At 39.1% G+C, this 144,179-nt stretch overlaps 2 protein-coding genes across 5 annotated transcripts in view; one reads left to right on the forward strand and one right to left on the reverse strand.

Annotated features, from left to right (window-relative positions):
• Positions 1-5,061: 5,061 nt before the first annotated feature.
• RNF180 (ring finger protein 180) lies at positions 5,062-77,629 on the reverse strand. Of its 4 annotated transcripts, none has more exons than XM_030471113.1 (7): positions 77,018-77,604; positions 72,090-72,225; positions 69,728-69,823; positions 65,275-66,210; positions 35,657-35,882; positions 30,756-30,881; positions 5,062-13,815 (listed from the first exon to the last, which is right to left on the reverse strand). In XM_030471113.1, the coding sequence occupies exons 2-7, from the start codon at positions 72,189-72,191 to the stop codon at positions 13,610-13,612; spliced, it is 1,692 nt and encodes a 563-aa protein (XP_030326973.1). In that variant the 5' UTR covers positions 72,192-72,225; positions 77,018-77,604; the 3' UTR covers positions 5,062-13,609. The 4 variants fall into 4 exon arrangements, with proteins under 4 accessions (XP_030326973.1, XP_030326971.1, XP_030326972.1 ...); XM_030471111.1 differs by having other exon boundaries at positions 5,062-13,818; positions 77,018-77,603; XM_030471112.1 differs by having other exon boundaries at positions 12,975-13,818; positions 77,238-77,604.
• A 63,787-nt stretch (positions 77,630-141,416) lies between these two features.
• HTR1A (5-hydroxytryptamine receptor 1A) overlaps positions 141,417-144,179 on the forward strand; it is a 2,950-nt gene continuing 187 nt past the window's right edge. The window contains exon 1 of the mRNA XM_030470737.1: positions 141,417-144,179. This exon is cut by the window's right edge and continues 187 nt beyond it. Within this exon, the coding sequence (XP_030326597.1) occupies positions 141,510-142,751 (1,242 nt within the window). The 5' untranslated portion in view covers positions 141,417-141,509 and the 3' untranslated portion in view covers positions 142,752-144,179.

Consider the following 144,179-nt stretch of genomic DNA (forward strand, 5'->3'; position numbering starts at 1 on the left):
ATTTCATTATTTTATTATGATTTTGTATATACCCTTTGTTTAAACTGAGTATACCCACCAGAGGACTTTACTATGGATGATCTTTTTGCTGTCCTCCCTGTTGGAGATCCCCTGCTAGTAGTCAGAGTTCCAGGGAGACAACTCCTGGAAGCTTTTTAGAAGGAATTTTACAGATACCCAGCTCTGGATGGAAAGTCTGTAGAGTGATCATCCAGTCTGTTCTACATGTGTGTGAACATATTAGTTGTCTTAGACACTTAAAATGTTTCACACATTTTGACTTAATGCCGATAACAGTATAACAAACCAAAAACTGGGATAAAAACTTAGATACCTTTTATTTGGTGGTGTCTTTACATAGATGTTCAGTTCTGGACTGTTGGCGAGAAAAGTAACAGCTGCTGCCTCAAATACTCTTATAATTGTAGGATATTTGGTGCATATATGATCTTACTAATATTATTTTAAGAGCTGTGTCTTTTTTCTCTGCGTCTGGCTCTTACTGTATTGTTCTGAATGGTTCGTAAACTTGATTTATTCCTTTTTCTTATGAAGTATTTGTCTTCTTAACTTCCCGATTCCCTCAGGTAGCAGGAATAGAATTTGGACTTCATCCAGATGCAGAACCAGGGCACAGAACTGTAGGGGACTCAGTAAAAAAAATCAAGGACTGCATCTGAAGGAAAGCAAGATCTACCAACTTGGCATTAAGAAATACTTGGTTAATGTAAGTTGTCATATGTTTATCATTATTATTCAGGCTTTTGAAGCTTTATATATAACGTACAATCTGATTGATTGCCGAATTATGGAAGTATACTGGATTATAATTTGATTATTTTCCCTTTTTTCTCCATCAGTTTTCAGGCTTGTTATTTTCCTGATATTCCTATGTGTTTGATAATCATGCCTATCATTCTGCAGATTCAAAAACACAGATATCAAGCCTGTTTTTTAAACTCTCTTACTCTTCTTCTAGTAAAGTTCACACATGCAAATACTATCTTTGCATATTCAGATTAAGCATAGCTATTTGTAGCCACAGTCTCTCAGTCTTATTTGCATGCAAAATGTACAAGTTCAATCTGGAAGTTATTTAAGAAGTTAGCTCCAAGCAATTTCAACTCACTTTTCCACTGAAAAAAAATTCATACTAAACCAAAAATTGAATAGTTTTATTACTAATGCTTTTACAACCTTACAAATCAAAGTAATTCTGAAATAGGCATTTACACGTGTATATTTACAGAACTGTCATATATAAGAATGAGATTTTTTATTTCTCTCAGAGACTTGTTTTTTATGGTCATATTTTAATCATGGGAATTTGAACAATGCAAATAAAGCTATATGATACATGAAATACAAAACATTAGGACATTAATCTGTGGAAATTTTACCAGAATGCAGCTGGGAATAGGTAGGAAAGACCTGTGACAGCTGCTGAGTAACCAACCCTGGAAGTCCATAGAGCTGCTACTTGATAAATATGGTAATACTTCCTGCTTCAGAGATTATTCACAGTTGATCATTTTGGGGCGATTACTCCTGCAGGCATGAAGCGATAGGTTTCTGAAGGGACATGAAAATGGAGGAGGTAGAAAAGACTCTAAAGAGGTCAGACCCAGTTTTGAAATTCTAGTCTTTTGTAGAGAAGTGGATTTAAAACACAGAGGCTTTAGATTTAGCATATACGGCTTTCAAGGGACAAAAGCCTTTCTCATAAAGTCCCCTCTTTACCCTTACATAGAGTCTGTGACAAAATTATTTTTGGAGTATGTAGCTCTACTGATACATCCAGGCACTGCCACCATCTATCTCTTTTTCTTTCTGAGCCTCTCACAAACACCTCATAAACATTCATAAACATCTGGAGAGCGTAAAGATTGTACAACTCCATTTCCTCCAGGCAGAAGTTTTCTTGTAATGGGTTTTCCATGGTTACAAAACTGTGAATTAATTTAAAATTACTTCAGTACCAAAAAAAAAAAAGAAAAAGGCTTTAAAGGCAGCTAAGACTGTATGGTTATTGGAAGACCTCCTTCAGCTTCGGTATACCTGAGATTAAAGTGGGATACATGGATAGGACAAAGGGTAATGGGTTCAAACTTAAACAGGTGAAGTTCAGGTTAGATATAAGGAAGAAGTTCTTTACTGTGAAGGTGGTGAGGCACTGGAACAGTTTGCCCAAAGAAGTGGTAAATGTTCCATCCCTGGCAGTATTCCAGGCAAGGTTCGGCAACGTGTCTAGTGTGAGGCGTCCCTGCCCACGGCAGGGGGGTTGGAACTAGATGATCTAAAGGTCCTTTCCAACCCAAATCATTCTATGATTCTATGATTCTGTGATTTTAAAACCTGATTTACTTGGGTAGGTCTGAAAAATCCCGCCTAAGATTTTATTCTTTAGAGCCCTTTTTCTCAGTGATGTTCGAATAAAGCTGTTTCCTTCAAAACACTTATGAGAAGAGACGGATGGTGATCTAAGGAATTATTTAGATCACTGCAATACTAACTTAAAGGTCTTCTCTGTAAGAGACTTCTGCCATCTATTCATGACCCTTACAGGCCGAAACATATTCTTTTCATACCAATAAACTATGCCTCTGTCCCAATTTCGAAATGCAGAAGTAAAAGCTAAAATGAAGGAACTTACTTACAGGCAGTTCAAGACAGTGAGTAAAATCATTTTAATAGTCCAGAAAGCAGTTCTCTTCTAGTCAAAGACATATAAAATGCTCAAGAAGTAAGGCATTATTCTTTGTCACTTCAATGAACAGTTTATAGCAAGTCTAATAGTGGCTTACCTTGTACCTTGCTCAATTTTTCCTGCAGCCAAAGGACTGTGGATAAAATGCTGTATTTCATTTGTATCATATGTCTCACCTTGTGAACTTGCAATTATGGCTTTAATTTAGCATATTTATTCCTTCGTAGACAGGAAATTAAGAATATGGTGAATGGTTTTTAAACTGTACAGAGAGATAGAGAAGTCACTTAGTAGTAGATGCAATAAGAAATACATTTTAATCTCCTCCAGAATAGGATAGGGAAGTCTACCTGACATTATGGGATAAGTACCTGTTACATACTTTTGATTCTAAGAATGGTGTGAAAAGCAAAGATAGTTGAAACCATTTTCATAGATCTAAATTACATAAGCCAGACAAAGAGTTACATGCTCCTATGAATGGTGCTGGAAAGCATAAAAAAAGTCTGTCTCAAAGCATTAACATTAGCTAAAACCAAAGTAATTTATAACCCCATGTCTGTAAAAAAAAAATAAAATTCTGTTGGGAGTAGATGGCTTTGTTTTGAGAAAGTATGAAGGAAATCAGGTCAAAGCCACAGAACAAAACCTAGAAACACTATTAGCATTCCACAATGGAGAGTTCAAGATAACGCAATGATGATCTAATTTCTGATGAGAGTAGATGTCTCAAAGTTCAGCGAGAAACAGAAGTTCCTCTTCTAAATCTTTTCTTTCACTATTCTTCCTTAGGTTCACTGTCTGTGACTCTTTATCTCCATACAGCTGTGTGAATTGCTTTATTCTCATTTTTTCTCTGAAAAGCCAATGAAAAAATGTAACCTTTTTTTCTGCTGGACCTACTCCTAGCACAAGCATCTTTTGATGGGTAACAAAAGCGGCCTAATTGATGTATTCCTTACCTTTCCTTATTGATCCTGCTCCAGCAGGAATTTTTGGTGCAGCAAAGACTCATCCTATTCACTGCCTGTTGAAAGCTAATATAACTCCCACATTACTTTAAATGGCTCATGAGAACAGTGGGCTGGGGCTCTCTAATGGGCTTCATGATACATGCATACCGGTCAAGCCAGATTATTCTAACTCTTTGAATCCCATACTGGCTCCCTCATGATCACCACATCATATTTAATGACATCATCGTTTTCCTCACAGAGAAAATAATACTAATAAAAAAAATTACTCTTTTTCATGATTTTCAAACTATTCAAATTCACTGATGACCTTCTTTTATTGCAATAATAGATCATCATATTCACTTTGCACAATAAGAGTACTGTTCTTAGCCTGTAGATCAGCAGGAGTTTTTAATCTATTAGTTTATTATAAAATTTTTTGAATTTGCCACAGGCCTTTGAAGAAAGCACAGTTATAAAAACATCAGTAAATGCAGTGTCTGGCATAGAACGAAAGATTTGTCACATTTCCCAGAAAATGAACACTCATGACAACTCAGAATGGTGAGAGAGGAGGGTTTGCACATGTTCCCATGGCTCTCAGAAAGGACTGCAGCAGCTCTGCCTCTGACTGAATGTGATAAACAGCATCAAGCCTAATACAGTACCTAAAAACTGCATCTTGTATAAACTGGTAAGGTTGAACAGCAATTTCTCAATGAACACTCAGCATAATTACGTTAAGTGCTATTTTGCATTTTCTTTACATTAAAGTTGAAAAGTTTCATTATTATAAACATTTATTTGAGATACATATATATTTTTGCACTCATCCATTATCTGACAAGAGAAACATATTTTCTTGGGTTTTTTAGAGGTTTTTAAAAACTTGAGAAACAAATGTTCAGATATTTAGTAACTGACTTTTGCTGATGGCTTTATTAAACAGTTTTTTCCTATTCTTCCTTAATATTATTGACTGCACTAATTGAAAGTAGTAGTATGTATAAATTTGTTTATAATATTAAATTAGCAATATATTTACCAATATAATAATAAATGAGAACTCTTCTGGTTTCCAATATAAAAATAACTAGCACGCTCATAATAATACTTACATACGTTACAGTAACGATTGCAGGAGGATGCTTAGATAAATAGTATAAATTAACACAGAAAGGGAAAGCATTTATTCCAATACATCATAGATCATAGAGTCATAGTACCGTTTGGGTTGGAAGGGACCACAAACACCATCTAGTTCCAGCCCCCCTGCCATGGGCAGGGACACCTTCCACTACACCAGGTTGCTCCAAGCCCCGTCCAACCTGGCCTTGAACACTGACAGGGATGGGGCAGCCACAGCTTCTCTGGGCAATCTGTGTCAGTGCCTCACCATCCTCACATTAGTGAATTTCTTCCTAATATGTAAACTAAACCTACCCTCTCCCAGTTTAAAGCCATTCCCCCTTGTCCTGTGTCTACATGCCCTTTTAAGAAGTTCCTCTCCAGATTTCTTGTAGGCCCCCTTTCAGCACTGGGAGCTGCTCTAAGGTCTCCCAGGAGCCTTCTCTTCTCCAGGCTGAACCAGCCCAGCTCTCTCAACCTGTGTTCATAGGAGAGTAGCTCCAGCCCTCTGAGCACCTTTGTAGCCTCCTCTGGATTTGCTCCAACAGATCGTCAAGTTAGGCATTTACCAAGGGAACTAAAATTCAAAATAGGATTTAGACAGAATTCCCTCTATCTAGAAAAGGCTAAATGCAGGAGAACGGGATTCACAATGTCATATACTGACTGGGGGAAAAACTAAAACTGAAAGGTATATCCAAGACCAGCATTTGCCTCTTATCCCCTTCACCCATATACCCCCAACTAAAGCATGTAACTTGAAGATATAGTTTCTGTGAAACAGGAACTTAGAAACTCCATCTTCTGCACTTAACAATGTATTTAAGTTCAGATAGAATCATAGACTCATTTAGGCTGTATAAGGTGTTTAAGATCATCAAGTCCAATTGTAATATAGTAGCCTTCTTTCACTTGACAGTAGAGTGTTGCTGCCCTCTCATATGCCTATGCAATCATCTAGTGCTTAGGGCAGTTGCTGTCAAACAGGGGAATTTTGGTGCTAGGATGATGTTTAAACCCTTTTCCTGGAAGTGCTCTGGTAACTGATCTGTAGAAAAAGACTACCGTGATCAGTGATAAGCACATGTATCATTATGCATAACAGATACTGTTGTTCTAAGGGGACTTAGGTGTCCAGTACCTTTGGAGAGTATAGGCCTAAACCATTCCCCATTACAGTTCCTTCCTGGGAATATATGAGAAATATTTGGAGAGGTGCAGTCACTCATTTTCCATGTTTTTAACAGTCACCAAGAGCCTGCTCTGGCACTGTATGGGCAGTTTGCAGTGTCATCTGACCATGCTCCCTGCCATCTGTACGACTTCTGACGCCAAGTGGTAGTGAATACAGCCAGCTATGCTGGCTCTAGTCCGTGTGAGGATTCCTGCACTACAAGGGGAGCAGAGCACAGCAATTTCAGATGTAGTATGGCTGTTGCAGCAGGTGCAGAAAAAGGCCTAGTGAGAGAATGGATTTGGCCATAACACTAGGTTATAAACAAGAGGCTGGTGGGTAACTTTCATTGCTGCATCAGGACTTCATCCTCACCTGTTTGGAAGACTGTCTTTTCTACAGCTTGAGATTTTCTCCTTCATGTCCTTGATTATTACTGTCTAAAATGTCAGTCATTTCAATACCTTTTTTTTTTCACTCATCATGTATCACAGTTGTGCTGTTTTTCTAAAATAATGCTGAATTATTGTGTTTTTCAGAGAGAGAGTTCAAAAGTCTTTAGTAGCATCCCCTTGTACAAAAAAAGTTGAATGACTGCTGTGATCACATTCCTGATCACTGATGATCTTGACTCAGGTTTGTGCAATAACTACTGGATTGGTTTACTTATATTTGTTAAAAAGCTTAGACATGAAATAAACTCATCTTTCCTGTGAGTAAAAAAACCCAGAAAAATGTTTCATAAATCACATTGTGATTTATATTTTGTTGCCTGAACCAATTTGCTATTATCTGCACTATTTAAAGGTTTTCTCCTTTTCCTGCTCATGGTCCTTACCTAAGCAGTACTTGGAGGCTAGTGGGAATCTTCCAGTCTGATCTTTCAGTCTGATCTTCCAGTCTCCTTCTGATCAGTGGGTCACACACAAATGCTGAAAAATTTCTAATATTAAACTTCCTGTAAAGCAGTACATGCTAAATCAGCTTTTTTTTTTTTTTTTCTCCCTTTAAATCAGTGAAGAATTGTTAGTATCTATGCAAGCCATGCATGTGTAATTTGGCTGTCATTTGATTTAAATTATGGTAATAACGATAATTTAGTTACTGTTGCCAAAACATGCGCTAACCTGTTGGATTAACACTGTAGTACTTGCATTTAGATGTCATCTTGTTCTTGTAAAAGTGCCTTTCACTTGAAAAACTCTAAATGCTTTGCACATTGAGCATTGTTGCTACTAGAATCTGCATGGAAAATGGAAGTTCTGAAGAACTAGGTTTTAGAAATCAAAAATGATGAGAATTTGACCTGTAAATCACATTGTAAATCATACTGAAAATAAGGCATTTTAGGAATAATAGATAAGCAACGACAGGGTATCTTGATTTTATGCTATTATTATCACTATGCTATATTCCCATTTTAAGCAGAATTAAAGAAAAATAGCAGCATAGCATGGTAATTTAATGCCATTATGTCTTTTTTTGTAGTTTAGAATTTAAGTCACAGTCTAGATGACAAATAAAAATGAGTTTAGGAGCCTTAACTCCTAGGTGAGTATAATACAAAACTATCAGACAATTTTGTAGGTCATGCAATTGCTGTTCAAGTAAAATTGCACTATATGCATTGGAAAAATCTATGACCATATAGCTAATTATTAACTTCTATGTTAATTTAATTCAGAATTCTTTAAAAAGATAAAAAGAAGGGTCCGGTTCTTTAAAATGGAACAAAATAAGCCTATAAATTGACTGTACATTAACTTCTTGCAAACATTCTCTGCTTGGTAAGATATAAAAGAAAATTAGCATATTCTTCCTCCCCTGAAGTCTAATTCAAATTATTTTAGAAGTAGTTTAACTTCTGACAGCTGAAATGCATACATTAACTAGCTAGAGCCATCTGCAAGGCAAACACATTCTTACCTCATATGTTTCTAATTGGAACGTGTTATCTTTCAGGCACCATCAGATGCCATGCTATGCCTGGTAATGAGTTCTGGATTCATGTACATCCCCACGGATTTATAATCTGCATGGATTTACAACAGGGTTTTGTGAAATTCAGTTATTTTCACACTTTGATTGTAAGTCTAAACAATATTTCTTGGGTAGCACCCTAATTATAAGAAGTTAATACCCCTAAACCTCAGATTATTTTAGGGAGATTTGGATTATATAGGATTCTTTAAAGTATTATTTTTCACTTTTCATTGAACAGGATGATCATCTAGATTTTTATGTCAATATCTAACATCCTTTATTTTATACAGATAATATAGAAAGGCTACATAAGACTTCCCTTCTGCTCATTGTGCATTTCATTGACCAGCTCAGAAACACTGGAGTACATTACATAATTAGCATTTTAATACTTTTTTTTTTTGATGGCAGAGTAAAAATTATTTTAAATAATGAATTTTTAGTGCTGTATCAGTATCAAATGACTTACCATGATCTTTTTATTGGTTGCATTTACTTTTTCTGCTTCATCGTCTTGTTTGAGGATAAAAGATTACATATGGAGTATATTTTAAGCGATTGCCTGATTACATTTTAATGCCTTTCTGGAAATGTAGAAATATTTCAACTGAATGTTGAAAATGTTTGATGGAAAATGAAATACATTATTATCAATTATATCAATTGTATCTAATGAAAAACCCAAATACAGTGACTGCAGTTTTTTCATCCTAAAACCAAATTGTAACTTTAAATGAACCATCACCAGTACAGTATCATAGTGACACATAACACTTGTATAACATCAATCTAGAAATCATGGGAACAGTTTTATTTCACTTGTTAATTAGTATTGAGGTGCTGAGGATGTGAAGCTGAAGGAGTCTTTCCAAATTTTATATAGTAGAACAGACATTAAGAATGTGGTTGACGTAAGGCAGCATTGCTGAAGAGTGCCTGAGGAGTATTGGGTTAGGATATGCTGTAGCACTGAGTCTAGAATATCTTTCAAACTCAAAACCTACTTAGGTAAGTAGACAGCAGATACTGACTGTTGCTACAATATTAAAGTGCTAACAGATATATCTGAAATTACAAAAAATCCTGTTCAGAGTTTCAGGGCAGTGTGTCACTCATGTCTCAGTGCATGAACTGACTGAAATGGAAGATCAGCCCCAAAGGGCAAAGAGTAATGAAAAATAATAGCACATCATCTTGTCTCCTTTGGGTAGAGTTCAGCAGTCACAACTCAAAAAAACTTAAGAAAACTGGCAATATTCAGGAATGTTTTAACGAAGAAGAAAGAGAAAATCAATGATGTCTGCTATCAGACGCTCTGGATAACTCCCAACGACCTGTATGGGACACCTGGGCAATAGAGGATAAAAGCTGATGCTGAAGTGCCAGTGGAGTCTGTGTATCCAAATAAGTAGAAAGTGTCTTGTGTAGCATTCAAAGGGCAAGATAAAGACACCTGGTTTCCTACCTAACTCTGTCCTGCTGAAAGCTTTTCCTTGAGAAGGGATCCCTGAGATTTTTGTTCTATAGTGTCAATCTGCCGACTTGCCCAGAAACATTCCTCAGATTAGAATTTTTAGTTTATTCAGCATATTTTCTCCAATGCGTATCACAGATGAAGTTTGCCCTTTAGAATCTGTAAAAACCCAATTTTAGGGAACCACAATACGAAATACACATACCTTCAGCCTTCTTTTAGGAACACTGTATTTTTTAAAAATAAGAAATCACTTTGTAAAAATATAATAAAGCAAAAAGCGAAATATCCTAAATTAAAGATTACATTTTAGGGTATAACTTCCACAGCACACTGCAAAGTACTTTCAAATAGGATTGCAACTTAATGCCTTACCAAAATGTAGAAACATTCAAACAAAAAAATGCTAGATGGAAAATTAAATAGATTATTAACTTATTTTTAACTTTTTTAAACAAAGTTATTTCATTAAATTCATTTTGAGACCATGTATTTTCCAGGATTACATTACAGCAGCAAAGAAATCCTAACATGTCTATGACACTGTAAACTATGAGGCTTAGTTTACTTTCAGTCACAGGGTAATCAAAGGGAAGTAAATATAAAGTTTGAACTTGCTTGTGCCGCAAGAATTTCTGAAAACTAATTTGAAAAAATGCATCAGAAAATGTTTTACAGTAATGAAAATGTTTGTAAGACACAAATCCAGTTGCAGATATATATGAGAAACTAGATCTTTACAATGATGGTTCTTACGGGTTCTGCTCAGACCTGGATCACTGCTGAAGTCCACCATAAGTAGGTGTATCTAAGGTTTACCAGTCTTTGGTTCCCAACGTAAGAAATCTTAAAGAACTATTTTAGAGAAAGGTGATTTTCAGTTCTGCATCAGGCCCCTTTAGAAGGAAGGCCTAATGCTGGGAATGCAAACTGAGGCACCCAAAATTAGGAGGTGTTTTTGGAAATTTGAATTCAAACCTTTACCTGTAAAAAATCCAGACTTTAGATGATTTCTGACAGAAGCTGACTGTTTCCTGGGAAGTACTGAAACAAATAAAAGGCTGCTAGTATGAAAAGAGTTAATCACAGTAGTAAAAAATTCGACAAGCCCTAGCTGCTCCCCAAGCAGGTACAGAACAGGCAGGGTAACAAAAAAGACATTGATTGAAAAAAATATTAAAATTTGATTCCACCATGCAAAATCTAATGAAATGACTGCAAAATACTACAAACAACTCAAATTTTATTGCAAACATTTTAATACTACTGTAGATAAGAAAGACAAGCAGATCAGAGCAGGATCAATTTAACCAGAACATTGCTTACAAAGGATCTGCTCTTGATCCCACAGATACTGACAGCATATTACAGGCAGACTTCAAGAAAAAACAGATCTAAGCCTTCAAATTGTTACTGTATTTTTACAAAAGTATGTATCTCAAAAAAGCAATAAAGAAAAAAAAAAAAAGTACCACCCACTCTATGCTTTTTTTTCCCATGGAGTATGTCTCCCAGAGTTGCAACAGTCTTCATTATGCATATTTGTAATCCTTTAAAATTAATTGTCTCCTGGAAAACCAATATAAAATAAAAGAATATAGTCCAAGAAACAGTTTAGGATTTGAAGAAAGGTAGAGTTACACAGTTAGAAATGCCACACAAAATTGTCACACCTACTAAATTTAGGAAAGTGCAGCCACCCTCTTACGAATTCTTGCTGTACAAAAGGGGCCAATATTACATTGGACTTTTTACTCTCCTTTGTTGCCTTTTTCAGAATAAAACCATGGTAACATGCTGTTAAAAATTATTTGAGTATCTCTTTCTTATATAATTAGTTAGTACCTATATTATGTTTCTTACATCTCAATATATTTTAGAATATTTTACATAAGGATACTGTTTTATCCAATGTTCCAGTTAAATAACTTCAAATTACATTGTTACTGGAATTTCAGACTATGTCAGCTAAGTTAAAGTAATTTCTCATGACATCTTTTTTAGTATTTTCTGAGATCAAAAGGTAGAAGTAATTTCAACTTCACTGGTGAATCAGTCCTTCTCTTTGCTGAGATAGGAGCAGTAAATTCATAAAATTAGAGACAAATGAAAATTGCAGTTAAAATCCCAGTCCTGGCACAGATGAGAAAGGTGTTCAAAATGACTGATAATATTTCAGCATACAAACCTACACATATGCATACAGCAAACATGAGCCTACGACCTAAAAACCCTAGCTTTTAAAAGACTTGTTTGTATTAATATAAAGAGGGAAAATCACCTAATGCTTTAATGCAATCTTAAAGCTTTTAAAATGTTACGCCTAATGCCACCAGTAATAGAGCCAATCACCTTTAGGTAGAGACAAAGTAACTAGATATACTGTAATTACAGAAAATGCATTACTGTCACAAACATGACTGTGTGGTGATGGTGAATTTCAATTGTTATATCTCTGTAAATTCACATATATTTAAAAAGACGGCAAGAAATATTTAGTCTAATTAGTGTAGTTAGACTTGTAATTTTTAATTCTATACATATATTCTCAAAGAGATTATTTTATGTAGCCTGTAATAAAACTAAATATTAGTAGCTGATTTACTGCTGTTTTTCAGGTTAAGTGAAAAGTTTCTGGTCCTAATCCCTTTATAGCCTATAAGAGATTGACCATATTGGCCCTGCTTCAGTAAAGAAGCATAAGCACATGCTTAATGAAATCCCCAAATTCATTCCATCACATTTGGCAGATGGCACCTTCCACAACACATTTCTCCTTGTTCTTTGCTAGAACAGGGGAGTACACCACCTACTGAAAAAACACAGGTCTCCCACACAAATCCTGATACCAGATACGCATATATACTCACATGCTTTTCAAGATGAAACCACATTGTACCTTGCAGGGTCATGCCCTTAGAAATAAAAATGGCTTTGTATCTTCCTGAAAAGTAAGCCTCTGGTACTATTCTTTAGCATCTTTTTCCCACAATAGTTTCTAATATCCTTTTTATAATTTAATAGATGCTCTTTCACTTTCATTTGAAAATACTGTGTAAAGCAGCAAGTATACAATGATTGCCGAACTGGCTGCAGTTTGGTACTGTAACTCAGCAATCTATATATAGAGTAACTATAAAGTGCTTTAGAATTGTTTCACATGAAAGGTGCAAATAAATACTGTGTCCTCTTATGTGATCTCCCTGGAGATGCATAGTCCTGGTGAGCTCACACTTAAGAGTATCCCCAAATTGTTACAGCAATTCAATAATGGTACTGATCTCTTACACTGGAGAATGCTTCTTTCTCCAATATTTACTGGGTTAGTGTCTTACATCATTATAGCCAGCAGGCCTGCTGCTTGTCCTCCATTAGCTGTCTTGCTGGACTCAAACACATCCATCTGGATGGGTAAGAAAAGGTGCAGTGCTACTCTGGGAATCTGCACAAAAACGGTCCCTTTAATGTGCAGGACATGGGGTTGTTTGTTGATTCCTTCTGATTGCCATTTGCTGAAATACAAACTGTCAGCACACTGTGCAGAATCACTTCTTTTTTTGGTTAATAGGCTCAAAATTTCAGGCACTGAGTACAGCACATCTCCACAGTAGAATGCTGACAGGTCTACCAATTGTCAAAATCAGGATCTGGGTTATACTGTTGAAATAGCTCTGACAAATACCTGTTAATGCATGGTCCAGCACTGCTTAATAATCCCCTGCTCCCAAAAGATCTGACTATAAATGGGAAGCATATTTATTGCTTTTAGGTATGAGGAATTGAAGTACCAATGAGCGAGCAAAGTGTGTCAACACAGAGTCAAACCCCAAAATGACTCTATGGATCATATTCTTTTGTAGTAGACAGAATCCCCCTAAGAACAAGCAGTATTCCATATTTCTACGGAGTAATTATTTTATACATTAGGAGTAAATCCTGTTCCCACCAAAATCAAGGCAAAACTCCCACTGAATGAAGTACAATCTAGAAGTCACATTATACTTGGAACCAAACTCAAGTACTTTCTCACACATAGCAGAAGTATTAAACAGCCTCACAGCATGCTTGATGCAGTCTATTACAATTCTGAATTATAAAAATGCAATATCAAACATTTGCCGCCTTTGAGTTTTTTCTATTCACGTTATTGTCGCTCACATGACTGCTTTTTTCCATAGCTGTGACTATTACAGACTAAAGGGGAAAAAGAAATAACAAAGAAAACAGAACACAATAAATCCTATTACCCAGTTGACTGAATAAATGTAGATTATCACCATGTCCATATCAAACCGCCATACACGGCTATCATCCTCAAAGTCCATGTAGTCCATTCTGTGAGCAGCATGTGGGAAATGCCTCCTTGTTACAGTATCTGAACGTCTTTGAAAACCTGCTGAAAAACAAACTAGGAGATAAAAATCTGTATAAAAGCAATGAGATTGAGTAAAAAAAAAAGTTAACCTTGACAAGATTGAATTTACTTCAAAAATGCTCATTTCAAAACTTACACCAATTTCCAACCTGTTATTTTTCTTAATTTCTTTTCTAACACTTTTAAAGTATTATTGTCAATTAGAAACCTAGATTTATGTTATTATGTTCTAATTCTAAAATTTAATTTGCAAATGGCATTACTAATGCTGTATCATTCACTTTGCCTTTTACACATGAATTTTAGTGTATATATTGTACTCTCTGGAGGCTCTGAGTCAAGACTGCTACTGTGCTTTCTTTTTATTTATTTCTATACTTAACGTAAATATAAAACAAAATGCTAGAGGCTGTTTTTTGATCAACAGGGATAATCAGGGAATTATGCAAACATGTAGCTACATTAGTTTTAACTTGTTAGTCATCGTCTTCTAGAAGATTTGGGCAAATATTATCCCTGATTTGTACATTTGCAACTCATCTTAAGCAAACCTGCATTGAGTTTATGATAGATCAGACTCTGTAATGTAATCATTATATACTGAAGAACAACATTTTCAGTTTAGGAAACTGGCTTTTCTCTAATTGCTCTTCCTATAGAAAACCACAGAAAAATTGTTGGTGCTGTATTAAAGGTATGTATACAATCAGGAACTGCTTACTATACACCATATGTAATCCCTATGGCTTCCCTGAGTGTGAGTAAAGCTACTACATATATATTTATATTCTGTGGCTGAAGTAGTGTCTTTTTTACCATCTGTAAATTGATGAAGCTTCAGCTGAAAATGTCAACAGTAGCATTATTATGTAAACTGAATTCTAGGATTTAACAGAGGCTAACAAAGAAAAAGAACTGAAGTATATTACCAAACTTCTGTAAAGTACTGAAACCAAGGATCAGATTTAGAAACCCTGTATGATCATGCACAAATGTTACTGCAGACTCTCTGTTCCACACTGCGACTATTGTCTTTCATAAATTCTGACATGAAAAGTACCTTCAGACGTCTATCTCTCGAGCTACAACGCAAATAAGCTATGTCTCTACATTATGATTCTAGCCATCTGCGGATAACAACTGAGAGTTGTAGAGTTCCTCAAAAACTGTACAGCAACATGGAGTAGAGGTCTGCATTATGAAACAGAAGAGCTGAGGGAGCTTCAAATTACTTCTGATGTATTTACTCCTTTTTTAAAAAGAAACCCTATCTTATTTGGTGAACACAGTGCCTAAACACTTTCTACATGAGCATGTATTTGTTAAAACAAATTTTACTTAACTTTTTTGTGCATGCCTGTGTTGCTATATTCTGAGCAAGAACTTCCACTCCAATCACATGAATATGCATGCACAGTTCCAGCAGAGTCTGGCAGGCTGTTAGTGAAAACTTGTTACTAGATAACAAAAACAATGTGTGCAAGTCACACTTTTATACCCACCAAAGCGTGCAAATCAAAAAGGATTTTCACCAAAGCATCAATAGACACATCTGTTACGCGTGTCCCTGCCAAAGTTTTTGCAACCTCCTGTTGAGGTACTAGCAATACTCAAAATAAAAGTACAAACAATCTGAGATATTCTCCCATTATTGTAAATTGACTGACCTCATTTTGCTATGACTAAAGAATATAAGAGATGGAAAATTTTACTCTAAAAATGTGCCCAAATGAATAATAAGCAAGCTATAATAACCATTTACATTTTAAGTGTTCATGTAAAATTAAAATACCCTAAAACAAGTGTTCTTAGGTAATCAGATGTACCAAGGTCATTTTGATATAGTCTCTTCTTTCTGATTATGAGCTGCAGCATAGAGAGCTACTGAAAGACTACAAGAAAAAAGGCAAGTACAGACTGACGCCTTCCCATATGTGCGCTTGCAGGAACCAGCAACTTAGGACCCCAGTGATTTGGAAGCTGTGCTCAGAACAGTGTCTTAAAAAGGCATTGATATGGTTTTCTTTCTGTCTATGTGTCTCTGCCTGCTTTTGAACCAGATCTCATTGCCTCCACTGACTGAGCTTTGTGTCCCTTGGTGGAGGAGTCTTACAACAAATAAATTTACTTCCTTTCAGGTGAAACTAAACCAGAAGATAAGCTTTAAGAGCTCTTATATGTTCCAGTAATACAATTCAACCACTAATGGGCATTCAGCCCTTGGGACTCGAAGTAACTTGCCCCTGTCTCTAAAATCCAAATGTGGACAGCTGGCCCTCAGCATCAATTGCTTTGCCCTATCTATTATGGCTGATATCATTGCTAATGCAAGAATGCCTCTGAGAGATAGCCAACAATCTTTTGTAAAACATCTTTATGCCATTCACAATTTTACAGACCTCTTTCAGCTGTCTTGTGTAATATCCTTTTAAAAGAAAAAACTTGTAAATTTCCTCTGTATGGAAAAGCTTCCATACTTCAGATCATCTTTTCCACATTACGCTTCACCCTGCTTTATCCTTCTTTGAGATGATGTAATTAAAATTATATGCAAAATTGGAGATGTGGTATCACCACAAATCTAGACAATGACATAATGTTTTCCATTTTGCTACGATCCTAATAATTCCTGCTTACCTTTTGGCTATGGCTGTGCATTGGAATGTTTTCAGAAAACTAATCACAGTATTACACAGACCTCTTCTCTTGAGTGGCAGTAGCTAATTTACAGCTTATCATAGCCAGTATTACGTATTATGGAGATTGCATAGCCTCTGTGGGCATCTGCTCCACCACTTGACTGTCCTCATAGTGAAAGTGTTTTTCTTACTTGCAGTCTGAACCTCTCATATCCATTATCACTCATCCTCCTGACAGGCACCATTGTGAACAGCTGGTCTCTCCTATTGGTGGTCTCCTGATAGGTATGGTAAGGCTGCCTAGAGATCCTCCCCAAAAAGCCTACTCTTCTCCCGACTGAACAAGCCAGTTCCCTCTGCCTTTCCTCGCAAGTCAGGTTGCTCCAGGACCCTGAGCATCCTGATGTCCCTCCACTAAACCTTCATAAATTTACTCAATTTAAACCTGCTTCAATTTACCCAATTTACTAACACCTTTCCTGTATTGGGGTGAAGGGGAGTGGGGGGTGGAGGGGGCAAAATTGCAGTATTTTAGTTGTCTGCTGAGTAGCAGTGGATAAAAACTTTCCTCATCTACTGCTATTCATACATCATGCTCTTGTTCATAAAGCCCTGGATGCTGTTGGCTGCTTTTGCCGCCAGGGCACCCTGCCAGCTCATGTGCAGCTTGCTCTCCATCAGGACGTGCAGGTCCTTTCCAGAGAGCTGCTCCTCACACTGTCAGTGCCCAGCCTGCCTCATTGCCAGGGCCTGTCTCATTGCCTATCTCAGTTCCCAGGTGCGGGACTCCTTGCTGAATTTCATAAGGTTCCTTTTAGCACATTTCTCCAGCCTGTCTAGGTTTCTATGAGTGACAACCCTGTTGCTGAGTTTGTCAACCTGTCCTCCCATTTATTGTCCTCTTCAGACCTGATGAAAGTGCATTCTGTTGTCTCCTTGAGGTTGCTGACCAAGAAAACTGTTAGCTGTCAAGTTCATATTTACTATAATCAATGAACTGAATAATTCAGTATTGCTAATAAACTTGATCAAGCTGTATATGTATTACTTTTTCACATCACATACGAATCTTCTGAACTTTGCAGACTCCTGTGGGATTCCAACAACAATTGCTAGACGCTCTTTCACATCATATTTTCCATCTTCTACATTGGTCTGTTTATGTGTGCTGCTGAAAGGGGTTTTTATCTATTGAAACACCTGCTTTACTGTTTCAGCACTTTTCTCCAGCCTGTCTTGAACTCTGAATAGCAGCCCTGCCACTAAGTCTACCAACCAGTCCTTCAATTTGTTGTCATTTGGAGACCTGATGATAGCATGCAGAAATAGGCCAAAATTTCACAGCATTCTGTACTTTTTTCAAGGATACATTTTTTTATAATGCTTTCACAAACAAGGTATCATCCCAAACTTCTTGCATAAACACCAGCCTTCTCCCATATGCACATCACATGGCATCACGTTCTGGTTATGCTAATGCAATAGCTAAATTACAAGATTTGCTAGTTAAAATTAGCTATGAGAGCGGTATTTCCAACAAAGAAAAAAGCATATATTGCTAGAGAGGTTTATGAGGATGATGGCACTTAGTCTGTGTGAATGCCTGCAAGCATGTCCCATTGACTCCTGATTTCATGTACAAAGCTCTAATGCAGCCTCAAGCCCTCCACCAAACTTCAGTCCTCAAAGCATCCAGTTCCTTCCCCGATCCAAGGCCACTGAACCCAATCAACATCCTTCTCAGGTCTAGAGTTTTAGCATTTCTCCTGCTCGCACATGAAAAGCTTGAACTTCTCTGCCCTCCTCCCTCAGATATATCAGCTCCACACACTTATTGTTTCAGAAGGCAAAATCTCATCTTTTTCCTAGAGAAAGCCCTCAAATTCCAAACTCCTTTTGCCCCAGAATGCACACCAGAACCTCCAGCTTTCCTATGCTAAAGCTTCTACCATCATCTTTCAAGGCCTTTCTCACTGTGAAGTTCAATCACCTTCCCAAACCTCCCTCACAATCCTACTTCTTCCTACCTTCCTCTTACTTATCCTGCTCTTTGAATATTTCTCTGCTCTTGCTCTTCTGATTTCACCATGGGCTCTCACTGGCCGCCAGCACCCTATACTCATGTGTGACTAAACTTATATGGTGGCCTAAACGTCTCTCCATTCCTTTTCCATCCCCAGAATCCATGTCCTACTTTCATGCTAGCAGTTGAGCTTTAGAAAAGCTAGGTGTACAATGTACTTAAGCTGGACATAATCTTATCTAAACCAATTTTTATACTCACTATTTTTGCCTCTGTGAAATAATTTAAATTTCTTTCAATCACAATATTTACACTTGACAAAAATATCTGACAACTTTACTCTGGGTAGGAAATGAAGATGTGATAATTTTCCATTCAAGTCAGCTCACTGGATTTCTGTGCAGATTATTTATAATTGAAGTTTTTGCATGTCTTCACCAGCAAGAGCTCCAGCCATACCGCCCAAGTCACAGAAGGCAAGGACAGGGATTGGGAGAATGAAGAACCACCTTCTGTAGGAGAAGATCAGGTTTGAGATCATCTAAGGAACCTGAAGGTGCACAAGTCCATGGGGTCTGAGGAGATGCATCCATGAGTCCTGAGGGAATTGGTGGATGTCATTATCTATCATGTTTGAGAAGTCATGGCAGTCTGGTGAAGTTCCCACTGACTGGAAAAGGGGAAACATAACCCTCATTTTTAAGAAGGGAAAAAAGGAAGACTGGGGAATTACAGGCCAGGCAGTCTCACCTCAGTACCTGGCAAGATCATAGAGCAGATCCTCCTGGAAACTATGTGAAGGCACATGGACAATAAGGAGGTGGTTGGTGACAGACAACATGGCTTCACTAAGGGCAAATAGTGCCTAACAAATTTGGTGGCTTTCTGTGATGGGGCCATGAAATTGGTGGATAAGGGATGTCATCTACCTGGGCTTGTGCAAGGCATTTGACACTGTCCTGCATGACACACTTGCCTCTAAATTGGAGAGGCGTTGATTTGATGGATGGAACACTTGGTGGATATGGAATTGGCTGCATGGTTGCACTCAAGAGTTCTGGTGAATAGCTTGATGTCCAAATGGATATGGGTGACGAGTGATATTCCTCAGGGGTCGGTGTTGGGACTGATCCTGTTCAACATCTTTGTCAGCAACATGGACAGTTGGAATGAGTGTGCCCTCAGCAAGTTTGCTGATGACACCAAGCTGTGTGGTACAGTTGATATGCTGGAGGGAAGGGATGCCCATCCGGAGGGACCTTGACATGGTTGAGAGGTGGGCCTGTGCAAACCTCATGAAGCTAAACGTAGCAAAGTGCAAGGTCCTACACCTGTGTTGGGACAATGCCAAGTACAACTACAGGCTGGGCAGAGACTATATTTAGAGCAGTCCTGAGGAGAAGGACTTGGAGATATTGACTTACATGAAGCTCAACGTGAACCGTCAGTGTGCGTTCGCAGCCCAGAAACCAGCTGTATCCTGGGCTGCACCAAAGGAAGTCTGGCCAGCAGGTCAAGCGAGGTCGAGCTCTGCTCTCATGATACTCCACTGGAGCACTGTGTCCAGCTCTGCAGCCCCAACATAGAAGTCCATGGACCTCCTTGCACAAGTCCAGAGGATGCCATGAAGATGCTCAGAGGGCTGGATCACCTCTCCTATGAAGACAGGCTGAGAGAGTTGGGCTTGTTCAGCCTGGAGAAGAGAAGGCTCTGGGGAGACCTTAGAGCAGCTTCCAGTGCCTTAAGGGGGCCTACAAGAATTCTGGAAAGGGCATGTAGTGGTAGGACAAGGGGGAATGGTTTTAAACTGAAAGAGATTACGCATTTGGAAGAAATTCTTTGCTGGAAGAGTGGTGAGACACTGGAACAGGCCGCCCAGAGAAGCTGTGCCTGCTCCATCCTTAGAAGTGTTCAAGGTCAGCTTGTTTGGGGCTTTGAGCAACCTGGTCTAATGGAAGGTGCCCCTGCCCATGGCAGAGGGGTTTGGAACTAGGTGATCTTTAAGGCCACTCCCAACTCAAACCATCCTATGGTTCTATGATTCTATAAACTCATCAAAGACTCACACTATTTGAAAAGAAAACAAGAGAAAGCTTTAAAAGTGAAAGACAAAATCCATAAACCCACACTAAACGTCAGCATACGCATTTTACATTGAGCATTTTGCATAACTAACATTTTCACTAATTTATTAAATATGAAATCTATTTACCAATTTATGAGCAATATTCAATGATTACTTGTGCCCACTTCCTCTCACAAATTCAAAGCAAAACTAGAACAACTTGTGTTTTCTGTCTTGGGCTGTTTATTTCCCTGGAAGAATCAAGAAACAAGAGGACTGTGGGAAGGCTGAATGAGTTTAGAAAACATACTCTGTCCAAACATCTGTGATGATTATTCTATAATTATCAATAGTCACAAATACAAGCTAATTGGCCAGTTTAAGTGCTGGGATGCATACTAAACCAGGAATAAACAATCTCACATTTCACAATGTAAACGTCTTTTGTCTGTGGAAGCCATGAAGCCAGTCTGCAAGCAGATCTATTTTTTTTTTTTTTTTAAGTAACCAAGTGAATTATTTGTCTGCTTTTTCTTTCCTTCACTAAACCATAACACACTAAGTACAAAATAGGTAGGACATCATATTACAGCTTTAAAAAATGAGTTATAGCAAAACCTACTCTCTTATTTTAAACCCACTTTATTTCAAAATTCAATTAAGGCTGATGAAATAAAAAAAAAATATACAGATGATATAAAAATAATATACAGCAATTGAAATGCATGTCTTTGTTTTTCACGGTGCAAACTAGCTTTGTGAATAAATGAAACATTGGCTTCTATAATTGCCCTCCCCTTCACCATACCTGTTGTGGCTGTGATCCATATAGCTGTGCTGACTGGTGTCATAGAATCATAGAGTAGTTTGGGTTGGAAGGGACCCTCAAAGGTCATCTAGACCAACCCCCCCTGCAATAAGCAGGGGCATCTTCAACTAGCTCAGAATCACATCCAGCCTGGCCTTGAATGTCTCCAGGGATGGCACATCCACCACCTCTCTGGGCAACCTGTGCCAGTGTTTTACCACCCTCACTGTAAAAATTTCTTTTTCATGTCCATCCTGAATCTCCCCAAAGCCACCACCCCTCGTCCTATTGCAACAGGAAATGAAGCTTCATGGTCTCCATGTAAGATCATGTCATGGATCTAAATGCAGAGTTTTCATATATTCCAGACTGTAAAATAGCTTTCTTTAATTTTAAAGGCAAGTTAATTTGTATATTGATGACATACATATTATAGTTACAGCAATTTTCATACATTTGTCTTTAAGATGGGGATTTGCAATCACTTTTGTTCACATATAGATAAACTCTATTTTAACAGTGAATTTAACTTGTGGACAACTTCACTCCTTGCTGTGATAGTGCAGACAACAAGAATGAGGGAACCTCAAACATCAACCTGAAGTATTTGATTTCCATGGTATGTGCACCAATAATCTATAGGAAAAACAAATTTTAAAAAGTATTAAGACTATTCTGACTCTATGAATTTTCTTACTAATTTTTTATCTATTTTCCATTTCTCTTCTTTGGTCTCTTCAGTAAATCTCATGGTCTCGAACTCTATTCACCAATACCCTCTTCGTTTGCTACTTTTTATCATTGAACATTCTAAAAATCATGTTGCAACTTCATGTTTTCTTTACATTTTTTATCTTTCCAGATGATCAAATACTATATTTTAGCTGTCAGCAACTCTTGCTAAATTATCATCATAAGAGCTTCCAAACTTTTGTATCATTGCTGTAACGGCATCACTGCCCTCATTCTTCCCTATAACTCCTCCCTAAATACTTAATCCCTCCAGGCTCCATTTGTTCGGACAGGTACTGTATGAAGTAAGGAGAGGCAAAAGCTATTGATATTTACAGGTAGGCTTAATAGAATGGCTCAAAATGACTGAATAAGTATAAAATAGCATTAAAAAGGATCTCATACTGATGTCTCTCGTGTGAATGCTACTTGGCATACTGTTCAATTTGCTCTAGATATATATTTCTTGGCTTGCAAGTTTGCTGTATTTTGTTAAAAAAATAATATTAATACTAAAGATTATTTAACAAAACTTTGCAGAGTTATGTCATACACTGCTGTCCGTAAGTCTTTCAGTGCTTAAGGCTTTACTGTTTTAAGCCAATTTTAGTGGAACACTGTAAGATAACAGTAATGGAAATACTTTCTTAAGAATAAATTGATGAATTGGCTCTACTTGTATTAAATCAGGGTCTGTCTGACAGAAAAGGTCAGGGGCAATACACAGGATAGACATTTCAGGGCCTCACAACACCCCTCTGTAAAACAACGCTGTGTATATCTTCTTATATATGAATACACAAAGCATTTGGTTTATTTGCAAATCTAGCTGTTTGGCAACATGCCTCCAGAGAAACTGGTGAATGACCTATCTTGGAGCCATGCCATTGCCTTCGAACAAATTCACATTCATATTTAGCGAATGTCAACACTGCTTCCCATCTGAGCAAGCAAAAAAAATATTATTTCTTCCCAGGAACAAAAAATACAAAGTGCAAGACTACATCTTGAGCAAACTGGCACCTTTTTTCTGAACTGAAAATTTGCTGGTGCAGTTTTTAGGATGCTGACCAAGGTTTTACAGAAAGAGCTGTCTGAAAAGACTTCATATATATTCAACTGAAAATTAAAGATAAATTTTCCCAAAGTTACGTTACTTCAAAGGCTATCAAGAAAGAAGTTATTTAAATTTAAAAAAATAAGTTTATGAACTGTTAAAAAAATCCTTCCTTTAATCCTTCATCAAATGTGTTATGGTGTTTAACTCTGACTTTTTCTGACACCATTTCAAATATCCATTTTTACATACTCACCTAAGATAATCACCAAAGGTCTCCCGACTTTGCTGTTTGCTTTTCTCTTGCTTCTTTGAGAAACCATACTTAATCTGGCTCTGATCTAATAAAAATACTATCACCTTTTCTTGCTTACTATTCTCACATGTCACCTTGAGTACTTTCGTGCTTTCTCTTTTGTCCATCAAATTCAAACACCAGCTTTTGTTTTCACTTCTAGGGGTTTCCAAAACGCTGCCTTGCCCCCAAAATGCTGCCTCACTTTTTATAATTATGCTATGCAAATACCATATGTCTCCTGATATCTTAACAGTTTTCTACCCAATAAGCGCTCTAGGATCAAACTGAGCTTGTGTTCATGTCCAAATTTTGGAATGGTGTGGGTCCCTGTGTCACAGGTACAGACGTATGAAACAGAAATCACAGGCATGGTAGGAATGTACACATTTGTCCTACTTACTTCTCTATTAACTCATTGATAGTGATGAAGCCAAATGACATCTTTACAATCCATTCTTAGCCAAGAATTATGTGTGATTCTTATAGTAAATGGGATTTCTATGAGGTATCAAATCAAAGGGCTGAACACCAGGCAAACTGAACTTCCAAGTAAATACGTGTTTACACCAGTAAAGTTGACTCTTTAGGGGCTACTTCAGTACAAACTGTAGTGCATTTCAGCGCAAAGTGGAGCGGAGGAGTATGCTAGGGAAGCATGTCTGACATTACCCTTACTAAACATAATTAGTTCACAGCTAATTAGGAATATAGCCAATTTTACTGATCGTTGCTCAGTGCCCACAATCTTTTTGCCATTCTATTTTGCAGAGCTGGCAAGGATTATTCCCCACTTCCACTAAAAGTGTATAGAAAGATACTTGCTAACTCTTGCCAGTGATGAAGACAGAAGGCGTCTTTGCTTCCACTTGTTCAAGGACACCTGCCGTAACCTGAAATAGTCTCAGCAGAATCTTACACAAAGCATAAAAAATTAAAACCAAGAGATATTTTATGCTCTAAACAGATTCTGTGATGAAAGACTACCACTTCAAAAGGCTAACAATTCAAAGTTTACTCACAGTGGTTTAACTACGATTATGTATTGTTCTCAGTTGTCTTTAGTGGGCAAATAATAAATATTTATGTAACCTGATAACTGCATAAAATCCTTTTACAATGCCTAAGTTAAAATTGCAACAGAAGACACCATTGTCATAAAATTGTAGGATATCTCATAAGAATAGGCATAGTAGACTAAAGGTCTACTTACACTCTCATTCTTTCTCTGACAAGGTCTAACGATGAATTGGTGAGTGATGAGGAAAGAACATAAGAACAGGACAAGCATATTCCAATACTTCCCTGGTATTCTCTCTCAGCTCCCAGGGACTTGCAGTTCAAGAATCTTCACAGGCAGGTGTGATATTATTGATTTTAATACTCTTGACTCGATTTTCTTCCAAGAAACTGCCAGTATTTGAAGCCATGCTCTGGGTTAATGATAATTTTATTTACTGTCCTCTAGTTCTTTTACTATAAGACATTGTATAACAACAGCCCATTCACTTGTGCCATGCCTCTCATGATTTTAATTACCTCTATTATCGTCCCTCTTTAGTCATCTCTTGTTTTGGCTGAAGTGTTCTAGTTTATTTACATATTACTCATCAGGAAGTAATTTAAAAATGACATTCTTATTTATCTTCTCTGTACCCATCCAGTTTATTACCTCCTTTTTCTACAAAAGGAAAATGATGTAAACACTGCTGAAGATCACTCAGTCTTCTGCTACTGCTCGAACTTGGCTTTCATTTTTATTATCCCCAATATTTCAGTACTGTAAGCAAATGTTATCTCCTCCATTTCTAGTAACAAATATGCTGGATAGTACAAACTGTTCCATATACCCATCTAGGAGTAGACTTCTAATGTCTCTCCAGTGAGAAAAATGAATCACTTATTTCCATCCTTTGTTTGGTATCTTTTAACCAGCTATTAATGGATGACAGGACTTTCTCTCTTATTATGAACACAGCTATATTTTTTCAAGCATCTTCAGAAAAGAACCTTCTTAAAAGACTTGAGGAATTTGTAAGCTGCAGGGTGAAAAGGATGATACCTCTAATTCCCCTTCAAGTTCATTTGGGTCCCTCCAGTACAGCTGTTGGACCATGGCTTTGTAAAAGGTCTCAAATGTTCTTAATTTGTCTTTCAAGCCAGTATGAACACTTGGTTCCCTAAGTAGAACTTAAGATGTCAACCTAACATTCATTTAGGGACATGTTGAGAAATAGATGAGGAAAGGATACAGCATGCTTTTTTGACATGGCCATTCTATCATAATCCTTATGTTGCATAATTATAGCTATCAATATTCCTGGTACAACAATCTTCTAATATCATGGTTAAATGGAAACAAGCAATCCTGAGGACACGTACAGATTAGCTAGAATTTGGTTCCCTTCAATGCACTGATGAACCAATAGTAATGACTGAGCAGCCATAATTTCTGAGAGTTGTATCACTCTCCTACACAGGCTAGATCCGGATGCAGTCTTCAGGACTGGGAAAATGCTACAAGATATCCTTCCCAATGGGACTGTGGGTCTGAAGAAGTCTCTAAAGAACTGCCTCTGCAAAATATCTTAAAAGATAAACAAGGTGTCCTGCACCAGCTACTGAGAAGGAGAAAAATAACTGTTATAGCTGAACCCAGGACACAAGGCTATTGATACTTACACAATAATTTGCACAATGCTGCTGGCAAAACAGCAGGGACAGAATGTGGCCATGCTATTAGGGCTGAAGCTTAAGACACCTATGTGGCACTGACCTTTGTACCTTAAGGTTCCCCTTCTATTTTATTTCATTTTTCTTTCAGATTCACTTCTGTTTGGTGAAGTGCAGAAGTGAAGGACTGAAGGACAGCTGGAGCACAGCTGCAGCACTGGACAGAAGGGGCCTTCAAATCAAGAAATCAGTCTTGTGGTTTTTATCAGTGACCTGTTGGACCTGAAAGGACTAGTGGGCAAGGTTAAAAAAAAGGGTGCAAGCGTTAGGGTCCAAGTGCTGACAAAACAACAAAATGACAAAGTTGCCATCAGTGCAGTTGGCCTAAGACACACTCAACCAGAAGTGCTTGGATTCCGTGTTTTCAGTTTTAGTGCACTATAGGCGTAAGAGATGCTCAAAGACTACACTTCCCAGTAATGCGTGTCTCCTTGAGGCACAAAATTCACTTACTGTGAAGACTACTGACTATAAATGCATCTTGTGAGAAATGCATGTGTGCAAATTAGCTTTCTGTGATTCCACAAGCTATACTGTAAAATCTGATGGATCTGGTTAAAAATGAAAGTCTTCTGGTGAAGAAGCATTGCATGGTCCCACAACTGCAGTCTTGAGTAGTATGTCAAAGGAACAAACAACTTAAAGAAATGAGGAAATTAACAGAAAGAAAAAAATGTAGTAAGGAAGGATGGAATAGGACTAGGGATAAAAATACCTCAATACAAGGACTATTCTGAGAGACTTCTTATACTCCAGCATCACACTTCATAGCTAAAATGAATGCTGCACCTGCTATTTTCAGTAACACCTATCTTGTTTCTCTTCTCGATAGATCACATCATCAGAAACTTGAAAGCCAGTACAATTCTTGTTTTTTTAAACAGAGAACTATGAACTTAAAACATAGTTGATGTAATTCCATAGCTGTAAATTTTCACAGCTGTTAACATCCTTTCTTTATTGCCTATCTAACTGAAATCATGATAACAAGAATCTTGAATAAAGTAGATTTTAAAATGTTGTACCCCAATTTTAAAGACAGAGAGATACAAAAATATATTAACAGGTGTTATTAAAAGCTTTTACAACATTTCTTTAAAAAAAACCCCCAAAACCCAACACGTAGGAAACGAAGCACCCCTTTCCATAGAGAATTATTAGATAAGAGGACATGGCAGATGTGACCTACTGAGGTGGTGGGAATTTCCACTGGTATTAGCAGGTGTTGAAAACACTGTATCTTGCAACCCTTGACTGATGCAGAAATCAATAGCTTTTTATTAAGTCACTAAACAGATGAGATCAGTAAAGAACTAGCACAGATTTCCTTGTATGCAACACTGGGGGAATATTTTCTAGATTAAGCCTTTAAAAAAACATTATTTCTAAATAGGCTTTCCAACTTCTATGTAATCATTGCATTTTAAATAAAAACATTACCATAAAAACAGTTGGAGGGAATTTCCTATTAGCTTAGGAAAACTTATATCCTGAATTAGTTACCAAGGGCTGTAACTCAGAGGTTTCATAATCCCTCTCTCTTTCTGAACACGTAGCTGCGTACTTATATTCAGGCGTATTTACAATCTTTCTCTATATGCGGGCAGCCAGCACCCTTTTACAACATTAGCATCACTATCTTGAATACTGCCTCCTGTATCTCTGGTCTCTTCAAAGTATTTTTACATCAGATTTATGCAAAAGCTTTTGAAATAACCCTCTCAGGCCCAGTGCACTGTCTTGGTCTGATTTTTTTAATCTTGCACTTGACTACTCCAAAGTCACTGTCAAATTAAGTATCACATTTTCAATCTAAACGATCTTTATCACTTCTTTTAGTCCACATTTCCGGTATCAAACTACTTTTGGAGACTTATCCTCAGTTTGTGAACTTTCTATAACTGTACAATGTTCATAGAATGTAACTCTAATTATGGGCATTAAAAGGCTCCATTTATGATGTTATTAAACTATAACTATAATACGATACTAGGATACTAGGATCCAATAAAGCACATCTGCTTTTTAACTATTCTATTCAAATGACATTATTTATTTATTTATAAATGTGTTTAAGGAAACTATTATTTGAGATGTTATTTCTATTGTACAATTACAAATACTCAAAACAGCAACTAACGTAATAATTTTATCTCATATAGCTTGGGTTTTTTTTTTTAGTTACTGAACACTTGTGCATTCCTCATGCAGATTCTCATACGAAAGAAGACTCACATATTGATTACGTATTGTAGTCAAGTGCAAAATCTGTTTGGCTCAGTGAATCAGTTCAGGAAAAATGTAAGGAAATTGAAAAGACATCTGATTTTATCAAGCAGTCCTGCAATGTTCAGAAAGTCTAAATTAGACCTTTTAAATTTTAAAACTGATAAATCCGATCTAGGCTTCTCAACAGTCGTCCTTCTCTCCTTGCATCCCAATCTAATTCTGAGGTCTGATTTTATCAGGTCTAGTATCTGATGAGTGGTTTACTGTTCAAAGTTCACCACTTTTATATCCAAATTATTAAAATACTATTACAGAATTTTTGTCATATGGAAAAAAGGAATCATATGAAAAGCTTGAAAAGAGCTTCTAGATTCTCAGTGACCACTGAATCTGCTGAATATGAACTAGACAAAAGAGCATATGCATTTCTTTTTTGACAATGCAGTATTGTCTTATAAAGAGGCAGTTACTCTCACATTTTAACCAGCATGTTTTCATTGCTCTCTAAGCACTGTAATCATAACCCTTTTCACTCTAGTCACTCTACTCATGCACCCCACTATGTTCTTCCCATTCTTTAAATTTTGCCTTCTGCAACTCTAACATATTATTTGGTTGTTACTTTTGTAATAAAACAGAAATTAATCTAAGTAGCCTCTTTTCCCCTACTGGTCTCACTGATATTAGGGTTTGTATTTGCAGAGGGCATTTATTATGTTGTCAGAAGTCTTTTGCTGCCAGTATGCTCAGTCTTCTATGCCTGTGTAGTTCCTGGGAGCCTCCTGAGGCAGGAAACATAAGCAAAGTTAAGAAAATCAAATACAGAATTTTTGGTGCTGCCAAACAAAATGTAGCTGTAAACCCAAAAAAGCAGTCCAGGAGAAAACATTATACACTTGTGTTTTGAACTGACACAAACACTGCAGTAGTTTTTATTCAAATAAAAAGTCAGAAGAGAGGGATATGGCAGTGACCCTTGTATTTAAGAAGACAAAGACAAAGGCAAAGACAGCTATGTGGTTCAGGTTTCCTACTAACTAGATGTAATCATGTTCCCGTTTGGTGTGGGGCTTACAGGCTATCCTTTGGAGACACATAAATCCAGCATTCAGAATTATTGTGGTGGAATGATATGCCCAGTTTTCATGTAGCGCAATACTAAACTTCTGTGATCTCTCTTATTTTTAATTTATGCTTTGTACAAGGCTCAGCATGGTAGCTTTTCATATTTATGAAAGACATAATTGATATGACACTATGGAACATATATGAACTATGTCACATACATAATGCATTACATTACATCAGCATCAACATCCACATTACATTAATTGCTGCTAGAGAGAAGAAATACTCATGTTCTTCCTGCCAACAGATTCTCCTCTGAGTAATACCAAAGATGATCAGTTCTCAAACTTCTCAAGTCTGCTAAATTTTGATAGGAGCATTTCTTGTTATTTTGAGTATCAAATCATTCCCTTGTGTGACACAATTTTGTAAGTAGAGGACTAGAATTTATCAAATTTAACCTCTAGAAAGTCCTGGGTAGACTCAAAAAAGTAACATAAAAAGGATGTCCTGTTTTATTCTCTCCACTTACTTTTAGAAGCAATCTGTATTGTTTTAACAAACAGGAAAAATGTATTTGCTAGCAACACTCAGCACAACAGAAAGTAACTATATAAGTAAACACAGATGAGGCCTGGTGAAGAAAGGCCTTTAGACTGCAAACAGGGAAATAGGTAAACAGTGAATCGCACATTTCAGTGATCTAACTTAAATTTTGTTCAGTTAACAACCAGTTAATAACCATGAAAATGTTAAAGTGTTAAAGTAGCAACAAGAGGAATAAAATTTCTACATATAATAATCAGAAAACAAAGCTAAAACACCCACAGCCTTTACTCCTTTTCATATATAAAACAAGCAATACATAATAATACATGTGATCTTATTCCAGATTATTTATATGACTTCCTTCATAAGAGTGATTCTAATTTTTTCTTTGAGGTGACTACTGACCACACTCAGAACTAGTAACCTTTTTTGCCAGAGTAATTGAGTAATTTTCTTTATTCCACTATGCAGACACAATTTTTTCTGAACGGAAAACTACATACAATTATCCTGATACTGTGCACAAAATTGAAGATTTAATAAACAAAAAGGTACATACACATGCCAATTGCCTTTTTAGAATTTACAGTTTACCCTCAGATTCAGAGCACTGTGTATAAATCATCCAGGAGAATTTAATTCAGCTCTACTTTAATAATCATCCATCTTTGATTTCCTATGGCATGTGTTAGCTAGAGACTTATGTTCAAATATTATACTCAAGACTGAGTGAAATTTAAGGAAAAATTAAAAAACTTACCTTCAAAAACTCTGAAGGCTTTCTTGCAGCTTGGTAGAGGCCACTTTGCAGAATTTGATTTTTGAAAATTTTCTTTTAACTTCAAATATTCCGTAGGGAAAAAAGATTTGGTGGAGTTGTTCAGTTCTATGGTAATGAATGGGAAAAAATGTACAAATCAATGCTGTAAATATAGCAATTATTTGCATACTTATAATACAAAATAAAAATGCTTTATCTATTATGTAATCCTTTCTCTAATTATAACATCTCTTAAACTGTTTTAATATCACACGAACCCAAGCATTTCCAGATATAGCAAGAACAAGTCTTAAACATGGTTGGTTTGAGCCTGTTCCTTTTATTTCCATTTAGGAAAGATGACAAAAATCTAGCAAAAGGAAGCATATAATAAATCAGGCCATTTAATGCACAAAACTGATGACGCCTATGAATCAAAATGTCATCTATCATACTGACTGACACATTTTTAGTTCATATTGTTTTTTGTTTAACACCATGGCTCAGTAACAGTCTGTAATGAAAGCAGAGGGGAAGAGTCTGAAAATCTTTGTTGAGATTTTTAAAATGTTGTGGATTAACAGGAATTCATTTGTAGAATGATTAATGGCACATCGCAAGAGTTGACATATCTTCTTAGTCTCAAGAAATCATCAGCTTCTCAGGATATAATCTTGGGAAATACCTACATGCACTGCAACTCAAAACTGTCAAAACTAACTTATCCATAGCAATTTAACAATGTAAAACAATTTTAAAATAAACATATTTTCCTAACACAGAAAGAAGTGATTTACTCAGAGTTGCTAAGCTAGAAGTTAACAGGGAAAACTTCAACCCCCCATTTTGACCCTTCAAACCATCATGGCTCCAGATAAATACCAGCAGCCGCTACCATAATTCCTTCTGTACCTTACTAGAAAGAAAAGGCCCTTCACAGACCTTCAAAAAGTCTTATGTGTTATTTCTTTACCTGGTTCATTGAAATTGAACATACTTTTTCAATAATCAGTATTTTATGAAGTCTTTTTCTCTGTCAAATTTGAGAACCTTAAGGTTTTCTTGAGCAGGCTCCAGAAAGAGGGAAAAATTCCAAATGCCCTTAGGTTGCAGTAGCTTTTTCTGAACAAGAGGAAGGCATCGGCAGATTTGAAGCCAAAACTCCCCTACCTGGTCTCATTCTAAAAATTATCCTGTATTTCACCATGCCAAAACACAGGTGGAATGAAGCTACACAACACATGCAGACTACAGAAATCTCCAAATCCTTCTATCTCATTATGCAAGAACAATGCTACGGCACCCATAAGCCTCTGTCACCAATGGGAAAAGAGATCATTTTCTCTCCCAAATGTAAAAGGAACAAGCTGTGTATTTTTCACTAGTGGTTTTTAATTTTTATGTAAGAGCTTTATATGCTACTGAACATATTTGGATTAAGTACTATTCAGATTCAGAGAAATTGCCTCTGATGAGACTCTGCTTGCCTCTCATCATATCAACACAGAATATTTTAGGTTTCTTCTACCGGTCATAGAAATCGACACAGTTCTTTCAACTTTACTGTCCAAATTCAAATACTGAATTCTCTGGTGAAGCAACCAGTCCTTGTTTTTCACAAAAGGCAGTGGTGACAACCCTTACTATCTTTTAAAAGGTTGCTTGGTTAGGCTTGCAATGAGACATCTCTTCTGGATGGGCAGGCAAGCTGTCTTTCTGTATGTGACTCTTTCTCTGTCACATGCCTGGACCTCCCGTGCACAACCACTACACTGAATCTGCATTTCTCCAAAGCGGTGGATTTACTGCACAAATGCCAGAACTGGCCCCTCTTAGAAACACTTAACATAAATGAACCTTCACATAAATGGAAGTATTTAAGCCAATCCCTGCCTCACTGTTTCCTCTGATAGGAGAGGCATTTAAAAGACAAAGTTACTTGAAGTGGTTGTATGCTATCAGATCACAAGCTGTATCCTGGGCACCCTATCAACTGACCAGATGTGATTTTAGCCTGATGGGAGAAGGGCTTTTAATAAAGCCTTTAAGAAAGATGGGAATGCACTGCAGACTCCATCAGACCTGAACCTTAACCCTAACCCTATCTGGACTGGGACTCACTGTAAAGGTAATCAGTAAAAAAAGCTCACTTGATCAAGGCAACAGGCCAAAGGAAGTATCTTCATGGGTCACATCCAGCTTTGTAGCTCTGGGTTAAGCGCTTTTTTTCTTCACAATTGGATAATTCAGCTGTTAGCCTTCGTCTTTTTTTTGATATGTTACATGCAACCTTCTGTTGCAGTTATATTCAGTTTGCAAAACTGTACAAGCTAAGAAGTGAACTTAATATACCCTTAAATGTTTTATTTTTGAGACATCCTTGTAAAGTAAAATGCAGGTATACAAAAGTAAAGCTGTAGAAAGTATCCAGAATAAATTAGAGAGCAAACTAAGTCTTCTCAGCTCTGGCATTACAGAAATACGTAAAGAATGCTAGCAACTTTGCTTTGCTGGCTGCACAAACTGATAGTAGCAGTGACTTTAGCACAACTATTATAAGGCTTACTAAATCTCCTGAGTAAAAAAAGAAATTACTACCCTTTACACTGGTCTGTCACCATCCATCTTCTTTAATGTGTTGATTTTTCTGACTTCTCTAAGGATATGATATCATCATCAATATTTCTTGGTTGATTTAAAAGCTGCTCAATATGTTATGCACTGGGAAACTACAAAATACTTTTCTTAATATACGTCTAATAAATTGAAGTAAATTTAGTGATTCCTTTTCAAAATATATTGCCAAGTCAAGCACATATTGCTGTGTACTGAATAGCGATATACAAATAGCTGCTGTAAGGCCATATGGATTTCTTTCATCTGAAATTGTTAATACTAAACACATCGCATACACTCACTGTTATGACTCTCTACTTACACTAGGCTCCCTATTTACATATTTATGACACTGTATTTACACTTTAGCCACACAAATACTTTTCCTCAACACCACTACATACTTTTTTAATATTTTCACAGAATGGGTTACGTTGGAAGGGATGTCTTGAGATCAACCAGTCCAACCCACCGTGCTCAAAAAGGGTCAGCAACAGCAGGCAGCCCAGAGTGTGTCTAGTTGGGTTTTGAGTACCTTCAGAGACGGACACTTCACAGCCTTTCTGGGCAACTTGTCTGACCTTTCACCTTCACATGTGAAAAACTGTTTTCCTGTGTTCACACGGAATTCCATGTGTTTCAGTTTGTGCCCACTACCACTTGTCCTGTCAGTGGGCACCACTGAGAAGAGTCCAGCTCCCTCTTCATTCCCTCCCATCAACTGTTTTTACACGGTGCATATTAAGTACTCAAAGACTGCAAATAATCCTGGTAATATTTCACTTAAATGACAGTACTTCAAATGTGTTGAAAAGTTTTGCAAATACATTTTACAAAGCATATATATTTTCCCTTTGTCCTCTCCCAGAAGTATTTTGCTGCAGCAAATCTGTTAAGTAGCTTTTTTTTTTTGAATTTAAATAGCCCTAAAAAATGAACTAAAAGTAATTATCTACCGGTGAAACACACTTCATCTGTACATCAAATCCAAAGCAGCATCACACATTAAGAAAATGAAATGCGAACAGCTTGAAACCTCTACACACCAGCCAGGCAGGGTGCTGAGAGTACTCAGGCTGCAGCTTTCCATCCATTTTCTCTGCTGCAGTACTGATATAGTCAGTCCCTATTTCTGGCCACTAGCAGCTCCACAGTGACCATTCTGGTTCACTGGTTAGTTTGTCTGAAAAATGCCTCCTTTCTACCTAAAGGAATTCACATTTGACCTAGCTGATTCTTTGAACTGGTCTGGCATCAAATTATACAAAGTTGAGCTTGTGCATAAGAAGAGTGTGCACAAACAGAAATACAAGCTGGGCAGGTCTGCTGATGAATGTGATATCATACTTCAATACTCTCCATCCTCAACCTGTCATCATCACAGCACTCTCCCAGTTTAAAGAGGATCGCTGCAAGAACTCTGCAGCAAAATAAACAAATACTCCCGCGTGGCTGAGCCATTTCCATTACTTTGTGACCTGTCTATGCACATTTTAAGAGCTCTAAAGGGCCTAGCTCCAGTTATCATAGTGTAATTTTGTCCATGGTGTTTGAATTTACCTTTTTAAGCTCCAGGTATAAAAGCACTGACCTGTGCTGTTCCAGGTATCCCATCTACATTACTGCTTACCCTCTTCTATCCTTGTACCCTTTCTGACATCAAACACTTCTTACCCACCACATTTTCCTAATGCTAAAAGTCAGGACCACTAGAGATGAGGGTGTTAGAGGCCAGGAGGGGAGAATTCTAAAAGTTTAGTGAGGAGGATATAGTTCTGCCAGCCTTTCTTTTCACTCATAGCTAAATTAAAGCCATAAAACCAAGAAAAGAGCAATTTTTGTGTGTCGTTAAGTCAATAATTTTAAAAATGCTTTTCTGGTAGGATATTTTAAGAAAATGTTTATTATGTTTGGAGTCTGTGAGTATTTAGCAAGAGGAAGCCAATGAAATGCAAAACATCAGAACCGCACTTCAAAAATCAAAAAGTTTTAAAATATGCATCCAGAATAGTTTCTTGCTACTGAAGAAAGCCTGCACGGAATAGTCCTAAGAGGAGTTAAATACAAAGAAGACCTTACAGTGGATTAACATCACCAAACTTTGTTCTGCATACATTTTGAATGTGGCCCATTGCATACTGTTTTTCATTTATTTTTTCTTTTTATGACTACATTTGGTTAGCAGGGCCTTACTATACTTTTAACTACATATTTATTCAGGCCAGAAATACAGGAGGGAAAGCCACAAATACTTGTCTCTATTGTAAAAACTTTCTTTTTGATACCTGCTTGGAAAAAGACTCTGGCAATTGTAGTGCGACACAGTGGACATGGAGTACTGGCTGGATTGTCTTTGGCAAGCATCCTTAAGCAAGGTTCACAAAAGATATGGTGGCATGGATAGCACATGTAAGGATTGAAATAAACATCCAGGCACACTGCACAGAGATAGCTTTCTTTATCTCCTCTGAGGTCATTCTCATCATCTGTATGCAGGTTATCATTTCCAGTCTGCAAGAAGAAAAAGAAAACATCTTTTCACAGCTCAGCTCATCACTATTTTGGATAAACCAATCACCAGGAAGGTGACTTTCAACAACACTTAAGAAGCTGGTACACACTAGTGATATTCTTAATTTTTAATACAGGTTACTTGTAACGAGATGATGACATATAATGATAAGAGGAATGTCAGAACAAGCATTCTGTGGAAAAGGAGAACAAAAATCATATAAGACAGTAAAAGAAGGAAATAATAAAAGCAAAAAGGCTGAGTAAACTGTACTATGATCAGGTTTCTCCTTTTAATATGGATTTTAAAAATTTATTTGTAACTTTATTACCAAAATACCTGGTTACCTTGTCAAGAAAGGCAAAACAAAACAAAAATTCTCCAAAAATAACCCCTGGATTGTTCTGCCTTTGAAAAGTAATTTACAAAGGGCATTTTCAGCATGAATAATGAATCACAGCTTGAAACAAGCCACAACTTTATTACTACAATGCAGAATCTAAACCTTAGAGTATAAAGTAGAGTCTAGAAACCTCTAACATCTTTAGTAACTGCTTGTTTCTGCCAGCACATGTGTTCCAAATTTTCTTGCATCGATATATTTGCAGGAGAACATAGCTGGACTTCCCAAATGGTGTACTTGCCATATGACTGTAACACCTTGTGTATATTGCCAGGTTTCTGCTTCACTTTTGTAAGATGACTAAACCTTTCCATGCAATCTGAAGATCTTATACGAACAGCATCTGGGGTTTTTGGCTTAAAGTAAAAAAATATCTTTTTCATCTGTAAGGGAGTCATACAAGAGACACTGACTTTGCTCTAGCTTCTCTATGCATTCTCCCTCTTTCACATCTAACAGAACACAACATAGCCCAGTATCTAAGACACCCACCAGGAAAGAACCAAGACAGAGAAGGGTGTCAGACACTGCTGTCAGAACTCTTCCCTCATGCCCCTTGTTCTAAATTCCCAGTCCGTGCCTCATTATCTCAGTTCAAGTGTCTTAATTCTAAGCTGCCTTGTAGTATCTGTGACTTCTTGCAAGCTCCAGTATCCACCCTTAACACACTCATGCCCCTTGCTCAACCACTGCTCTGTAGCTACTCTTTGCTAGTCCCACAATGCTAGTCCTGCAAGTCCTTCCAGACACCTATTACTGACATTAAGCACACCTGTTGATGCACTTCTACCCAATAACTACTACTCTGTGCTAAAGCAGCTGCTTGATTTGCATCTAATTTGCATGCCCACTAGCTGTACATTACACAGGCCACTTTTGACACTCATAGGCCATTGCAGACAACCACTGCCTGATATTGGTATACCAAATATTAGCAACAACTGTTATTTTGTGCCTACTGTAGAGATGGGAGTCTCTAGATGTGTTCCAGAGATTATTACATACATGGCTAATATGTTTGGATTTCTGTGTCTCTCAATAGTCAATCCTCTTCTACGTGGGATACTGGACACTGTGAATAACGAATAACCCCTAACAGCATGGGTACTAGTGAATTAATTAAAAAATACAGAGCAGAAGTATTTACCCAAATCTATCAGTTCTGGAGAAGCACTCATCCTGTCAGTCCAGCTCAGCTTTTACATGGCACTTTACAGAATACTAGGTGCCAAGAGGGCTTATAAATTCTGTCCTGCTGTGGCACAAACCCATGGAGACAGTTTGGGTTTAGCAGTGTGTTCAAACTTAAGCTCTTGTGTAACCCTAGGCATCAATAACTGTGTGGCTCTTGTAGTACTTACCTCAGCACTTATTACTCCAGCTTGATTTTTTCCATTCCAGACTTGAGAGTGGCCCACAAAAATTCAGCGTATATTGAAATTTACTGCAGAGGCAGCTGGGCTGTACTTATAATCAGCCAGCAGAGGTCTGGCTGGGACTAACATCTACAGAAGCTAGCACAAAATCAAAAGATGGAGGCAAGGGGAGAAAGGGAAGAAGCAAGTTTTTGCTGACTGGTTTTGATAAGTACTGATCTGAAATATAAAATGTGTATAGAGGAGCTGCCTGTGCAAAACTAGACTGTAGTTAAGAATAATTTCCTTAGAGGATCAAAGGAAGGCTTCTACAGCTTTGTGCCTCAAATTTGTGTCTTGAACTATACTATGTAACCAGAATCATACATCCCAGGTCTGAAAAAGTTTTGAAGAATGAATATAGATACTGTTTTGTATCGAAATGGATTAAAAAGAAATAAATATTTATTGGTTGCTGCTGGAAAAAAACGATCAGTGGGTTTAGCCCAAAAGAAATGCAGCTTATGGGAGTGTCACATCTATCCATCTCACAGATCATCCCACAACAGCTTTTGAACCCATTAGTAAATTGTAAACAAACGTGACATACAGGTTGTGACCTCAGGTATATTTGGTTCCTGAAAATTTCATAAAAATTGACAGCTAGGTTGAATAGAGAGGCCAAAACGAGTGTCACTGCTATAGGAAAGTCTGCAGGTGCTTTGTTGCTTTGAAAAGAATTTATCTAGCCTAATTTCTGCAGACTAAATTGGTGACTTTTTATGGGGTTTCAAAAGCAAATACAGAAAACAAATGCAAGTGCAATTTTAAGATGTAGGAAAACCCCTACTGAAAATCTTTACTACCTAAACTAGCAGAAGTTCTTCCAAATCAGGCTGTAAGGTCCACCAGGGTTTGTATGCTGTTGAGCACTCTGTTTTGGTTGAATGGTATGATGAATGCAAAAGGACAGCTTTTCAGATGTCTGGCAAACCTAAGCTTGAAACACATATATCACAATAGGCCAGAGATGCTAATGCCCATGGCTTAAATATCAATCACTTGTACAAACCAATAATTCAGTCTGAAATCCCTACACTCTAAAATTTCTCCCCATACAATATTTCAGAAAAATCCAAAGGCAAGCACTCCAAAGCAGAGCAAAGCAGCTCTCTGGAGATACCTACTGCTACATCTTCCATTCATACCCTATCTGCTGCATTTGGATTGGATAAATTGCTGAAGAGTATAAAACTGAATAACATTTTCTTCATTATTAGTCTAGAGAACTTTTGTTTAAAGCTAACAGTGTATATATCTATATTTTATTTTTTTTTTTGGTACCATTTAGAAGTAGCTTTAGGCAATCAAGTGGCTCTCGAAGTGATCAAGCATTTTGCAGACCAAGGCTTCTAAGTCAATTACTGATAGGACACTTATGCTTTTTGTATATGGGGCTCTAACATGGCAATAAATGAATAAACAATCAAAATTAAAATCAGAATATTCTCAGTAGACATTTGCACTCTAACCTCTATGCAGTCTCTTCCATGTTCCAGAGAAAATAACCTATTTTCCTGCTTCTTACAGAAGATAAGCTCCTTAACACTTCAGTTCCCTTTCTGTCTCTATTTGAGTTATCAAAGGTTGTTCTGAGGTCATGTTTATTCATGACAGTTACTGCTTTTCAGATCTGAAAACACTTTTTGACTTTCCAAGCTTTGTTTTTTTCCACACCCCAGAAGTTTGCCTAATCAAATATGCTTTATTTGATTTGTTTAATCAAATATATGTACACATACTAACTTCTTTCTATCAGTCTCAAATTGTTTTTATCTTTAGGTAATGATGGCTACAATAGTATTGCTACAATCTTTTCTTAATCCTGAATGATCTCAGCAAAAAATACAGGCAAGTTAAATTTCTTACCTAGTTAAATTTTACTGAATTACTATGCATAGGCCATAGTTGAGAAAGTATCAGGATTTTTTAATGTTTACTATATCCAAACATCACACATACTACAAAGACTCAGGTCAATAACTCTATGAGTTTCTCATACTCCTGCCTAAGATAATTATCCAGTCTATTATTTCAGCATATGAGCACTTCACAAGTCTGTGACTTTGTACTATTGCCAACCTACTCAGCTATAAACTTGTGAAGTTCTGCACAGTGCTGTTTGGACTTGACTAGGTGACTACATTTGCACAAATTACTCCTGAGTCATTAGAAGGTCTAAGCCAGAAATTAACATGCATGTGGAAAAACTGGATAGCATACAGAAAGGTACTAGAGATTAAAACAGTAAGCAATCTGCCTGAAGATGAGATGCTCATAGAGAGGAAATGATGCTTGTTTGTTATGAACCCTAATGTGTGACCTGGCACTAGCACCGTTTTCTTTTGTTCAGACGCTCACACTTGACACAGTTCAGAGGAAGGATCAAAGGCTCTGACAAGGCTGCGCATGGTCAACAAATCATTAAGAATTGCTCTGAGTTCACTGCGCTTCTCAGAAATTAAAAGACGTTGTGTTGTGCAATTTGTATTTGTGAAATACAAAGAAGTCTTCTCATATGCTGGCCTGGAAATGTTAGCTTGAAAATATTGTTGAAGCATAAAGAAAGAGATAAGAAAGGAGACTTATTTTTGGTTCCAGATGGAAACACTTGGGTAACTGGGAAGTAGGAGCTGAGCAACTGATATGTTTGGACACAGACAGGCCTTGCTTCAGTGCTTACAAACACTGTCTGGAGCAGTGGTGCTGGAAACTATTCCTTATGACTAGTAAGAAGGAAGTCACGGGTCCAGAGCCAAGGATTTATGCATTTCATTGAATGCATGTGTCATGGTTTAAGCCCAGCCAGTAACTCAGAACCACACAGCCGCTCGCGCACTCCCCTCCTTCTTCCCCCCCTCCCCCCCCCCAGCTCCTGGAGGGATGAGGAGGAGAATTGAAAGAACATAACTCCCACAGGTTAAGAACAGCCCAGTAACTAAGGTATAATATAAACCATGACTGCTACCACCAATAACAATAATGATAAGGGAAATAACAAGGGGAGAGAATACAACTGCTCACCACCACTCGATACCCAGCCCAACCCGAGCAGCGATGTGGGCCGTCTGGGTGACTCCCCTCAGTTTCTATACTGGGCATGATGTGCCATGGTATGGTATACCCCTTTGGCCAGTTTGAGCCAAGTGTCCTGTCTCTGCTTCCTCCCGGCTTCCCCTCCCCCCTGGCAGAGCACGAGACTGAGAAAGTCCTTGATCGGAGCAAACATCACCCAGCAACAACCAAAAACATCGGTGTTATCAGCATTGTTCCCAGGCTGAAAGTCGAAGCCACAGCACTGCATCAGCTACTAAGAAGAAAAATGACTGCTACTGCTGAACCCAGGACAGTATCCTCCCCTTATTCCATACCATTCACGTCATGCTCAGATCCCATATTTTAACATATACCATTCCTTTTGTCTCATATATATACACACATACCTATATATACACACACACACACAAAGAGAGAGATATCAGTCCTTAGTCCATGGACCAATCCCTATAAAGTTGCTGAATTCATCCAGTCCATGATGTCAGGCTCCATCTCTTGTAACAGTCTTTCAGGGCAGGAGAGACAGTGTGTAGTGTTAGATTGTTGCCTGCTGACACCACCGCCAAACTCATCTGGCTTCATCGAAGTTCATTCTTTTCTGGGGTGATGAGTGGAGGGAAGTTAGGGTCAGTTGCTGGTGACCTGAGGATATCTAGCTGCTGGGCTATAAAAGTGTTATATAGCAGGCAACAGTATACTATTGCGTTCATTCGCTGTTTTCCCCCAAAATTAAATCCCCTTGAGGTACATATTGGACTTCCCCATCTTCCCGCATTACCCACCAGTATATCCGGGTCTCTGAGCAACAGCAATCCCACGAGTGGGTTTGCCTTTACCTGAAGCAGGAATAACCCAGACTGTCTTCCCCAACAAATTCTTTATGTGCACCACAGAAACTTTATCCCCCTCTACAGTACATATATGTTCTGATTGGGCTGGACCAGCCCCGTTGGCAGATCCCCTAGTGTTGACCAACGAGGTGGCTTTTGGTAAATGTGTATCCCAGTGTTTGAAAGTCCCACCACCCATTGCTCTCAGTGTAGTTTTTAACAGCCCATTGTACCGTTCGATTTTCCCAGAGGCTGGTGCATGGTAGGGGATGTGATATACCCACTCAATGCCAGCTACTAAGAAGGAGAAAAATGACTGCTACAGCTGAACCCAGGACACCATGTGATTTTGCCTCTTTGACGAGGCCATTCACGTCATCAGCAGAGGCCTCACCAATGGAATATGAAGGGAAATGAAAAAGCTGCCAACTCTATGGAGTCTTGTAAGGCCTAAAAATTCTTCCAAGTACTGAATGCCAGGACACCTTCATAACCACAGAGTAAGTGTGGATATAAAAAAACACTGGAATGATATACTTTGTGCTTGCCCCAAAGGAATTTCATCTCTTGCTGCCTACACAGAACTCTTTTTAAGGCTCTCCTGAAGTTCTGCACAGGTTGTTATCGAGATCTCTTCCAGAAATGCCAAGTTTGAACACCTATAATTTATAATTGGCATTGAAAAACAGAGAAGGCACAATAAAAACATATAAAAGCCTAAAATACATCATGCAACAGAAGGCAAAGAAATTTAATCAACTTGATTTTTTAAAATCTACCAGAGAAAGGAATAATAAGATGCCACATCTTACACATGCAATTACACTTCAAACTGAAAACAAGCCACAAATTTGAAGTGAGAACAATAACAATTTAAATGGATTATCAATGTGATAAACTCTCCACCACTTACAGACTATATATGTGGATTATTTTCTTTCAAAATGGCTTAATCTCACAGCATGTGCATTAATGGAGTAGGTATGAGACACTGAGTGCAAAGCCTATGGGAGGTTATTTATCAGGATAACTATTACAGACCCGCTGCAGACAGAAGTTAGAGAGGTAGTACTAGCACTGACATGGCTGGATTAATTCAGCACTTCACTGAACATAAAGCCCATCATTTTACATGAGCGCTTCACTGAAGTCTAAATAGGTTCAGCCTGCGTTTTATTTCTCTGGAGAAGCAGTTACGTTCCAAAAATATCAAGGAAAGCTGACAATATCTGACTTTGATAGACCTAAAATTAGTACAAAGAAACAGGGTATATTTATTTAATCTGATTGTTCAAGGAATCATGTCCTTTTTATACACTTCATTAATTCCAAATTAATTAATGAACATTATTTAGAGCATTTTTTTTAACTTCTGGTTCGAGATTCATTAGAAGTTACAGAACTGTAATAACCTCAGTAGCCTGTTAATGACAAACATTATTTAATATTAGTTAAGGGCAATATTAATATGATTTAAGTAAAAGGACAAACCAATTTATAAAATGGCTTGATATGTGGCAAGTTAACTGATTTGTCTCACTGAAGTATTTTTACTTCAGCAGATCTTTAATCTTACTTATGTCAGGAGACAAAGGCTTATTTTGTGGAAGAAACGAAAAATGAAACTCAGAAAAAAAGATAAAGGAGAAGAAAACGATCTAATATCTTCTCTTTTTATCCCTGTACACACGTCACAGAACTAGAATAATGACTGTTTTATTGTACTACTGATTTTGATCGAGTTGAAACAGGCCACATGGAACTGAATAACCTCTGTGCTAGATGTTGTATATGGGTACTATGCACATATCCCCTTTCTTTCCAAGCATCTTCTATAATATATTTCAGCTTCTTGTTATGATTGATTTGAAATTATTTAAGTATTTTTGTTATGCAATTTGGTTAATCTCTGCAGTTCCTTCTATGGAGTAATGGAGCCTTAAAACTTTTAGAATATACAGCTGAACTGGCAGCTAGCTCTAGATATTATTACCCTCTTGGAAATTTCTCTTAGAAGAATCAGATTTATTGTTTAAAAGTAACATCTGTAAACACAGCTTTTATGAAGATCTCTTGAAGATCATGGCAACTACTTCGTTGACTTATCATAAAGTATTATTCCTATTAAAATAATTTAATTATCAAGATGAATTCAGAGACGGCCACTGGAATAAATGTTACTCAAAGTACTTGAACTACAATCATCTGAATATTTTAATATTTATATCCACTGCTAAACTAGTATATAAGAAATAAATGCCATCTTACAAGCCTATCTTCACTTTTATTTTGATTTTGTGTTTAATAAACCACACATTATTTATTCAGGCATTAAAGAGAATGGTGTGAGCAGTACAGCTAAGTTGGCAAATGAAACTTCACACCAAAAATAAATATGCAGAGTAGAGCATTCATGCACAGCTATTAGTGTCAGCATACCTAACAAGCAAATATTAATAATCGTTCATCTTTATTGTAACCAGTATTTCAAATAAAGAGGAAGAAAATGCTGCAGAGACCTGCAGAAACTTCTGTGAATCTCCTTGAGCCTTGATGCAATGCCTAAATAACAGATAGAAGGTTGAGTTGGCCCTTCTGGTGTGAATTCCATGCAGAGAAAACATTTTCTTTTTTAACAGGTTTTTTTTTTTTTTTTTTTACAGAATTTATAGGGGAAAAAATAAAAAAGGAGAGTACTGTACCTCCTTGTGGTATTACAGATCTCCTTTGTATTTTGGAAACTGCAAAGATGTAGAATTGGCAGTAACACATGTAACAAGCATACTCTTGAGCTTTACAGACATATGTGGACTGAAGGGTTAAATTATAGACCTGAAGAAGTAAACAAGCTCCAAGCACAAAGACTGCCTTGTTAGTTAGATCAAAGCATTTGCTATCTACAGCTGGCGTCCTCCTCTCTAGTACAACAAGCGTACAACTGCTCTCTAGTACAACCTAGTAGTTGTGCTGGTACATGGTAAAAAATGAGAGTCAATTCATGTACCTGAAGAGCTAGAGAATCAATGAAGCATTTATGTTGAAATATTATACCTGTAAAAATAGCATATGTTTTAATTTTAGCAGAGATTTGCAATACTGAAATAACAGGCAATTATATGCATTCATTTTTCCATTTACTTCTAGGCTTTGCGTAAACGTATATATATTACTTTGTTAGGGAAAATACTCATAACAAAATGTCTGTAAAAGAAAGTCTCGAACAGTGCTGCTATATTTTGGCAGCTTTGCACAAATACAGTCATAGTATATCAAATAACACATCTGAAATTTTTCTTGTCATTCAGCATAAATCTGAAGCAAATTACAGTGATGCATGACACAATCTGAGTTAACAGCATACGAAAAGCCTTTTAGTGCAGAACACCTACTCTTGTCATTAAAATAGGTTCCTTCGCCAGCACTATACAGCAGAAAGTGGAGTAGGTGACATGGGGAGTGCTGGTCAGAGAGGGAGGTCCACTGCTGTTCTGAAGCACTTACAAACTTTGTATTGCCACATCTGAAACACACCTTTGTAAATAACAATGGATTATAAGTTTCCTACCAACGCCTCGTTGTTCCTGGGATTTGGTAGCACCAAGATACAGTTCTGTCTGCTCACACAGTCTACAGCAACTGCATAGATGTGTCTGCTAACAGCTATCGAAAGATCAACATGATGAGTTACACAGAGTTTCTGGCTGTTAGATATGGTTATAGAAGATTTACTACTGTTTTGGACAGAAAAATGAGTTTTCTGAACTGAATTCTCACCACAGTTTTGTTGTTTTGGTTTGTTTTTTTTTTTTTTTTCCCAAAAAAGTCTTTAAATAAATTTAGTTCCCTGTTTCCACAACTGAGGCACAGTTTGTGACATATTACAGTAAAAGGAGTCACCTAGTGAGATGAATTGCTTTAAAACAAGCCACCCTAAAACTGGGAACCTAAAACTATATTTAGACAGATTATTTTCTCAGTTTTGAAAAGTTTCCATATCTGGATCGAACAACTGGGTGATGATCTTGCTCAGAACAATCAGGCCACCTATTTAAAGTGTCTTGACTGAGCTTCTTAAACTCAGTTTAATTATTTATTACATAATAGACTCCATCTCTAAGCAGTTTTACGCTCATTCACTTACACTGAAGCAAAATAAGGACAAGTAAGTGGTTTCAAAGAAACCTAGGGGAAAGGTAATCACATTTCATCACTGCTGCTCAATTTTTTATACCTAGCAAAATCACTACTGAATAATCCTAACTTCATCAGAACCAAATCTTTGAATTCACTTCTTATGCAGTTCTGTGATGACTTGAAAAAAATCATATAGTTTCCTTAAAATGCAAACAAACTGGTCACTGAAATACACAGAATGTTTTTACATCAAAAAATCAGGAAAACGATGGTAGATTTTCAATTACTACAAATTTGCAAGTCCAAATATCTTTTTTTTCCTATAAAACTTCTATTGTTTTTCCAGAGATTTTCTCTTAGTTGTAAATGACACTTTGAAAAGAAAAAAAAATTATTTAAGGTTAAGACTCTAGGAGTCATCAACAAAAACAAAAGAAGCAAGATATTTTTCTCAACTTTGATTACGTAGGTACTCTGACTCACTAAAACTTGCAGTTTGTAATCCATCTCTAGTAGACATTGTAATGCAAAATTAAAACAATAAACCACCAAAATACAAAAGTGTTTCAGATGTCTTCATTTAGCGATAGATTAAAAAAAAAAAAGGCCCTTTTTCTTCTTTTTTACATGCAACTTTTGGAAAGTGACACTGAAATTTGGTCCTCTGCTGTTAAACAAAAAAAAATCCAGGTGGATCTGCAGTAACAAAATGCAATCCAACTGTTCCATAGAATCATAGAATAGTAAGGGTTGGAAAGGACCTTAAGATCATCTAGTTCCAACCCCCTGCCATGGGCACAGACACCTTGCACTAAACCATGTTGCCCAAGGCTCTGTCCAACCTGGCCTTGAACACCGCCAGGGATGGAGCATGCACACCCTCCCTGGGCAACCCATTCCAGTGCTTCATCACCCTCACTGTAAAGAACTTCTTCTTTATATCTAATCTAAACTTCCCCTGTTTAAGTTTGAGCCCATTACCCCTTGTCCTACCACTACACTCCCTAATGAAGAGACCCCCCCAGCATCCTTACAGGCCCCCTTCAGATTCTGGAAGGCTGCTATGAAGTCTCCATGCAGCCTTTTGTTGTCCAGGCTGAACAGCCCCAGCTTTCTCAGCCTGTCTTCATACGGGAGGTGCTTCAGCCCCCTGATCATCCTCGTGGCCCTCCTCTGGACTTGCTCCAACAGCTCCATGTCCTTTTTATGTTGAGGACACCAGAACTGTACACAGTACTCCAAGTGAGGTCTCACGAGAGCAGAGTAGAGGAGCAGGATCACCTCCTTTGACCTGCTGGTCAGTTTTCTTTTGATGCAGCCCAGGATAGGGTTGGCTTTCTGGGCTGCAAGTGCACACTGCCGGCTTATATTAAGCTTCCATATATTGTTTTTCTGACAGACAATATCTAGATGCTTGGTTTGATTAACCTATCTTTCCTCAACTCTAATTTTGATGGTATTTTATTAGAAATTATGTCAGAAATAATGGTTCTTTGATGGCAACTGTCAGCAATAAGCACTACATTCTTCCCTTGGTATTTCATTTCCAAAGTCATCCAAACTGCGCAAAAGCTTGCTTTCCTCAAGTTTTTTCATTAGATGCCTCAGACTGAAAGTGCTGAACATGGATGGCCTCAAAGGGGTCAGCTATCAGTATACTGATACATAAATAAATCCTCTTTCCAGATACTTGATTTAAGCTGCTGTTATTCAAATCTTTTCTGCCTGATAAACAGAGCAGAAATTATTGCTTATTTTTATTTTTTTTCCTTTCACACACAGAAAACTGCATTCACTGAACAGGTATTACAACACTCAGACTTCATTTTATGCAAGACATGAATTTTCTGTGTTGTATAAGCAGCATGTTGCATCCTACTTCATTTTCCCCAGAAGTTATTTATGAAGACAGTAAGACCATTTTAAATTTTAGGGTGGTAACATTTCTCAAGAGCTTTTTACAAAAGCACTGAGGAGTCTGAATAATGATTTCTGACGATTTCAATCTTTTCTCCGTGCTATAGTTCAATACTGCAGATTTTCCTTCTAGTGAAGTCTCTCACAAAGCTTCCCAGAAACCAAATATGAAAATTTCCACCACCACCACCTACCCCCCCCATAAGTGAGTTTAAAGCTTTTCTTTGGAATGACAGGATGCTGAAATAGAAGGATTGAGCTGAACATCTGCTATTTCACATTTCTCTGCCTGGATTATAAAAGTAAGATGCAACTATTTATTAATGTTGGTGTAACATACTCACCAGCAGAAAGATTTAAGAATTACTCGCTACAGTCTGTAACTAACAAAAAATAGCATAATTAGCAAAAGAAAGCAACCTCAAAGTAATTGACAACTGTGTAAGAGAGAGCATACCAATAAAAAATCCCAGGCCATTTACCCCTGTCCACCACTTCCTTTGCAATAACTTACTTAAAACATAAACCTTATGAAAGGTCTAGACTGTCCATGAATTAAAGCTTTCTGAATTTTAAGCAGCAGACTGATAACAAGATCTTTTGACAAGCCCTGCCAGCTGCCCCTTCTCTTGTACAGAAACCTCTACACCTAGCAATGGGCTAGGCATGATATGAGGCACCTCTTCAGCTGGCATGAAGTTGTTATACACAGTTTTATTTATGTAACACATGCTACTCTGGTAATTCTTATGTCATGAGTTTATGTTTAAAGAACATGTTGCTACAAGACTAGACTTTTGGATTAAAAGAATCGAAAGAATAGCAATGCTAGGTTTTCTTTTCTAGTTGCTTTGCTGATGAAATTTTATTAGCAAAGGAAACAAGCACTTGTCTACATATGCATAGGAATTTAATTCAAATTTCTCTCATCTTTGTTTAAAGAGACTATAACCCTGTGGATGACGTAGGAGTGGTAGCAAAAGTTTTGCAAAGAATGATTTGGATGAGGAGATAAGAAAACCTGCCTTTTGCCCAGCATTTCAGGGTATTCTGTAACAGGCAATATTTAGGAGGCAGACTTAGACTTCTTGCTTAGAACATCTTGGACAGCAGTCTTCCAGAGGAAGCTTCAATGCCAGTTACTAAACTGCAATCCATTGCTTTTAATGTCAGTTTCACGCTTGCCAATATCCAGAAACCCTCTCTGTGTTCTCATTTTCACCTACAAATTATTCTTTTGAAAAAATGTCTTGGTAAGCAGAAAATGTGCTTCAAACCTTGTGAATTCACTGCACTGTAAAAGAAACTTTGTTACTGTATTTTATATTGCTTCAACTCCAGAAACTGAAGCTACTCCAACACATTCTGCTATAATTGAAGAATTCCAATTTCTCAATAACTTTGTGTGGTGAATACATTTCATTTGTGTTCATCTTCAAATAGAGATCCATATAAATTTCTTCCTTTCCATTTTGCTTATATGTACAAATAAATAAAATAATAAAGCTTCCTTACAAAAAGAAGAAAAATACTTTGGTAAATAGAATCACAGAATAGGTTGGGTTGGAAATGACCTTCAGATCATCTAGTTCCAACCCCTCTGCCATGGGCAGGGATGCCTCACACTAGTCCACGTCACCCAAGACTCTGTCCAGCCTGGCCTTGAACACTGCCAGGGGAGGCACATTTACCACTTCTCTGGGCAACCTGTTTCAGTGCCTCATCACCCTCACAGTAAAGAACTTCTTCCTTATATCTGACCTGAACTTCCCTGTTTAAGTTTAAACCCATTACCCCTTGTCCTATCACAACAGTCCCTGATGAAGGGTCCCTCTCCAGCAACCTTGTAGGTCCCCTTCAGATATAGATTTTACCCAACTCTCTTAGTCTGTCTTCATACAGGAGGTGATCCAGCCCTGTTATCACCCTCATGGCCCTCCTCTGGACTTGCTCCAACAGCTCCATGTCCTTCTCATGTTGAGGACACCAGAACTGCACACCGTACTCCAAGCGGGGTCTCATGACAGCACAGTAGAGGGGCAGGATCACCTCCTTTGACCTGCTGGTCAAACGCTTCTTTTGATGCAGCCCAGGATACGGTTGGGTTTCTCCCTCTGACCCTGACCTACAAGCTCTCTATTGGCCCGTCACCAGTCCCCAGGCAAAGTTTCATACACTCCAGCCAGTCATTGACATAAATAGCTACATCCCCTCCCCATCTGCCTGGCCTGTCTTTCCTAAAGAGCCTATAACCTTCCATTCCAACACTCCAGTCACAGGAGTCATCCCCCACGTTTCTGTGATGCCAGTGATACCATATCCTTGTAGATGTGCACACATCTCTAATTCCTCTTGTTTACTCCCCATACTATGGGCTAATACTACAGCGGCATCTGAGCTGAGCTCCAAATAAAGCCGACTCATTGTCTGGAGCGGCTGAAGTAGCTCTTTCTACACCCTGCGGTCTGCACTGTAGCCTCCCGTCTTATCGGTTCTGCCTGGTGCCGACGCTGCCACCGCCGGGGCAGCCAGAGCTGAGCTCCCAGAGCGGGCCCCGAGGCGAGCACTCCCCACCTCCCTCGTCGCCCCGCTCTCCCTGCCTGCCCGCCTGCTCAGCTCGCCGCGTCCCCCGGGCGGTGTTTACCCGCTATGAGTCAGCGGCTGCGTCAGCAGCGCTGCCGGCTCCCGGGCAAGGCCTAACGAGGCCTTCGGGCGCCTTTAGTGGCTCTGGCCGTCCAGGGTCGAGGCTCCTGGGCGCTGTGTCTTCGCCTCGCTCCGGTGCTGAGGACGCCTTTCCGGAGCTGCTCACCTCGGCAAGTCAATCAAATGACAGTTAATAATAAAAGGTCTAACCTATGAAAAGGTTGGAAAAAGATCCAACCTATGAAAAGGTGAGAAAAACCTCAACGGACAAATCAAGCCCTAAAATAGTGGCGATCTCTATAAATTTCTGTAGAAATCTCTATCTGCTTTTGCTGAAGCTGTCATTCAGGTTGGTTAGGTCAGACTGCTCAGGGTTCAGGGGATCACTTACAAAAAGACGAAAAACTCCTTAAGAGTTACAGAAAATTATGGTCAACTAGAACATACTCGGAACACAATTTTCTAATTAAGAATAAAGCAAGCAACAAATGGTCAAGCACAGCTGTAGTGCCTGGATATCAGCAAATGCTAAAAAAAGAAGTAAATGCTCACACACAATTTTAGCATTCCAACAAAATACAGCTGACAGAAAATAACAAACAGAATTTGAAAACAATGCTTATACTTCTGCCTGCAACATTGAGCACACAGAGAATTAAATAATCTTGATATTCAATTAACCAATTAGCCAGTATTTGGAGAATTCACTACTCAAACAGAACCAGTAGACAAAGACTAAGTAAGTTAAAAAAATAATGGAATAATGGAAAAAGCTTCACACAGGTTTGGGTTTTTTTGGTTTTTGTTTTGGTTTTTTTTTTTGGTTTTTTTTTTTTTTTTTTTTTTTTTGCCTGTTTTGTTGTTGTTGTTGTTGTTGTTACAGAACTTACATGGAATATGCTGCTTCAGTCAAACAATACTTTTTAGGGTCAATCAAAAAAATCCAACTCAGATGTTAGGACAACCTCTTACAGGAAGAATCCACTTCAAAGCCATGTTACATATTAACATAGTTACAAAGCAGAGAAAATGTCTACTGGGATTCTTCACTTATGCCAAAAGCTTGCTGGGCCCTATCTTTCAGGACCCAAGAGAATATGAAAGAGGTAAGTTAATAGGACAGAATTAATTTATTCTAATGAAAACCTAAAAGACAACATAGAATGAGACTACAGGAAACAGTGATTTAATTCCACCAAACATACATAAATTTATACACGCACAAAATTGTCTGTAATTACAACAATACATTTTCAAGCCACTGTACTTTTAGCACTTTGGTAAACAATAGTGTGAAACCTATACCCCATTAACGTCACCTGGACACGTCTAGGATTTTGTTCTGCAGAATTAGATGACTAGCTTATTTTAGTAGTATAGCATTCATTCATTTAGAACTACTACACAGACAAGTTATATTCATAAATGTGCAGGTTATAGCTAATAATTTGTTACATAAACAGAGGCACAGTGTAAATCCTAGCACTTATTTATCTTTCAACAAAAGTAACATTACCATAAAATATTATTTGTGATACTTAGATGCAGGCAAGATTCTTGTTTAAGGGTTAAAATTTTTCATAGAATAGTCCAGGAAAAAAAGCCCCAACCTTAAACCTTATCATCTTCTCATATCTAAAATGGATCTCAAGCCTTTGAATTTATCTTAGCACTGGAACACCTTATCTGAAAAGCTTAACTGTTCATACAGCAAATCTGCTATACACATTCACTAAAAGTCTCAAGATACCTGGATGTACAGGAGTGAATACACTGCCCTATACTTCACTCATTTGACCCAACTTACGTATAATACTCAGATCTGACTATGGTAGCCAACATAGAAAACAATTAATCATCAGTAGACAAAGCAACTAAAAAATATCACTGCTGACAGCCTGAAAGTCCTTGTAAGACTCTTCTACCCTAACAGGGTAGAAAAGAGAAATTTGGAAATTTGTAGAAATTGGAACACACAGCTTTTTCATGTGAAGACCAGTTCAAAATACACACAAGAAAAAAAATAAAATGGGATGCAAAATGAGCTGAAAATTTTTCTGATATCAAAATATATACCCTCTTTTTGAAAAATTCAATAGATTGCTAATACTGCACACTACTATTAATATGCCAGTTAAAGATTATTTTATTTTTAATTATTTATACTGACAGAAAGGATACTAAATCCTACTTTGCATCTAGTAAAACAGCAGGGGTAAAAAGGGAGAAACTATCAAAATAATCTTACTAGACTTCAGCACAGGACATATCTCACACAACAGCATACCACATAATTCAGGACTCTCAAGTGACGTCTTGGAAACTTTCCAATGTTAGCTGCTAGTTTTAATTTCCTTAATGTGGGCAGCATCCTATGTCCTAGTTCATCAGAACAGAAAAAGTCTTTTCTAATGAGGAAACATAACAGGCAAAGAGAAAAGACCCAATACAGTGAAGCACACAAAGCAAACCAATGCCATTTAGTTTGATTGTGCTGGGGTGGTTGCCTCCTTAATGTAAGTTTGTAGCTGACAAACTGTGTTTGGTTTTAGATGTATTATTTATGTCATTTCTTCAGGCAAAAGCAGGGCATGTTTGGAGTAACAAAGCTCACTTTTATATTGTTCAAAGACCAGCCTGCCTTAAAAAGAATAAAACCTACTAGGCTGCATATTTTCATTTTATGGCTTTCACAGTACATTCAATGGGGGCTAGGACTTTGAGTCTTGAAGGATGCAAGCCGAAGCCCTCAAGCAGAAGATCCGACATAAAGCCTTTGTGAAAGGTAGAAACAGCACAAAGGGTGCACACAACAAATTCAAATCCTCTAGCACCCAACATTTTGTTGCTAAAAAGTTCTTAGCCCTCATTCTGCAGACAAACCTTCAAAAGTTATAAAATCTAACTGGTGCAGTCAACCTGAAAGAAAAACTCAGTGATGCGAACTCTGCCCTTCTTAAGCCTGAGTGCGGTCTTAGCTCTGAAGTCCATCACTGTCTACTTTAGTCACTTAACTATGGATCATTTAGCAGAAACACAGGGTATGAAATGGCAATGAAACAGACTCAGCTGGAAATTGGAGATGCTGCTGGAAAGACTATGCAAAGAAAAGCATGAAGGTGTGTCAAAAAACAACCGGCAATGAGAGAAATACAAAAATTTCTTCATAGTAGTATGTTATGTGGCTGTGCTTTGCTTCTCTGGCCAAAACAGTGCTGACAACGCACCACTGTTTTCTCTATTGCTGAACAGTGTTTGCACAGTGTTAATGCTTCCTTTCTTCCCGACACAGCAAGTAGGCTGGGGGTGGGCTTGAGGTTGGGAGTGGATATAGCCAAGACAGCTGAGCTATACTGCAGGATGTCACACTCAGCAATAAATTCTCAGAGAGATGAGGAGGCAGGTGGGATGTTTGTGGTTATCGCACTTTTCTGTGCAAGCAACCATTATGTGTGCTGTGGCCCTGCTTCCCAGGAAGCAGCTGGACATCTGCCTGCTGACAGGGAAGAGTGAATAAATTCCTATTTTGCTTTGCTTGCACACATAGCTTTTACTTTCCCTATTAAACTGTCACTATCTAAATCCATAAGTCTTCTTGCCTTCCTCCCATTACCCCCCAATGCTGCAAGGGACTGGATGGGTGTTTGGCTCTTGGCTGGGGTCAGCCCACCACAGTCCTGAAGGTACTGAGCAGATATTACTAAATAAGTGTTTAATTGTTCTTCCAAAGACTGTATCTTTTCAGGAATAAAGAGGCATATAGATCACAAAATAATTTTCTTTAAAAAAGAAAAAAAAAAAATCAAATAAAACCCAAGTCACCTGTTACATAATTGTGGAGGCTAATTACACAAAGAATATAAGAAAGCATTATAAATTTTGCTAAAATTTATACTAAAGTATAAAAAAGTAAATAATGCGTCAAGATCCTGAACTTTATAATAGAAAAACCCACAACTATTGATTTCATGAAATGCGTGCACATTATAATCATATATACACATAATAATTGCCATATGGTAATCTAGTATAGTTCCTTGCAATAGAGCTGGAATTCTTTTCAGAATTCAAAGGTTAATATGATTCTTGAAACAACTATAATCTAACTTATTTAAATTAAAAACTGGAATAATTTTTACAAGTTATTAAGATACTTCAGTCAAAAATCAAGGGAAAGTTTTCAGAGAACACAATTACTTCTACTCTCCCAGGCTTGAGCCCACCCATTTTAACATAGCAAGACAAATGTGTGTTACTAACAGACACTCTGTTTCTAGACAGTTACTGAAATGTGTGAATCTGTTTTACCCACCTTGATAAAGGTTATTTGCCACTTACTTAAAGCTTCAAACAAAACTACTTATTTCAAAGCAACCTGTGACAGTTATTCAGCAAACAGCTCATCTCTTAAAACTTGAAATCTATTACCTGAACTACAGTCTTTTAAGTAGTTTTTATTTTTATAAAAGACTCTTTTCACAGAACTGTCCCTTGTCAAGTATGTATTTTTAGTTTCAGATTATGCTTCGTTTTCGAGCACAATGATTTATGCATACTCAACATTAAATATTCACTAATATCTTTAAGATGCAGATAACACAATAATAATCTACCATATTTTATAACATAATAAATTAAAGACTGTTTAACCTGCCCAATTAAATTAATAATTCAGACTGCTCCAAGTACCACTATCAATCCAGCAGCTTTTAACCCAACTGAGAAAATTACTTCATAAGATTATGATCTTTCAAATCAGAGTTGATTTTTGATTTGCACCAGGCATATATTTACATATATACATACATATTTATATATAGAAGAAAATTCTTACAATTGGGTAAGATGGTCATGTAAGAAAAGAAGAATACCCCAAATGCTCTGCAAAACAAACATATCATTGCTTGTAAAATTTAACCTTTTGTAACACTGTAACATTGGAAATACCTTGTGAAAAATCACTGGCCACTGTCTGCTGACATCTGATACAGAGTAATCTTGCATTCTGCATGAGCAACCACCTATTTCTGGGATGTCCACATTGTGATTAACTGTCATCAATTCAAAGACAACTGCTTCTTGCACATTCATTTATACCTAGCAGGTCTCATAGGACAGATCCAGAATCACATGAAAGCTGATCTTAAGCTTTCACCATCATTTAGATAAATGAGCAGTCTAGCCTCTTTATTCAGTGTGAAAAAATCAATTTAGCACATCAAAGATACTTCTGCATGATGAATCCAGAAATGGGAGTGTATGGTGAAGGCACCTGAGTGATCCTGCCTGGATTCATGTTGATTCATGCAGAAGCTCATGGTCCTGCATCATGCTCTTTCTTGATGGTGCGAACCAGGGAATCAACTTGTATGTAGCTCTTAGTGCATGCTCACCAATTGTCCTGTGATGAGGCAGATGACAGCAAAGGAACTCGGGAACGCCTGCAAAATTCAGCTTGCTCTCCAAGACAGGCTTATTTGGACACAGGTTCAGCACTGGTCAGGAGAGGTCCAAAATGATTGTATGTGCAACAACTGAAGTGCCTTTTCAGCATAGTTGGAGAATCCATTTTACTTGTTTTTTTCATACATTCCATATCTTGAAATACCCCAGAATTTCTAGTGCTCCAGCTGAAGTACCCATGCTGTAATTCTTTAGTTCAGCTGATATTCATCTCTCTAGTTGGCTGTTCTATCCCACTGAATCATTACCAAAAGTAAACTGCATGCCCTTGAGACAGGCATTATTGAGTTACCTACACTGAAAAGCATCTAACCCTTTTGAACTTCTCTGAAACAAATAAAGATGCTAGGATACTCTATCTCCTAAATCGTTCATTGAAAATGCTGCATATCATTTCTACAGAAAAACTACACACTAAAAATGTTGCTTACAAACCAAATGGTTTGAGTTTAGCGATATTTAAAATAAATGGTATAACAGTTTTTATGGGGAACTCTTACAGTTCTTATGCTCTTAAGCATCATCACTGTGTATATCTGTTTACTAAGTAAGTTCTGCAAAGGCAGAGAAAAAGGAAGATTTTTCCTTCTCAGTGTTCAAGGCCAGACTGGATGGGGCTTCGAGCAACCTGTTCTAGTGGGAGGTGCCCCTGCCCATGCCAGGGGCTTGGAACTAGATGGTCTTTGAGATCCCTTCAAACCACCATGTCCAGTCAGGCCACATTTAGGACAAAAGTAAGGACTCAAACATGAGAGTGAATATCTGCCTTTCCTAGAACCAACTGAGGACTAACTTCAACCTCAGGGTACATCTTCAAACTTTGGTTATCCAATGTCATCAGCACCCAGCTCACCCAGGCACAATTACTGGGTAGGATGTTCCTATTCCTTGTTCTTGCAATACTGGGTGGAAATTAAAATGTACCCCACAGAATTAGATATGTCAGTTTCTTAGGAAACACTGGAATCACCACATAGTTTGCATTGAACTTTTGCTATTTGATACCATGCCCATTTTTTAACACAAGAATATGCTGAGTGCCTTGTGGAAAGAGGGTTGTCTGGAACTAGATGAGCAAGCTTTTCCCAGTGCCTAAGAAGTGCTCCATAAAATACTCTCCGTTACAGAAATTGAACAGACAGCTGAAACAGATGTCTCACATTTACCCATTTAGAATTAAATATATATTTGTATTAATATCTCTTACAAACTCCCTTGCATAAATAGTATCACATAGCTACGGAAGCTGATCTTAATCAAATAAAAATCAGTAGATGCTTCTTTCCGTGGTACTGGTCTGCTGCTGAAAAAGTATTCCTTCTCAAAAAAACCACCAAGCCCTAAATACGGTAAATTTGTATAGCAGTATGAAAATGGCGTAGAGCCAAAATACAAACTCTCTGACTATAAAGGAAAGCAACATATCAGTGTATGTGCTATATTAGAATAAGTAATGATTTAAGCATAGATTATTAAATATATTAAATATGTACGGCTACAAAATCTCCAAAGCAGATACTGAAGTCCATCTTAAAAATTCATGAAGATAAAAAAATGGATCAGTTTTTATATTCACATTATAGAGTCAGGGTATCAATACACTGTCATTATGTACTAGCCCTCAACTTAATTCCATTCACAGTAAATCAGCTCCAGATAGTGTCTCAAACATTTCCACTGAGAATAATTACATTGTTATAGCCATTGTAAGAAACATCCACCATATGAAGATGATTTACTGATAGGAAACAGTATGACTGCAAACCAACAGAACACTAACATCGGCACCTTTTCTAGCAGAATTGTTAGAATATGAAACAAATGAATAGTTAGCAAAAATAGTAAGTATAAAGCCCTGCTTTCATGTTATAGCTCAACTGGTCTATCAGGTAGCATTTTTTACCTCCAACTGCACAGTTACAACTATTCTCTTATGCTGGCTGCAGCAACCTACTGAACCCAGCATGAGCTAATGTGGCAGAAGAATCAATAGAGAACTCTAGTTTTTGCCTTTTTTTTTTTTCTTCTCTGAACTGGGGCACTGTGTAGTCAGATGAGACAAGAGAAGCAGATACTTGTGGCCAGAATTGTATGGGGATTCCTTTTCACCCACTGTAACATGAAACAACTGCCTACATTGCCTACTCACACTACCATTTAGACTAAAAAGATAATTAAATACTGGTGTATTTTGGCACTGCCATGTATTTCTGACTATGATGGTATTGTGAACAAACAATTGTGTAAATTGCCCAGAAAGTCATTCATAAAACAATGTTGCAATAGTGTATCACTGACATGGTAAGTCATATACCTTCCTTGCTGATCCTCCCTGGCAAAAGCATAATCCTGAAAAGTTCTAGTTCAGTTACAAATCTACTGTTCCAGTCCACCATTCTGACAGACCAGCATTCTTCAGACAGCCTAAACAAAGTTGCTAGTAGGAACCCTGCAGAAGGGCACATGATTCAGGATAGTACAAGCATCAGACTTTTTGCTCTGCCTTGTTCCAGAAATCTAGCCTGATTCCTAAGCTTGTCAAAAGGACCATTCTGTAAAGTAGTAGATACCTTGAATTCCTAGTGAGCTTCCAGAAGCTCCAGCAAGCTTCTTCCCACAGAAGATGCATCTTGCACCAGCAGGCTCAAAATCAGGAAAGGTGAGCTGTTGGCATTGATAAGAAGTTTGCCCTTCAGCACAGGTTTTTGCTGAAACAATTTTGACAAAGCACCAGGTTTTCCTGAATACATTTGACACTAAAGACAAAAATTTCATAAAACCAAAAAAGTTCAACATTATTGCTCTACACTAAAGAGGAGGTTCCTTAGAGAAATTCTTCAGATTATAGAAATGTACAAAGGATGTTCTTGGATAAACCATGGAAATGGCTGCAATTTGCTTTTTACTAGTAAGTCTTAACTTACCTCTTTTTTAGAAACATAGAGCAAAGTGAATAAAAGATGCTCTCCATTCTTTGTGTTTCACATACCCTCACATGTTCCTGGCCTCTTTCTTCAACATCCAAATAGAAGTGTGAATTGAGAGTCACTACTCTTTGTCTCTATTTTCTAATTCTTAGACTTCACCTATATGTATGTAAGAAGTTAATGCCTCTGGAGAGTCTGTTCCGCTTCACCCTACTCCCTTTCTTTTTTATAGTCAGCTTCAAAACAAAGATCAGCAGAAGCAGGGAAGGTACATGCATTTGCACTCCAGCTCCACTATCTTTTATTCTTCTTCCACCTCCAACTGCAGTCCTATCCAACAGAACAGGAGCATGACAAGGGACAGCTGAAAAGCCACCCTTATTTCCTCTCCTTTCTTAGGCTAAGTGGTCTCACTCTTGGACTCAAGATTCAGAGTTTATCAGTGAACTTCCAGCTAGCTGTGTCTGTGCCAGCTTCCTTCCCTCTCCACATACCAAGGACTCCTCACAGACTAGTATCTGGGGCAAAAAGGAGTGCAGAAGGTGACATGTGAGCTACATTCGGGCCATAGTTTACTAGTTGAGGGTTCCTGTAGCAGATGTTTCAACACCTATGGCACTAAAATGTACCATTTTAGTGCACATTCCATGCATCATCTAATGGCTAGGAAAATACTGACAAACATTTTTTACAGTATCCATTTTGAGGCGTAAGAATTGTTTTCTTCCATTGTGCACGATATCCCACTTTCTGCCTGATTTTCATGAGGAATTACTTGGGCAATTGAACTCTACCTGCAATAAATGATAATAAAAAGCATACTATGTGCAAATATACAGCAAGTCTGTTTCTACAAAACATGCACACCCATCTTTGAAAAATGACAGAATACCGATGGAAAACAAGTAGGAAAAAACCTTGCCTGAAAGCACAAATAAGAAATTGAAGGTAAGATGATGAGAAAATGCACATGAGACTTCAAAATAGCAGCTGCAGTCGCCCAAAGCTTCTTGGTATGGTACCACGTATAATGCATAGAAAGGCAAAAAGTGACAAACTGCTGCCAAGAGGACAGGGAGATTAGGTAGAGAAACTTCGGACAGATAAACAAATACTATGAATCTCATCTAACCAGATCACTGGATTTGTTGAGATTCAACATGATGAACAAAATCTGTGTCAGAAGCAAGAAAAAAATCTATCTTTGTACCTGAAGGTGGTATAGATAGTGGTATAGATAAAGTGAAACAGGGAATTCATATAATATCCTGCTAGAGATAGAATTCAGTAAGATCTTCCACTGCTTCCCAAGACAGGTTTTACAGAAGTTCAATCTAGAGAACATGTGGAGAAAACTGGGAGTCCATCTCAGCACTCTGGCTGTGCAACCACCTACTGCCATGGCTCTCCATTAAGAAGTGAGATTATATTTTACTAATAGTGGATCAACTCAATCCCAGGAGGTCCTCACCGCATTCTGTCCCCACTGCGATGGGTCACATATTGTACTTTTCACTATATGTCTCCAAAATTCAGTACTGATCACACATCAGTATAAAAATAGTTTCAGTATACTAGTCAATGCTACATATATAATTAAGCCAAAGGGAACTGGGATACTTTTAGAACAAAAGAAACCCAAAAGGCAGACATCCACACAGTGGTTAATACCATTCTAAATACGGGTATATTCCGTAGATTAAGTTTTCAATCCATAAAGATTCATCTTGTAGTAATTCTAATGCATTATTTATATCCTCCTAAACCAGCTTACTATTAGAAACCAGATTGGTCTGTTGTGCTGTGCTGCAGAAGGAAACAACATATTGCCACAGTAACTACAAAAATGGTGTTCTGCTTTTCAGTTTAGTAGTTCCCTATAGAAGAGATTTGATCATCCAGAAAAAATCTCTTTCTGTTCAGCATTTCTTCTAATGCACAAAACCAAAATTGAGTTTGCTAGTATACCAAAATCAGTATTCCTCTTTACTGTAACATAATTAACATTCTCATTTCAGCCTGGATTTTGGACCCACATCAAGGAGAGTACTACTTAACAGTACAAGCTGTGGACATGCTGTTTCTGGATGTGCCAGTGCTGGCAGGTCTGCTATCATGAGGCTTGGTTTGTACAGGGGTTTTTTATGACTGGTATTTTTTTTCCTTTTGCAAAGTTCATGTACAGCATTTTCCACATTTCAGACTTAGGAGTTTACCTGCCTTCCTAACATTTTCTAAATATTAGCAGTTATCTAAAGATAAAACTTAAAACACGATAAATTGTGGCTGAAATGAACAAAAAGGGTAAAAAACACTGAGAAAACACTCAAAACAAAGAATATAAGTTTGTTTCCGTATGAATAACTGGCACTCAGTTTTTATCTTTTTTCCAGAATCTCAGGTGTAATGTTTCATTCTAATCATACACACCATTTTTTTTAAACAACAAACCTTCTGCTATATCAGATTGGAAAACAGTCAGAATGCTCCAAAATCACCTGCTCTTTCCAGTTCAGGGAGCCCACTAATGTAACATTCCAGATTGTGTGGTTTCTTTGACTATTTAATGTTTTTCTTCCTTCACCATGTCTGCAGTCAAGCCCTTTTTCATATTTAATGAATGTTCTTTGCTCTGTTTCTTATGAATGAAATAGTTTTCTAGGACTTATTTTCTTAACCTGTGGAGATTGCTTTGCATGAAAACTAATGTGACAAGAATAATTGTGGAGTAAGCACACAGTTGGAGTTCTGTTTTTCCAGTAAAGTGTATTTCAGAGTTGCATTGTAATTCTAGCTCTCCTCTTCCTGAGACATACTAATTTTAATCTGCAAATGGAAGCTGAGATATTCTAAACCAGATCTATTTGGATCTTCTAATCTTACTTTTTAAAAAAGTCCATGGAATTGTTTTTTCTTACCCCAATTTTTTGTTAAACATTTCTTCAATTTCTGTATAGCTTTTACCAAATCATTAACAGAACTTTTTTGCATTCATGGAAGAATAAGAAAATCACCTTTCTTCACCAGTGCCTCCTCTCAGTCTCCCTTAGCTAGGATCACATTTTAGTTCTCAAGGTGCTACCAATTTGCTTTTGAAACAGTATTAGCAGTGCACTTTAGCAAAAAGTCTAAATCACAATCAAAACTCAAAATAGCTTTTAAAAGCTATTGAACAAAAGATAAATACATAATGCCATTACAAGCTAAGAATCAAATTATTTATTTCTTTGAGTAAGTGTTCATAATGTCAAATATTTGACTCTACACAATTTTACTAATCATACAAAATTGATTAGTAAAAGTAGTGAAAGCTCTCCTCACTCTGTGCATAGAAGAAAATGAGATATACAGAATATGAAAATAAGATCACTTAAAATTTTTCAACAAAAGATAAGGATTTGATTAACCTTTTGTCAAACTGTTGGATTTCTTTTAAAAAGACTATGGTAAGAAAGCCTTACTTAATGAAGATGAATATGTTTCTTTCTGACTGATGGCATTTTCAAAAATGTGAGATCACTACTCAACCAGAATGTTTCTTTCTCCATGTGCACTATGTCCAAACATTTTCTTGTTCATATTCCAATCTCCAGTCTCTAATAACAACACACCAAATCTAATGCTCAAATGAAAAGTGAAATAATTTCAGGTAGAAAATTGATTGCAAATTACTAATAATGGGAAGTGACAAATTTCTAGCATCTTCACAAAAAGCAGATATACGCTTCAAAGGAAATTAAAAAAGAAAAAGCTTTCATACATTCCATCCCCATACTTCTAAATTCTATTAAATGTGAAGCATGTTTCTAGCTAAGTCATCTATAAAGGAAACCTTTCCCTTATGATGTGTAATCATTTTAATTCAAATGTTGATAAAAAGCACTAGGGAAGCACACGATATCAGAAAAAGCACTGCGCCAAGTAAAATTTTAGCAATAGCTAGCTTTAAAAAAAGTACATTGTCACAGTTTTCCAGCCATAAGGATGTTAGATCATAAATCAGCAAACCTTTGTTTTATTTAACTTATTGGTATAAGCTTGTACTTCAGATGTTCAAAAGATGTTCATATGCCAAGAGACTGCCAACTTCTTCAGCTGTAACAGTAGATGCCATCTTTCCTCACATTTAATTCTGAAATGCACTTTCCATGCAACATCTCTTCCGTACTTTGCATACTATATATAATTTATTTCAGCAATTTGCTACTTTAATTTTGCCATTTCCTACTAAAATAACTCATTATTCATCAACTTAAGAAACAGTAAGTTCTTATGAAAGCTATACTGTTTGTGTGACATCTTTTGTTATGCATAGAGTGACTTCCACTTTTCAGCAACTGCCTCTAGTTTAACCTAAAATAGTTGAAGAAATGCAAAGAAAAAAAATTCTTTTTAGATAGCATTATTTTCTCCAAATACAGACACAAGGAAAAATAAATGCTTAGAAGTCGGATACCGTAAAGTTTAAAGGGGGGTCATGGATGAGAAACATTCCTAGACTAACCACTACAAAGCATGAAGAAATAGTTCCTTACCAAAAGAAAAAAAAAAAAAAAAAGATGGGGAGCTTTAATTCTCCCAGATGTTAGAAATTTCTTTTTTCCTGAAAAAAAAAAAAAAAATAGAAAAATTGAAGAACCAAGCCCTGTACTCTACTTACATCTCCATGCAAGCAGCATTTAATTTACCTTAGCTTATATGTATTCAAGAGAGTTTAGTACCATTAAAACCAATTAGGAATATAAAACTTATCCAAATTCTTGACACTGAGTCAGTAACAATTTGTAGAAGTGAAGGACTATAGGCCTGGGGCACAAAATTCTATAAAATTTATAAAAATACATTCTTTTCTTATGTAAAGTCTCATCTCAAACTCTCTCCTTGTGCATTTGATGTGGTCCTTGTAGTAATACATAGTAAATCTCATAAATATGAAAGTATTCTTGTGTTGTTGTTCATACAATTATTGAACTTCGATTTTTGTCTGCCACAAGTCATCTTACGTAATTGCACCTTAGTCTGCTCTTCACTCTATCTGTGTAATAAGAATCCACGCTGGAATTCTGGGATGCACCTAACTGCACACCACTGCAACCTGCCTCCATAAACAGGTCATTGTCTAAGCTGTGGGACAGCAAGCCTCATAAATTGTTACAATCTAAGTTATCTGTGGGCTTCTAGAAAAATTAAAATAATAGTTTCCAATACTCACAGATTACACAAGAAAGAAGCATACAGTATTTCTATAATTATAGGCTGTTCATCAATATTTTCTTGGAATAGTAATCAACATAACCTTGGAACAGCAGCAAGAGAGATCTTTCAGAAAATTATTACAAGCTTCAGGTATTAGCAAACAATACAAACCTAAAACAAGATATATACAAAACGGAATTTGTAACATAAATGCTTCATCTTCTTGGCTATGGCAACAATAACAAGAATCATTATTAATACTTGCAATTCCTAGACTTAAGTAGTTATTAGCATACCCTAGCAATATACCAGAAACCTAAAAACCCCCCATAAACACAAACGTTTTTGCACACACATACTTAAACCGCAAGATTCTGCCTTACAGGCATTAAGAGCTTTCCCTCGTGGAGCAGAAAGAGGAAGCTTGGGTCCCTCTGCTGTTAGCAGGCTAGCTCAGACCCGCACTTCACTGCAGATCCCTGCATTAGGGCAGGCCTCCAGAGGCAACTGCAGGTCAGGGGCTCATCGCTCCTACTTAAAATGCAAGGTTTATATACTTCAGCTCAGCAATAGACTGCATTCTGCCACAGCACAACATTTATGGGCACATTTTGGCTTACTGCAAGACAGAAAAAACGTCTGACAGATAAAGTTACCACATTATCAAATGAACTTAGAGTCACAGCCTATGTATTTACAAAGAAATTCCAAAGCCTGAACAAGTCTGTTTTCTTGGACTGTCTCCAGAAAAGCTTTAATTAAAGATAAAAATGAGATGCACAGTACCTTTAACAGAGAGAGCTTAGAAGAGATTCACTGCACATTAGGGTTCTGCTATACTGAAGTACTTCTCAAAAGAGCCCTTAAATTAAATACTTCGCATTGTCATTTATCAAAACTCTTTCACTCCACCCACTGAGAGGTTTATACTTGTTTTCTTTACTATCTGATTGCTTAAGCCTATGTGGTAAGTATGCTGGAAATCGTGGTTACACAGTATCACAGATTGGCTTCCTATTTTAAGTACTGCTGTAACAAAATGCACATTTTTACAGGAGGGTTGTGAGAACACTGAAGAAAAAGGACAACAAGTGGATTAAACTCTGAATAAACTTTAACCTATTATTTTCCACTTCAAATTTATTATTACATCACAAACCAATATGAAGGCCAATAGAAACTAGTTATATCTACCCACCAAGCTTCGATTTTACACAGAAAAAAACCATACTGGTTTGAATTAGAAAAGCTACATCTAGGAAGATGTAATAAATCCTTGTCCACAGGATACATGACTCTAGGCAGTACCATCCTAAGGCAGGTTTAAGGGACAGCATATAAAAAAAGAATACAAATGCAAGCCTAACTTTGCAAAAAAAGTATCATAATTACTTTCAAACACCTACTTGCTTCTGTAGCCACCGTTCTTTCCTTCTTTGTTTTCTTCTCAAGCTTTTCAACTTATTCCTTTCTCTCTTACTTAGCCTTTGGTTGAAGGAAATATTTCTAGGCTGCACAATATCAATAGGTGTGATGTACTGTTCCTCTTCCACAGCACTTGTAGGTGGAGAAAGGTTCATCACAAAAGGTGACCCATCAGCAACGGCATTTCCAGAAGATTGTCCAGGAGCTTCAAAATCACACTCACTTTCTATTTCTTTATGTAGCAATGTGGTAAAGGAAGTAACTTGAAACCTTTTTTGTAGTTTGTCAGCACTTGGACTAGACAGATCCTGGAAAGAACTAACATCTTTCCTATTGGACTCTAACTGCAAGCCACTTTGTGTGTAAACAGGTGGATTTTTGTTTTGGCCATGGTAAATTGTTTCATATAATGCAGGTGACAAAACAAGTCTCTCTCTGATATTTAAATCTAAACTGTGTGATCTTCTGTGAAAAGGTTTTATGGTGCATGCATCATTCATAGGATAGAAAGCAGAAATACTTCTTTTCTGATTTAATGCCTTTAAGGGAAATGGTTTACTTTTTCTCGCAAAACTGGGAGCTCTTACTTCTAGACAAAGCGCTTCTGTTAATCTGCCGGTACCATTATTATTTCTGGCCATGCATGAAAGACCTTGATTTTTGATTTCCAAAGTTGCAGTTACTACTTCATGGCAGGCATCCTTGCTAAAGCCAGAGTGAATTTTGAAGAGAGATAAGTGTTTTCCTGGTGATTTTGCAAATTTAACAGAGAAAGCTGGGTGATAGTCTGTCCGACTTTTGCAGAAATGTATATTTACTAACTGTCCACAGGAACATTTTTTGTTGCAAACAAAGTTAAAGCCCCCTAAGCGCGCTTCACAGAACGGACAGTGCAGTTTTCCAATTGTCCATTGTGCCTATTGATAAGAAAAAAAACACAACATCAAACACATTCATTGTAAATAAATTATTAAGAAATCATTACTAGAGTTACTTTTCTCTGTTAATAAAAGGGTTTACTCTTCGGTTTTCAAACACAACAAAAGAGACTTCACAGCAGAAAGAAAATCCACCATAAATGTTTTGGTCAAAACTCTGCTTGCTGCAGTGATAACTTATTCTAAGAACCTAGAACATAAATTTCAAAATGTAGGGGCTTTGAAATATGTTTTAAAATTGTCCACAGATAGAATAATGCTGCAATACTAATGAAAACATTAGCTCCTTTAAAGCAGTAAAATCAATTTACCATGTTAATCTGGAATTGGCAAACACAGTTTCTCAGCTGAGTCTTCTGAATGCTGATACATTTCTTGCATACTAAGTACAATGGAAGGAGTTTTCTTACAAAAAGAATATAGCTTTTTGCTTTGTTTACAAAAGCTTGAAATGGTATTTGTATTTTGGTGCATGTGTTATTACAACATAATCTGTGTGCAAATACTATGACAAATCCTTAATACACTACCTATAAGTAGACAGTTATTTTCATTATCTGTTATTCTATGAATTTCATTTCAATCTTAAAGGCACCTTTTCAAAAGAAAATATGTATCAAAGATCTATAAACTCCTACATATTAGCACACTTATTACTATTTTCAGTGAATATATTCATCTGTCAGCAGAAACATTTTTGAGGATTAAAGTTATGCAAGTGTTTGTAGGATCAAAGCCGGTATGAGAAACAACATTATCAACTCTAGTCACACACTATTCAACAGTGTGCCTAAAATGGGGCTGAGCCATGAATACAGAAGCTGTTTCTAGTTAAAGCACTGCTTTCGATTGCAAATGTCTTTCAAGGTAGTTTGAGAAGATGATTCCATGACTGATGCTTGTCTGATCGAAAGCTTCAGAAAGTTTCAGTAAAATAAATTTTGCAGTTTCAGAAAAAAAAAAAAAAAACACTTGTGCAGAAAAAAGGTTATTTTTCACATGCAATGCTAAAAAAAGTTCCGGAAACACTTCTTTGAGAAACATACTCCTGCCTTGTAGGTTAATACTGCAAAATGTCACAAAGCTTCAAAGATGTGCCTTTCACTGCACTTAAAAGATTCTGTTTAAATCTGGGTATGTTTTTAACCTAGCGAAAAAGATCTCAGTTTATATATGCCCAAAGGCTTTCACATCCCTGAAAACTCCTTGAACATGCACAGTCACTCTCAGTTTAGAAGGCTGACCAATCTGTGCATATGCCATTCCCAAAGAAGAATTAAGCTGGTTCAGAGATTTACTGTAAGTCTCCTACACTCCATTTCCCAGATGTCATGGGCTAGGCACTAAAATTCAGATAGAGCCCTTTCCAGTGCTGTTAATGTGTCTTTCTGGCACTCAGGCACTATGGAACAGAAACCTGGATCTCCAAATGGAGAGGAAGAGTGATTCATGAAGGTTCGGGAAGAAAGCTAGGAGCCTGGCAAAACTAGGAATGCAATAGATGGCAGGAAGAAAAGGGACATCTCTATGTCCTTATGTGTAGAGAGACTGGGAGATGAGGTGCAGTACAAGCGAGTCTAGGACTGATTTAGCATGAGTTTGGCAACGGACTGATAAAGCATTTACTCAGTAAAAGAAGTAACAGCCTACTACTGGAGGAGGTGGTAGGGGGAAAATCAGCAAGATATGAAAAGGAGCTGAGGGCACACAGATTTACTGATGGGCTGCATAAAGAGTCAAAACTGAGATGGGTTGGCCAAAGAAGCTCATACAAGTGAAGAGTGATGGGAGAAATATTTGTGATTATTGACGATTATCTATACTAATGTGTGCATGAAACCCAGTGAGATTGGTTAAGAACAGGGACAGATGGCAAAAAAGAACTGGCTGGGAAACAGTGGGTTTTTACAGCCTGCAAATAGGCTTTGTGCTTATGTAAAATGATTTAGCCTTTGATTCAGGAGTCATACAAGAGAAAATAACACATGATCACAAAATCATTCAGAGCCCAGGAGACCTGGGGATAAGTCAGAATTGTTTAAAAACCCCACACATTTATCCATAAACCCACAGGATCCTTCCAGAGAAGTCAGAAGTGAATGAAGCAAGAGTTCCCAGGATATTAAAGCACAAAATGAACACTAAGATATTGAAGGTGTTCAGAGAATTGCATTCTCTGCCTCTGCCACCAGTGGAGCACTGCTCCTCTGCAGCCTTGAGCAATTAAGCCTTTCCTGACTAGTTTATGCGTTTTGTATTTCCCAGGTCTCTAACCTGACCTTCTAGGCTTTCAAATGCAGAAGGCTGGCCATTTACAGCTAAAGGCGAACAGTATTACTATCAATATTGAATCCAATATTACTGAAATAATATAACATGGAAAGTACTATAAAAACCTGCATTCCTATGATCAGGCATTCAAGATTAGGCAATTCTGTAAAGTGGGGAAATACTTCATCACTCCTAACTTTCACACACCCCCCCAAGATTAATGTTTCTGAAACAGAAGAGTATTCTGTCATGCACTGTTGAAGAGATCAGTAATTTTAAAATTAATTACTATTTAACAAAATAAAACATAGAGCAATACAATGAAGAAAGACAAAACAGATTTTCTTGATTTTTGAATGCTTAGTTTTACAATCATGTTTTTTTTCTTTCACATTTTCAGGGTACATTTGCTTAGATCAGAAGTTACTTGCAATATAGTAAAACTTAAGACACTGAAGTCTAAGCAGAAAGGAATGCAGGTATCATTTCCCTCAAAAATCAAAGACTCATCAGAGAAAAACTGTAGGGCAAAGGAAAAGCACTGTTTCTGCTTATTATATCTATTCAATGACATTAACTTGTAGACTTAAACCAAACAAAATACTTAACTGAAGCAACAGTACAACATGAAAGTTGTGGGATGGTTTGTCACTTCAAATGGGCAGTTAAAACTCAAAAGCAGTGACACTGGCTTGTCATCAGACCTTTGAATTTGCTTTCTATTCATGTGACAAAATAACACATTAAATTATAAAAGACTTCACATCATATTCCAGCAACTGATATCTTAACAAACCCCCAGTGCAGTTTTATGGAGAAACATGCTTCTTACTGTCACTGTCAACATATGCGCCAGTACTGCAAGATATGATGATCAAGACAAACCAAAACCCAAAGCGTAGATAATAATATAATTTTAAGCATTGAAAAAAAATATGCAGAGGTGCCTGCAACAGTTGTTTGGACAAACAGAAATACATTCATTTATAAATGGGCAGGAATAGAATTTATCACCTGTAGGTTTTGTACATACGTAAAAAAAACCCCAACATGTAAGATCAAAAAAAGCCTCTGTAAATGGTAATGACAGAAGTTACTAAGAGCTCCCTCAGTTAGAGGGTCTCTGTAAAATATGTGGACCTTGGAAGAAAAGTGCCCTTGAAATTTGTTCCTCTTACTTATTTCATATTTGGGATTATAAAGATACAAGTGAAAAATTATTTACCTTTTCAATGACACATTTCACCCACTCTGGAACTGCTTCTAAGTTCACATGCCATACGTTGCAAGACTCCTGAGCAGCAGACGAAGGTTGTGATGTCTGTTAAAAAAAAAAAAAGAATTATTGCATTGATATGCAATATTAAGATTTTTTTTTTTTTTTTGGCCTAAATATACCCAGGAGTCAGCTTCCCAAATTCAGTAAATATTAACAAATGATAGAACTCAAAGACATTGGTGCATTCTTTAAGCTAAAGATCAGGTAAATGCTGTCAGTATTTCTCTCTTTCTGAATCTAAGGATACTGGACAGACTTCACGGTGGAGATGGAGGCGTTTGGAGGTGGTTTTGTTTTGTTTACAAGAACAGAAAGTATGCAACTTATGATCTTCCAAGTATATTCAGAAATTTATTTCAGAACCACTCTCAGCTGGCACGATTTTCCAGTAAAGACAAGAGAATTTAAGTTCTAGTTTATATGAGGACTGTGGTCAGTACCACACAACTATGCCAAAAATAGTTTTAAATAATTTTTCTAATGCTTGTTAGAGTAACTAGCAGAGAAACAAGGGAGTCTTAGAAGCTTTTGAGTTTTAATTATGATGATGTGACTAACTGAAGAGGAAACAAAATCTTAAAAACTGCAGCATTTCATTAATTGACATTGAAATAAAAACAATTACCTAACTAACTGCCTTTTAGCACAGAAGTGATACAAGTGTAATTAAATCTTTTAATATGATTTAGAATGTCAGCAAAGTTATAAAGATGGCTAAAAAACTAAGAAAACTCTGGTGAGAAGATCTTAAAATCTGTTGTTAAAATTTATGAATATGGAAAATCACTGACTCCTATGTTATGAAACTCATAGGAATAAAACTTCATTATGCTAAACATTGAAAGTGGGGCTATACACAGAAGACAGAAGCTTTTAGAAATTCTCCAAGTAATGACAGCAGACAGATAGATCTGTTTGCCATGTCTATGCTACCATCTTCCTTCTATCTTTGGAGAGTACCTGCACTTCAACTTGGATATAATTCTGATTTAAAATGTTTATACTGCATTTGTAACTTCAACCACTGGTTTTCAGATCTGTTCTATGATTTTTCTCTTTTACTCATATTTCAGCTGTGTCTTTGACTAAAGTCTAAAATTCATCAGGGAAAGGTGACATACTGAAAACATTACTCTTCTTATCACTGCCTCCCAGTGTCTTGGGAAGTAGCACTAAATTACATTCTTTTATCTGCTATCTACGTAATTATGGAGGGAGATGCTTCAGTCTTGTGCACAGTGATGGTGGATCTCCACTAACAACTAAAAGCTCCACCATGGGGCACACAAATCTCCTTCTTTTCACTACATTTTTCCCATGAAAGGAGTTGAAATTTCCCTCCCATACACCCCAAAACTGCTTCAAATGATGCACAAAATAAAGACTCCCAAGTATAAAGTATGAAAATTATTACAGAACCTCAAGCTCTGTAAGAAGAGTGATTAAAATGGAGTTTATTAATAATACTAATTATATCAGGATCTAAAAAATAATAACTTTGTTTCTACCTCTATTGCTTATACCATCCCCCAGTGCCAAAAAGAATTTTGTTACATTTCTAGTGCGTTAATAAAAAAGGTCAACACCTTCCCTTCTATTTGCTTTTTTGCTTTGATTCAAGATCATGCAATGAAATCACAGTCTTTTGGCATATTTGGAAAGACCCTAACTCTTTATGATTACTAACAGCCATTATAAAGCAGCAGGAAATACTCTGTCATTGTTTTATTCCCTATGATTATTTTTCTGTTAATTTTAATAAAGATGATGTAAATTCCTAAGGGGTGTTTTAGCCTGGCAGAACATACTCCCCGTCAAGGCAGGCTAATCTGAGCTATTTTCGTTCACAGACTATCCCCTACTTTTTCAAAACGAAGAGCAAAAGTTTCTGATGTAGAAAACTTTTGACACAGACTCAACCACTACAGCAGAAATCAGTGTCTGTATTTAAAACACTGCTTGGAAAAAAAGACTTCTCTATTAATAGCTATTGAAACAAAAAATTACTTCATTAAAACTGTCAAAACAAGAACCCATTCTTACATGAAAAATGGTAACACTATATACTCCACACAATCTAGTAGTCAAATGAATACCAGCCTTCATGCTGCAGAACAAAAAGGTGATCACTGCCTGCTTGGCTTCTGTAGCATTGCTGCTTACATACTTTCTATGAAATTTTCCATATTTTAGTACTCATCTTCACAGTACATTAATTAATAACTGAGGGCAAGTCTAATTCTTCTCCTTTATTTAAAACCAATGACACTGGAAAATGTTATAAACTCCCTTCAAATGCTATACTTACATTAGATGGATCTTTTTTATGAGATTTTGCAAGGCAAACAGAATTTGCTATATATTTTCTACATCTCCAGCAACGTAGAACATCAGCCTCTTGGTTACTCATTTCAACTTGTGATTCTTCAGTTCTGTATGTCTACCTGTAAAGACATACATACAAAACATACAATCCAGTCACCTGTTGAAACCACACATGGTTTCCTTCTGCAACCCAGAAGTCTATCAGTAGTCTCTTCCGTATAAAGGAGACATTATTTACAAACATTCTCTGATCTTGTATAGCATGTCACCTAGGCATTTTAAATAGCAAAAGTGAAAGAGTTGTTTCTATTTCCAGGTTGCATGCAGTACTAAAAAGTAACAACAACAAAAACAAATTTTAAAACAAACACCCTAAGCAAAATATAAAACCCACAAACCTCCTCAATGTTTAGGCAAAAGACAACTCCAGTTTTCCCAGAATATGTCCATAAGTAATTCCTATCCTTTTTTTTAAGATTCCATTAACGTATTTCAACTTAAGATGGCCAAGCAAAAGATCGTGGAAGAGACTCTCACAGAAAAGGCAGAATTTACACTGGAAACCTGTTTTGTTTATGACAAAAATGTGATGATTCAAATGCTTTGGCTTAAGCAGAATCCCTCTTAAGTTTTTATTAACCTCGCTATGTCAGCGCTGCTACCTTCTGTACCAGACACATTTCAAAAGTATAATGTATAAAAATCCTGGACCTCTCTATGAATGGCTTCTTTTTTTTCCAAGTAAATTCAGGCTCTGAAAGATTTTTACAGGCTGTGTGTATCACTTTGCTGTGATAAATGAGGCATTAGACTTCACAGGATATTGAAAAAATTATTACCAGTTATGAATTTGTTTTTATCACTCAAACATTTTAAAGCTGTTCTAATTGATTTATTATTCACAATTTCATAACACACTGCTAGAATGAATTTAATCTTATGACAGCTCAGTAAGAACCTCAAATCTAACACCAACCAGGAAGGACTGAAAGACTTTACATAAAGCTAGCTCAGATGTGCTTTTCAGGTACAGCCAGGTGCCAGCTACTAAAATATATTCTTGAAATGTACTACAGTTACTGCTACACATCTTGCACATCTTATATGCTGTATATGTGTATTCAAACAGTATATATTTAAGTCTCTGTATACATTCTGTTCCCTTTATGTTAATTTTTATAGAAAAAGCTGTTTTGCTATCTGTTGAATATCTACTTCATTTGGGGCTCATGATGCTTACTGGAGTGGGGTATAAAACTATTAGTGATAGACCTCTGAAACAAAAGATAAAGGACTGACAGATAAATGCTTTTACTTTATTTAAAAGACAAGGTTCAAGTCATGCAAACAAAGGCTGCCTAAGGATCACTGGCATTTGAAGTGATGTAAACATCCCTCTCAACTGAATTATATCTATCAAGCAAGCACCGTTGTACAGCAAAATAAAAGCTCTTTTTTCTATATTTACATACTTGAAAAGCATTTTCTTATTTCTGCTTACACCTGTAATTTTAAAATACGCTTTCACGACAGATATGTATATATAATAATACTATAACCTGCACAGCATAGGTTGTATTTTGTGTAACAAAATGCTGATAGTGAACTCATTAAAAAAAAAAAACAAAACCAACAAACCCTCAGAGTGCAAATACTTTTTAAGACTATATCACAGTAGGCTGAAGTGTTCCTCTGGCCTAGTAGAATTTAAATAAGAAAATTCCTGTAGGTCTATTAAAATTCTGCATGCGTGTGTCTTTTGCAGATCTTACAGAGAAAGAAATGCTACAAGTGCACTCTAACACTGCAGAGGTTTCTACACGTATCGTGCTAAGAAACAGCAAATGAGACATTTAAGCATTCATTTTTAGTTTGATTTGCACATAACTTCAACTGGAACTCAGATAAAGCATACAAACACAGGATTTTGAGGTGGTTTTATAGCTAAATACAGCTTAACTATAGTGTTCTGGACATATTTGAGTAAGTTTTTATTTCTATTACTTTATGTCTGAAACTATTAAAGGCATCTTGTTCTCACCTTGCTTTGTCTTTCAGCAAAAAATGCCAACATAAAGGTAAAATATTCCAGTTTGGCACTCAGAAACTAAATAGGGTCACTCTCAGTGGGTCTTTCCAGCTTGGCACTGGGCCATGTTTGTTGTGGCTGTCCTGCTTTCAGATCAGTTGCTTTGTGTGAGCTCATGTTTGCCTCCAAAATACCATGTAGACATATCAAAGTGTTAAAAAGCCTATGCTCCTTCACGGGTCTTGTTTTATTTCCTCCAAATGTTCTTTTGTGACTCAGTCCCAGAAAAGCCAGGAGCAGAGGGTCCTAAGACTTCCTTACCAAGTCAGGCTTTCAGCTCCTTTTCCTGAAAACCATTTGTGTAACCTTCTCTTGCAGACCTTTGACAGAGATTTCACAGCCTTCCCAAACTATTTAATTACCTTATCTTCTATTATTTTAATTCTTCCCCTAACATGTACCCTGAATTTTCTTGCAATTTCTCTTATTCACTGTGAATACAGAGAACAATGCAGCTCCTTTTCTTCTACGAAGAACATTTTACAACTTTAAACACTTACTATATATATTAGCTCCCCTTCAAACTTGTCTTTGGGCTAAATAAATCCAGTTCTTTCTCTCTTTCCTCACCGGTCATGGTTTCTTGATCTCCAGTTGTCACAGCTATTTTGTGAACTCTTCAAATAGGTCAGCTGTTCTTTCACAGCAGTGTTCAAATCTGGATGCAGAACTCGCAATAAAGCTTCACCAGCAATGAGCAAACTAGACAGCTCATAAATTTTCAAGGGTAAAAAAGAATTGAGAATGCCTCATTATGGTGAAAACTAACACAAAATTCACTGGATCCATTTGAAAATGTTGTTTCTCACACTTATAAGGGCAGGAAACTGGAATATTAAATAACAACTCCCCAGAATCAAGCAATTTTTAAGAAATTTCAGCATGAGATCCGTAAGATTTTCAGATTCATACATGCTCATCAACATGTTAAGGGAAGAGGAAAAAGGGATTGCATTTTTTGCCCTCCTTCCATTCTGTCTGGAAAACCTACGAGCAACACCACAGAAAGCTAGTGGAACTAGTCACAAAGAAAACAACAAAAAATAGGTAAAGGACCAAGCAGCAGACATAGCAGCCAGAGAAATGGTACAGAGCTGATCAGCTTCCTGTTTATGCAAGACTCCTTCAATGGGACACTTTCCCTTCTGGCATCCTCTCACTAGTAGGAAGTCCTCTTTGATATTTATATTTAAGTTCTTTATACAATCTGAATTGTACAATGCATTAAACTTTGGCCATTTCTTCTTCAAAAAGATTGTTGGAAAACATGAAGTAAAACCCCAAGAAAAAGTTCTCAAATGTTCAAAATGAAGAACTAAACACAAACCCCTAAATTTCTGTTGAAAACCTGGCCTAGAATTTTTCAACTAGCTTGCCCCTAATCCCCAAATGCATAAATTAAAAAAAAAAAAAAAAAAAAAAAAAAATTTGGGTACAGTGGGACAGTGGTTCTCAATGCCTTTTTGTTCAAAAGTCACCTGTGATCCTTTCAGAATACTGCAGCCATGTAGATTACAATAATAATTAGGTCATGACGAGAAATAAGGGCACAGAAACTTGAGCATTAGTTACCAAGAGTCTTGAAAAAATATTACATGAGTGGCACCTTTGAGGGTGGATGACAGAGAGAAGCTAGATGAGCTGTCCTAGCCAGCAAGTGTCCATACCAGAAGTTCCTGCTCCCAGAAAGGGAGGAACTGACACTTTGCTAGAAAGAGAAACAATCATGAAAGGCATTCTGCTACAAAAACATCCTTGCTGCTACTGTCTGATCTCCAGTGTTTATGCTTAAAGAGACACTCTTAAATGCATACTTCACCAGTGTTTCTCAATAAAGTAGCATTTAGATGGGGAGACAGAAAAGAAAGTTTGAAGAACTGTTTCCAGGCTGCCAGAACAGCAAGGCAGCAAGGTGCATGAGGGCTGTGCCACCTGCTCCTGTGCCAGCCCCTGCTTGATTATGAACTGCCCTACCAGTTCAGCTATTGCTGTGTGATCAGCTTCCCTATCACAGCCCACTGATTGATGAGAAAGGATGGCCAGTGTGTGATACACTTTCTCTTGTAGCAAGACTAGCCTAAATAATTAAAAGGCAGTTAATATAAAGGCAGTTATAAATGCAACGGATTACTTAAACTGCTAAAAAATCCTACTGCATGCTGCTGAAGTCAACAGGTCTACCAGACACAGCAGCAGAACTGACGGGGAACAGGCCTAAGAGGTCAACAGAAAACCATGGATCGGCTCGTAATCTCCTTCTTCCATGAGATCCTGCAGACCAGTACTGTCTGTTTCATGCTCTTGCATGTACAAACATTAGTTGTAGCACGGAATAAAGGACGACAGAGGAATGAATACTACGCCCGCGCCCCAGCGTAACGCGAGCTCCTGCCCGCAAGCCACCAGGCAGCACAGCAGCCGCAGCTGCCCGGGCCGGACACCGACCGCCTTCGGGCCGCGGCTCCAGCTGGTCGGGAGGGGACTGCGGCGGGCGCGGAAGCCGCCCCAGAGCGGCGCAGGGAGGACTAGGCTGGGCTCCCGAGGCTCCCGGGGCGTTTCAGGTGCTGACAGCCGGCAGCGGCACCATCAAGTTAACTCTGAGGAGAAGTCGGGGCAGTCGCCGCCGTGCTTCGGCACCCCTCATGCACACCTCGCGACGGGCAGCCCCGCCGACCCCCGGCTCCGGGCAGGTGGCCGCACCTCCGCGCTCACGCCGCGCACCCAGCACCCGCGGCTCAGCGGCCCGCACAGCCCAGGCCCAACGGGCGGCCGTGACGCCTCCCTCCACCCTCCCACCCCGACCTTGACCGGGTTCAGCTCACCGGGCCGCCCTGTGCGAGGCTGAGAGGAGGCGACGCCCCTGGGGCGAGCGAAGGGTCGAGCGGGCGGGCGAGCGAGCGAGCGGGCGGCCGGGCGGGCGGGGAAGGGGTTGCGCAGCAGCAGCAGCTACTCCGGCGAACGGGAAGAGACGGGAGACAAACGGCGGCGGAAAGCGCTGCTCTAGCGCGGCGCCTGCCCGGCCCGCCCGGTCGTGGAACTCACCCTGGGGCAAGCCAGTCCTCTCGGGCGGCGACGGCGTGCCTCGTCCCCGCGGGAGACCGGGCCCATCGCCAGCCGCGGGGCCGGCCCTGCTGCCACCGGGAAGAGGGCAGCGGCCGCGCTAGACGGCGCCGTGCCGAGGCCTGAGGGTAACACGTCCTCTCGTCTCCTGACTGGCAGAGATGGAGCCGGGGTGGGGTCCGCCCGGCGGCAAGCAGTGGCAAGGGTGCAGGGGTGAATTACGGGGAGCTGAATGGAAACTTTTCACTAAAAAGTGGGACAAAATGTATGTTCCTTCAGGCCCGAGGAACAAGCCCAGACCCAGAAGTCAAAGGAGGGAGAAGTCAAAAGAGGGGCCAGGGACATCAGAGAGACCGGCAAGTGCCAGCAAGGAACCACGTACTGGCAGGGTGTCATCAGTAGCGCCTGACTGTTTTAATAGGCTGCAAGAGCAAAGAGGGAGCTTTAAAGGAAAAGGGGAAAAAGGGGGGAGGAGGGGCGAAGAGAAGGAGGGAAAAGTGAAGTAAACTTGTGAAATTTTTTTGATTTTCTGCAAATCGTGCAGAGCTGCGTGGGAGAAAAGGCAGGCATACCTCTCTGAAGAGAGCAGCACCAATGGCTGCTTGCTAGTGTCTATACCTCACTAGTAAATAGAAGCTGGTAGACTAGATGGGCTCTGTTTTCACCTCGGTAGTGTTCTGGCTTTTAGCAATGGTACTCTGACTTGATCAGGAGCTAACGTGCTTGTAGCTGACAGTCTGCTAATGATAGTTGCTCAGCTTCGAACACAGAAAGGGACCAGTTATTAGGGCAGTGTGAATGTAGGAAAGGCTGAAAGATTGCTGAAGAATAAAAATTTAGAGTCTGCACACTTTCTGGCCTGTGGAGGTGGTTTGAAACTCTGAAACCTCCATTTCACTGTTTCTGCTACACTTATTATGTATAATTTTTGTGATTTTTCTTGCATTTCAGTGCACATTCCCTGTGGATCAAGACAAGAGTTTGTCATCAGGTAACCTATTTTGGATAATATAGGACTCACTGTAAGGCTGTCATGGATGCAGAAGTGCACTCCCACCATTTTGGTGGGGCTTTTTTTTGTTTCACTACTGGCTTTTACCTGATATATATATATATATATATATTTTTTTTTTTTTTTGCTACCGTGTTATTATTCTAACAGACTGCCTAGTAACACTACAAGTATTTAGTCTGTTTTTTTCTTGATAGAGGGTATAGATTTATTCTGTTCCTGCTGTTTAGAGTCCTAATCATGTGAAAAGTTTTCGGACAGCGTGATACAAATATTTTAAATAACAATATACCACATCCGTTCAGAAAGCCTTATGTTTTTCAGTAATTACAGATAACTAAATTGCTTTATACTTTTTTGTGCTTAAACACTATAATTGGATCTCATGGGTTATTTTGGTTTGGTTTTGGTTTTTGGTTTTGTTTTGTTTGGTTTTGTTTTTTATAAACATCAAATTACTCTATGCTATGATGAACCATTTTCCTGTCTTACCATTCTCCCTCTACTCCATGATTAGAAAAGCTGTTGGTTTTATTTTTTAGGAGAGGATTATTAAGGCCTTTTTAGTGATTGTTACGTTTGGTGAGACATAGTAATTGATACTTTTTCTTGCTTAATGTAGCCCTGGTGAGGACCTTCACTATACTGAAGGCTGTATTCCGTGTATTAGAGAACACTGAAACAGGCTGCAGTGGTGTTGTGATTTGTGCATAGAAAATGACTCATACTGTTTTCATGTCCATGGCACATAGATAGTATATCCAGGTCACATGTGCTCTGTGAACACTTCTGGCAAGGGGTGGTGTATTCCAATAGCCCTAGCAGGGATGCATCGTTTTCCTTGCCAATAGTGTTGATGAAGCTGGGACAAATAATCCTTGGCTGCCTAAGAAAATGGATGACTTGACTTTTACTCCTGCAGACTTCCTTTCTTTACTAAAATACATCTTCTCCAAATGAAGAAATTACATTTTCTCCAGATGTTCAGTAGTGCACTAATGACTAATGGCATTAGCCCATTTCCGTAATCCCTGGGCGTGGGATGCCTGTTAGGCTGTCCCCATCATCTGGGCCACCTCTAAAACCAGCATATCTATTATTTGATCATTTGTGTTGGAGGAAAGTGTCATAAGAAGATGGTCAGAGAGGAGAAATTAATGAAGAAATGGAAGGTGTTGGGTAGAAGTTTCAGGTCCTGATACTGAGCACAGGAAGAAATTTGTTGTTGCCATTATGCATTTTTTTCTAAGCAGCTTGCATACTTGAACAGCATTGTAGTGGGAGAAGCCTTTACTATAGGATTAATTGTTGGAAAATACTTTGGTAACTACACTAGGCGTTACATAAAGCATAACATTTCATTGTATAGAGATTATAATCTTTTTGCTTTTTATTGTCCTTTCAAAAATACACCCTGATTTCAAATTTATCATTGAAAAACTTTTCCTATTACAAAGTAAATTGTAAAAAAATTACATTTCTTCCCCTTTCCTTTGAAGATAATGGTTTATATTTGCAGTTAAGGTTCCAAATCTGATTTGTAAAGCTTGTCATACTCATAAGAAATTTAAAGCCTATACGGAATACCCATAAGTTAACGAATCATTTGATTTCTTTTTGCTTCTTTTTGAAAAACAATCAGGTCAGTTTAAAATTGCTGTGTATGGTCGTAGCCTGTATTAGAACTAGGAAAAGCATTTTTTAATGCTTTTAAAAGCATTAAAACGACGGACTAGATCTAATAAAGTAATTCTTAATACTGTTTTCTTATCTTGTGGTCCCTTGTTTCCTGGAATGGAATGCAGAACTGTGTTAAATGCAAACATCTTCTCTATGCTTCAGAATCCTGCTGGTCAAGGAATCCTGCTGTCTTGAGGTAGGATAAAAGAAAACATCATAAAGAAGACGCATTCTGAAAATGAGTAAGGCCAGTGAAGTCTATTAGATGTGTTCCGTTTATCACCCCTTAGGAGCTAGTTCCTAGAAGTGAAAGTACTCATACGGAAAAGAGTCACTTTTGTCTGCAGCTTGCTTATTCATCCCACATTTCCCATAACTTGGGAGAACATACTAGTTACCTAGCTAGAGCTAAAAGCACACTTTCTTTTTCTCCACAATGGTACAGCTTCCAAGTATTTATGATACATGGAACTATAAGGGATGAAAGAGAACATGCCTATGCCTAAAGAATTATAGAACTCGTGGGAAAGGGAATTTCAAGGATCTTCAAGGACTGATTCAAGTGTTCTAGAACAAGCTGACATGTAAAAATACATTAACAACCTTTTGAAAAGGGTTTTGTACTATTGTATGTTTAGATTCTGTTTAGGCAAAAAAGTCTAAACTTTCTTCAGAAAGACAAAAATATGTCTTCAAGTGAAGTGTTTGATTTGAAGAGTAAGCTTAGATAAGCTAAAGAAACAGCAGGAATAGTCAGTCTGAACTGCTCAGGAGTTTAAATAGAAAGGAAATCTGAAATTGAAGTTAAATTTATTTAAAGTGCCAAGAATTTATATTTGAGCAAGGAAAAGACTTGCAGAAATAATGCCAGATCTAAATGGGTAGTCACTTAAAGAAGGATTTTAGAAATACATGAACACTGTAAGGAATAGAAGCTAAGAGAAAGGAATTAAAAAATACTGATCAGCAAATAAAGTTATTTGAATGTAGGGTGGGAATAAAAACTGTTTAAATCAAAGCTGAATTAGAACTTGCAAAGAATATTAAGAAAGAACTGAACAATCTTGGGTATTGGAGAAGTGGAAAATGACTGAGATTCAGGTGAATAATGTGCAAAGTTATGCACTTGGATACTGCTGACAAGAATTTCTGCTAAGAGCTGAGGACTCATCAAATGGAAGTAACAAAGTGTTGAAGTATACTAATTGGTCACAGGATATCTGTGCATTGACAGGATGATGTAGCTTTGAAAAGGCCATTTGCGACCTGGACTGTGGGTGTATTTCCAGTACATACATCAATGCTCTGGTAATTCTTTATTTAAAATAATACAGATAGTTGTAACAATCCATTTTTCAAGAAAGAAATTGATGTTAGAATATGCACAAAGAAGTAATACTAAGATGATCAAAATGGATAGAGTCTGCTTATGGGAAGACAGAGCTTTCCTTATTCAGTACAGCAAAAGAAATGCTGAGAATAGTTCTTCCTGATAGGTCATCAGTGGAGAAATAGAAGATTATGACAGCATTATATAGCCTAGAAGATGTATGTAAAAAAAAAAAAAGTAGATATGAATTGACTGTTAAAAAATTTAGGGTGGAAATTGAAAAGTTGCAGTTGTTCCACCGGGAAGATTACTGGAAGATCTTCCTAAGAAAAGTATTGGAGAAAACCAGCAACTAATTTGAAGATGAAGTACAGCTGTATGATATGAAGCTTACAGCAGCTGGCGTAAGACTTGAAGTTCTGGAAGGTTCTTTCCAGTCCTCTTTTAGTACAGTCCAAGCTGTTTGGTTTGTTTGGTCTTTTTTGTTTGTTTCTTTCTTTGTGGGGTGTTTTTTTTTTTTTTTGGTTGGTTTTCTTTTAAATCTTACAGTTTTTGGGAAAAGGAGATTATTCTTGGTAATTTGCTACCTTGTGACGGAGTGTCTCTCTGTGTGCTTAGTCCTGATTTTCCTGTCCCATGAGGGGCACTGCCTTGTCAGTGCTTAATAGTTATATAAAATAAAATTTCCTAAGAGGTGTAAAAATGTCTTTTATATCTTTCAGAAGGGATGTAAAGGAGTTTGGGTTTTTTCAGTGCTGCTGTCATTCAAACATTCTGAACAGCTCTCCACAGTAATTTCTATTTGGTGAAGTTTTAGATTTCATAAGACTCCAGCAGTGTGCTACCACTGTCTAAATGAAATCTTTTTTTTTTTTTTTTTAAATTCCAGTGTTATATAGCTTATGACAGCACCCTGAAATTAATTCCTTACTAGAATTATCAATTTCACTTTTTCAACAGGAATTAGTAGAAGGCAGTGGAAGTTTCTTTCACTCATTAGTGCTAATGCCTGCATGTAACAGGCTTGTCCTCAGGCTGAAATACAGATAAATTAATTATTTCCTTAAACTGAAAATTATTTTAGTGTGTAGACTCATCAAATCAGTTTAGCTTTTAAGCAGTGCTTTTCTTTTATGTAGATGTCGGTATGCTAATGTATTTCATCCTATAGCTTACAAATATTAAATAAAGAGGAAGTAGAAAGAATAAGCAACTTGTCTGACTGCTGAAGAAAACAATATAATCTGTTTTTCATTTTATAAAACACCCCAGGTTAAGGTATCTCATTCTCCTTGGGAGCAGATTAAAATGTTAATTTTATAAGACCTGTTTAAGTGGACATACACTAAGAACAAGGTATTTTTGCATAATTGACGATTTATACAGATTTTGCGGTTGTATTAAATTAATTTTTATTTTCTATTAATGACATTCTGAAATCTTTTTAGCCTGTTAAATTACTGGAATTTATCGACTAAAAAACTTGATATGTAATAAATCAATGGGCAATAAATTAATCTCTAAATTACTTCGGAGTTAGCTTGTTTACATACACATTCCAGTTTATGTTACATAATTAAAACGTTCAATTTTTTCAAAACTTACTTGTGTTATGCTCAGAGGATAATATCTTGATTCAGATATCAATTTCAGTTGAGGACATAATTTTGAGGTAATTTCTAGCTTTACTTTTTGGAAAAATACCTGGATTGTTTATATTTCACAGTTTCTGAGTTAAGAATTGTGGTCTGACAAATGCTATGTTGTGTTTAGTATTTGCAATTTTGTAACTTATCAGAAGCAAAACAGAGGACTTCGAAGCTTTGTTTTTCTAACATGATACTGTGTTCAAATACTCTTTTGTTGTAGTCAAAAAATCCTCCTACACTCATGCCTGATTATGCGTAAATTTTTACTATTACTGAAACATGATGCCTGTGAATCCTCCTGATGGACCTCACAGAGATACAAAATTCTCCTAGCATACAGTCATCTAAAATGCGTAATATAGTAAGATGCTAGAGTAAGCAATCTTTTCACTTCAGTAATTTATTTGTTACCAGTTTCTATATAAATTGAGTGTTACCTCATAGCTTTTGCTTTGGAAGCCCTTCTGTGATCCTTCAATGTAAATTTTGGTTTATCCCGTCAAAGGGACCTGTTAAAGTGTCTATTTCAGTTGCCAAAGCTAAGTACTGATGGGCTGAAAGGAAACTCCCTGCTTTGGTGAGGTGATTTAGAGCAGCTGTGTGCCTCATGGAGTCAGTGAAGAGTGAGATTCTTTAAAGGGCGATTCTCTGTTCCAGCACTGAGCAGGATGCTGCCAGAGCTAGCGAGTAAGAACATACACCCATTAATCCTGATGCTGAACTCTTTTTAGGTAGAAGTACTGATGATGAAAACTAATAGAGCAGTCACTTTTACGGCCTTTTTCATGGTTTTGTCACATCCTCTCTTCAGACTTAAGGCACAGCAGGTTTCTGAGCAAAACAATAAAAAAAAATATTAAAAATTTTGTAGTTCTTATGTGGACATTATAAACCGCAGACACTTGAAGACCTTCTTGGCTGTGGAAAGCTGGTATTCTGAATCTTTTTTGTGATTTTGAGCCAGGCTTGATTGAGATACTGACACATATGTCTTTAGTGCTGCTTAAATGCTCACATATTTATCATACTGGCAGATACAACATAGCCCGCTAGAGCAGCATCTGAAGGCCAGGTTCGGTATCTGAGGGCATGTCAAATGGCCCTAAAAGCTTATTTTCTGGCAGCTGAATGGAGTGCTAATACTCCATCTGAGCTTTTCTGAGATGTCCAAAAAGTAGCTGTTCTTTTTTGCCCAAGTATTTCAGTTTTTAAGGATGATGTGTAGGAAAAGAAAGTCAGAGAAAATGTTTTTGGGAATCAGTTTCCTGTAGTGAACAGCTCTGAAAACCTCTGAAAGTGTTGTACCTGTACCATATCCAAAGAATTTTCTGTGCAAACTTTTTGCTTTTGAGCTTCCTAACATGGCTTCTTAGGCAGCAAATTACTGACATTTGTGTGTCAGCTTATCAGCATTGCTGGGGACCAGCGCAGCAAGATGCTCCAGCAGCTGGACCTCCCAGACTCCTATGCTGCTGAGAAGGAGGAGGAGAGCCTGTGCCATTCCTGGCCCTGCTGCCTCCCTGAGGGAGATTCCTGCCCCGTTCCTAAGGAGGAGGAGATGCTTCATGAGGAGCTAGGGCACATGGTGGCAGATCCCTTCACTGCTGCCACGGCAGGGGTGCCTCACCTGCGAGGGCCCAGCACTCTCCAGAAAGAAAGGCCAGCAGCTCACAGGCCTCTTCAGCCCACAAGAGGCCATGCCTCTGGCAACACCGGGGTGCCCCAGAAGCCGACAAAACCAGGGTCAGACCAGCAGCAGGGGCATGCGCTGGCCCCCAAAGGGACTTGGAAGCACTTGCTAATAATCTAAATATAAAAGAAGAAAACAAAACTACGGAAACTGCAGGTAAAGTCTTAGTCCTCATTACAAACTGTGCAGCTGGTATTGCTACCCCAGCACACAATGCTTTCTCCTTCTTCTGGTGCTGTGCACAACTTCCCCCTCATGTGTCTGCTGCAGCCTGGTTGATAGGGCCTGTCTGGTGGGATAGGGCACAGCCATGCAGCCCTTTGCCAGGGTGGGGAGGTCGGCAGATACAGTGTGTGCCTCATCACTCATTGGCCCAGTCATGGCCTCCTCCAGATGGTCCACTCACAGTACTCAAAATGAAAATCCTCATGGTGTGTGCAGTGATTTTTTTTTTGTGTGTGTATCTTCAGGGATGAGTATGACAGAGACTGGATTTCTGACTGGAACTCTTAAATAATGCTACTGTATAACAGTGGGAATGCAATACACATCTAAATGTAACCATATTTTTATATTGTCAGTCTTCAGCCAATGCTTTGTCCTTTGGTCCATGGTATCACTGTTTCAGAACGTGCCAAATACTTGCTACAGCACCTCCTTTTCTCTGCTGCAGGAATCCAAGATCTGTTGTGTATATTTCGGATTTTGTTTTGATGCACATTTTTTCCCCTGTTTGATTAGATTATTAATATTAATGACATATGAGAAACAATATTTGTTTATGTCTGTATTAATAGTGTTATACTTTACAAGGAAGCCTGTGGTTTCTCATGCACAGCAAAATAATTGTAAATGAAAATGCGATGTAAATAAGAAGGATTTTAAGAAGCTGTTCTTTCATTTTAACTATGAGTAATAAATCCTTCTATACTTCCATAAAAGTATTTTTAATTCTTCTTACACATTGTCAGGTGAGGTGAAATGATATGAGCTATTAGTACTTCTCAAGCAAATTTAGTTTGCTACAACAGTGTCTGCACAGTTCATGGGGCTATAGAAACAGTACGCATATAGTAACATTTTACTGTCCTTTAAAGCTGAATTCTTAAAAGCATGATTCTGCATTAATAAAAAGGAGAAATAAAATGTTTCCATATTATATTGAAAAGAGGGATTAATTTAAAACATTTGGAAAAATGATGTCCTTAAAACATCTAAATAGATGGCTAAAAGAATCTATATAATGTCAGAAAGTCATTTGTGCTCTGCATGTACTCAGAACCAGGCAACATGCCAAGGAGAAGCTAAGTGATGGGTCAAAGAATCACATTCCCCTCCTGGGGTATTGCCTGTATCAGGCTGGCAGTGAGAGCCCATTTGGGCTGGTGCTTGGAGAGCACCAGGATAACAGCTGAAGAGATTTGTGGGCTGGTGTTCTCCCTCCTAGGCCCACGCTAGCCCTTCAGTTTGCTGTTCCTGTTTAGTCACTGTGCGTAGGCAGCACATCTGTCACTGCTCTGGATGCTTCCGAACGATTCTGGGACACAGGCATGTCCCAAAGCAACCCACCTTTGGTGTGGCATTAAAGTGGCACCTCACTTACCAAAAGAGCTAAAGGTACGATTTCTGCATCTAAAGCAAGGAACAACTAGATGCCATTAGTAGACTTGTGGCTGTAACCATGCATGTCTTCTAATCTGAGAAATCAGATGTGTGCTTTGGCATCTTTTTAACACAACATTTTCTAAATAAAGTAGAAATGTCAGGAAAATTGCATTTTCAGCCATCCATAATCTTCCAAGAGGTTGAATTGTCAATGATCAGGAGCAACACAGCCCTGATCTAAACTGATGGTCCTGCATAGTTATCCTACATTACATTGAATACATACGTTTCTCACTCTGCTTTATAGAAAGTGCATACTCGGGGCAGCCACAGAATCCAGCTCTAGGTATATGCCTTTGTTTTTTTTCTGTTTTCCATGTTTCTCCCAACTGCATTTTTTAATGCACTCTTTGGTACCTGCTTAGCCTGTGAATTTTTTTCTGTACTGATAGTTTAAAAACATTTTCTTTTCCCTTTACAAACTTCTGTATATCTTATGTCATCAAAAGTACTAATATTCTGTGTTATGTTTTTTATGTACCTTTTTCTTATTTGCACTCAGTATGTTTTTTTATCTGTCACTGCTTTTCTCCTCTATTTGTTTACCAAGTATCCCTCATAATTTTCTAAGGTCAACAGAAACTTGGGGACAGTATCTCTTGCTCACTATAAAAATACATATGGGATGATTTCTTTAGGTAAAGCAAAAGTATAAACTGTGCTTCCAGACAGTGGTCCACCAAACAGATAGGAAAAGATAAAACCGTAGATTAGATCCATCTGGTAAATGCTGGGTTGAGATTGTAAACTGTTGAAAGCAAGAGACTCGAATGACCACCAGAGGGAGAGATTTCCACAGTCATTACTCTTCTATTAAGGATGCACTGACTGCAGCCGCAAAAGCGAACATCAGAGTGCCAGCAGAGGCACAAGCATAAAGCTTGTGAGATGTGTAGCAAAAAGAGATGGCTAAAGCAAAATACGTAAGCTACCTAAACAGAAAGCATTATCTTGAAATGACTGCAATTCTTACTTAACTAGGAAAAAGTTTGAGGAATTTAGGAGGTAAGAATGCAGAAATAATGGTTAGCTGACTAGACAGGTGATACATTACTGAGGAACTGATTTTAATTAATGGTGGTGATATTTGTCTTCATGATTGCTACAAATCAAATATTGATGAACTGAGATTAAGTCTTTAATAGGGAAATTTATTTCATTACTAGAACATGTAATTTTTCATATCAGTTCATTAGAGTGTAAACTGAAATGATACATCTTCTTGCTGTAATGCTTATTGGTTAACAAAATCTTCACCACTAACTATGGCAATTCTGTAAAAAAAAAAAAAAAAACCAAACCAAAAAACTCATAAAAGCCAACCTATGTAATAAGTAATTAATCCACTGGTAGTACCTGGAACATTATGAATCTCATTTCAATCAGTATGTTCTGAGCAAGTAACAAGGCAAAAATCTCTAGCTGTTTCTGCATAATGTTTGTTCTCAATGATTCTAAAGATTTTTCTGAAGTACATTCCTGGGAATGAATGGGAAAGGGGGGGTTGAGTTATCCATGAGCTGTCACTATTTTGCAAGCAGTCATTGATCTCTAGGTGTAGTGAGCTCTAAGAAAGGTGTGGACTGCACTCAATGATTTAATTATTGGTTTCTCTCAGTTTTTACTGGAAACAGAGAAGGGTGAACAGAGATGAGATGCAAACAAAGTGGACTGACTTAAATAAGAGCCCAGCAATTAAACTGACCCAAACCAGCTTGTGATTATGTTTGGTATCCTTCTTTTCTTCCATAATTTACTGAAATTAATTTTCAGTTCTATTAAAAATAGGGCTGCTGGGCAACACTCCTCTTGTGCCTTTACATTAGAAAAAAAATTAATGGACTTGGTTATTATGAGCTAAAGAATAATTACTCAAACTAACTGTGGGGAGGTGTCAAGATTTGCAGAAAGTCAGTATTAGGAACAATACCATTCAATGTGCCATGTTAATGATTCAAATAACATTTTAATTTATGGATTGACAGTGTTGTAGGATGCCATTTTAGATCAAAGCACAAGATAAAAGGAAATAATAGAATAGTGTGTAGTTTTCAGAAAGCATACTCTGACAGTTTGTTCACAATAAGCAATACTAAATCACAACCTAAACCACACCCAGTGGATTTCTGGGTAAGTAATCAAATGTGTAATATGTACAGACTGATTGAAACTTGGGTGAAGTAAGGAGGCTTACTGCTGTTGATCTTTAAGTCATGCCAAAGGCCAAAGTAATATTTACCTAGACTGTTGTCGCTGGGGAGGGTAGTCAAAGGGTATTTTAATTTGTCAAGAGGGTTACTTTATTTTGATAGCATTTTCTCAATATATCTAAACCTTGTGGTAATCTGTGCACATAAATTATTCATTTAGTACATGGAAATAATTCCAAAATTCATTAGAAAGAACATGGAACCACCCCCCCAGCAAATCCATCTGAAAATTATGAACCTTGCTTTCTTACTATATATTTTTTCTGCACCTGCCACAATAGAACTCAGCAGGCCTTTGGCCATTAGGAGCTACTTTTAGGATATCTAGTAATAACATTCAAAGGGAAAATACAGAAACATCATGCTCAACATAATTAATTGCAAAATATTACAGTAACTTCACAGTAGCCCCAGCTGAGGCAGGGAGGCCTATTGTGCTAGGTACTATATTGAGACAGAATGTTTCACCTAAAAATCCTATCTCAAGCTGGGAACCATCAATGAGCAGAATTTTACAGGTGTTGTCATCTAATAAAATCGAAGCATTAAATCAAGCAATGGACACCTGTGACTCTTATTTTAGCAGTCTGTTGCAGTCTGAAAATAAAGCTCAGAATTAGCAGATTGATAACATCAGCCAAATTTGTATTCTCCTCAGAAAGGGAGATGATATTAGGTAATGTTTTCATCTACATTTTTTTTTCTTAACTAGAATATATGTAATTCAGATCTTATCAGAAAATTAGAATTTCGAAAGATAAAGGAAACTGAAGTTGTTAGTAATGAAAAACATTAAAACTAAAGTTTTGAGGGATGGCAAAGACTGTATGCACTGGCACTCTCAAAAGAATGCAAAGATTAACGTAAAGATTTCTATTCTATGTCGTTGAGTCTGGTCAATGTGTAGCATCCACAAGAGAAAACTTCAGTATTGGCAGGGAAATGATTGGTGGGTGACCCATCAGCTATTTTTGGCTCTAGTTATGTTTCAGCTGTAACAGTTATTTTTTCTCCTCCCTAGCAGCTGGTGCAGTGCTGTGTTTCAGCTTTAGTCTGAGAACAACGCTGGTAACACACCGATGTTTTAGTTGTTGCTCAGTAGCACTTACCCTGATCAAGGACTTCTCAGTCTGTCATACTCTGCCAGTGAAAAGAGGCACAAGAAGCTGGGAGGAAGCACAGACAGGGCACCTGACCCAAACTAGCCAAAGGGGTATTCCATACCATAGCACGTCATGCCCAGTTTAGAAACTGGGGGGAGTTACCTGGGAGTTACCAATCGCTGCTTGGGTTGGGCTGGGTATTGGTTGGTAGGTGGTGAGAAGTTGTATTGTGCATCACTTGTGTTTATTGTTTTTTTTCCTTTCCCCTTTTAGTTTTATGTTCTCTCCCCTTGTTATTTCCCTTATCATTATTATTGGTAGCAGTTTTATATCATGCTTTAGTTATCGGCCTGTTCTCATCAAAACCTGTGGGATTTACATTCTCCCGACCAGAGTGGTGGGGGAAAGAGGGACAATGAGCAAATGGCTGAGTGGTGCTGAGTTACCTGCTGGGCTTAAACCATGACAAGTTGCTGTGATTATTTTGATATAGAATTAAGAAAGTTAATTCTTGTGAATTGTTTATATAGACATAGGGTTTGAAAGACATAATATGATGTTAAACATATGAAGGAGTATTTCTGACAGACTAAGTGTTCGGAAGTATTCTGCTAGCAAGTGTCATTTTTAAGATTTTTTTCTTTTTGAGACAGTTTCTTCTATTTGGGGGGGACAGGTTTCTGGGAAGGTTTAATAGCTTATCTTAGAATGACTGATGTGACCAGTAAAAAGTCAAGCAGTGTTTCAGAAGGCTGACCACCTTTGAAAAGAGACATCATCAGACTGCAGACAACATCCCAATATCATGACATAAATGGCTTAAGTATTTGGAAGAACAAGACCGAGACTTTATTCAGACATGTTGCTATACTTACTGCATCTTCACTCACAGTGGTATTTTCATCAATGATAGGAATTTTCACTGATTTGGGGGTATCAAAAAGCATCTTCTACATGACCACCCCAAGGTTAGTTAACTTTTAGATTGTCTAATAAAATATCTTTTTTTATGTGAGATAATCAAAGTATGTTAATTGGTGGTATGTTAATTACCACCATTGTCTCATCATCAAACTGTCTCCAAAATACAGAATTTACCTAGTATTATTTGTATTCTGGAGAAATTCTGGTTTTCTTTGTATTTCCAAAGAAAATAATGCATGGTGGAAGAAAACACTAATATGGATTGACTAAAAAGCATGTATTCAACTTTTTTATGTTTTTCCTTTGGCAGATGTGTTATTTCTCCATTACTTCTCCCCAAAGAGTCTTCCTTGCCCTGATATGCATTGTTTTAGACATTCACCTAACGTGTCTTTGGTGAATTTGTTTCTGTAGGCACTATTTTATATTTGGTATAATTGGGTATTGGCTCACTATCAGTAGTATTTACCTTGAAAAAAACTTGTAGTAGCTTGAAAAGATGCATGTGGACATTATTGCTTGTTCTGTATGTTGACTTGTATGTCAACTTACAAACTGTATTTATTGCCTAGGAGCCCACTTTTAGCAGGAGTGACACATGGTAGCAATGTGTTTGCCAAAGTACAGTAATCATGTAGTTTCTAAAAGGTCAAAGGGAGCAATGTTTAAGAAAGTAAGGTCCATTATTTGAGAGAAATAATGATTCTACGATTCTATATGCTTAATAAATATTTGCAGACACAGATCAGTTAAATAAAACCCTTTCGTTCAAATGCAATAATGTGATAAGGGTTGCCACTCAGGTTTTTCCTTTTCATAACTGGTTCAGAAAACCATATATCCGCTTTCCTAGATCAGGCAGGGTATTTCACTTGGTATACTCTCCAAGTCATACTGGGGTGCTTTTCTAAAGGCTATTAAAGATGCTGACTTGCTCTAAACTATAAGGGTATACCAAACCTCGCCTGAGAATGAAGAGCTGTCCACTCAAAGCATCGAGTTAAGAAACTGTATTTACCAGGCTAAATTTAACTTCTGCTGAGCTGTGTGACTGTGGCTAGACTCCCAAAGGTTCCTGAGTTAACTTCTTTAAAGTTAGCCTGATGATTGTTAGTACTGGTGCTGAATGGTGCTGGGTGTGAGCAGACATGTATACTTGGGGGTTTCTCAACCCTTGCAGTAAGCTTTCACTGTGAAATGTGGTTTCTATTTCTGTTATTGTAATTTGTTTAAAAGTTACCTTTATTTATAAAGGGTCTTGATGGGAGATAACTGAACTTTAGGTGAGGCCTTGTGATTCTGACAGACTTTTTTCAGAATTTACCTTGGGGCATGGCAAGTGCTTTCAGGTGTTATGCTTCAAAAATATAAGAAACTTGAAAAATAACCCTTCTCCTGGCACTTTTTGCTATCTACTATGTCTCTTTATTTTAAATGCAAACTGTAACATGGGTCAGTAATAGATGCTCTGAGTAGGGATTTACTGACTCTTATTGGCTCTGCCAGGTTTCAAGTGTAAATTATACACAGATTTGAGTGGGCTGTGATTGCCCTCTCCAGCATGTCTGACATAACTTTAGCATTTATATAACAGTAAACAAACAGAACACAACTCTTTGATTATTAGCTTTCCTAGGCTGTCCCCAAGTCACAGATTTTTCCCTGAATAGAAAAAGACCACAATTAGACATCAATAATGTGCAATGAACCACTTTCATTCCAGGATATTGATGGGAGAAAAAAAAACCAAACAAAAAACCCCAAACAAATCCTTGGAAAGGTGGATTCCCCCTTTCCTCAAACAACCAAACCAAATGAAAACCAGGAAAGATGACATTTTTTATGGGTAGGCCTAGAGCACTTTATAGCTCAACTCAGGTAGCTCCACAACCATAGCTATTTTTTAAGGGCTAGATGCTGTCCACGCTACTCCTCATTATAAAGGTATGCAGGAGAATACTGAGCCATAGGATGTCAAACAGAGCCTCTTCTTGAACTTCTAGAGTTAATAGCACCTCTCTTCTGGGCTACTTTTATTGCAAAAATATTTTTTACTTCCAGTGAAATATACTAATTCTTATTCTGCAACCTGCTAGAAGTAAGTGACAGGCACTTACTTCTTCAGGGAAATAAAGGTACATTTGATTAATCTTTGGCTGAATATTTTTACCTTTTGCCTGCTCCTCTCCCATCTGTTGAAGTCAACTAGATGAAATGAAGAAAGAGACAGAAAAGAAGAGGATGAGAGAATGAAGGAAGAATAAGAATAATAGTCTGCATCTTGGAATGAAGAGACAAAGAGGAGACACCTGTCTAACACTCTACCCAAGAAGGCTTTCAGAAGCTGCCAGCTGCCTTATGGATTTGAGTGTGTAGCTAAATGCTAATACTAATGCTAATTAATGCTAATTTACCATGAATGTTCTTAAAAGCTTATAGTGGCCTTTAGCCCCTCCTTTGGAGAATTCAAATTCCAGGGTACAGCATATAAAAATCTAGATAACTAAATCAATTTGATGAATTCTTTCATGTAATCTTAACTTTTGATCTGGTACCATCTTTACATTAAGGGTGAGTGCATTGCTTATTGCTCTTTTGGAACCTGGTTTGGATTCATTACACTGAGCCCTAATTGTTCTTGCATTCAAATGGAGTTGTATCAGTAATCAAAACAGAAGGATGGTAAAATAGAAGCAGCACATATGGTAATAAATCCCATGAAAAGCACACAGACTGTAGCATAAATCTACCATCTGCTCTAAGATTTACAGACTCACTTTTTGCTTACTAGATGACAAACACATAGATTACCCGCTCTGTTAGCCCACGCTGAAAGGGATTTTTCCATTGCCTAGTAATAAAATTAGGTGGGCTGAAATTTGCCTCATATGTAGGCTTGCCCCTCTGAACCTTCTAAGTGTATGGAAGTCTAAGGAGCTAGTTCTAGAAAACAATCTCCCTTCCCGCAAACAGAGGTGTTACTTGAGAGTCATTGTGACAGCTAATGGTATCTCAAAGCATGGTGAAAGTGAGGAAAAGTTTCTACTGTTAAGGCATATCAGCTGTAATCTCACATTTACAATTTAGAAAGGCAACAGAATGAGAGCACATTCTTCTTTAGCTTTCTCTAGCTTATACTTTACCTTGCCATGGCTATTTTTTGCAGCTAGGATATCTGCATAGTGGAGCCCTTTAGTGTGAAGTGTCATCCAGCAGCCTTAGTTGCTTCCATGTATAAATAAGATTTACCTCTGTGCAAAAAGAGGTCAAATCTGTGCTTTGTACTTTCCAAAATTTAGTTAAAAGTCTTAACTTTTGAGCTGGAGTTTCACACAGCACAGCAAGACTGGAAGAAAGCTATCTTCCATCTCTTCAAAAGTGGCAGTGATTTGTTTGCCTTTCACAGAAGCCTGCTCCACACCCATGCATTTGCTGCCAGGACTACTGGAAAGATGTAGAAGAATCTCAGTTTCTGTAGAAGGATTCTGAATCAGTATTTCCAAAGCTTAACTCTTCTGTTTCTACCCTCTGCTAACTGTGATCAATCAACCGAAGGACAGGAGTCCGGAGTGGTGAGCTAGTACAGTGTAACATCTACACTGCCTTGAGTTCTGGAGCTAGCAATTGTGCTTTTAGTGAGGCATAACACCCTCAAGCCCTAATGCTTTGCCGTCCCCCTGGAATGCTCTTTCAGATTAATTTTTCACCTCTGAATATAACATAATTGACAGTATTGGTATTTCAAATGTCTACATTTGACTCCAGATTTAAGACCTCAGACATAAATGAGGCACTTCAGTTCTTTCCTCTGAACTTTAGTTCCACATCAGTGATCTACATTCTCATTTGGATCATACACTGGTTTCAAGCACAGAGCCACAGCTGCAGATAGAGGAAGTACAATCTGAAAGGCCTTATCCGCAAAACTGCTAAGCACACACAATATAATCCAGTCCTGATAGAAATCTTTGAAACTCAGACAACATGGGGAAATTTGTTCACCTTCAGTAAAAAAACAAAACAAAATCAAAATGGAAAAGAGAAATTGAGAAGGTTTAGGTATTAGGTAAAATTTTAAGAGATGTAAAAAGTGCACAGATAGACCGTTAATGTCACTGTTCTTATCAATTGTCTTTCTGAAACCTACTAGTAAATTGAGCAGTGCAAGGCAACACTCCTGAGCACTGAAATGCAATTGTACGTGCCATGGAATTTTTAATGTGTTTCCTAGTATATTTCTGGCCCATGTGAGCTTACACTGTTCCAAACGATTTCCAAGCCCAGTTTGTAATGTACGGCAAATAATTTCCACTAGGCAGTTTGTATGTGCCCATGCTGCTTTGAGGCTAAGATAATTCAGGAGTGTGGAAGCGAGCTGTTCTCTCCTGGTTAACATCAGCAACTGGCTCACAGGCACAGTTAGCTAAACTTATGGTATATCAAGTGACACAAGAAGGATTACATCATTTTGTTCATTGGCATAATGAAGGCCTAGTAACAATCTCACTTTGCAAGCTTCACTTATTCCTCCTTTCAGAGTAGCCATCCAGAATAACCTTGGCTCCTTGACATGTGGCTGTGCATCCTAAGACTATACATGAATCTGCTTACCTCCTTCTCTCACATTTCAACCAGAAGTGATATGTTCGCTTGTACAAAATCTTTGCGTACTAATGCACAGAAACTGTTGCCAGCTCTCAGTCACAGGATTTACTGGTGTGAAAGCATTGATCTTGCTTCTCAAAATGCATCTGTGAGTGCATTTTCTCACTCAAGCAAGCTAAAAGTGCAAATGCACGCTAAAAATCACAGACAATATACATTATTGCAGGAAGCTTCATTAGGTGTTATGAGTTGAGAGAAATCCTAAAAGCATAAACCAGGCAGAGTACAAGCTATGTTTCTGAATATCACTCTAAAACAGGTATCTGCTCGATGTGTACCCATCCAGTTTAGGCCAACTAATATGAATATTTAAAGTGCAGACTACTCTGACTTAAGGTACTCTGAGAAGATAATTCAGCTTTACTTGAAAATGATTGCTAATACAGTGATGTAGCTGAATGAAAATAATAAAGTCATATTCTCAAGGGAAATTTCTTACTTGTTTAACTATGAAGATATCAAAGAAACTCTTGAAGATGTAGAAGGGAAAAGATTTGTTGATCGCACCTGTCTGAGTTAAATGATTCTGCAGAAGTCTAAGTAGTCAAACATTTCACGTCCCCACTAGTGACGGAAAAGGTATTTCCTCTTTAAGGGCAATTAAAACCTATTTTGCCTCAAATCCTAAATGGCACTGAAACACTGATTGAAGACTTGAGTTTCACACCATAATTGCTAATTGTTAAGGCATGCTTTATCCATTATCCTGATGTCTTACTACATTCCGGAGCAGTTTCATTCTTCTTCCTGGATAACACAATGTTCTGCTTGTCACATAATATGTCTATGGTGCTGCAGATACTAGCTGAAAGAACCAAAGAGTCAAAGAATGAACATACAGAGTCAAGAAAAGCTGAAAGTTTATTGCTACAAATGTGGGAAGATCTGGAAGTATTTCTGAACAATATTTCCTACTTTTGTCTGGAAAACAGTTTTGAAGACTTCAGTAATTTCAAGGATTATCTAATAGAAGATATCAGTTTCAACTCTTTCTTTCCCTTTAAAGGTCATTAAAATAAGGTATAAATAAATCTTGAACGGAGTTTACATATTAGTGTAGTGTCTATCCATTGACAATATCTGTGTTAGCTTTTAAGCTGCTTATTATTTTTAAAGCTGCACATATTTCCTTCATGTACCATCATGCTAAAATTGCACAAGGATGAGATATTACAAGCAGCCATGCAATTCAATTAATTGCTGGTAGATTTGATAGAAGGGAAGACAAAAATGCTATGATTCTTCTAATTGCATGTCTTGTATTCCACAAATTATAATGACACCTCAGAAAAAGTGTACAGCCACTTTTGTTAAACAACCAATCTTATTTTTTTACACAGCTGCGGTTGCAATCTTTTCCCAGTTATATCTTTCCATCATTCCCAGGCTAGTCTACCCTGAACAGAAGCTATCAGCAAAAGCAGTTGGCATCACAGATAGAAATGACTTTTGAGATTTGGAGCATGAGGGGAGCTGCATCACTTCATCTCCTCATGTGAAGTATGCTGCATAGCTCTGGAGAGATGCGCAGGAAGCTCACAGGTTCAAAGCATTAGTAAAAAATATGAGAATCCCCAGACTAAGAACTTTCTGTCTTAACATACAGAAAAGACAGTAGATGAGGAAAGGGTGTGCAATATGTAATCACAAGTGCTAATTCCTGTGTATGGCTGTATGTGTTATGAGTTATAATAAGAAAGCTAACAACTTTGTCTCACTGCTGATTTTCTTTCAACTCTTGACAGCTGAGCTTGCTCATTATGGCTTTTTTGTTACTTGGCATCCATGGAAGTCAGGCTATACATATGGTCTATGAAATCTAATAGAAAAAAAAGCAAACATATTTCTATGCTTTTTAAATAAGGAAATACTAGCTTAGCAGAATCCTAATAACTGTATGCTCCACTCTCACACAGAGCAGCAACAAAAGCAGGCCTTAACAACAGTAGTATTTTGGTGACTGTCTTGGAGTTGAGATATGACTTTGTATATGAATTCTGATATTTCTGATTTTTTTCTCTATTTCTGACTTCCAGAGTGAACCTTTCAGGCAGTTGAATTAAGACAATACGTTATGGACAAAAAATAAGCTGAGTAATAGAGGTACAGCAAAGCATTCTTATAAGGACACCCTTTGGAATAACGATAAACCGGATTTTGTATTACAGCCTTGACTTGGAACTATCTGTCTTATCTAACAACTCCTTTGAAGGTCAAATTTACTAATGAGGTCACAGGTAAGAAAGAAATTCCACCTCACCAGTTTGCTTACAGTCCCAGTATGTTGGCATTGAAGTGACCTTTTTGTTATTCCATTTAAGAGGTTTTTCTGTGTGGACCAAAGTTCACATTTTCCAAAGATTCCATCAATGTTGCTAATTTCTGACAACTGTGAAGGCCATAGAAAAGTACTGTAGTATGAAACAAATAATTTGAAGAATGATCTACAGGTGAATTAACTGACAAATATGGCAACCATCCAAAATGAAAAATGGTGTGAGAAACTATCAACAATATGTCAGTTTACATCAGTTAATTATAAAAGATTCTCTGCATCAATCTTAACTTACTTTTCAATAAGAAAAACAAGAGGTAGTTGCTTCATTGATAAATATGTTCAGATTTCTCTTCTTCATCCTCATCTGATGGTGTTTTGCTCCTTTTGCTGCTTCTACAGATCTCAACTGGTCTCATGGCAAAAAGCTGTAAACAATAAAGTGGTCAGCGCTTTTGGACTTTCAACATGGTTCATTTCTCCTAGTTGAACTAAAGACTTTGATTCCACATGCTTTCTTTGTACTATTTTTATACCAAGTTCCTGTAAGTATAGCAAGTGTAATTATACAATAAATATTTATGGTTCAATTCATGAAAATTCTATTTCAGTAATGGATTAGTTGTCACAGAATCACAGAATCACAGAATCGCAGAATTGCAGAATGGCTGGGGTTGGAAGGAACCTCTGGAAGTCACCCTGTCCAACCCCACTGCTCAGGCAGGGCCACCTCGTATTGGTTGCCCTGGATCATGTCCAGACAGCTGTTGGATAGAATCATAGAATCATTTAGGTTGGAAAAGACCCTTAAGATCATTGAGTCCACCACTAACCTGTGTCCCTAAGCACCACATCTACATGTCTTTTAAATACCTCCAGGGAAGGTAACTCCACCACTTCCCTGGGCAGCCTGTTCCAATGTTTGACAACCCTTTCATTGAATAAAATTTTCCTAATACCCAGTCCAAACCTTTCCTGGCACATCTTGAGGCCATTTCCTCTCATCCTATCACTTTTTACTTGGGAAAAGAGACTGACTCCACCTCACCACAGCCTCCTTTCAGGCAGCTGAAGAAAACAATAAGGTCTCACCTGACACCTTCTCTTCTCCAAGCTAAAAAAACCCAGTTCCCTCAGCCATTCCTCAGAGGACTTACTCTCTATACCCTTCAGAAGCTTTGCTGCTCTTCTCTGGACATGCTTTAGCACCTTGTGACTTTCTTGTAGCGAAAGACCCCAAACCGAACACAGTATTTGAGATGCAGCCTTAATATCTGCAAGGGAGGTAACTCCACAACCTCTCTGGGCAATCTGTGCAAGCGTGCAGTCACCCTTATAGTAAAGAAGTGTTTCCTGATGCACAGAGTAAGTGTCCTGTGATTCTGTCTGTGGCCATTACCTCTTGTCCTATCACTGGGCACCACCGGAAGGAAACTGGCTCTGTCCTCTTTGCAGGTCCTTTTACAAATATTGACAAGATCCCTCCTGAGCTTTCTCCTCTCCAGGCTGAACAGTCCCATTGTCATCGTAAGCAACCACACATGATCATGAGGATAAGTCATAAAAATAAATATTTTTAATCTTTGCTGTTTTCTGAAAATTGTTTTGTTATGACAGGTTTAATTAGAGGAGTGCAAGTTTTTAGAGAAGACATTTATGTGTAGGATTTATGACAGCACTGATTAATCTGCTTTCTATCGATTTCAGTGTCAGTTCCTATAAACCATCTTTCCCTTTTCAAAATTATAGAATTAAATTTGCACTTCTAACAGTAAAAATAAATAATCTGTGATTATTTTCTCTTTCTTTAGAATTTTATTTGCAACAATATGATTGAACTCAGAATAATAAAAATAAACAAAAATCTGATTTAAGATGCTCCTGAGTCTTCAAGTATGTATTATAAGAGATGTGCTCAGTATCATAATTCAACAAACTCTTCTCTGGCTGGAGTATTTTTTTGAGATAGACAGCCTGTGCATGCCAGTTTAAGTGTTCAGAGAATTGCATATTTTTTTCAGTCTGTTTTGCAAAAGTTCACATTGCCATATAAAAATCTGATAGCAATTGTGAAATATATTATTTTTGTTGGTAGGATCCACTATATTCACTGCACCTTATTTCAAACATCACAATGACTCCTTAATCAGTGAAGTGTCTGTAAAAATATCATAGTTATTTCTGATCAAATTTATTTATTTTACTTTCCTCCTCCCTCCCATCTTTACGTGCAGACATAACTGGGATCAGAAAATCAAAGTGTATTCTTTTCTTCCAACAATCAGTGAAGAAGTAGTTCTGCACAGGTCACGTTTAACTGATAAGGAATTAAATCCCTTCTCCTCTATAGCTGAGCACTAATAGACACAGAAGACACTTACTAGCCTTTTCTTTGTGTCAGACTTTCTTATACTTCAGTGAACACGACCCTGTACAATGAGGACAGAATTTAGATCTCAGTCTTATAAAATTGGTGGATTGTACACATCAGGCACGGAAGGCACTATGTTCTTTTATCAGTACTGAAACAATACAAAATGGTAAAAGACTGCAGTGTATGGTTCATTACAGCAGATTTTGTACAACATCTTTCAGCAAAGCTGCCCTGAAAGAAAACTTGCCTTTTGAAGGTTTTAGCTGTGTTGGTACCATGCTCCACTAGGCCCTTGCATGGAGCCTATTTAAGGCGTTGGGGATTGATCTAGATCCAAAAGTTGTGCCAATGCAAGGCAGAGGGCACACTGTGTGTAGAGGCTGCATGGAGACACTTTCTTTAATCCCCATATGTGTAAAATGAAAAAACCAACCAAACAAAGAAACTCTCCCAAAAAATCAACAACAAAAACAAACCTGATTTGAGAACTAAGAAACAAAAAATAAAAGTTTCATAGTGCGTATTGGTCACCTAAACTAAAGACAGGTCTCGTGGGAATAGGAGACACACTAAAACACAATCACCCTGCTTCCACACAGGACTCCAAATATATATAACTTTAATTTTTAAATAATTTATTTTATTTTGTTTTATTTCTAAAATGTAGAAATGTTTTAAGCCACACTTCATTAACAGCCATAAAAAAATACCCAAATTAAGAGAAGACAATTTTTCTGAATGGGGATGGGGTCAGGCTACAACCAGACTGAGGTATTTGAATGAAGAAAAAAAATTTCAGGAGGGCTCTTGTGAGGATCTTTACTGAATGTTTGAAATGGTAATGAATATTTACATCACTTGTCTCTTTGGCAAGATATATGAGCAAAACAAAGTTTTTGAATTTGTCTCTTGCACTAAAGCGACTGTGAAATTATATGCGAGGATTGTCATGTAATTTATTCAAGTTTCCATTCTTTACAAATAGTTTTGAGGGATTTCCCTCTGTTTATGTATCAACCTGTTCTACTCAATAAAATTCATCAGAATAGATTCTGATAGAATATCCTCTGTTACTGAACTGGTCATTCTGTCTGCACGCTTCTTTTCAAGAAGATGCAAAAGGTGCCCAAGAGAGATAGCCAGCATTCAAAGTCCTGCAGCTGAGAATATTTCTTAATTCCATGAACAGGGGATTTTCCATGTATTTCGCAGTAGCTTTGCCTGGCTGGTTGTATCAATGGACATGATATACAAGAGGCTGTCTCCTGAAAAACATAACAAACATATTTTACCTGTAAAAACCTTGACCTTTTCCTGCCAACTTGCTTACACAACATTGCACAGTCTTGTCTATATGCTTGCAATTTCCTCTTCATGCCTACTTCTTCAAATGATCCCTTTGCTCAGCAGTTCCAGTCACGATTCCTTTGTGCAAATTGCAGCAACATTGATTGTTTCAGTTGCAAAAGTATCCCATTTTGTCCTTTTGTGTTGAGCAGGAGACAGCTTTTACAAACTGAGATTCCTTTGGGCTGTTCTAATATGTAAAATGTTGCAATAGAGTAAATTGAAGCAGCTTACATAGAGCAGTTCAAAAGCCCAATAAAAATGTGCTTGATCTATTTTAATTATTGTTTAACTGAATTAACTTGAGTCAGTAAGTTACCCATGCAAAATAGACCTAAACAAGTGTTTGACTGATTTAGGTGTCTCTGCCATAAAGGCGTTTTTATAGTTTGGTGAGCAGTAGGGGAAAATCAGAAAATGCTTGTCTTTAGAGGCTCAGAAAACAGGGAGGCCAGTAAATACGATTTTACTTTGGCTTTAGAAATGCAATCATATTTAGGCTACTTGGCAGTAGTACACAAGAGTAAAACATCTTCCAATGATAAATGTTGTACTTGTTATTTTACAATCCAGTACCTAAAGATTGCATGGCTATGTTTAAAGTTTATAATTAAAATTAAGATTTCCCTGTGCTGATATCATAGGCTGCGCTCTGATAAACCATATAAATCACAGCTTATCTTGACACTTACAGATTACCAATTAAGTTCTGTGCGATTCATCTAAAATACCTGTTGCAAACTATTTTATTATACGTTATATATACATTATTATTACTACTGTCTATTGATACAACAGGATCACAGAGTATTTTAATATTGGTTCTCTTCTCTGTGTACATCTACCTTCAGGTAAAATTGGTATTTTTTAATTTATGTTTTATACACATTAATTAATATCTTAAAATAGCATTTTAAAAATCTAGCACAGACATTGTATTTTGAATGTATCAGGTAGTCAAGATAAACTCTTCTATTAAAAGTTTGATTTTTCCAGAGTTCCTTTTTACAAAATCTAATATTTTTTATTATAATTTGCCTTTAAAAAGTGACAGATTTAAGAAGTGTAAGCCAGCACCCTAAGAAAGAAGCACAACCACTGACTGTCGTGCTCTGAGCTCGTTGTTTCATGGTTGCTTTAGTGTGACCCAAATTCCCTTTTCTCTACCCGCAGCCACTTGTTCTTAGTCCCTATCTCGTGCAGATCTTAGTGTTGAGGTGAGTGAGCTGGGCCTGGGAAGTGATCCAGCTGGAATCAGCAAGAGAAACAAATAGCTTAAAAGATTAATTTTCAGCTGGATCTGTTTCCTGTTCTGATTCATCAAGTGACCAAACGAATGTTCATGTGCGCTCTGAATGTGCTGATGAGGGTTATATGTGGATGACGTAAATCACCTCCTTCAGCAGCAACCTCCATTTATGTTGGGATTAAACTAATATCAAACCACATTCTAAGTGTACCCAGCAATGGTCTTAGCCAGCAACGACAGACATCTGTTTCCAATGACAATTTTTTACAAGTGATCCTTGTTAACATCTTATAATACTTTCAAGATTGTTCAGTAGATCTAAAATGTCTTAAGCTAATCCATCTGCATTACATCCAGTCATAGCAAATTTTTCACACAACGAAAACAACTGCATTGCAGTTGCTGATCTGGAAAGATACTCAGGAAAGAAAATCAGAGTATGAAAATAAGCAGTAAGAAATAATGAAAATGCTGTACGTGGCTACACATAGTAATTTTTAAAGACTTCATTTGTCATAGCCAGGAACAAATTTAAGTATAGCAGTGCTAAACAATATTTACTCCTCTGGTTTTTAGGCTTCCTTGTGAACAAATGGTAACAGTCGTTTGAAACATGCCTTCTACCTAACTTCAGAAAAAATCCAGTTATTATTTCTACATCACTATCTCTGAATGGTTGTTGAGCTCTCCATAGCCTTTAGCACAAAAGGCAAAAGAAGGAATACTTGACATTTCATAATGAATTTAAGATGAGATTTTTATAACAATTATTAATGATTTTCCCACAGTAAATTTTATTTACTTGATGGGGAAAAATAAATGTAGAAATCTATCAGTGTTGGAAAGGTAATAATTCCCTTTCTTCCACAGGCAGGAAAATCTGAAATACGGAAAATGATGTTTTTCAAACTTACACACTCATTCAAAGACTGCTTCCTTCCAGCTTCCAAATGGTGGAATTTGTATTCTACTGAGTATCAGCTACTACATTACCCTTAAGATCATAGTTTAGCATCTTAGGCAACTCTGGGTGGTTACGGAAAAGAGAATTTACACCTTTCTTGTCTTACTGATAAATCTGTGCTTTAATCAGACAAAGGTCAAGTTAAATGTAATTCACTACAGTGGTTTGAGGCTTTCTCCCACTAATTACATCTAAACCTGGCTTTAGGCAGGTGTAACTGGTTGTGTTAGATGGGTCTAACACTGTGGAACTGGTCCGTGGTGGCCCACTCCCAATACTCCGCCAACTTCCTCTATTTGCTGCAGTGGTTACTGAGGTGATGATGAAGAAGGAAGGCGAGGAGGAAAATCTCCACAGATGGAGAAGATTAGTTTGACTCGGAGATGGTCCACACACGGACCATGCAGTGGTATGTGTTAGATGGGTCTAGCACTGTGGAATAGGTCCATGGTGGACCACCCCGGTCATCTATAATGAGTGTGTACACCAAAGGGCCAGCAAGGCCACTCCTCCTGACGCAGACTGGCCCCCTGCGTTAGAACGAGTGTGGGCGAGAAAAAGAGCCAGCAAGGCCACTCTGCCTGACACAGGGCGGCCCCCTGCGTCAGGATGAGTCTGCACTTTTGGCATATAAAAAGCCCGGGGTTTGAGAGAGATCGAGAAGGAGGTGGATCCAACTACATTTTATGGTTGACTTTACCTCCGTGGGGACACCCACTAGAGTAGTGCCTGCCACCCCATCTCTTCACAATGAACCTCGGAGCTGGCCTTTTGGTCATTGTGTAAGAGTGTGGCTCGGTAAGTATCTGTGCCTAGCCTAGTTTTTGGTAGCCTTTAGTTATCTCTCTTTCTAGCTGGTTACATCTCTGGATTTTATATCTATTCTGGATCTTGTAATAAACTTTCTAGCAGTTTGGTGTGTGTGTGCGCGTGGCTTACATCCTTCTCCACCCAGAATCCTTCGATCCCTGGAACACTGGTGCAATTTTTTCAGATCCTATGGGCGTGCCCATTCGCTATACTAACAAGATGTGTGCAGGAGGTGGGTTGTTGATTATAAGCCTTTCTGAGAAAATTTGCCAGACTTTATTTCTCCTCAGAAAAAGAGACCATGTTATATTTAAAATTAATTGAGATTTTTTTTTTTTATGCTTCATGCAAGAGCTGTACAGCAAAATCACCAAATGCTACTTAGCACTTGAATATAATTACATTGGATTTGCTTTTTCATTGATGTTTGAGGCATTTGGGACATGCTTAACAAGAAGCAGGACCAGTCCAAAGTTTTAGTTTGTGGTACATATAGCATGATACATGTCACCAAGAGTCTGCAAATCACATTAACATTATATATTGTGACAAAAGTGGATTTGTCCATAAAAGGAAGAGTTTTTCTCTTTGTTATTCCCTTTTCAGATTCCCCTCCCTGTTGTCTACTTTTTCCAGCAGTAGTTCTGTGTTGTTTCTATTATTTTTTACAAAATTATGGAATACGACAGAGATGACTCAGCCTTGCTGGATGTATTTGATCTAGTTGTCCAGTATAAACACCATGCACTGATTCTCAAAGGAATCACTGCCATAGTGAGTACAAAAGCTCCTAGAAAGATTGTATCTATCTTCTTTGTCTGACTTATTCCCACCTCCCCTTAGAGGTGACATTATAAAAAATCGCATCCTGGTGCTGTCCTCGCATCACAGTACTTTTTTACATCATTGTAAGCTAGAACACTAGGAAAATGGGCCAGTTGTTAGCAAAAAGAATTTTGGTGCAGTGGTAGGCTTACCTTGTCTGAACACCAGGTGCCCACCAAAACTGCTCTATCACTCCTCCTCCTTAGCTGGACAGAGGAGAGAAAATATGAAAGGCTCGTGGGTCGACATACAGACAGGGAGAGATCACTCAGCAGTTACTGTAATGGGCAAAACAGACTCGACTCGGGGAAATTAGTTTAATTTATTACGAATCAAATCAGAGTATGATAATGAGAAATAAACCCAAACCTTAAATTATCTTCCCCCACATCCCCGCCTTCTCAGGCTTAACTTGTGATTTGCTCTTTCTCCTCACCACCCCAGCGGCACAATAGGACCAGGAAGAGGGGTTCTGGTCAGTTCATCACACGTTGTCTCTGCTGCTTCATCCTCCTCAGGGAAGGGCTCCTCACACTCTTCCCCTGCTCCAGCGTGTGGTCCCTCCCACAGCAGACAGTCCTCAATGAACTTCAACATGAGTCCTTCCCCCAGGCTTCAGTTCTTCACAAGCTGCTCCAGCGTGTGTCCCTTCCATGGGTGTAGTCCTTCAGGAACAGACTGCTCCAGAGTGGATCCCTTCCATGGGGTGCAGTCCTCTTCCATCACCCCATTCTTAACTGTATTATCCCAGAGGCACTACCACCACTGATGGTGGGCTCAGCCTTGGCCAGCAGTGGGTCCATCCTGGAGCTGGCTGGCATTGGCTCTATCATATACAAGGAAAGCTTCTAGCAGCTTCTCACAGAAGCCACCTCCGTAACTCCTCTGCTACCCAAACCTTGCCATGCAAACAATAGGTGTTTCCAGTAAAAGTTAGCATCTCTCTGCAGGATTTCTGTAAAACAGTTTTTCTAGATTCAGGATTTTTTTGTGAAATAGATTTGCCGTTGGTAGGTACCACTTTTGGTATGTTTTCTTTTAAAACAGTTTAGTACCTTGAGCAATAGGTTGTCAGTGGTACTTTTCCGGATGAAAGAGTAAAGAGGAGATATGTAAGCAGAATAAAATAGAAATATAAAATTGCTAACAATTTGGCCAAGGAAAATACATTAGTGCTGTTATCCTCACGGTGTTATGTGATTTGTTCTCAAGTATACTTGGACCCTGAGTTTCAACATCTTCATCTGGCTGTTAAGAAAAAGATGTTCTTAATACCCCTCAATCTGCTCACAAGTCCCAAAGTGAGAACCTGCTTTCTAGTACATGTGAAACTTGAGCTATAAAGAAAGAATAAAATCTTGTAATAATAGATTTTTTTTTTTATTTGTTTTTTCATTTCTCAGTGTTAATGGAGGACAGTGACCTTTCTGCTAGCATTTGTTATGCATTTAGCTATCCAGGTGCATTACTTAAAGTCCTGCTTCTTTTTGTAAGAAGTTCATATCAGGTTAACTTATCTGAGTATCAGATACTATTCACTTTTTCAGAAGTAACACGTTACTTCTGAATATTAACGGAACTTGTTGGAAAAATTATTTAACACAGAGGTTTTTAATAATCATCTAAGATCATACAATTGTTTGAATAAAATCCTTTACGAGGGATGTCTTGTTTGAGTACAAATCATAGCTTGTGTGAGTAATTTCTGCAAGCTGCTTTTTTATTTCTTCCTTGATTTCTTTGCTTTTCCATTCCATAGGACTTTTCCAGTGAGCTTGCTATTACTCTAAGCAACTCTGGCATCATGAATCATAACAGACACCTGAATATTGAAAAACTGCTTTTTATTACAAGAGATAAGCATTTATTGTATCTAGAAGACTGTGCAATTTTAGCCAGGCTTAATGTCAAGGTCAGTATTTTTTTCTCTTTTACCTTAAGCCAAACCAGAAAATATATAACTTTTTTTTTTTTTTTTTTGGAGACATTGTGGATCCTGTATTTTCTAACTGTCTAGATAGTGAGGTTATAGATATAGGGAGAACTCTCTACATACAGAACTGTGCTATAGTATGTTTGCTTTATGAACAAAAGTATGTTTGCTTTATGAACAAAAAATGGACTAATACCCTTGAGGGAATAAGTTGATTTAGATTTACCAAATTGCAGTTGTCTAAAGGTGATTAAGTTTTGAAGAGAACAAAACTGTGGTAAATGTTTAAAACAGAAACACTAGGTAAAATTTTCCAGAGCTGTAACAGTAGCCGAGCAGAAGGAAATCAAAAGAAAGATTTGTTTTCAAAGGAAGCCCAGTCTTGCTCTGTAATTTTACAATTCTCTGCCAGAGAAGAGCATAGGAGAGATCAGGTTGGATGAAATAGAGGTGAAGAAAACATCAACATTTATGAGCCATGAAGTTCAATAAAATAAAGGAGAAATATGCAGAATCACTTTTCTGTTCATGCGTATGAGAATTCTGTAATGATGGGAAAGTTTACTCAGCTGTGATCTAAAGAGAATAGAATTTGGTACTGCAGCTACAGATAAAAGTATGAGAATACACAATATTTTCATTGTTAGGACTATAAGCAAGTCCTACTTTGAGCAGAAAGTAATTATTTTCACTGCTGTGACCTGTGTACAGAGAAAATACAACTGTTCATTTTTTTAACGTTCTTTTTATATTTTGGTCTCTAATTTTATCTATGCTTAACTGCCCAAGTTTCAGTGCAGTTCGCTTTGGGAAAATATTTCCTGTATATATTTCACTGAGATCTCTGTCCTTCTTCATGCCGGACCCTTATCTTATGTCCTGGTGGCATAAAAATTTGCTTGTTAGCATTTGCTGATGTTACAGAAGCTACCTAGTTCAGTGGCAAAAATTAAGACTGAAGGAAAAACAGACCTGGAAGTTCTCTTGAGAAGTGTAGATTAGTATGCAGGCATTAACTTCTTCTTATGGCACAGATAATAGTGAAAGTTTTGTTCCTAGAAGAATATGCCACCAATATGCTTGTGTAGGTCATCGTGAATGAGAAAACTGACAAGTATTTTTGGGTTTTGAAAGTGAGTTACATTTCTTGAATTATAATTCTATAAATTTGACCATATGACTGTGGTAAATGTCAAAATCAGGGACAGAGGGAGAAGAGTGAAAGAATGTAGTGGCCCAGGGGTGGAAAGGGGAGAGAAGGCAAGCATCTCCCTGCAGATTAAATAATTTAGTTTTAAGTGGTTTGATTTAACAGGGAATTAGCACCTGTGATGACAGGGGTTTTTTTGAAAAGGCCATGTTATATGTGTCTGCTCCTCAGAACAGATGCTAGGGAGAAGACACACAAGATGACATCTCTGGGAATTACTTAACTGACCTAAAATTCCCAGACACACTCTTGAGTACTGGAAGATAAAAATAGCTGTTCAATAGGAGTGGGTATGGCACCTTGAAGATTCACACTCAGGCTTTCTCTTAAAGATATGCTGGAGTTAGCATATTTCTTCTGAATTTACACCTGACCAATGTTTATGACCAGGGGAAGGTTCCTCCCACAGGACAAAGCTACTTCCAACTCACAGTACTGCCATTTGGATTACCTAGGACACATGGGAATAGACCTTAGGAAAATGCTAATAACACAAGTGGAGATGTGTGAATGAATAAGCCCTGCCAAAGATTTGGGCCCAACACTTGCGAAGGAACTAAAATCCACTTGTAGCATCAGCATGGTCTTTGGGATCCTGCTACAGAAACAGAATGCCTCTACTTCTTGAAGGAAAACACACTGCATGTGATACAGATGTACTGAGTAGGCAAGAGCAGTAGTGTAAGGGGTTGCTCCTCCCCTATTAGTGGAATTGAATTCTAACAAGCTTGAGGATCAATAGTAGAAAGAGAATTTTATTTTTATGTTGTAGGTCTGCCTATGTGTTTACTGTCTCTCTGGCTGTATAAAGTCTGAAAAGCTGTATCTGCCTTATCATTCTGGTATCCTGTTGAGTCAGAAAAATATGGAGAAACAGTAAGACAAATAAATCTTTGGTATTGTATCTAATAGGTTTATCTGCCTTAAGTTTTAATCTTCACTGATTTTTTTATTATTTTAGTGATTCTGTCTAAATACAGATGTTTCCAGTAGAAAGTGATTCACCACTGAACATGATTTTCATTGCAGAGTATTGCACAATGGCTGAATAAATCTCTTTTGAAGAACATACACTCCCCTCGCCATGTGATGCATGGCATGCAGCTGTATATTATTTTTATAATCAGTAAATACTGCAGGAAGACTTCTAAAAGATTAGACACCTCTAAAAGATATTGCTGACAGCCTTGAAGTGTTGCATAGCAGGAGTGATTCACAGCCTAAACAGACAGAAATTACAAATGCTGAGTGTCATTTTTCTATTCACATGTAAGAAATGGTGAAAGAAGATCTTCTTTATTGTTACATATTATATGAAGATTAGAGAATTACTCTTTTAATGACCTATTACCCTGCATGATGTGATATGTATCAAAGCAAAAGGAACATCAAATACTGTCATCTGACCTTGGCAACACTTTAGCATTTGTTATGTATTATTATGAAGTAGAGAATTTTATATGTGATAAAGGAGGCAATCGTCCACAAGAAGAGAAACAGGTTCCATATAATATAGAACATGGCCTTTTCAAATAATCTTTAGTGGATGAGATGGTTAAGATTATATGTTTGTCTTTATAATGTTTGAGCACAAGTCTGTAAATTCTTCCCTGTTACACTGTGCATATATGATTTATATAGCATAAAGAAAAAATTTAAAGGTATAAAAACTTGAGTTCCTGCTTTTAGCATTAACAGAATCCAGAAGTCCTTCAAAAGTGATAGGCAATATTCTAAGCTTTCAATGACTGGTCTATCTTGGAGGTGAGGTAAAGCATAGGTTCTGTTAATGTTTAAACCAGTCTTGCGGAAGATATATATGGATTTTCCAGCAAATCCACTGCTAACCAAAGTCATAGAATCGTAGAATTGTAGAATTGTAGAATCATAGAATACCAGGTTGGAAGGGACCTCAAGGATCATCTGGCCCAACCTTTCTTGGCAGAACAGGATCTAGAGTAGATGTCTCAGCACCCTGTCCAGCTAAATCTTAAAATTGTCCAATGCTGGGGAATCCACCACTTCCCTGGAGAGATTATTCCAGTGGCTGATTGTTCTCATTTTGAAAAATTTTCCTCCAGTGTCTAACTGGAATCTCCCTGGGATCAACTTGTACTCATTACCCCTTGTCTTGTCCATGTGACTCCTTGTAAAATGGGAGTATCCATCTTCCTTGTAGCCACCCTTTAAATAGTGGAACGTGGTGATAAGTTCTCCCCGAGCCTCCTTTTCTCAAGGCTGAACAATCCCACTTCTCTTAGCCTTCCCTCACACTGCAGGCTTCACAGTCCTTTGATCATCTTTGTGGCCCTTCTCTGGACCCTCTCCAGCCTGTCCACATCTATTATGTATAGCAAGGACCAAAACTGAACACAGTATTCCAGGTGTGGCCTGACAAAAGCTGAGTAGAGTGGGATAAGAACTTCTACATCTCTGCTAGAGCAGAGACACTTAAGCTTGTTGTCCACCAGGACCCCCAGGTGCCTTTCCACACTGCTGCTCCCCAAGTACATCCCAGTAGATCCCCAAGTAGAGCCCAGCCTGTGCTGCACTCCTGGATTATGTTTTCCCGGGTGCAAGACCTTTTGCTTGTCCGTGCTGAACTTCATAGGATTCTTGTTAGCTCACTCTTCCAGCCTATTCAAGTCTTCCTGCAGGGTGGCTCTCCCTTCCAAAGTGTCTGTTTCCCCTCTCAGTTTGGTATCGTCAGCAAATTTGGTCAGGGTACACTTGATCCTGTCATGGAGACAGTATACAATGTTGGGCCCAATATCAATCTGTGGGGACACCACTAGTGACTGGTCCTAATCTAGTGGCTCCATGCAGCTGACAGATGTAGTAGCCCAGAGCAAGTTGCCACAGTTGAGTTTCTTTGGGCATTGTGAGACGTGTGTTGTTAGCAAATCCAGAGAGCTTACTGCCCCCACCTTGCTACCTATCTTCTTGATAGAACTGCTGCCTCTGCAGCAAACCTGCCTGATCACTTACAAGTCAGCTCAGCTTTCACTCTGCCTACTTAAGCCTCACTTCACAGAAATGCAAGCAGATGGACATGGGAAATATTGCCTATTTCAGACACCAAAGCAGAGCATCTTACCTATCAATCACATGATTCTTCACCTAATTTCCAGCATACTGCATAAATAACCCCCAGACTACAGATCTATTACCTTTTGGTTGGAATCTCGTGTGATTGCTTGAGATAAGAGATAATATAATTTGTTCTCTTACCTGATTTTTTTCATTTCAACACACAATCCTGAATGAATCTGATACTATTCTGAACTGGTGGCTGAAGTTTTATCTAGGAGGAACTAATAGATCACTAGGAAAAAAAAATAATAATAAGAGGTGTTTGCTTCTATGTCATATCAGAGAATTAATGGGAATAACAATACTATTGAAGAAAATGAAAATTCCTTGGGGAACAGAAACTGTTTAGATTTGCATATTTAGTAGCATAACCATGCATGCAGAAGTAAGGGTACAAAGGCAGGTGTAAAAAAGCCTCCATTGCTTTTGAAATCGGGACTGCTTTAATATAGAACAAAATTCAGCTGTTTTCATGCTCCTGAAAGAAGACCTGAATGAATGCAATGAACTGATCAGTGGGATCTTAGACTGATCATTTCAAGGAATATGTGAGAGAAAGTGAAACAAACTTTATTGAAGCCAGAATGGCAGACTGACCTGCTGTGGAGAAAAAATATGGGTAACACAAAAAGTGACAAATGTGGCTGCATTTGCGATTCTTTAGCAGACAAGAAGGATAGGTATATAAGGACAAAATGAAAGAGAGTAAACTTCAGAGTAAACGACACACAAAAACTTAAAGAAATAGACATTCTTCTGTAAAAGAAAGGAGCGAATGGGCCTGTTCTGTGAAGGGAAGCAGTGGTTAAACAATCATGGATGCAGGAAAGTAGGAAACAGTCGCTCAAAGAGAGAATAAGGAGAGGTAAAAACCCATTTATTACCACTTGGTTAATGAACTTTTCTTTACAAGGGTAAACAGATCATAACCACAAAGGAAAATAAAGTATACGTAATATGCTGCATGACTACAGATTGCAAGGGCTGATAAAACTCAGTTTGGTTTTCTGAAGAAATCCTGAGCAACCTTGGAATAAGTAGAGATTATCACTTTGAATCTGGAAAGGATAAGGCAAAAATACGACATACCTTGAAAAGGACCAGGGAAGGACTTAGAGAATTATAGTTGTGTCAGCCTAATATCAGTATTAGTTAAAGTGCTAGAACAATCAGTTTTGTGGGCATCTGTGGGATAACAATGACGATAAAGGTATTCAATGTAGCTTTGTCAAGATCAAATAGTGGAAGTCAATGTAATTTCCTTGTCTGACAAGAGAACCAGTCTAGTAAATGAGGAAGAAGCAGGTTATATGATATACTGGCTTCAGTAAGACTTTTTTCACTATCCTGCATGACATTCTCATTTGCAAACTAAGGAAATATGGTCCAGGTGAAATAAAGTAGGGAACAAAGCGATTCTCAACGGTATGCTCTCAATCTGGGAGGTCAGAAGCACTGCATAAGTCTGCCTGGGGCATGCTTCTGTTCACGAATTTAATTAATGGCCTGGATGGTGAAATAAAGAACATATTGAGAAAGTATGCAGATGTCACTGGACCACAGTGGATTTGAAGTACTTTGGAGGGAAGACAGGAAGACTGGAATTCAGTGTCCCTACTAAATTAGAGAGTCCAAACCCAAAAGAGAATTTCTTTTGTGAGTCACATCCATGAAACAAATGTAAATAATATTCTCCTTATCTATGTACATTTTTTCACTGTATTTCTCCTTAAAGAGTCATACTCGTTAACAGTTTTTAGCATTGTATTTTCAAAAGTTAGCTTTTTCTTTAAATTCATTCCAGGACTGTATAGACACTAGGAGAAAATATCTTAATAAGAATTCAGTGATCTTCACAGAATTCAGTGACCCGGGAGTTCACTATACCCGTACACAAAAAATGACAGAGGAAGTGTACATATTTTCTGAGGAATACGTCAATAAGTTTTTCATAATTAATTGAGAAACCAATGCGATTAGAAGCTGTTTTTACTTAACCCAGAGAAACAATCTAATCTGGTTAGATGAAATAAATTGTGGTGAACATTTAGGAACAAGCAGTCAAGTTTAATCACACATAAGATACATTTTAAGAATATATGAAAAAAATATAAATATTTTTAAATATTTAAATATTAAATATAATTTTAAAATATTGCTGTGTATCACATATACACTTATCATACCCAGCCAGTGTGAATATCATTTACAAGTGATGAAAACATCACAGACTGGAAAAAGCTTTGCTAAGGTTGAAAATATACTAGGTCTCGATTTTCCTTGAAAAGAAAAAGAAATTTTGAATGTTTTTCTTTTCGAAATGGGAGAGTGCTTTAGTGTTCAAACAACTAATCAGGGGAAGCAGATGAGTGCTTTTAACAGATATAGAAATACCTCCAAAACTGCTAATGAGTATGACTCTTCAAGAAGTATCGTGAAAAAATGTGCCATGAACTTTTAAAGAGTTTTTCCAAACTGGGAGAGATGATTACTCTGAAAGTTACTACAATCCTTTGATTTTTCCTTTGAAATATCAGACAGCTAAAAATCTCTTCTGTGACTGTGAAGGAAAAAGAAAAAAAAAATGTAATTCATGCAAATGAGAACTGGAAGCTGGAATGAGACTAATTCCAAGTAGATGTTGAGTATGGGCTTTAACAACTAAGGTGTAAAGTATTGGAACAAACTATCAAAGTCTGTCTTTTTTTTTTTTTTTTTAATGACCAAATGCTTTCAAATCAAAATTGAATAATATATGATATGGATAAGTATAGGGGCAATTGGCAGAAATAAAATGTCCTGTGCTATGTAGACCAGGCTAAATGATGAGAAATTCCTTTGGGACTTAATTTTAGCAATCTATGGGCAATTCTTTCTTTCTTTCTTTACTACTGCTGAACATACCCTTTCACTAGCTCAGGATCATGCATAATCAGCTGTTGCACATTTCTCATTTTATGGATATTGCTAATTTCAGCGAAGGCCCATTTCAGTAGTCCTATGCCAAAGGCTAGTAACTGCAGACTGGTTTGGTGCCAGCGTCGAACAAAATGAACAGGAGAAAATCTGGGTGTGGAAGTGTCGTGGTTTGAGCCCAACCGGTAACTCAGAACCACAGCAGCCGCTCGCTCACTCCCCCCCTTCCTCCCTCCGCTCCCGGAGGGATGGGGAGGAGAATGGGAAGAATGTAACTCCCACGGGTTGAGATAAGAGCAGTCCCGCAACTAAGGTATAATACAAAACCACTACTGCTACCACCAATGATAATAACGATTAGTGAAATAACAAGGGGAGAGGATACAATTGCTCACCACCCGCCGACCAATACCCAGCCCGACCCGAGCAGTGATCTGGGCCTTCTGGGTAACTCCCCCCGGTTTATATACTGGGCATGACGTGCTGTGGTATGGAATACCCCTTTGGCCAGTTTGGGTCAGGTGTCCTGTCTCTGCTTCCGCCCGGCTTCCCCTCCTCCCTGGCAAAGCATGAGACTGAGAAAGTCCTTGGTTGGAATAAACATTACTTAGCAACAACTAAAACCATCAGTGTTATCAGCGTTGTTCCCAGGCTGAAAGTTAAAAAACACAGCACTGCACCAGCTACTAAGAAGGAGAAAAATGACTGCTATAGCTGAACCCAGGACAGTATCCACCCCTTATTCCATACCATTCATGTCATGCTCAGATCCCACATCTCTCAGCACACCATCACCCCTGTCCCATATATATACACATATATATATACACCCACACCCACACACAGAGAAAGATATCATTCCCTAGTCCATGGACCAATCCCTGTAAAATTGCTGAACTCATCCAGTCCATGATGTCAGGCTCCATCTCTTGTAATAGTCTTTCAGGGCAGGAGGGACGGTATGTAGTGTTGGGTTGTGGCCTGCTGATTGTACCGCCAAACTCGTCTGGTCACTGCTGAGCTCATCTGGTTTCCTCAAAATTCATTCTTTGTTGAGGTGATGATCGGAGGGAAGTCAGGGTCAATTGCTGGCGACCTGAAGATATCTAGATGGTGGGCTATAAAAGTGTTATAGAGCAGGCAACAGCGTACAATTGAGTTCATTGGCTGTTTTCCCCCAAAATCAAATCCCCTTGAGGTACACATCGGACTTCCCCATCTTCCTGCATTACCCACCAAGTATATCCAGGTCCCTGAGCAAAAGCAACCCCACGAGTGGGTTTGCCTTTACCTGAAGCAGGAATAACCCAGACTGTCTTCCCCAACAAATTCTTTATGTGCACCACAGGAACTTTATCCCCCTCTATGGTACGTAAAAGTTCTGATTGGGCTGGGCCAGCCCTGTTGGCAGATCCCCTACTGTTAACCAACCAGGTGGCTTTTGGTAAATGTGTATCCCAGTGTTTGAAAGTCCCACCACCCATTGCTCTCAGTGTAGTTTTTAACAGCCCATTGTACCGTTCGATTTTCCCAGAGGCTGGTGCATGGTAGGGGATGTGGTATACCCACTCAATGCCATGCTCTTTGGCCCAAGTGTCTATGAGGTTGTTCCGGAAATGAGTCCCATTGTCTGACTCAATTCTCTCTGGGGTGCCGTGTCGCCACAAGACTTGTTTCTCAAGGCCCAGGATAGTGTTCCGGGCAGTGGCATGGGACACAGCGTATGTTTCCAGCCAGCCGGTGGTTGCTTCCACCATGGTAAGCACATAGCGCTTGCCTTGATGGGTTGGTGGGAGTGTGATAGAGTCAATCTGCCAGGCCTCCCCATACTTGTACTTCAGCCATCGTCCTCCATACCAGAGAGGCTTTAACCGCTTGGCTTGCTTAATTGCAGCACATGTTTCACATTCGTGAATAACCTGGGCAATAGTGTCCATCGTTAAGTCCACCCCTCGATCACGAGCCCATCTATATGTTGCATCTCTGCCTTGATGGCCTGAGGTGTCATGGGCCCACCGGGCTAAAAATAATTCACCCTTATGTTGCCAATCCAAGTCCATTTGAGCCACTTTAATCTTAGCAGCTTTATCCACTTGCTGGTTGTTCTGGTGTTCCTCAGTGGCCCGACTCTTGGGTACATGAGCATCTACGTGGCGTACCTTCACCACCAGGTTCTGCACCCGAGCAGCGATCTCTTGCCACAATGCAGCAGCCCAGATGGGTTTACTTCTGCGTTGCCAGTTGCTCTGCTTCCATTGCTGCAACCACCCCCACAGGGCGTTTGCCACCATCCATGAGTCAGTGTAGAGATAAAGCACTGGCCATTTTTCTCGTTCAGCAATGTCCAAGGCCAGCTGGATGGCTTTCACCTCTGCAAACTGACTCGATTCACCCTCTCCCTCAGCAGTTTCTGCAACTTGTCGCAGGGGACTCCACACAGCTGCCTTCCATCTCCGATGCTTTCCCACAATACGGCAGGACCCATCAGTAAACAAGGCATATTGCTTTTCACTCTCTGACAGTTCATTATATGGTGGGGCCTCTTCAGCACGCGTCACCTCCTCTTCTGGTGACATCCCAAAATCTTTGCCCTCTGGCCAGTCCATGATGACTTCTAGAATTCCTGGACGACTGGGATTTCCTATTCGAGCTCGTTGTGTAATTAGTGCGGCCCACTTACTCCATGTAGCATCAGTTGCATGATGTGTAGAGGAGACCCTGCCTTTGAACATCCAGCCCAGCACAGGCAACCGGGGTGCCAGGAGGAGCTGCGCTTCAGTTCCAATCACTTCTGAGGCAGCTCGAACCCCTTCATAGGCTGCCAGTATCTCTTTTTCAGTGGGAGTATAGCTGGCCTCGGATCCTTTATATCCCCGACTCCAAAAGCCCAGGGGTCGACCTCGAGTCTCCCCTGGAGCTTTCTGCCAGAGGCTCCAGGTAGGACCATTCTCCCCAGCTGCGGTATAGAGCACATTTTTCACATCTGGCCCGGCCCGGACTGGTCCAAGGGCTACTGCATGAACTATTTCTCGTTTAATTTGTTCAAAGGCTTGTTGTTGCTCAGGGCCCCATTTGAAATCATTCTTCTTCCGGGTCACGTGGTAGAGAGGGCTTACAATCAGACTGTAATTTGGGATGTGCATTCTCCAGAACCCCACAACACCTAAGAAAGCTTGTGTTTCTTTCTTGTTAGTTGGTGGAGACATTGCTGTTATCTTGTTGATCACGTCTGTGGGGATCTGGCGGCGTCCATCTTGCCATTTTATTCCCAAAAATTGAATCTCCTGTGCAGGTCCCTTGACCTTATTCCGTTTTATGGCAAAACCGGCCTTCAGCAGGATTTGGATTATCTTCCTCCCTTTCTCAAAAACTTCTTCCGCTGTATCACCCCACACGATGATGTCATCAATGTATTGCAGGTGTTCTGGAGCTTGCCCCTGTTCCAGTGCAGTCTGGATCAATCCATGGCAGATGGTGGGGCTGTGTTTCCACCCCTGGGGCAGTCGGTTCCAAGTGTACTGGACGCCCCTCCAAGTGAAAGCAAACTGTGGCCTGCATTCTGCTGCCAAAGGGATTGAGAAAAATGCATTGGCAATGTCAATTGTGGCATACCACTTGGCTGCCTTTGACTCCAGTTCATACTGAAGTTCTAACATGTCTGGTACGGCAACACTCAATGGTGGTGTGACTTCGTTCAGGCCACGATAGTCTACTGTTAATCTCCACTCTCCATTAGACTTTTGCACTGGCCATATGGGGCTATTAAAGGGTGAGCGGGTCCTGCTGATCACTCCTTGGCTCTCCAGTCTGCGGATCAGCTTATGGATGGGAATCAAGGAGTCTCGGTTGGTGCGGTATTGCCGCCGGTGCACTGTTGTGGTCGCAATTGGCACTTGTTGTTCTTCGACCTTCAGCAACCCCACAACAGAAGGATCCTCTGAGAGACCGGGTAAGGTGGACAGCTGCTTAATTTCCTCTGTCTCCAAGGCAGCGATACCAAAAGCCCATCTATACCCTTTTGGGTCTTTGAAATACCCTCTCCTGAGATAGTCTATGCCAAGGATGCATGGAGCCCCTGGACCGGTTACAATGGGGTGCTTTTGCCACTTCCTCCCAGTCAGGCTGATTTCAGCTTCCAGCATAGTTAATGCTTGGGATCCTCCTGTCACTCCAGAAATATAAATGGGTTTCACCCCTTGATACGTTGATGGCATCAGAGTACACTGTGCACCGGTATCTACTAGAGCCTTATACTTCTGTGGGACTGATGTGCCAGGCCATCTGATCCACACAGTCCAGTAAACCCGATTATCCCTCTCCTCCACCTGGCTGGAGGCAGGGCCCCTCTAATAGTGATCACAAAATTCTCCACTTCTGTCTTGTAGAAAGGGATTAGTATTCCTTATCACAGGAGCTGGAGTAAAATCAGCTCTTTCGCTCCATCTGGGAAACTGCTCGCCAGAGACTGGAGCAGCAGCTTTCCTGGGAGGATCATCCTTGACCATTGTTCTCCTCTTCAGTTCACGCACTCGTTGCTCCAGAGCTGAAGTAGGTTTTCCATCCCACTTTCTCATGTCTTCTCCATGATCCCGCAGGTAAAACCACAGGGTGGCCCGTGGCGTGTACCTCCTATATTTTCTTTCTCGAGCAGTAGGGCGCCTTCTGTTAATAGCTGAGACATGGGTTGGTACGCGTGGGGAGCTGGATAGATCGGATAAATCGTCTCTCAATTGTTTGAACTCCTGGGACAGTTTTTCCACAGCTGAAATGATGGAAGGGGTGAGATTGTCTTCGAACTCTCGGAGTTGACGAATCAGGCAATCCACTGTTGGTGATATTCCGTCATTCCAGGTCATTGATGCCAATGTGTGGGCATATGATGATGGCGCACTCCGTGTAAGTTTCCGCCACATGGGTCGTGTACATTCGACTTCATCTGGATCTACGGATGTGTTCCTGGAATCCGGCCTACGATAGATCATCTCTATAATGGCTGATTCCCTCAGGGACTGGATGCCTTTCTCTATCGTGGTCCAGTTGGCTGAGCGATTCGTAATATCGTCTTTGTAGGGAAACCTTTCCTTCACAGCTGCCAGGAGCCGCCTCCAAAGACTGAGGGCTCGCTTCTCTCTTGCAATTGCTTTGTCAATTCCTCCTTCCTTAGCAAGTGATCCCAGCTGCTTGGCTTCCCTACCTTCTAGTTCGTGACCGTCGGCCCCATTGTCCCAGCACCGGAGCAACCAGGTGACAATGTGCTCCCCTGGAAGACGGGTGAAATCTTTTCGCATATTCCGCAGTTCGGTTGAGGTCCGGGGTCGAGAAGTGACCTCTTCTTCTTCTTCCTCTTCCTCTGACCCACGTAGTAGTAACTCTTGTTCAGATGCTGTTGCATGTAGTAATGGCATTGGGTCTTCATCTTTCTTCGCTTCGCGGGTTGCACTTTGTGCCTTTCGTCTGCTTTTGCTTACAGGGGCAACAGACATTGTCACAAACTGGACATTTGGTTTAGCTGCAGTGTTTGTCACTGTGGTTGGAGTGGCTGCAGTGTCTGCCACTAGGATTGGAGTGGTTGCAATGTCTGTTGCTGGGGTTGGTGCAGCTGTTGTGCTTGGGAGTTGAGTAACACCAACAGCTGCATTGTCTGTTGCTGTCGGGGTTTGAGTAGCTACTGTGCTTGTCACTGGGGTTGGTGTAGCTGCGGTGCTTGAAGTAGCCATATTGTCTGTTGCTGTCGGGGTTTGAGTAGCTACAGTGCTTGTCACTGGGGTTGATGTGGCTGCGGTGCTTGGAGTAGCTATATTGTCTGTTGCTGTCGGGGTTTGAGTAGCTACTGTGCTTGTCACTGGGGTTGGTGTAGCTGCAGTGCTTGGAGTAGCTATATTGTCTGTTGCTGTCGGGGTTTGAGTAGCTACTGTGCTTGTCACTGGGGTTGGTGTGGCTGCGGTGCTTGGAGTAGCCACATTGTCTGTTGCTGTCGGGGCTTGAGTAGCTGTTGTGCTTGTCACTGGGGTTGGTGTAACTGCTGTATTTGAAGTTGGAGTAGTTGCGTTGTCTGGTGTGGTCAGGGTTTGAGTAGCTGTTGTGCTTGTCACTGGGGTTGATGTAGCTGCTGTACTTGGAGTAGCTGTGTTGTCTGTTGTGGTCAGGGTCTGAGTAGCTGCTGTGCTTGTAGTTGGCATAGCTGCATTGTCTGTTGCTTTGCCATCAGATCCAGAGACATTTTTTTCCCTTTGAAGGTGCTGGATAGTGTTGAGCAGGGCTCTGTAGGCATAGGCCAAGCCCCAGCACGTTGCCAAGATTTGTCCCTCTCTGGTATAACCAGGACGACAGCACACCTCGTTTAAGTGTTTTACTAGTTTTTCCGGATGTTGCACTTGTTCAGTGGTGAAGTTCCAAAGCACTGGAGGGGCCCACTGGCCTAGGTACTTGCCCATACTATCCCACACACCCTGCCACTCATAACTGTCCAGCCTCAGGGAAAATCTCCTGGTGGTCCTCCTATATCGTCGTCTAACCCTAGACCAGATTCGAACCTGATACTGCTGAATTTTTGACATTAAACGAAATAGGATGTTCCTACGACGGGATGGCCGTGGGTAAAACACACTCCGTATGTTTGCCAACATGCTGATCCCCAGCACAATCAGCAGGCAGGTTTCAAGGGTACTCAAAGGCCATCTAAAACCTTCAGAACTCTCAACTGCTGTTGCAAATAGGCTGGTGGGGGAACGGGGGGTGAAAGAGAATGCTTCCTTCGTAAGTTTACCCCCCGAGGAGAAAAAAAAAGATATGCAATTGCTAAAATATTTCATTATATACCTCCCAATGTATAGTGGTGATGGCCACGCTGGAAGCACAAACCAGACCAGTTTCATGATCAATGAGTCTATTGTATTACAAGTCATTACCATGAAGTACAGTGAAACAAGAACCTTAGCCCAGGCCCCCCAGCCGATAAACACTAAAACAGCAAATAGTGGCTGTAAGTAAGGTACAACATGCTGAAACTCTGAGATCAAGCGCAACACGTCTGAGAGCCAAATAATCACCATTGTGACGAGTAGTAACAATGAATGCTTATCACAAATATGATTAAACACACTCTGGTCAGATCTGTCGTTATCTCAACCTTTCGAGCCCCACGTTGGGCGCCAAAAAGAACTGTCGTGGTTTGAGCCCAACCGGTAACTCAGAACCACAGCAGCCGCTCGCTCACCCCCCCCCTTCCTCCCTCCGCTCCCGGAGGGATGGGGAAGAGAATGGGAAGAATGCAACTCCCACGGGTTGAGAGAAGAGCAGTCCCGCAACTAAGGTATAATCTAAAACCACTACTGCTACCACCAATGATAATAACGATTAGTGAAATAACAAGGGGAGAGGATACAATTGCTCACCACCCGCCGACCAATACCCAGCCCGACCCGAGCAGTGATCTGGGCCTTCCGGGTAACTCCCCCCGGTTTATATACTGGGCATGACGTGCTGTGGTATGGAATACCCCTTTGGCCAGTTTGGGTCAGGTGTCCTGTCTCTGCTTCCGCCCGGCTTCCCCTCCTCCCTGGCAAAGCATGAGACTGAGAAAGTCCTTGGTTGGAATAAACATTACTTAGCAACAACTAAAACCATCAGTGTTATCAGCGTTGTTCCCAGGCTGAAAGTTAAAAAACACAGCACTGCACCAGCTACTAAGAAGGAGAAAAATGACTGCTATAGCTGAACCCAGGACAGGAAGTGAAATAGATTAACAAAATTTAGAATTATACAAAATTTGTGTCTATTTAGATAAAGGAACAGTCCTTCCTCTTCTAGAGTCTGGGCAGTTTATCACAGAACATTCTTGAAGTATGCAATTGTAACTGGTCAGATTTGCACATACATGTGTGTGAGAGAGATCAGACATCAAATTATAAATGTAACAATACACTTGAATTTTGCAACTCCATCTACCACTGCAGTTTACACCTTCTGTAGCTGCTAAGTTGTAGCCCAGACATACTCATGCACTAGAATATCTCCCCTTATACTATGCAAGCTTTCTCTGGAATACCTTCATCTCTGGTCATTTGTCATTTTCAGTCAATTTCTGTGCCTTCTTTGGAACTGTTACTAAACGACATACTTCATGCAACTACTATCTTCTGGGTGCCAAGAGAGATTGTTAGCATAGCTGTGGGCATTTCACACTTTTCGCTTCACTGCCCAAGAGCATTGAGATTTAACTGACTAGAACAGAGAATGTAAGCTGCCTGCCTTGGCCCTTACTGTATGTGGTTGCAGAACTGGGTGCTGTCAATGGCTGACGCTGCCCAAGTTGTTTAAATTATTAATAGAAAATAATAATTAGTAGTAATAGAAAATAATAATTAATAGACAATAATAAATAGTAATTAAATATATTAAAATACCTACTTGTTCTGTTACTACTTTCTTTCCATTAGGGAAACATTTTCAGATGCATTCAGTGTTAGCCTATTTTTTTTCCCTTGATGTCCATGAAATTCCCAGCCCATAAACATGCAGCATCTATAAAAATGTGTGTTTTACTTTATATCAAGTGTGACCCTATATCTCAGAGTGATAAATAGTGGATATGTGTAGCTAAAAATTGATCAGACATATTTCTGTCCAATATCTGACCATTTATCAAAAACAGTCTGGCTTGCTGAGGGAAGATGATCTTGGAGAGTACACACGCATGTGAGCTTGCTGTCTCTTGGTTCCTCCACATCACCAGACTCTACAGTGTTTGACCTCTATGCCTGTAGAAATGAGAAATGTACTAAGTGTGAGCAGAAAGAGTTTCTATAGCAGAGATTGCTAAATGGCTACGGTTTGTCTGTTTTTTCCTCACAATCTTGCATATATATCATACGACTGCTATAACCCAGACAGAGTCATACTGTCATTTCTCTTTAAAGGAAGGATTGTTCTTTAAACTACCACTTTCTTTGATGGTGAATTATATTCATTACAGCCAATAATTTTGTTGTACTTCTTTCAACTCCAGCTGTAAAATGTGTATAACATAAAACTTTGACCAGGTTATTAAAAGTTGCGCTACCAATAACTTAGTGGCAAAGTTCTCTCCAACTTCATTTCGTTACGTTACAAAGCCTCTTTGCATAAGGGAGTCATACCATCATATCTTCTGTTTATGCACTCATTTTTTCCCAGCATTCCCACCCAGTCTATATGAGGAACATTTGGCAGGTTCCCAACTAAATGATGACTTATAGTAGTTCAAGATAGCCAAGACACTGACTTGTTTCATTCAAGGTCTTATGATTTGTTTCTTCCACAGTGTGAAAATTGTTTTTGCTGTTTCTATTGTCTTTGCACAATTGACTTCCTGACGTGCGTATTTAGTCTGTTAGGTTACTTTTTAAATATTTACTAAGCTATATTCCCCTGGTCCCATACGCATCACCTTCAAATATATTTGTAACTTCATCACCAGAAAACTTCCCCTTGAGCCCCAAAGAAGCAAAAGTTACCTGGAGAACATGATATAAACTGAGCTGATTTCTTTAGAGCTATTGAAAGGTATTTTACAGGTATTGCATTGCATGGGTGATTTCTGATAAAACTGAAGCAGTGTGTGAAATTTCCCACATCGATTTCAACCCCTTTTAGTGTTTTCAGGTGCATATAAGGGTGTTGGCAGCATTTCTAACAATTCTTTATACCTCGCTGCAGCCTGAGCAGCAGCTGAGATCTGGTTTAATTTTAGGGTTGCTAACCTGAATTGGAATGATGACTAAGAGCCAGCAAGCTCTATAGGAAGCTTATAAAAAACTATTAGTCAGGCTCAAAACTGAGTGTTTTCATCCTGGAACTGCTGAGGATTATGTATTACAGACTCTAAACCTTCTTGCATTTTACCTGCTAATTAATTCCTAGTCACAGGTGACTGAAAAAAAAATTTGGAGATGCCTGCCTGGAGTACCATCACATGCTGGTTCATTCTGGCCTCTGCTGGTGCACATATATTTAAAGGGCATTCTCACCTACCAATCGTTTAAGACTGCATGCTCTAGTAATTCCCTCTTGTGTCCATAACGCCATTTAATGTGTTGATCTGATTTAGAGATTTGACAGATTTATCTGCTTCCCTGAAGCAGAAACGCTACTGAAACGAATAAAGAGTACTGACCTGTGTCCTAAAACAAGCATGCAGTTATGTGGTTTCATTCAGCAGTACTGAAGAATGTAAATGCCTGCTAATGTCAACATTTTCTCAAGTATTTTGCTGAGTCAGGAGTTATCTGAAAGCATACAAATAGTCCCACCATGGCACCTGGAATCACTAGAAGTTAAAGGATGTGTCTTGCTACTGTAGTTGTGGAGGTTAAACTCTTCACTAAAAGACTTTCCACAAGCAGAACACTTACCAGTCCACTTTAATGTGCACATTATCCCTTTTTGATGGAACTGGTATAGCTTTTGATGCTTCTTTGCTCTTTTCCATAGCTAGTAGCTGACTTCTGAATGGAATTCTCAAAATCTGGATTGGTGTCTTGCAGCTGAGTTATATTAAAAAATTAATCAAACTGGCATTTTCTGATTGCCAGCTAGAACACATTTAAGTGCATTTTCATTTAATTTCAAAAGATGGAGGTGTTTTTCTTCCAGCTTGTTTCCTAATGCATTCCACCAGCCCAGTTTCTTTCCAGCAAATAAAATACTCACAAGTTTCATACTATGAATATGAAATTGTTAAGATTTCTTATCTTTTCATGCTTCTAAGTCCTCTGACTTTTTGAGATAGTTCTCGTCACGTGTTCCAAACTGGGTCATATACATTTTCATATGCAATTTTGTGTTGGCAATTGTTTGGCATATGATGTCTTTGTAGAAAAAATAGCTCAATGTCATGGTCCTGGGCAGCGAATAAGACATTTAGTATTAGCCATAGAAACCATAATGACAGAGCTGGCAGGACTTGCTACATTATTGTTGTATATTTTCAACTGCTGAATGCTTCTTGCCAGTTAAACCATCAGTGCATAAAACCATTGTCATTGATAGTGACTTGTAAATTACATTGGGATGGACTTTGCTTAGGAAATGAAACAGCAATGACAGAACTTCAGTTTAGGACAGTGGTCTTCAAAGTGGGGTGTGCGCACCCCAGGTGATGCACAGGACAATCTGGTGGGTGTGGGAAGAAAAAAATATTTTTTACTATGAATAAATAATAAAAAATAATATTTTAAATGCTTTTATTTCAGCTTTATCTTATTTTAATTTCTATTTTGTGTACATTTTATAATATGCATAGTATATTAGTACAGAGCTATATTTGTTTTTCAAACAAACAAGCAAACAGACAAACATATATTGGGGGTCCACAATCAAAAAATGTTTGGAAACCGTTGCTCTAAGCCAGAAACCTAGAAGGATGGCAGAGTAGTATGCAGATGATCATATAGCTCATTTTGGTTTTCCTTACTTAAATTTTCACAGAATCATATAATGCCAGGTTGGAAGGGACTTCAAGGATCATGTAGCCAACCTTCCTTGGCAGAACAGGATCTAGAGTAGATGTCTCAGCACCCTGTCCAGCCAAATCTTGAAATTGTCCAATGCTGGGGAATCCACCATTATTCCAGTGGATGATTGTTCTCATTGTAAAACATTTTCCTCGTGTGTCCAACCTGAATCTTCTACCCATTACCGCTTGTCTTTTCCATGTGACTCCTTGTAAAATGGGAGTCTCTATCTTCCTTTAAATACTGGAACATCGTCATAAGGTCTCCCTAAGGCTTCTTTTCACAAGGCTGAAAAAACGACTTGTCTCACCCTCCCCTCACACTGCAGGCTCCACAGTCCTTTGATCATCTTTGTGGCCCTTCTCTGGACCCTCTCCATCTTGTCCACATCTATAATGTATAGCAAGGACCAAAACTGAACACAGTATTCCAGGTGTGGCCTGGCAAAAGCTGAGTAGAGTGGGATAATGACTTCTTTATCTCTGCTGGTGATGACCTTGTTGATGTAATCCAGCTTCCCATTGGCTTTCTTTGCCTCCACAGAAGCACACTGTTCACACATATTGAGCTTGTTGCCCACCAGGACCACCAGGGCCCTTTCCACAAGGTTACTCCCCAGCCAGGCAGGTCCCAGCCTGTGCTGCACTCGGATTGTGTTTTCCCAGATGCAAGATCTTACACTGGAGCTTGTTGAACTTCACAGGATTCTTGTTAGCTCATTCTTCTTCCAGCCTATCTGGGTCTTCCTGCAGGGTGGCTCTCCCTTCCAAAGTATTTGCTTCTCCACTCAGCTTGGTATTGTCAGCAAACTCGTTCAGGGTACAACTGACCTTTTAACATTTTAAACCAATATGGTTCTAATGAATTATTTCTGATAAATTTCAGAATCAGATCATCGTCCTGTAATTTATAGTTGGAAAAGTAGGAGCTTAAGGCAAATGTGAACACTATCCTAGCTGCAGGTCTGCAACTGCTAAATCATGTATAGAAATGTCTTATGTCTCTGCAGCATGCTGCAGGCTTGGATTTCATCACCTTGTTGCAATGTAGGAAAAAATGCATTGAATTATGCTAGAGTAAACCTGGTGCATGGAAAAGAGGAAAATGCATTGTCACTGTTAGGCCACCTAGGGCTAAAAACCTCTAGAGACTTGATAGAGGCTGTGCTCCTAGGAATTAATTTTTGGGACTGAGAATTTATGGGACAAACTGTAGGATGCAGCTTGATATTTTGAAAAATACATATCCAGGTGTGGTTATTATCCAGTGCACAGATAAAGAGCAATGACCACATTATCTATACTTAGGGAGTATTAGCCATTTGGTTCAACAAAGGATCCTGTAGTGCAAGAAGAAGATCCAGCCTGCAGGTATCCAAAGCTTCTGGTCTCTCACACAAATCTTGGTTTGCCAGTCTAAAATCATGACTGTAGAGACAAGCATTTGTCCTTGGCCTTTGCAACCATGCTGTTACTGTGACAAATTCAGAGACAGAGGTTGAATTACAGAATATGGAACCAAATCTGTAGCTGCTGGGAAGAAAATACCTGTCTATCCTGGATTATTGTAGCTTTTTGGGGTAGGATACCTCCTCATGCAAAAATACAATTGATTTATTAATCCAGAGCCTGAAAAGAGACCTCTGATCTCAGTTCAGCAACTAACAGTCTGGCCTTGAAAGATGTTATACTGCTCGATAGTCAAATAAACATGACATGAAAATAAGACATCTATACCTGTGAAGAAACAGTCATTACCCATGGCTACTATGGATAGTAATTATCCGTGATAACTGCTGATTTTTGAGCTTGAAAAATGTTACGTATCTACCGGCTTTGCTATTAGGCTAGAACTTGTTAGTTCAAATGTAAAGGTGTTGGATTTCCATGACAGAATGTGAGATTAGAGGAAAAAAATATTAACGCCAAGAATAATTTTGTTCCAGGATAGATAAACAGATTTAGGGCTCATATTTGTAGGAAGGACAGTAACATTAGATGAAATTATTTTTCTACAGAAAAGGCCTGAAACTGAGAAATATCATAATTGACAACTTGATTATTAGAATACATCCCTAAGGTCTTGAATATGTGGACTGAAGTCCTCTTTTTGATTTAGAGGAGAGACTTGAACGTAGGTCTTCTCCATGATCATAATGCATCTATTTAAGCTAGGGACCAGGTTAGGAAAGCTAAGGCCCAGCTAGAATTAAGTTTGGCAAGGGACATGAAAGATAACAGGAAAGGATTCTACAGATACGTAGCAAATAAAAGACAGACTAGGGACAACATGGGGCCTCTCCGGAAGCTATTGGGAGAACTGGCTACCATGGATTTGGAGAAGGCTGAGGTTCTTAATGACTTCTTTGCCTCAGTCTTCACTAGCAAATGCTCTGACCACACCACAAAAGTCTTGGAAAGCAAGACTTGACACGCTTGTGAGGTGGGCCGATGCCAATCTTATGAAGTTTAACCAAGCCAAGTGTAAGGTCCTACACCTGGGTCGGGGCAATCCCAGGCACTGCTACAGCTTGGGTGGAGAAGAGATTCAGAGCAGCCCTGTGGAGAAGGACTTGGGAGTGTTGGTTGATGAGAAGCTTAACATGAGCCGGCAGTGTGCACTTGCATCCCAGAAAGCCAACCGTATCCTGGGCTGCATCAAAAGAAGCCTGACCAGCAGGTCAAAGGAGGTGATCCTGCCCCTCTACTCTGCTCTCGTGAGACCTCACTTCGAGTACTGCGTACAGTTCTGGTGTCCTCAACATAAAAAGGACATGGAGCTGTTGGAGCAAGTCCAGAGGAGGCCACGAGGATGATGAGAGGGCTGGAGCACCTCCTGTATGAAGACAGGCTGAGAGAGTTGGGGCTGTTCAGCCTGGAGAAGAGAAGGCTGCGTGGAGACCTCATAGCAGCCTTCCAGTATCTGAAGAGGGCCTATAAGGATGCTGGGGAGGGACTCTTCCTTAGGGACTGTAGTGGTAGGACAAGGGGTAATGGGTTCAAACTTAAACGGGGGAAGTTTAGATTAGATCTAAGGAAGAAGTTCTTTACAGTGAGGGTGGTGAGGCACTGGAATGGGTTGCCCAGGGAGGTTGTGGATGCTCCATCCCTGGCAGTGTTCAGGGCCAGGTTGGACAGAGCCTTGGTCCACATGGTTTAATGCAAGGTGTCCCTGCCCATGGCAGGGGGGTTGGAACTAAATGATCTTAAGGTCCTTTCCAACCCTTATTATTCTATGATTCTATGATTCTATGATCTTGGCCATGAGGCTATTTGCTATCCTGAAAAAAGCACTTTTCATCTCTTGGTGGAGATATTCAGCAGCTCATTAGAGCTATGCCACTTAATACAAACAATTCACTTGTCATAGGGATAGGGATCTGAAACCGCTTTATGGCTATATGCACTAAGTCACTGAATCATTCTCTCTATGGACTAATGGATATTTATTTATTTACAGAAAGTAAAAGAGTTTTAATAAAGAGAGAGACATACGGACTCTATACTATATGTTGCTATCCTTTCACCATTTAAGAAACGGACGATCAGCTAGAATCAACAATAGATTAATAGAAGCATGTTTTTAGTTAGGGTGACTACTGGGTCTCATCTTCATTTATCTAATTTATTTCTCTTATTTGCTATTAATATTAATTTTTATTAAGTGGTTTTAAATTGGGGATTTTGATATTTCAGGAAAATAGAAGAGAATCTGTTCCAACAGATGATAAACATGAAAAGAAAATGCTGAAAGAAAGCCTATCCTCACTGAAGACAATGGAAAGAACTTCAGTGCAAATCCACCTTGCTTTTAACATGGCCCGAGCTTCACCCATTTTTCCCCCCTGAATTTTGAATATTTGTGGGGTAGTTGGCTTGCCTATATATGTCAGTGGGACATACACTATACATATAATGTGTATATGTAAAATATTATAATATATAATTATAATATATAATAATGTATTATACGTATAATAGACCTATATATTTGCTGAGCATTACATATGCGCTTAAAATACTTTGCAAAACCTGCACCCTCAATTCTCTCTGGCTGAAATGAATTCAAGTTCAAGAAAATAATACGCTGTTTGACAAAGACTTGTATTCAAGATTCCATTGATTGGTTTTTTTTTAGTTGCCATAACCTTTATTCTTGTGTAGTTCTAAAGAAAAGAAGTGGTACTGTGAAGCTGTCCATAAATACTTGGTAAACCTGTAGCCACTATGATTGCAGAACTTCTGTTAAAATTTGTAAAGGTTTTCCTGAAACATGGGATGCTTTAACTTAGGATTTTCTTCATCCTGCGTCCATTCTGTGAACATCATCCTGTGGAGAACTGGAACATCCATCTCAGGATGAAGGAAACCAGGAACCTAGTATAACTATAGGAGAAAGAAACTGATAAGGATCCATTGTCAGTGAACCTCAACAGAAGACAGATCAAAATTGAAAAAGGAGTTAGAAAATGTGACATGTGCATACCAGAACTTCTGTTAAGGTGGTCTTCATTACAATGACCCCTAATACAGCAGGCAAATGGAGTTGCTGTACAAGTAACAACTGTTATAGAGAGAGCATTTTTTAAATTCTGATTAGAATGTCATGATAAACATTACAGAAAAAACGGGCAGATACCCAAGGTCAGGAATGTAGCCCTAACAGTGGTAATGAAGACTGATGGATGCAGGGTTACAGCCATCATGCAGCAGAGCAGATATTCCAGCATCGTTTCAGAGAACAGTGATTTTAATGATCTTGGATGTATGCATTTCTATACGCCCCTATTTTAAAGGAATTTGTATCCAAGTTCCTCTGTCTGGTGATATCAACCTCATTTTGCATCTCACTAAGAAATGTGGGACATGCTTCATTAAATTAAAAAGATTCAGCTATTATAGTGGTACAGAGTAACAATTTCCTTTCAACAGCAAATTTTTCAGCCTACCTTCTTTCCCCTTTCAACTACCTTAAAAACGTGGAATAATGGAATATATTTACAGCAGCCAAGATCTTTAACCTATACTAGATGACCAAGTGCAATGGAAACCAGAGTTAGGTTTTTGTCTGTGTTCATGTGAAAGAGGATACTCTATTATAGCTGTCACAGACTTCTTTGAATCTTACCAGGTTCTCAGATTTTATTAGAATTTGTGGCCATTGATAATTACATTTTGATTTAACTACCCTGATTTACAGCAGCTGGGAAATCAAACCCACATCTCTTAATAATGACATTTATTCTAACAAATTTCCACCATTCTTAATCCAGGAACTTACTTTAAACTTTTTAATTTAAATACTGATTATTAATTTCTATCTGCACTCACAATTAGTAATAAGGCCAATGCTATTACTTATTGAAAAGTCTTGAAATCTATTCCTCTATCTAACCATCAGAAAGATAGATGCAAGAGGATCTGAATATTATACAGAAGTAGGAGTTTGCTCCAAACTATATATGATTAAGTAAGGTAGTTCAAGGAGAGAGAAGAACTGTTGATAGAACTAGCTACTGATAATATTCTTCTGAAAATGGAAACTAGAAGCAATAACTAAATTAGTTTCTCAGACGAAAATTTCACATTTGCTGAAGTGAATTCTCTTAGGAAAAAGAACTTCACAAGCTCTCTTCTCCTGGCACAATGCTTCCAAAAGACAAAACAGGCACACCAGTTTTGGGAAAGACTTAGAGAGATATAAAAACTTCCCTATGATGTGAAGAGACTGGAGTAATTCTGTTCAGTCAGAAACTTACTAGAACTTATTAGAAAGATATGTGAGAGAAATAAAAAAAGTATATAGGAGGTATTTCAGACTTTTATTTATACACAACACAAGGCTCACTAATAAAAATGTATAAACCCATTTATAATCCTTTACACAACATGTAATTAAAATATTAAACTCATTGCCAGATAAGAAATAAGGGCCAAGAGAAAAATATGCTTTCTTTTTGAACTTAACATTTTTATGACCTTCATTACATTAGGGTAAAAATGTATGTAAAGACATAAGAATAAATGATCTGCTGGTTTTGAACATACATTAATCATTAATTATGGGACTGCAAAATCTTTCATTAATTTCTCATATAGGTATATTGTGCATAATTGTCCAGTGGGGGTTTATGTCTTCCTCTGAAACTCCAGTTTGTGACCACTGGTGGATAAAGATGCATCACTTGTCTTAATGAGTGGAGTTTCTCCCAGCTGCAGGTTGCACTTAGCCTACATGAACTTCAGAATAAAAGGGATGAGGCCAAGTTTCCCTCTGAGTTACCCTGGCTGAGCCCTTTTACTTCAGCGATTTTAATCCAATAGACTTGACTTCTTGGAGATTCCTAGGAAAAAGAAAAAATGGACTGAAGTATTGGGAAAAGCCAGACACTGCCCTGATCCCACAAGGCTTAAAAGGCAGGATTTCTGGTGACATAAATGAAGAACAGACATTTATCCCTTTTTGAACCTTGTGTATGCACTTAGTGAATGATTGAATAGAAGTCCCCATAGAGGAGGATGTGGCCACAGTTTAAAATATGAATCCCTAAATGAACATCCAGGATTTGATCTATGTAAGGAATACAATGGGTAATTACTTTTTTTCCTGTGATCTTCCTTTGTGTGGTTTAAAGCCAAATAGAACATTAACTTGAATGATATTGCAAAGAGTCATAAATATAATCTCTCAGCTCTAATCTCTCTCATTGTCTTGTAATAATCAAATACAAGTAAATTTATTCCCATGATGGCAATGTTAGTCTGACATCTAGATAAACAAAACCAGATATGTGCACTTATGCAGAAAACAATTTACTCTTTTTTTGTTTAAAAAGCCTTAGCCTGCATAATTACTTACCAAAGTCACACAGAAACATAAATGGAGAATAAGCAAAATGCAATTGAATTTAAGGGTGATATCATAATATTGATTTCTTACTAAAAATGGAATATGTTGCAGAAGAAGAATGATACAAAGTGAGCAGATACATGAAGCGTATATATGGCTGCAGTGTTAATGTTCATGGAACTGTCTTTGGAAAAATCTAAGATTAACTTTATGCAGTTAGTGAATAAACAATGTTGTTTCTTGGTTCACATAACCAAAAGCATTGGATGGGAGACGGGAGAATGCCCCACAGGGAGGAAGAACGAGGTTTTTGCCATACTCCTTTTTCTTCTAAAGGAGATGGACAGAAATCAACTGGCAGATTACTCTACCTTCTGGACAGACTGAAAGGAGGAAATTAATTGCTCCTCTCAGAGGCATAATTCTATGCTTCTTTATAGTAATGCAACTATATCCTGCACCAGTGTACAGGTGAAAGAAAGCTTATCTAGACTTTCATGACTAACATAAACTGTCTTAGCAAGAAACACTGTGAAGACCTGGAGGGATACATGATGTACTGGATATATAGAACACATTGTGACTCTTCTGATGAACAATCATGAAGATAAAATTATTGGAGACGATAGGAAGGAAGGATCCATTTTGGTTTTGTTTGTTTTTTCTTTTTTTCCCCAGAATTTTCTTAACAGCTTGTTCTCAGAATTTGTTTTGTAGTGGTAAAGACAATATACAGTTTAAATGGTAATGGTTATAATGGTAAAGTTTATATCCAAGAAGTCAGCATTGATGCTACAATGCTGAGTTCTTGGATATAAATAATTTGAGATAGCATCTAAGAAAAGTAGTAATGGCTAGCTTTGCAACGAAGTTCATCACTTTAACATGTGCCTATGGGCAAAATCTTGATCCTCACAAAGCCTGCTTGTAGATGAAGATTCCTAAAAGTTTTAACAGGACGTTGAGCACTACAATTACACTTACAGCCTCCATGGTTGTAATGTGCTATTCAGAAGGTTTTGAGAGCTTCAAAATCTGATCCCATCTGCTCAGATGAGATTAAAAATGAGGAACTGACAACAAGGTGATCTCATGCAACCCATCCCCCCCACCGCCCACCCCCTATTTTGCTAAATGAATGATAACAGAAACTTCAGAAAGGGAGTTCAGACTACCACTGCAACTGGAAAACGAATGTGATGAAGCAGATGTGATGAAGCTCCCGAGAGTACAGAAATTTTGCCTAGCACTGAACTGTTGGTAAAGAGTGATTAATGAGATAGGAGAGCGGAGAAAAAAACAAACATTGGGAAAGAGTTAATATCATCAAGGAACAGCACCAAGAAGTAACACAACCTCCCCCATACTTTTATGGTGATGTTTAAAATCTGATGAAATCTCATTTAACTGTAGTGTTGTTTCCTTGTGGTAGACAGGGTCTGTTTGGCTTACCTTGATAGTAAACTCACCCATTCGGTTATAAAATATGTTACTATCTTTGGTCCCATGGTTAGGCAAAATATTTGTTTGTTCTCATTGTGTTTTCCCTTACTGGCCTCCTTTAAGAATCATCTAGTGAATGGACTGAAGGTGAGGCGGGGGGAAGTGGCCTGCACCACTTACTCTTCTGCACCCTGGGCTTTTCCACTGGTCTATTTTCCACTGATGACTTCCCTGGTCAACTTAAAGTGAGCCCACATTGTTGCTGTGATGAATACACAGAAACTTTCTGAGGTTTCTAGCTGTGCTGATGGAATTAGGTATCTAAGAACAGGCTAAGTAACACTCTTGTCCTTAGGATTTGTTATTGGAAGGATTAAGAGGCTGTATGCTCAAAATAGCAATTTTTGTGGATCTGTGTTTTGGGGACCTCTGAACTCCATTTGTTACATAGGAATCCTGGGTGATTAACTTAACCTGACTCCTGCTAGTTAGTAGGGTGCTTAAAAGTTAGAGCAGCAACGAGCCAACCTTACAAACTGACATCAAGTATGGGATGCTACTTAAAGAGTCATTTCTGTCTTACAGCATATCCTTGGCCATATACTCCAACTGCCTCAAGCACTAGCAATTCATGCATGGTACAGTGACTGACTAGAAAAACTGATAAAGAAAAAGAAGAGGTTTTCAGCTAAGTAATTCCTCAAAAGCACATTTACTTCCAGCAAGAAAATAAGAAAACACCCACCATGAACAAGGTTCCGGGTTCCTGGGAACACATGTTGCCAACTAATGCCATAGGTAATGGAGACTAATAGATCAGTAAAGACAATATCCTCATGGCCTTTTTCAAGGTCACTCTAAAATCAGAGTCTGTGTGGACCTCTATGGCTAGATGTGACCCGTCTCTATGTAGTAATACAAATTGTTTTTCATTTAAAAGGATAAAGTTAGTCGGCAAATACAAGACCTTCCTAAAATTTAGTGTTTACACATTAGCACTGCTTTTTCCAAATTGTATTTTTAAAAATAATAGTATTGTATTCATTTTAATTTAAGAAAATTAAAAATAAATCATAATAATATATTTATAAAAAATGCATTTGTTTTAATATACTATTTAACTGCAGTCAATACTGTGAGCTTCAGTCAGTGTGCATGAAATAGGAGGGTTTATGTCGTTTATAAGCAATGATGTTGAAACTCTAGCTGCTGTCTTTATTGATTAAGGAGACAATGATACTACATAATTTACTTTTAATCTCTAGTGTAGTATTGAAGCTCTGACATGGTAAAAGCAGACGATGTCATCAATAGCTACACCTGCAACTCAATTGTAAGATTCAAGTACCTTAACTTTTTTTTTTGGAAAATATTGATAAACTCATTTAGGTTGGCCTCATACTTATAGATGAGGCCTGCAGAAGTTTAGCTAGAAATATTTTTTTCATAACTTGCTGTTATTCGAGAATAATTTGCCTCTTATTTTATATCCTCTGAAGACAAATAACATATGTATATAAAAGCAGCAAAAATGGCCTTTGCAATAAAAACTTTTGGGGAATAAATGTCCATAAGCTAAAATACTTTTTAAAGTCTTTTAACGCTTATTGTATAAAGATCCTTCTCATTGGGAAGCTAGTCCATATTTTTTTGGGAGGGAAGAGGGCAAGGGGAGATCAAAACAAAAAAAACTTGAATGTGTCCACAAAAATGTATCCATAAATAAAGTAACTAATAAGTGAAAAAATAAAAATGCTTGCAAAGCTTAAAATATATCGGCAGCCCTTTTTTAAACAATCATGCAAATATTGTTTAATATCTGGAAAAATTGTTTAAGATCTAGAATACTACTGGAACCTGGTATGCATTGTCAGGAAATGCTTTAAGCCAGTTATGTATTTTGCTATAAGATGAATATGAATGTTAATTAAATAGATGGAATAATCTTCATTAGCTACAAGAAAAAGGCTGATTTAACCAAGAAGCTGCTCTGATCAGTGCTAATCAGCAATTATAGAATAATATAGAATAAGATGATATATTTTGCAAAGTTCAGTGGAGAAATTACTTGTGAACTAGTGGTTTTAATAATGTTACTAATATTGGGTTATAGTTTTTAAGAAACCATTTAGCCATGTTCTGTATTCTTGGGACAGCATTGCATCACACAGGTGATTCTTAACCAGCTACAAAATCTTCCTTTGTAGAGACCAGTTCCTAATGCATCACCTTTGTGTATTGCTTTCCCTTGTCTCTGATGCAGATGTGCTGATAAAAACTTCAGAAACATTGCTTTGTTCCCCACAGCCTGATTAGAGTTGACCAAGTAGATTTTCTCAGAGTTTCTCTAGAATCAAATCTGTCCTTAGCAGCCTAAGCATTAAGAAAATGCACAAGTGGTTAAGAGACAACCTTCCAGCTCTTTCTTCATCACAGCTGCACTATGTACAGAAGGGGCAACACAGAAAATTTAGCCTAAAGTCAAGTTTCCCCAGAATGTAAAAATTCTGTGAAGTTTCTATAAACTTACGAAAACTTATGTTTGAAAAAATATGCTTGAAATTCTCTTTCCTTCAGTGAGGAAAGTAAACTTCTTTCAAAATTCATCTTCAATTCCTAGTCTTGCATAAAAGCTGCTCCAGGATTTTGATAGCAGGCACCACTAGGAATAGTTCAATTTCAGTGGTGCTCCTTGAATATACATAACATTTATTCATTTTGGATTAAATGTTTACCCAATGTTCTATTACTTCTAAGGCTGTGAGGTGGAATTAATTATGCTCTTTTGTGGGTTATGCTGAGTTATGCTAGAATGTTAGTTACTACTGTAAGCTCTTGGCAGAGAAAAGGCAGAAGTAGCAAATAAATCCTTGTATATCTAAATAATTTGTTTATGGGCTTAATGAAAATTATGAACATGAGAGTTGCAGTAGGGCAGCTGAATGGAATGAGGATAGGACAGTAGAATTTGCATTCTGCTCACCTTTGTCTAGGATGATTGTGGCAACAGGGATATCTCAGGCAACGGAAAACATGGTTAATAACATGGGAAACATAATAGGTACTCCAGCATTCTGAGGTGGTGGCTATTCCTGTGTCTTCCATGGTATTCTGGGCTATAGGGCCCAGATTATTGATCTGGTTCTAAGTGTGCAATGAAGAGGGAACAGAAATCTGACTGGATTCACAGCAGAGCCACTAGAAACTGAATTATCAGTGTGTGAACCCAGCTGTACCACTTCCAAGACCTGTTAAAGCCATGAAGCAGCACTGCTGCTTTGGCATGACAGGCACCAGAGCTATCAGACCTTTCCAAACATGTCCTTGGTTGTCACTGTTCTGTGTTTGCAGAACTGGGAGTGGTAAGGAGCAGGTTGAGAGACATCTCAGTACCTTGCAGGACCTAATTCAGTACTGAAGCTGAATGCTGTCCTGTTGCTGTTATCTGTTAGACCCAAGCTGATTCTTGCAGAGCTAATGCAATGTCTCAGCACTGCATGGCTCCTAGTGAGCCACAGCTAGCCGGCCCCATGGATTCCATGGTGAACTAGCCAGCCCACCTCCATGCCCTGAAAGGGAAAAAAATACTGAGATGGCATAAAGGTGATCCAGAAGTTGGAAACATAGGCTTCCTTATTGTGCTCTTGCACTATATTTGTAGTTTATTGATTCTGAGCAGATTAAATGTAGGATTCCAGAGTGATTTTCACCCCCCCCCCCCCTTCATACATATGATTTGTATGTGCAGGGCTTCACAAATTGACCACAGCTAGAGATAGGTCACAGGGAACAGTTTTGCTGCTGGTACTTAGGTTCCTGGATGGTTCATTTGTCCACAAAGCCAGGATTAAACAGACTGACAGATTTGGACCCCTTTTGGTTCAGAGCAGTTTGGCTGAGAGTTATTCAGCTACAACGCTAGGAATGGCCTTTAACTTTTCTGTGCCTTTCTTACAGCTTTTGGTATTTTACAGTAGAAAGCTTAAATTTGTTTATACTGTGAAAGATTTTGTACTTTATGAAAGGTGGGAGCAGATATCCTGAAGTGGATTTCATAGTGAAATGCATGTGCTTGCTTGAAAGGGATGGGTTTCAATGACAAAGTCACTTCAGCCATTAAATTCTTATTTGCTTTTCTGTATTTTAAAGTTATAGCTGTTCTTCAGAAGGATTTGAACAGTGAGGAGCAGTGCTAATTCCTGTTGGCTCTATTTCCAAAATGCCTGTTGAGAAAATTCAAGAAGGCTGTAGTTAGTAGGTTGTCTCCTGGCACATATTTCCTTCCACCTGTTTGAACTTCTCTCACAGAAAACTGCAACTTGACTGGATCAGTTTCAGTGAACTGAAATAATTCATTTCTTTAGCTGCCTAGTAAAACCCACATATTCTGAAACAATTACTGGAATATAATTTCTTGAATAACACAAATGCTGTATTTTATCCTGGTGAATAGTAAAAAAAACCCACCCAAGACCCAAATCCTTTTCAAATCAAAGTGTTATATGCAACCGTATGAACAGGGTGCTGTGGTTGTAGCATTTCAGTTTTATTTAGGCAAATAGATAAGAGTCAGAATTTGAGAGCATCAAAAATATGTAGCTCTCCCTTTTTTTGAAATCTGTAGAATGAAATTGCTCAGGAAAGCATCTTCTGCTGCAGTTGTTAAGGCTTTTTCTTTTCATACTTTCTGAGGAACCTCTTGTTTGCTGCAGCTGTCATAACTGAATAATGTTAATATTTTAATTGGACTTTTTAAGGTTGTGTGGAGTTAAGGTTTCATTTGCTCTCAAGTCAGCTTGGATTTTATGAGGCTGTGGCTTTCCTTAAAGAATTTTGCTGGGCTCTTAGTCTAGGTTATCTAAAGACATTAGCACATCATTTAGTTGCTTGGAAGTATAACCGGCATTTTGGTGTTTAAATGCTTAGTAGGATTAAAGACACTATCACATCAGAAGAGTAAGTTTTCCTTTCGTCTACATCTTTCACCTCCTACTCCCTCCCCTTCCTCCATGGCTGCCTAAATTGCTTCTCAATTTAACTCAGAGTGAAATGACTTTCAGTCTCTGAACAAAAAATATGCTCAAAAAGTAAAGCCGATTTAAAAGATTTCAGTTGAAGAAGGATCCTGCCGACTTTTCCTCACTGGATTTTCTTGGCAAAAGGTGTCTGGGGTTGGCTTCCTTTGGCTGTATTAGTGCAAAACACCTCTGGAAACAATTTCCTCAAGAGCCCTTCGTGGCTTCCTAAAACCCGCATCCCCCGTGGCTTTGAAACGCTAATTCCAGGCTAATCTAATTAGGCTAATGGCTTGCCCACCACCATGCAAGAAAGCTGCATTCTTCATTGCGTCAGACTGGCTCTAAACAGCAGGAAGCACAAACTTTGCTTTCACTGAAGGGAAAGGGTCTTTAAATAGGCAGCTGTTCAGAAGCCAACCGTACCGTGCATTTGAGGGGAAATTAAAAGAAAATCGGTACTGGTAATGAAGGAGAAAATCATATTTAAATATCGATTACGTTTTGTTTTGTCTGTGCCTCAGCAGTGTAAATCTTCATTCAAGAGGGCACAGAGTGTGAAAATGTCAGTACAACGGACATGCAGGGGTCCAGCTCTGCTCTGCTTATCCACCGCATCTCCGTGCCTTGATCGTTTATAGTAAAGATCGCAAGCCTGGGGGCGGAGAAATGTAACCTCGTCCACTCGTACAAAGGAACGGGCCGAAATCTGTCCAAGAGTTGTAAAGTTGTGAACTCGGCCTTATTTGTGAGCGTTGACCGAGAGAAGATGAGGACACCTAAGTGTGTGCAAGCCAGGCTCTGTGATCCTCATCTCAAGTTTGCTTAAGTTAGAATCTGGCAAATCTTCCTGTTAAGCAATTACTTATTTGGCTTTCTGCATTTTCTGAGCTTGCATGGCACAATTGCAAAGCAGAGTGAAATATCTCATATCGTTAAGAATCCTGAGCCGCAAGATAATAGAAAGCCTGCCACAGAAGTTAAGTCAGAGGACTTTCTTTTACCTTTCACGGACAGCTGGAGTTAAATCTATCAATAACACCGCTTTTCTTTTAGCTTTTTTTTTTTTTTTTTTTTTTTTTTAGTAACAGATGAGTCCCAGGTTTGTGATTTTTTGTTCTATTTACTGGCTACTCACTGATTTGCGTATGATGAGTCAATCTGACACTCTCTTTTTTATTCAAGATTGTTCACAGAGATATTTTTTTTCATTTCACTTGCAGAAGCAGCCTGTAAAGCATAGGGTTTTTATTTCTCCTCCCTCACCTCCCCTGTGTTCTTGCTTTGAGAGAACAGTGATTTCAGAAGTGTGTTGCACTGTAATTCCTGTCTCGGGAAGGCTGGGGCTCAATGCCGTTCTGCAGCGAACGCACTGGCGCGGAGCCCCCGACGGCAGCGACCGCCCTTCCCGCGGCGGGACGCTGGGTAAAGGGCATGAACCATCACGAAATGGACTTTCATTGATACAGCACTTGTAAGCGACTGAGCGGGAGCCGTGCACGGAACGGGACAGTACAGCAATCCCTCCCGAGACACCCATGCAATACTGCTGCCCGTGATCTCTCTCCCCTTGCACCCGGGGCGGCGTGGGTGCTGCTCCCCGGGCAGCCCCATGCCCGCTGCGGCCGGGCAGCGGGTGGTGGTGCAGATCCGCAGAAAGTCCCGCCGCCCCTTGGCCTCGGGTGCCCGGCCGAGACCCTCCCGGGCGCCGCGCCCTCGGGCCGCCGCCGCCTGCCTGCAGGTGGCGATAAGCGCCCCCGGCACCACTCGCCCCGGCAGCCCCCGTCCGCAGGCAGCCCCGGAGTGTGCGATGTACCCCGCCCCAGCCGCCAGTGCCTGTCCACGGAAAGCCGCTTCCCGCTTCGCACACCCCGCACAAGCTCCGGCGCCAGTCCCCAGGGGAAGCCCAGAGCCCCCGCTGCCCGGGAGGAGCTGCGGCGTGCAGGTTTGGAAACGGTGGGGGTGAGGAGCAGCCGTGGTGGGTTTCTGTGCGGTGTCCCCACAGCGGGGAGGGGGCGGCGGGGACTCACGGACACCTGCGCCCGCCCTCCCGGTCCGCCGGCGACCCAACGAGACGCCCCCGCGGGAGGGCTGGATGGAGGGGGGCCCTCTGGCCCCGCACGACAGACCCCGCAGGGTCCCTCCCTGCGCCCCGGGGGGAAGGAGAGGGAAAGGAGGCACGGAGGGAGAAAGCGAGGGGAAAACGGAGAGGCAGACCAGGAAGGAGCAGCGCGGGAGAGCGGCGGAGCGAGGGGCAGCAGCTCGGCGAGCGGCGGCTGGAGGGCCGCCCCCACCGCCGCCCAGGGCTGCGGGCTGGGCCGAGGCGGCGAGGATGGGCGGGCGCGGGGCGGCTCCGCCAGCCGCCGTCCTCCGAGCCTCGGCCGCCTCCCGCCGCGATATATAGGGGAGGGAAGGGTGGCGGAGCGCGGGTGCCCAGCGTGGCCAGAGAGCGATGCCTCCTGCCAGAGGAGCGCACAAGTGACCGGAGCCTCTTCCCATGCCCGTCTCCTGAAGCGAATCCCCCCCCCGGCATGGATGTGGCCAACAACACTACCTCCCCAGAGCGCTCCTCCGAGGGTGCCAGCGGCCCCGGCTTCGGCGAAGTGACTCTGGGCTACCAGCTGCTTACCTCCCTGCTCCTGGGAACGCTCATCCTGTGCGCCGTGAGCGGCAACGCCTGCGTGATCGCAGCCATCGCCCTGGAACGCTCCCTCCAAACCGTGGCCAACTATCTCATCGGCTCGCTGGCCGTCACCGACCTCATGGTGTCCGTGCTGGTGCTGCCCATGGCGGCCCTCTACCAGGTTCTGAACAAGTGGACGCTGGGGCAGGTCACCTGCGACATCTTCATCTCGCTGGACGTGTTGTGCTGCACCTCTTCCATCCTGCACCTGTGCGCCATCGCCTTGGACAGGTACTGGGCCATCACGGACCCCATCGACTATGTCAACAAGCGAACTCCCCGACGGGCCGCCGTGCTTATCAGCCTGACCTGGGTCATCGGCTTCTTGATTTCCATCCCGCCCATGCTGGGGTGGAGGACGCCCGAAGACCGCTCGGACCCCGACGCCTGCACCATCAGTAAGGACCACGGGTACACTATCTACTCCACCTTCGGCGCCTTCTACATCCCGCTTCTCCTCATGTTGGTCCTTTACGGCCGCATCTTTAGGGCAGCCCGCTTCAGGATCCGCAAGACCGTCAAGAAAGCGGAGAAGAAGAAAATCGCCGACACCTGCCTCACCCTCTCCCCGGCCGTCCTGCAAAAGAAAAGTAATGGGGAGCCCGGCAAGGGTTGGCGGCGGACCGCGGACCCCAAGCCCGGTGTCTGTGTCAACGGCGCCGTGCGGCATGGCGAGGACGGGGCTGCCCTGGAGATCATCGAGGTCCAGCGCTGCAACAGCTCCTCCAAGAGCCACCTGCCGCTGCCCAACGAAGCGTGCAGCTCCCCGCCGCCCCCCTCCTTCGAGAAGCGCAACGAGAAGAACACGGAGGCCAAGCGACGGATGGCTCTGTCCCGCGAAAAGAAGACTGTCAAGACCCTGGGCATCATCATGGGCACCTTCATCCTCTGCTGGCTGCCGTTCTTCATCGTGGCGCTGGTCCTGCCCTTTTGTGACAGTAAGTGCTACATGCCCGAGTGGCTGGGGGCAGTCATCAACTGGCTGGGCTACTCCAACTCCCTTCTCAACCCCATCATCTATGCCTATTTCAACAAAGACTTCCAAAGTGCTTTTAAGAAAATTATCAAGTGCAAGTTTTGCAGGCAGTGAAGCCTTCCGCTCCGGGACGGGGCATTTGCCACTCGCTCCATCCGCCTGTCTCCCGCTGCAGTGTCCCGCTCGCCCAGCGCCTCTACAGCGCCGGCAGAAGGGCGGGGGGTTCAGGATCCCGTTCTGCGCCCGACCCCCTCGCTCCTCTGCCCGTCGGACAAGCCCCGCAGGGCCGGGCCACCGGGGACTCCGCGGCCGCTCTCGCCTCGCCTGGCCTCCCCAGGGCTCCGCTGCCGGGCGCCGGCGCTGCCACTACCCTCCCGCTCGCCTCCCCACATCATTCTGGGTAGACTTAGAGTTTGCAGGAAGTTGCTTGTGGTCGCTGTAAAGCCACAGGGTCTGCCCAAGTAGCATCGTTAAAAATAAGCTGAAAAATGCAGAAAACCGCCGTGACGGCAGGGTTTCTTGGATTTAAGAGGAGACGGCGGGGGCTCAAATCCCGACCTCGGTCCGGCAGTGTGAGCAAGGAGGCTGAAGGCGACACCCCGAGCGGAGGAAGGAGCTTTGGGCTCGTCCCTTTTCGAACTGCAAAACGACCAAGAGGATTTTCTTGGGAAAAGCGACCGTGTTTTGTAACCTTGTAAGGTACTTAACAGCAACAACCCCGTCTGTGTTACGTGTGCGTAACCGCTCTCCTGCTATGCTAGGACCTTACAGTCATCGGGCTTCCCTTCACCACAGCGCAGGGAGGTGATGGGGTTTCAACCCTGACAGCATCCCTCACTATATGGGGATCTTTTGTAATGCCTTTGACCTAGGGTGTCCCACCAGGGATAGGCTTGGCGCTGTGCGACTGTCCGTGAGTTCACCACCGCGCACGCAGCGACACAGTGAGTTTAAGCAGCCTGTGAAAAAGCGATTCTTTTCTTTCCTTTCTTTTTTTTTTTTTTTTTTAAAGCCGCTGGAAAGTTTTTCCGGAGACGTTGTGGTTGCTCCGGAGGCAGCCAGCGTCACCTATTACTTGGGGATAGAAAAAACCACAACACAAAACAAACAACAAACACAAACAAACAACAAAACGGACTAAACCGATCAACCAAAACATTGCCATGTGCTCCTCGGCGTCGGGGGAGGGAGGGAACGGGCAGCCGCGGGGGAGTGAGCACGACCCTCCCCGCAAGCTGAGACCTACGGCGGAAGCAGCCAGTGTTACTGCGATGCCAAGGGCAGGGAGAGCCAAGCCTGGCCTGGCTGGTCCCCGCGATGCCTCTCCCCGCGGAGGGTTCCCCCTCTCCCGTCAATCCCAGCTGCTTGGCTCCGGGAAATCCGGAGTGCTTCCCCTTCCTCGCTTGGCGCAGGGCTGCAGTAGGACAGCAGGACAACCTTGCCCTCCTCACAGCCCTGCTCTCCTGTCCCTTTCCTGTTGTGCCCCTGGGGATGGGGCGTACCTCTGTGACAGGCTGCCTGAAATGAATGCTTGACCAAATA

Source organism: Strigops habroptila, chromosome Z (assembly GCF_004027225.2).
Source record: "Strigops habroptila isolate Jane chromosome Z, bStrHab1.2.pri, whole genome shotgun sequence".
NCBI lineage: Eukaryota > Metazoa > Chordata > Aves > Psittaciformes > Psittacidae > Strigops > Strigops habroptila.

What these genes read in the sequence shown, in the direction of transcription:
- RNF180 (XM_030471111.1), bottom strand. Translation starts at nt 72,191, where the DNA reads ATGAGTAACCAAGAGGCTGATGTTCTACGTTGCTGGAGATGTAGAAAA. An exon ending in CAGAGTCTTTTTCCAAGCAG is followed by an intron (nt 30,882 to 35,656) that starts GTATCAAAAAGA and finishes TCATTACCATAG; the next exon opens with AACTGAACAACTCCACCAAA. An exon ending in AGCCTTCAGAGTTTTTGAAG is followed by an intron (nt 13,819 to 30,755) that starts GTAAGTTTTTTA and finishes TTTGTTTTTCAG; the next exon opens with CAGGTTTTCAAAGACGTTCA.